The sequence below is a fragment of the Mya arenaria genome, chromosome 10, assembly GCF_026914265.1.
Source record: "Mya arenaria isolate MELC-2E11 chromosome 10, ASM2691426v1".
In the NCBI taxonomy this organism is placed as follows: domain Eukaryota; kingdom Metazoa; phylum Mollusca; class Bivalvia; order Myida; family Myidae; genus Mya; species Mya arenaria.
This window is the reverse complement of record NC_069131.1, coordinates 29128746-29272924: the sequence shown is the minus strand read 5'-3', so window position 1 is coordinate 29272924 and position 144179 is coordinate 29128746. Positions and strand designations below refer to the sequence as shown.

At 33.9% G+C, this 144179-nt stretch overlaps 5 protein-coding genes across 10 annotated transcripts; all 5 read left to right on the top strand.

Moving 5' to 3' along the window:
• Positions 1-20108: 20108 nt before the first annotated feature.
• Positions 20109-23804, top strand: LOC128204556 (allene oxide synthase-lipoxygenase protein-like). The gene is made up of 4 exons (XM_052905965.1): positions 20109-20354; positions 20856-21057; positions 21617-21878; positions 22463-23804. Exons 1-4 carry the CDS (start codon positions 20109-20111, stop codon positions 23802-23804), a joined length of 2052 nt encoding a protein of 683 aa, XP_052761925.1.
• Positions 23805-30444: 6640 nt separating this feature from the next.
• LOC128206261 (1-phosphatidylinositol 3-phosphate 5-kinase-like) lies at positions 30445-87820 on the top strand. Of its 2 annotated transcripts, XM_052908615.1 has the most exons (47): positions 30445-30576; positions 32534-32667; positions 33106-33226; positions 33581-33687; positions 35019-35149; positions 35593-35782; positions 36133-36307; positions 36982-37096; positions 37816-37973; positions 38883-38994; positions 39530-39635; positions 41137-41217; positions 42067-42283; positions 43485-43665; positions 44381-44560; positions 45062-45208; positions 45553-45774; positions 47909-48888; positions 49826-49975; positions 51053-51200; positions 52476-52584; positions 53183-53342; positions 53596-53667; positions 54215-54389; positions 55232-55404; positions 56835-56954; positions 57973-58081; positions 58669-58859; positions 61074-61188; positions 61487-61702; positions 62198-62351; positions 63425-63568; positions 66808-67395; positions 67787-67892; positions 68917-69012; positions 70178-70225; positions 71834-71901; positions 74113-74244; positions 77974-78069; positions 78252-78348; positions 79076-79155; positions 79580-79683; positions 80475-80603; positions 81166-81265; positions 82695-82856; positions 83474-83542; positions 84106-87820. In XM_052908615.1, exons 2-47 carry the CDS (start codon positions 32556-32558, stop codon positions 84246-84248), a joined length of 7389 nt encoding a protein of 2462 aa, XP_052764575.1. In that variant the 5' UTR covers positions 30445-30576; positions 32534-32555; the 3' UTR covers positions 84249-87820. The 2 variants fall into 2 exon arrangements, with proteins under 2 accessions (XP_052764575.1, XP_052764576.1); XM_052908616.1 differs by lacking the exon at positions 74113-74244.
• A 4576-nt stretch (positions 87821-92396) lies between these two features.
• LOC128204555 (uncharacterized) lies at positions 92397-94971 on the top strand. Its single transcript, XM_052905964.1, has 3 exons — positions 92397-92813; positions 93154-93317; positions 93790-94971. Exons 1-3 carry the CDS (start codon positions 92397-92399, stop codon positions 94952-94954), a joined length of 1746 nt encoding a protein of 581 aa, XP_052761924.1. The 3' UTR covers positions 94955-94971.
• Positions 94972-100826: 5855 nt separating this feature from the next.
• LOC128206249 (neo-calmodulin-like) lies at positions 100827-114341 on the top strand. 3 transcript variants are annotated; one of them, XM_052908599.1, is made up of 6 exons: positions 100827-100944; positions 108523-108553; positions 109411-109554; positions 112085-112258; positions 112820-112900; positions 113385-114341. In XM_052908599.1, the coding sequence occupies exons 1-6, from the start codon at positions 100936-100938 to the stop codon at positions 113408-113410; spliced, it is 465 nt and encodes a 154-aa protein (XP_052764559.1). In that variant the 5' UTR covers positions 100827-100935; the 3' UTR covers positions 113411-114341. The 3 variants fall into 3 exon arrangements, with proteins under 3 accessions (XP_052764559.1, XP_052764558.1, XP_052764557.1); XM_052908598.1 differs by lacking the exon at positions 100827-100944 and adding an exon at positions 101534-101733; XM_052908597.1 differs by lacking the exon at positions 100827-100944 and adding an exon at positions 104946-105201.
• Positions 114342-119405: 5064 nt separating this feature from the next.
• On the top strand, positions 119406-139984 carry LOC128206248 (neo-calmodulin-like). 3 transcript variants are annotated; one of them, XM_052908594.1, is made up of 6 exons: positions 119406-119586; positions 135202-135232; positions 136044-136187; positions 138101-138274; positions 138609-138689; positions 139208-139984. In XM_052908594.1, exons 1-6 carry the CDS (start codon positions 119512-119514, stop codon positions 139231-139233), a joined length of 531 nt encoding a protein of 176 aa, XP_052764554.1. In that variant the 5' UTR covers positions 119406-119511; the 3' UTR covers positions 139234-139984. The 3 variants fall into 3 exon arrangements, with proteins under 3 accessions (XP_052764554.1, XP_052764555.1, XP_052764556.1); XM_052908595.1 differs by lacking the exon at positions 119406-119586 and adding an exon at positions 127189-127433; XM_052908596.1 differs by lacking the exon at positions 119406-119586 and adding an exon at positions 132800-133005.
• Positions 139985-144179: the final 4195 nt, after the last annotated feature.

Genomic DNA, 144179 nt, shown 5'->3' with positions numbered 1-144179 from the left:
TATGTTAAAAATGTCGCTATGTCAAATGTTCAAAAACCGTGAGCATACTAGACAATAAGTTTTACGTAATCTTAGATAGAGTTTGAGTGTTTTTAAATAAGGCGGTCCCTTATTTTATAATATTATTAATATGGCTCGAAGTGTCAACAAATATATAATCAAATGTTGTATATATGTATAATGAAAAGCAAGATTACAATATATATTTCTTTAATTTGTTTTATTCTATTGCAATAGAAGTTTTCAACATATCAAGCCATCAATTGTACAACTTATTGACATTATAAGTATATTCCATGGCCGAGAGTGCTGGATGAACCTATCTTACACGAGCGGCTATGGTAGATGCTTTTTCTCCCACCTCAGAAACAAATTTATGTAAAAATGTATTTTTTGCTGGAATTCTTTCGTGCGTAGTGAAAATAAATGCGTATGGATATGTGATAATTCGTGGTTGTCATGAATATGCACGCAGTGATTCAGATTATGTTAATAGTCAAATCAGTCTTTAAATAGTTCTGAGGAGAGGGAAGCATTATTTCTTAAAAGGTGCGTGAAAACCTTTTATGGAGACATTTGAAGCGAGAAATAATTAATTAGCATTCTAGAAATTGCCACAAGACAAGGTTTCTATGATGCTACAGACCATAGTCTTCAACAAGGGAGGTAATTACAATGTGATGACCATTAAAAATGAGTTCCATACGAGTACTTGTTTTATCTTTGCCCGTGGGCAAGATGAGAATTTCTAGCATGGTTAAATTTGTGGATCTACTTATCTGAGTTGGAAGAAACATTTATCTATTGACTAAAGGTCAAAATCATACTTGTAAATGATGTCATAAATAAGGTTTTACACTTATTTGAAACAATGAAATAAACACAAACAATGATAATTGTCACAGGTATACAAAGAGCAGCGTCACAATCCCTATGACAATAGTTGCATGTCTAAATAAATCGATTATAAATATGAAATGGCGTTGACTTTAATTGTGTTCATTTTTATGCCATGTAATGAATTGTGATACGAGAGCCTTTAAGACAAATTGCAAAAGCACTACTCGATTCTTAAATCACTAGGTAGTGTTCGCTTCAGCCTGGAAATCATTAATTCCTCGCTCGTTTATTTTGCTCTAGATAGTGTCAATCATTGCTGTGTGTTTTGCGTCTGAAATGTTTTAGCGAGGTGTCTAGCCAAACAAAGAAATAGTAACAAAAGCATCATTGCTTGTAGATATAACTATTCTAATGCCTGATTTCACAAATAACCATGCGAGTTGTATCAGAACCATCGTAGAACTCTGACTGGTGAAGTAGCATGTATAGATCATTGACACCATTATCTGGATCCCCCTCGTCCCATTTAAAGAATGGCTTAGATTCAGGGTCCTCACCGACCGTGTATTGCCAGGGTCCGGCTTGTTGGGAACGTTTCCCTTGGACCCATATAAAGCTTGTATTTGCAACCGAGCTAGCAGCCTCGAACCTCTTTTGTGTGTCGACGTTTATGATATGCCCACCGTCTTCTTCACAGAATTGTTCCGCTGCATGGCGCTTCATTTGTGCTTTACTTCTTTTCAGACAAAGGTTTGTGCTTGTTATGTTGTAATTCTTGGGACAAAATCCCTCACACACTTCGTTCTGGTTCTCAACAGTTTTTGTCCCACCAAAATCATCGCATTCATTTTTGTTTTTCATTTGATAACAACTGCGCTTGCGCGTTCGAAGTCCGACAGTTGCCTTAGCAACAGAAGAGCACTGCGTCCATGGCGACCAAATATCACACGGTCCATTGATTTCGCATTTTAGATTTCTCAGAGCAAATCCAATCATTTTCAGAAGAGGTGAATTTGATTTTTCTCCTAATTCCAACAAAGTTTTTTCGTTTGCTTCATCTATTGGTATTGAAACATCCAAAGTTTTGTTTAGAATATCCGCTGTGTTACTAACATTTGCTAAAGCAACAGAAATGACGAATACTTGGAAGAGAAACGAACACATTCTTACTGAAATGTTCGTACCGAACCGTTCGGAAGTTTCTGTTTAATAGGAATATGTGGGGACACCTCGTTCTGTTTGTGGGAACTGTTCTCCAATCTCTACTGTAAACGTTTTAAAGCCCAGATTATTAAAGACCCATAAGCCATATAAAATGTGATTAATCTTTTTTACAACTCTCTATACGAGAAAAGGTTTCACAGTACAACTACATCAGTTCAAAAACAAAAACAAATTGATAAGTTGACAATTTTAATTGTATACCTACTCACCTCGTTATTTTGTGCACATGCTTTTTGAAACAAACTTTTTTTTAAAGATATCAACACATTGGAATAGTAATCCGAAACCTTTTAGTTTAAGTCCTGTTGCCCACTGATATTTCCATACCTTTTTCGAGTACCATTTTTGATATTTTTGTCTGTTAGAAATGGCCTTTATATATATATATATATATATGTGTTTTTACAATTTTGAAAACGTCTTGACTTTAAACCGGAACGATTGGGTCTTTAATAACAGATTTTCAAAAGCGTGGGAAAGTGCGCCTTTTCACTTAAATAACTGTGAATTTATCTAAAGTCTTACACCCATTATGTCATTAATTACATGTACTTGCATTAAAACACCAAATAATTTATGATAAGCATATGCTGTTTCCATTAAATTTCAAATCATTTTGTAATATCTCAAAGCCATTTGACATGTTCCGTATGTCTGTCCAACTTCAATGTTTCATCCGTATATTTTAAAAATGCACTCTTACTTCCAAAAAAGATGTACCACAATTAATACAATTGTTAAAAGTTACCAAAAAGGATGAATAATTAGCGAACGCAATGGTTCTTGTAAAGGATACCGTGTTTAATTTGAAGAAAAATGTGCAGAAACACTGTATTTCTACTTATGAGAGGACAGTTGATCACTGTAAATATTTTAGGACCCACCAGTCATTTAATATTTGTGCGTTTTCAGCTATTTAATACACGGTTGCAATCTTGTTATCAGGTATTAATATTTTCCATATATGCATTATTCAGTAAGTAGTTTAAAGGTTTATCACTCAAATTTTATATAACAGTGTCACTTTAAGTGTGATTTAAATGATATAATTGCTGAAGTAACCCAGCTGCTTGTTTGAGAGTCGACAACATCTGTATCCCCTCATGTTATCCGTTTGTTTTCGGGAATATTGAATTAAAAGCATGCCATGTGGCTTTAGTCGTAAAATGCTTGAAGAAGAAGAAGAAGAAGAAGAAGAAGAAGAAGAAGAAGAAGAAGAAGAAGAAGAAGAAGAAGAAGAAGAAGAAGAAGAAGAACAAGAACAAGAACAAGAAGAACAAGAAGAACAAGAACAAGAACAAGAACAAGAACAAGAAGAAGAAGAAGAAAAAGAGGAAGAAGAAAAAGAAGAAGACGAAGACGAAGAAAGGTTATTCAAAATCAATATACAAAACACTACATATTTGAAATAGGCCAATATGACCTTTGATCAAATTAATGTAATACAATGGCTCATAGATACATTTATGGCGGAGCATTCATAGAATATATATATAGGTTTATATGAGGTTTATCTTGATGTAATTGAAACTATATAACACTTTATCCACACAGTCATTTAGTAAAGGCCAATACGTACGCTGCATCTGGACTTCACCACAAACAGAACCCAAGGTTGATACTTTTACATACTGGCAAACATTCTTATAAAACTTAATAGATTAAATGATCTTTGAGATTTTTACGACACAAACGTCACCCATATTGATAACAATACAAAGTAAAGACTGCTGTGATTGGAATTCAGCACAGAACATAAAAAGGTACACCAATCTACATGTTTCTTATCTTCATTTTTTTAAACGTTCATGTCAGAAACCGAAAAACATTATGCGATACGTCACGAGAATACGCGCTCTATACGCTATTAAATAACTTAGTCAAGGGCCATAACTCTGCAATTTCTCATAAGAGTAACGCTCAATATCAGCGCACAACGTCTTAATGATTTTCACGTATTTGTGAAGGACCATACAGATGTACAATTTTTACTTTTATTTGGGGGCAGGATAACTATGTTCTTATTCCGATCTCTATAAAGATGTTTCAAAACATTGCCTGTGATAACCCTGTTTTCTTACCTTCTTACCTTCCCACTTCCCTTTGAAGTCCATAATGCAGGTATACATAGAGGGAACCATTCTGGCTGATCTGGCTGATCTGCGCCCGACTGGAGTTGCAGATCTTGATTGATTGTTTGGGTCAATACTATTTCCGGGATGACGCTCAGTGACAAAAACATGGCGGTGGACCGGGAGTTTGAAACACGGTGAGTAAAAATAGTAATAGCTGGAGTGGAAGGTTGATCGGGCTGCATGGAGTCCCTGGAGTCTCGGACCTCTTCAAAAATGATATCAGACACTGGATATTTTTTTCCTCATTTTTCATGTACTGCACGCGGTCACAAGCTTAAACCATTACGACGTGTAAGTATTTCCGCCCAAACTACCAAACACGCTTATTTTGGGAGCCGCCACGAAACGAGGCGTCTGTATTTTAGGAAGGCGTCCTGGATGTTTTGCCCGGTAAATCTACTATGCAAGATATAATGCTGTTTATCGAATGCCTCAATGAAAAGCTCACTATGTGGTTAAAGTTGTGATTTTTATTGAAGGAATACCTACAAGCACTGAGCGCGACATTTAAGTCGGAAAATAGACAGTTCGTGTAATTACGAAAAGCATGTACAATCGATGTTCACTTGGAGTAGCATCGGGCCGCATACTAAAGCGTAATAACACGTGTCGCTGCTCGAAGTATTTCATACACTGCAACTTACCACGAAACTAAAGCCTTCAAACCTGAACAAATGGTTGGAAATTAATTATATTCACAATGAAAAGCTAGGAAGAAACTTTGTTTGTATGTAAATGTCCTGATGTATCTACTCATGTTATCAATATGAAGTAAAGTAAATCCATTCTAAAATATTGCATTTCAAAGTTATGCTATAAATGGCAACGTTTAAAGATTGTTAACCCCTTAGTACACACTGAAGCACAGTTCTCATACATTCGGAGACGTCACTCATACTTATTGTGGCGGTATAAATATCGGTATTTGTCTCCCGGTATATTCGCTTTGTTATGTCTTTGTTTTATTCTCTGAAGTTTGAAATTAATATTTTAGTATATGTTTACCACTATGAAAATTTTCGTAATCATTTTAGGTTTATCACATGTATTATCCCACCATTTTGATTGAGTCCACCGATTATTTTTTCAGATTTGTCTAGATTTGCCATCATGCAGGGTTCTTGTCACTTGTTATTACTGCTTAATGCTTCTTTCCTTAAAGGTAGCTACTTCAGACAACCGTTCGGTCGGTCCTGGCATTGATTTGATTGTTTTAATAATATATCATTGTTTATGATATTTCCTCTTGGTATTTATTTTTGCTCTACCCTATTTGTAGTGTTACTGTCATCGGCGGAGTTCGGATAAAACCAAGCAATGTTAGAATTTTTAATTTCAACATTAAAGCAGTAAAACATACTCAATCCAAATTTTGTCGTAATTTGATTGTGACTAAAACCAAGTTAAAAATGTTAAATTTTAAATCAAATTGTACAAAAATCGCACAAAATACAACATTTATTACTCGTTCTTTGTCATATTTTAAACAATGGCGCCTGGCAAAAGCTAGAATCCGGATTCAAGGCCAAAAAAATACCAGGAAAAGATACATAACGCTGCAAGATTGCAAACATAGCTATCAAACTATTAGCATAACTAAATGTTTGGGTAGCGTCTATGGCATTATTTTATTATTAAAGCATACTAGTATCCAGCACACAAACACAATGTATATAACAATTTATTCAGCAGCGTTACAGATTTCAACACAGTTATTGAGTCATCAGTTCACTTCAATGAACAAACTAAACGTTATTGTAGATTGTGTACTTAAGTACATTATTGTTGTAATTATATTTTGCGTGGCTTTCATGCACTTTGAACAAACACCCCAACCCTTTTAGAAATTAGACTGAACAATTTCAACCAATTTTTCACTCAATATTATTCATTGCTCATCATGTCATTACGATTACCTCAGAATCATCATCAGAAAAAATTCAAAAAAATATCACATATAAACGACAAATATATAAGATATTTGGTGTTAAATGACTTCAACAATTATTCTTATTCATGTATAATCAAAAGGGGCGTAGCTTCCTATAGGCCGTGTAAGCCGCGGCCTACATATTTTCCAGAAAAATCGAAACAATAAAAATGCCAAATCTGCAATAAAAACTGAAGGTATAGGGGGAAGAGGCCTAAAATATAAAATTCCGACAAATGCGCCTTAATATATGGGAAACCGGGTAATTCAAGTACATGTATATCATTTTCTTGCTATAAAATACATTTTCACACTTCATTAGTGTTCCGTATAGTGTATACTTTGTCGAAAGTTGCATATCAGTATGTCTGCGCTTTGACGCAGCACATTAAACATTTCTAATCGGCTTGGTAAAAGTTATAAACAGTCTGGTGCCAATATGGCCGAACATAGTCCTACATATCCTGATGTTGGATGTCTCACTTTGACTTCAATAGATGAAGATATCAAACAACAACTGCTAGGAACTTGGCAATCATGCCTCCAGTACCAGTTACCATCCCGGTTGGATAAGGTGTTCATGAATAGATGAAAAATTATTTGATGTATTCGTGTGTCCTAGAAACGCATTAAAGACTTTAAGACATGTTTTATCTAGATAAAATGATATTTATCAACTATGTAACATTTTTCGTTGAATAATGTTCGATCTGGCTACTTTGTACAAGAAAATATCGAAGCTCAGTAAATTTAACAGGGCTAGGGAAATTACGATAGGGAATAGGTATAAACTATTCTTCATTTCGTCAGTGTGTCATGATAGTTCAGTGTATCAGTGAAAATACGCACGCGGGAGACCGTGGTTCAAGTCCCCGTCTGTGCATTTTTTTATTATTTTATAACAAATTATTTGTTAACAATTAAATGATACATCGTATATTTAGTATGTTAACCTTTTTCAGGGCATTTGGCGCCCAATGAAAACAAGGAAATCTCAGCGGAAAATGGCTGGTAGAAACACCTTGGTTAAGGTACTCGACACCAAGAGACGCGATGTACTGGCTTTTGCGCAAAAAAATATTGTTTTATCTAAACAATTGGCAAACGCATTTGTGCAGGACAAATAAGGTACAAACTGATTACAAACTGATTGCAGTTTGTCGTATAAGTCCCCTCTTCGCCATAATGGTTGAAGACGCAACCGGCAAGTCTTCCAAAGAGCAACTGTCTATTTGTGTACGTTTCGACGTTGCAACGTAAGACAAGAATTTCCGGGGTTTATTGCGTGCACTTGTATGCGCAAATTTTATGGACTTTTTGCAGGAAGCCAAACTTGATATATTAGTGATCATAGCTCAGTGTTACGACGGTGCTGCCAACAGGTCCGAAAAATGTGGTGTGCTATAGGTTGTCTTGCGTGAACGTTCGCCGCATGAAAAGGAACGTCGCAACGCCTGAGGAAATGAACCGGCGCACTAAGCTTTGCTCGTTATGTGAGACACGGTGGTTCAGTCGTGCGGACGCACTCGAAACGTTCCAAAATGCGTTCTTCGTAGTCACGCACTTGAAACTCTTAATGAAGACGGAGACAAGAAGGCCGGCCAGTATTTGGCCGCTGCGCTTTAAATTCATAATCACACTTGTAGTGGCGCAACACATATTGGGTACTACCGTGAAGCTGTTGAAGAAACAAACGTGATTGTATTGTGCAATGACTGGAGGGTTGATCCTGATGAGTGGAATGGACTGTACATAAAAGCAACGGATATAAGCTCAGGCTTCGACATTCAACCATCATTACCAAGAAGAGTTGGTCGACAACAAAGCAGAGCAAATTGTGAGGTGCAAACACCATCTGACTGCTTCAGAATAACCTTGTACAATGTCCTCATTGATCAGTTAGTACAAGAAATGGAACGCCGTATCCTGAGAAATGAAGACAGATACAGTGCACAACATTTCTTGCCTTTAAAATTGAACATTCTGCAGGGCGACATGCATTATTACATCAATTAATACTGCTTATGCCCCTGAACTCCACGATACATTTGACACATTTAAAACACAAATTTCACGATTGAATGTCAGATTGAGCATCGCAGCCGCAAGTTCATCTAGACTACAAGAGACCCTTAAGCTGACCAACAAGGTCCTGTGTCGTAACATATTTACAGTGTGCGAGGTTCTACTGACCATGCCACCTACATTAGCCTCTTGTGAAAGATCATTTGGTGGAATGAAACGAATAAAACACCTCCTGCGAACGACAATGAAAAGCGACAGGTTGTCATCCTTGGCCTGATCCACAAGAGCATGATCATAGATGACCGCGTCATTAATCTGTTTGCGTCGCAAACACGCACTTAACTAAAATAGTTTTTTTAATGATCCCGGAAGGTAAGCGTACTGTCGAAAGTGACAAAATATATATGGCATTGTTTGTGCAAATACACATATGTTTAGCTTTGGTTTTGACATCAACATGCATTAATACTGAGTGGAATTTAATTAATACAATTGTCAATGTTTTATTTCTATGACCTGTCTTCTTTAGTTAAGATACAGTCATACACATTTATCTAAGGTAAAACATAATTAGATTGTTGCTCTCATTTATGTTTTTACATCAACGAAATATACGCCAAAATACGCACCTGCGATCACCTAGCTAAAAAAGATATGTGGGGGCATGCCCCGCATCCCCCACATATATTTTCCTCAAGCTACGCCCTTGAACAAATCAATCATATGCATAGCTACATCATTATTTCAAACAAACCCACAATGGCATGCAAAGCCATATGCAATGGCATATGTCTTCACATATGTTCTTACTATCGTCTGATTTCACATATTATTCGGATAGCTAAATCAATAGCATCATACGCTGACTTGTGACACACTATGAGTAGATCCTTAACACCTTCACTGGCTTTCCCTGATTTCATTTAAATAACCAAATATCACACAGTCTATTGATGTCACATTTTAGTTTTTTCAGAGCAAATCAGATTAGTTTTAGGAGAGGTGAATTTAATTTTTCTCCTTATTCCAACGTTTCTTTTTTTCTCCTTCTAAAATAGTATCGACATATCCATTTTTCGTTTGCAATTACCGCAGTGTTGCTGACATTTGTTAAAACAACAGAAATGACGAACACTTGGAAAAAGAACTACATATGTCGACGGAAAATTTCTTGCCAAATCGCCCTGAAGTTTCCTTAAAAAAAGAGAATGTGTAGGGACACCTGGTCTTGTTTATGAGAACTCTTTCTTCTAAAGCACTCTGTTATTTAATGTAAGCATTTCAAATAGGCCCACTAGCTATAAAAAAATGTTTTGTGATAAATGTGAAAACATTTTATACGACTTGTATTCCTACATAAAAATCTGCACCACTCAAATGCAGTACATGCATCATTTACAAAATTCTAATCTTTTTTTTAACACGCATTCACACGCAGACATCCTACGGTCTTTTCATTTTTTTTTATAATTTTGATAACAGGCTATTTAAAACAAAATGTTTTGTTAGAGGTCAACGCGTTGGGCTTTTAATCCGAAATCATGCTGTGGACAGATATTTCTATAAGATCTTGTTTTAAAATAATTCATTCTTATACATGTTCGTTCAATTGTTCCAATTATTACATACATATTTCCCAACATGTCTCTTATTTTCTTATTTTACTCTAAGCCGTGGTTATTGGGCTTTTAAACAGAGCCGCTTCAGAGACGTGGGAAAGTGCATCAAAGCACTTAACTTCCTGCGAATTCATCTTGTATCCGGGATCTGATTACCTCTATGTTACTAAAATCCTGTCGAGCATCAAGAATGTTATCAACGTCTTGCATGAAAAGCAGCAATTTATTTATGACTTTTCCATCAAGTAGCACAATTGCTTTTTATGAAAATTGAACAAAAGTCGTACAATAATTGGTACCTTAAAATGATAACCTCCATACCCAGAATTTGCAAATAACTTGATGTGATTAAAGAAAAAAAACATTTGGCAAACAAAAATATCAACATCAAATTGTCGCATTCGTCGGAGTATTTACACAACAAAAGTTAATTTCGGTCACTTTAAACCAAATCACAGTCAAACGTTAAATGTTGCCCGCAGAATGTGTTTTGCAAAGAGATAAGATCTACGAAATCATCGAAGGCATGATGCAGATGCAAGATGAATATCACTTCAAATATATGACTATATTTTTTGCAATTTTCTCTAATTGGTGGTTCAAATTTGCGCTGAAATGTCTCATGGTTTGCGGACTTTACAGGCTCATGTTAAAAGCAATGCAATAACAATAAAATTAACGGAAAGGTATTTAAAAATACTTGAAGAATCAATACAATATTGGATAATAAGTGAAATGTTAGTTTAGATGATATTGACAGATGATATGATTTTACGGGTTTATTCTTTTAATTTCAAGGTAGTATTTTGATTGAAAGTGGACGCCTGTTTGATTCAAAGTAATCCGTTGTTTCAGCCTAAGTATTTTCCGTAAGATACAGAGATAATTTAAGCATATGAAGAAATCAAATCTTATTTCGGTTAATTCTTTTTGATTAAGATGTGGTGAATTTGGTGAAGATATTGATCTGAAAAGATTTAAAGCCTATGTTTTCAGTATCATTTTCCGTATCTTCACATTTCATGAAAACAAAAGTCTTAGTTTTACGATTTGCGGATTATAGTTGTACAGTACTCGTACATATTAACGTAAAATAATTACCTCGGTTTTTTATCCTGATTAACTAGCATCAGCTGAAAAAAGTGGTATTTTCCTACTCACATATTCTAACAATGGCTTAGGATACTGAATGAGAGAAACGTACAAACGGACAAACATCACCAACAGACCATATATAAAAGTCATCAACGTATCTTTATCACCTAATAATTGGGGTTCCTCGTAGGAACGGTCAGTGAAAGGCGACATAACTGGAGTTTTAAACAAATTGCTGCCCACATTCGTCCCTCCATTTATAAATAAACCCATTTTGATTCATGTGTTGTTTGATTGTTTTGTTTGTACATTTTTGATTCTCGTTTGGTGTCCTTAAGGGCCTAGCCTTGTGTCTCTCAACAGGTATATTGCTTATGTTTTGACCACCGGGCATGTCCATGTTGTTGTCACTGTTATATTTAGGTATTTTTATTTGATCGAACAATGATAATTGTATTTTTGTAGATAAACAATCCAGTGACTACTTTATTATAACAGGGTGACATTTACCAAGGTATACTTATAAAGTAAAAAGGAAACTCGTCAAGGAAATATATGTTTTTATTCATCATGCGTATATATCAGAAGCATATGCAATGTATATTTAATATAACACATGTTTAAATATGAAAAAAGCGAAGAACCTATAGTCAAAATCTTTACATAAACTATATCAGGGTGAGGAATCACGTGACTAAAACGGGTTCTCAAATAGGTTTCCACGGGCCGATGTATACACACAATTTGGTGAGACTAATTTCTAAATAACATTTCTTACAGAAATGCTATGAAAATATTTCTTAGCCTATAAAAGATTATGCTGTGTTATGTGTGTATTAAAATACACTTTTTCCTTGCTGATATATATAACCACCAAATGACTTTAATACCGTGAGCTTGCAATTAACATTCGAATAGTTTATGCCGCTAGATAAAATATTTGGCAGCTTGCTGTCAGGTCTTCAAATCCTTCTTTAGTACAAATTGCCCGGCAGTGGGCTATTTTATTCGAACCTTGTATAGCCGTGTAAAGAAACTGTTTCTGCATATTTTAGTAGCGTAGAACCTGTAAGACAAGAATCCAATTAATGACCTAGCGCCATTCTTACGCACTCGATATGTTCAAAATGGCGTCCAATATAGCCGGCAGTAGGTTTAAATATACTCTATTCGTACAAATATTTGCAAAATCTTATGTTTGGTAGGACGTCATCTCATTTGTAATTCAGAGTAAGGAAAATATGTTATTGTATATTACGAACATATTTCACCTCATTAATATTCTCAATTGCGTCAACGATGGCTGCCAAAACTCCGAATGTACGAAAATGTTTTAATATTCATTGTAGCTTCGTGTTTCTTCGGTCAGATATCTTGTTATCTAATTTGTTTAAAATTAAGCACAACTAAACTCTAAATTTCGTCACCGATCATTTCGGACCATATATACTATTTTTATTTTATCAATGATGTAGCTTTTTCTCTCAGGCAGGTTCTGAAAGGAATAGGTACATGGTTGATGACGATATGGAAAGTATCTTTCGGATTTTACAAGATAGCACATCAGAGGATTGAGTAATTACACATTAAATTTCCAATAACCGTTATCAGAGTTAACAGGGATCATTTCCGGTATATTTCAGATAGCCCGAACTATAGTTGAAGTTACAATTATAATTTTCGGTATCATTTTTATTCAATTTATTACGACGTGTACATAGTACAATACACATATACATATTTTATTAATTGAACACGTATGTTAAAAAAGGCTCTATGTCAAATCTTAAAATACCGTGAGTGTACTTGTCAACATATTATTGACGTAATCTTCGACAGAATTTCCGTCTTTTTGATGAATGGGGTCCCTTATTTTAGAATAATATACGTATGGCTCCAAGTGTCAACAAATATATAATCAAATGTTAATGTTGTTAATGAAAAGCAAGAATACAATACAGTTTTTTAAATTTGTTTTATTCGATTGCAATAGAAGATATCAACATATCAAGCGATCAGTTGTACTACTTATTAACATACATTTATCTATTTACAAAAGGAAAACATATCAAAATCATACTTGTAAATGATGTCATGAATAAAGTATAAAATTAACTTCAAACTATTCAAATCAATTAAAAAACACACTGCAAACAATGATTATTGTCACAGTTATACATAGAGCAGCGTCAAAATCCTTATGACAATAGTTGCATGTGTAATAACACGATTATAAATATGAGATGGCGTTGACTTTAATAATGTTCATTATGTAATTGATTGTGGTATGAGAGCCTTTAAGACAAATTGCATAAACACTACTCGATTCTTATATCACTAGGTAGTGTTCGTTTCAGCCTGACAATCATTAATTCCTCGCTCGTTTATTTTGCTCCAGATAGTGTCAATCATTGCTGTGTGTTTTGCGTCTGAAATGTTTTAGTGAGGTGTCTAGCCAAACAAAGAAATAGTAACAAAAGCAGAATCATTGCTTGTAGATATAGTTATTTTATTGCCTTATTTCACAAATAACCATGCGCGATGCATCAATACCATCATAAAACTCTGACTTGTAGAACACCATATACAGATCACTAGCACCATTATCTGGATCCCCCTCGTCCCATTTAAAGAATGGCTTAGATTCCGGGTCTTCTCCGACCGTGTATAGCCAGGGTCCGGCTTGTTGGGAACGTTTCCCTTGGACCCATATAAAGCTTGTATTTGCAACCGAGCTAGCAGCCTCGAACCTCTCTTGTGTGTCAATGTTGATGATATGCCCACCGTCTTCTTCACAGAACTGTTCCGCTGCATGGTGCTTCATTGATGCCTTACTTCTTTTCAGACAAAGGTTTGTGCTTGTTATGTTGTAATTCTTGGGACAAAATCCCTCACACACTTCGTTCTTGTTCTCAACAGTTTTTGTCCCACCAAAATCATCGCATTCATTTTTGTTTTTCATTTGATAACAACTGCGCGTGCGCGTTCGAAGTCCGAAAGTTGCCTTAGCAACAGAAGAGCACTGCGTCCATGGCGACCAATGATCACACGGTCCATTGATTTCGCATTTTAGATTTCTCAGAGCAAATCCAGTTTCAGAAGAGGTGAATTTGATTTTTCTCCTAATTCCAACAAAGTCTTATCGTTTGCTTCATCTATTGGTATTGAAATATCCAAAGTTTTGTTTAGAATATCCGCTGTGTTACTAACATTTGCTAAAGTAAAAGAAATGACGAACACTTTGAAGAGAAACGAACACATTCTTACTGAAATTTTCGTACCGAACCGTTGGGATGTTTCTGTTTAATAGTAGTATGTGGGAACACCTCGTTCTGTTTGTGGGAACTGTTCTCCAATCTCTACTGTAAACGTTTTAAAGCCTAGATTATTAAAGGCCCATAAGCCATATAAAATGTGATCAATCTTCTTCACTTCTCTCTATCGAGAAAATGTTTCACAGTACCACTACATCAATTTAAAAACAAAAACAAATACACATATATTGATAAGTTTACAAGATCGATTGTATTATACCTATTCACCTTGTTATTTTGTGAAAATGCTTTTTGAAACAAACCTTTTTTTAAAAGATATCAACACATTGGAATAGTTATCCGAAAGCTTTTAGTTTAAGTCCTGTTGCCCACTGAAATTTCCATACCTTTTTCGAGTACTTTTCTTGATATTTGTGTCTGTTAGAAATGGTCTGTACATATATATACATGTTTTAACAATTTTGAAAACGCCTTGACTTTAAACCGGAACGATTGGGTCTTTAATAACAGATTTTCAAAAGCGTGGGAATGTGAGCCTTTTTTACTTAACTAACTGTGAATTTATCTAAAGTCTTACACTCCGTATGTTATTAATTACATGTACTTGCATTAAAACACCAAATAATTTATGATAAGCATATGCTGTTTCCATTAAATTTCAAATCATTTTGTAATATCTCAAAGCATTTTGACATGTTCCATATGTCAGTCCCACTTCAATGTTCCATCCGTATATTTTAAAGATGCACTCTTACTTCCAAAAAAGATGTACCACAATTATAACAATTGTTAAAAGTTACCAAAAAGGATGAATAATTAGCGAACGCAATGGTTCTTGTAAAGGATACCGTGTTTAATTTGAAGAAAAAATGTGCAGAAACACTGTATTTCTACTTATGAGACGATAGTTGATCACTGTAAATATTTTACATTTAATATTTGTGCGTTTTCATCTATTTAATACACGATTGCATTCTTGTTATCAGGAATTAATATTTTTCACATATGCATTATTAAGTAAGTAGTTAAAAGGCGTATCACTGATATTTTGTAAAAGATTGTCACTTTAAGTGTGTTTAAAATGATTTTATTGCTGAACTAAATCAGAGGCTTGTTTGCGAGACAACAACATCTGTTTCCCCTCGTGTTATCCGTTTGTTTGCGGGAATATTGAATAAAAAGCATGCCATGTGGCTTTAGTCGTAATATGGTTGAAGAAGAAGAAGAAAAAGTAGTAGAAGAAGAAGAAGAAGAAGAAGAAATATACAACACACTACATATTAGAAATAGGCCAATATGACCCTTGATCAAAGTAATGTAATACAGTGGCTTATATAAACATTTATGGTGGAGCATTTTTATAAATAGGTTTATCTGGATGCAATTAAAACTATATAACACTATATCCACACATCCACTTAAAAAAGACCCATTAGTATGCTGCATCTTGGGTTTCACCACAAACAGAACCCGAGGTTGACACTTTTACATACTGACAAACATTCTTATAAACCTGCATAACTGTAGCTAAAAGACCATGGAGATTCATGCGACACAAACTTCACCTAGTTATAACAATATGTATCTCCCACTTTAATGTTTCGTATTTAAATAACCCAAAAATGCAACAAAAACTAAAAGCTACTCAAACACTTTGTACAACTCAACAAGTTTTGGGGTTTATTTAAACTACGTGCAAGGTGTATTGCTTGGTTTTATTGTAATCATTGCAAGTATTAATGAGTGTGTGTAATGTGCATATAAAAGTCCCCAAACTCACATAGAATCATTGGGCCTACAAGTTTTTTAGGCCCTAGCTACGCCTCTGGTTTCAGCTATTTGATACACGGTTGCAATCTTGTTATCAGGTATTGATATTTTCCATATAAATTATGCATTATTTAGTAAGAAGTTAAAAGGTTTATCACTCAAATTTGTTTATAATTGTGTTACTTTAAATGTGTTTTAAATAATATAATTGATAAAGTAACCCAGAGGCTTGTTTGCGAGACGACAATATATGTACCCATTCATATTAACCCTTTATTTGCGTGACTATTGAATAATAAGCATGCCATGTGGCTTTAGTCATAAAATGCGTGTTGTAGAAGAAGAAGAAGAAGAAGAAGAAGAAGATGAAGAAGAAGAAGAAGAAGAAAGAAGAAGAAGAAGAAGAAGAAGAAGAAAGTTTATTCAAAAGGAACAAACAGAACTCCAGGAAGTTTAGATACTGGCAAACATTCTTATAAACTTTCATGACTGTAGCTAAAATACCTTTGATATACACACGACACAAATTCACCTATATTGATAACAATATAAACGTTATTTAAGTAAAGGCAAATAACCCTGCTGTGATTGGACTTCAGCACAAACCAACACAAGGTGCACCACTTCACATGCTTCTAAACATTTTTTTTGTAAATGTTCATGTCTGTAACTGAAATACATATTGCGATACGCGCGATAATAGATAGCGCGCTCTATAGGCTATTGTATAACTGAGTCAAGAGCCATAACTCTGCAATTACTCAAGAGAGTAACGCACAATATCAACTGTGCACAACTTACTATGTTGAGTAACGTTTTCAGATAATTTGATCACTCTGGCTGATATGCTTTTGGATTTATGCGCAACACAAGATTGCCTCCTCTATAGTTATATAGCAAACATAAACAGACGAAGATGACAACGCGTTCGCCTTTGCGATCCCTTGTTCCGTGAAGGTTTTGGAAGGCCTAACAGAATGTTGCCGAATAATTCATCAAATGTTTTTTGAAGGTTGATTGCTGGGTCACTTTTCTCAATTCCATTCTTTTATTTTATAGTTACATTGATGATAAGAGGGTCTCAAAAAATGTTTTCACCCCTTGTATAATAACTTCATAGTTCAAGCAGTAAAATTAATAAACTATCTACCTAAAAGAATTGGGACGTACACACACCCTGGAAATATAAAAAAACAACATCATTTTTTCTATAACAACTTCTTATTAGCGGTTTTGACATAAAACCTTCTGCTATCATTAACAATTTATAACACTAACATTGCGTTTGTGAAGCAAAATGATTGTGAAGATCGATTTATATTATGATTACAACTTTTACTTCATTTATCCTTTCTGTGATAAAAATGTACTATATTTATTTTATATTTATTTTATGTATTCATCTGTGTGTTTTTGACGGGATGCATTCTCCTGACTTCTATTGCTTGTGTTACGCCATGTCTAAAAGATAAATGTATATAATTACTTTTAATTGCAGAACATGGATAATAGCTTGTCAATCACTCGCGTTTAAGCGTACGCAAAGCAATAAGTAAAACATCGATGTTGACACATGTTGTAATATAAACGTCATGGAAACCAATATGTCCACTTAAATGTATTCAGACGGGCTTTTGATCTGCTGTGAGATATTAATATAATCAATATTATACTAATTGTTTTACTACTATCGATTAATAGAACAAAACAAATATTCGGAAGGAAAACAACAGTTTGCCTCGTGAGTACAAATTCCTTTTATAATTATGTATTTATAAAGATTTTTTTACTAAATAAATCTTACATTTTAAATGTTTGGATTAAAATATATGTTTTATAACTTATTATAAAATAGTATATTCAAAGTCGAGTTTTCACTTATTTCTAATTAGTTTTATCATTGCACGTTTTGCCGTCACTCAAAGGATTGATTGTTGCTGTCGTCGTTGTTGCTGTTGCTATTGTTACTACTGCTATCAATACCAAAGCGATGTGTCCGATGTAAGAGAATCGCGGCAAAATGAAAACTTAAAATGTTAAATTGATAATTGTTATAGGTGAATTGTGAATTAGTTTCAAATGAAACTAAAAATTAAGACATCGTTGATAATTTATATAAGTGAAAATGTGATTTTGTTTCTGCTGTTCTCATATATTTATATTAAACAAACACATCCCAAAACTCGAAAGAAATCCTGCCTTCATGAAACATCCAGAGTAGGAATACACATTGAACAACTATGGCCGTAACACCGTTGTTAATTTGACAAAGCTCTGAACAGGCTAAGTGTGACATAATTAAATATGAATATATTTTGGTGTCTATCTATACGCCGTTGGCTCATACACTGTTAATCCAACTGCGTATGATATATTTTGTAATTAAGGTGAAACTAGCTCAAGGGAATTACTTACAAGAAATATATCACCGGCCATTATTTTAAAGATGCTGACTGACTTCCATATAACTACAGTTCAAATAAGTCTAGTTAATTTGTATGATACGGGAATTACGAAACAATGTCACGGTATGATACATTTATTTTTTAATTCTTTTTAAAAAAACGTTCATGAACGATGGATCACTTTTCTACTGATAATCGTTTATAGTAGATAGGTGTATTTCTTAAACATTCTGGCCCCAATATCACAAAAATACTTCAGTTAAATCTCGATCTCAACTCATTTTATCACATAAAAGCATCTGTATAATATTCAATATTGTACATTTTTCACCTATTTTATTATAGCATTCCCTCATAGTGTTGATAAAAATATTTGGTCAATATTTCATAAAAATAATTTGGGAGCAAACATTGTACTTGAGTCCAATTTATTAGTTTTGAGTTATACTCAAGAACATTTTGTACTGTAGAAATATTTCTTTTATAAAATTGCGAAAAGATGTTGATCAACATAATGCACAAGAGAATGCGGTTTTAAAAATAGTAAAACATAAGTAGTTTGGAATAACGTCATATTGTTGTGTGGAAAAATGAGTTGAGACTGAGATTGAGATTTGACTGGAGTTTTTTCGTGATATTGGGGCCTGGTATAAATATAGTCAGTTTGGCTTCCGAAACATAAGTGATTGTATATTCTACTGATAATCGTTGATAATATATTCATGTTGGTGTATTTCATAACCATATAAGTATGAATATAGTCAGTGTCTTATCCAACATAACTCATTGTATATATATTTATAAATCATTTAACTGTTATAATTCTAAGCATATCTTATATCATTATGAAATCTCGTGAACAGTACTATAAAAAAATTGTATACAGTATTTGCGATTTTTTCTTCTTTTATATTTATATTCTATTTCATTGAATTGGTACGATCCCTCATCTTTCTCATTAAAACGTACTGGGCTGGGCTGGAATCAGTATAATACCTAATTAGATCTAAGAATGATGTAGCTAATCGGATTACTTGTTATTAATAACTGACCAATAGAGTGAATGAAGTCAATGATAAATGACCATAAGATTAACTTAAGTTTAATATTGAATACAACCCCAGGTATCGGTATTGGTCTGAATTGGATCTTAAAACAATACTGCTAATCTGAACGTGTTATTGATAATTAACCTTTACTGGGAATAAAGTCATGATGTATGACTGTAAAGTAAGCTTAACTTTGAATTTTGAATACCACTCCTGTACTTGTATGTCTTTCTTTTGCTAAGTCAGATATAGGATGATGCCTCATTGCGTCTATCATTAGATAATTTTATAAGGGTGTGACATATATTGAATACAGATTTTTTTGCGTTTCTAAAATGTTAATATTTTTTTTTAATTTTCTCTTGCAAAGCTTTTTTTTGATTTTATACGTATCAGACATTTGCAAGCTAATACCTCAAAATATATTGTCAACCAAGTGCAATACAGTATTCCACTCTGATTCATAAAAGGTATCATTGCGCTTGTTAAAATGACAAAATAGTGCGTCATAGATTTCTTTATATGAAAACGTATAATTTAGGTCCTTTAAATCAGTTGTTTATGTAATAAAGGGTTAATAAGTACTGCGTTTAGATCCGGGAGTTCGTATTTGATTTTCGTGAATGTTTCCGGATTTTGATTCTGAATCTGCAAAGATCCACTCTAGTAAATTTTCACACAAACAACCTCCCAAAACGTAATGCCAAACACTTGAATTTTATGTGCCTTTTCAGAAACGCAATGTCAAAGTTTACCAACCGGATAAGCAACAGTTTGCGCAGGCGCAGTTCGCTGTTTGCCGGCTTCTATAATTACAACGTATATGTACAAACTGGGGACCATCCACGGGCCGGAACTGACGCACATGTTTACATTGTGATGCATGGTCAAGATGGCGGGAAATCCCCGGAAACCAAGCTCGCCGTTCTTTTCAGGGATAACTTTGATCGAGGCAATTTGGACAAGTTTAAAATCAAGTTCCAGCCGGTAACTTCCTAATTTGTTTACTTTGAATATACTTTCCGTGTTAATAGAATAAAATAGAGTTTGTATTTCACTGATATTTTGTTATTTTTAAATACAACTTGTTCAAAATGACCTGTATTTGTATTAAGTCCTGACTATTTTGCTCAAGTGCTGAAGGTCAATTTAATCAACTCTCTGAACCGGACACGTTTCGTAAGATTTAAATTTATATGACTAATAAAACTATATAAACCCTCAAAAAATGATTAATAAAAAAGGTTTAATATTGTAATATCTCCCTCCGGACGTGTTGCTTTTAATTGAAGTAGATGTGATCGAATATTGCGAAAATGGCGCTTAAATTAAAGCTAGATAATAATAATAATAATAATAATAATAATAATAATAATAATAATAATAATAATGTTATTTGCCCACCCGCCGAATGTTCAAACAGTCTTTAAATTGTTTCTGGCTTTACTGTAGTTTATGCCAAATATATTTTATTTCATTAACTTTCAGTTTTCTGTGCTTGACCATATTGAGTTATGGCGAGATACGGCGGGCTTCAGACGCGACTGGTTTGTAGAAACGATCATGATTGTAAACAAGGAAACGAGGATAAAGACTGTATTCCCAATTTTCCGCTGGATCAGGCCAAATTATCGATACAAATTCTATCCGCTTGATATCAGTCTACCGCAGCATGACAAGGCCGGTACCGGTAAGTTTCGCGCGCAATAAACCGGTCAACAAAATAATCGATATCGAGAAACCGGCACGATTGAGCTTGTTCAGCAGTTACAAAATATACTTCAGGGGCCGGTTGCTATATGATATACATTTTTTTGTATATGAACAATTGTTAATCATATCTTTACTGAGTACAGTAAGCTATTGTTCGACCCTCTTTAGCTTTCGCCGTGGATCCAGCCGAAGAAATATAAAAAGAAAAAACAAACTAATTACAATGGTAGCAAATAAAAAGTGTTCCGTTTTTGCTTAAAAGGTACTCTGAGGGATATTTAATACTAGAAGTTATTTTCCCTGTTGTTGTTTTAAAAATCGACCCCTATTGCTTGGAATTCTTGGAGTTGCATCTGATATGCGTCGCTCTATTATTTACAGGACTACTGTTCTGTGTTCTAATGTTTAGTGACTAATTAATATGGATGGCAACGAGTATAAAAATTGGTACTCGAGTACTCGATTACTCGGATAACTTGAATTATTTTTCTGGAAAATTAGTACATGTAATTAATGACAAATTATTGCTTTTTTAGATCAACGTCGCCAAGAACTTGAAGAAAAACGGGAAACATACCAACTGCACGTGCGAATGCCTGGACTTCCTGCGCAGGCGCGAACGCCCCTTCCGATCGACGAGCAGTTTCCAGCAGATCACAGCTGGGACATAATTAAACAACGGACTCGCAACAGCGTGACGAGCAAGTTCGTCCGGTTGACCACGAGTAACTGGCGCTCCATGGATGACGTTCACAACGTCTTCACACGAGGACTACTGGAGCCGTCCGACCTTAACAGGTATACTTTTGCCGTTGTTGTTGTTGTTATTGTTGTTGTTGTTGATGATGATGATGATGACGATGATGATGTTCTTCTTCTTCTTCTTCTTCTTCTTCTTCTTCTTCTTCTTCTTCTTATTCTTCTTCTTCTTCTTCTTGGTGGTGTCCAATCCCAAGACCCTTGGGTGGGAGGCGGTTAAACATCCATACTTGTTTCGGCCTTTTTTTCTATTTGTTATGGTCAATGTTGCGGCATAATGTTTTATATAAACGTCCAAACGAGTTTCACGAGTTTGTGATTGACCATTTCAGATATAAATGAGTCCGATTTCTTGCTTTTCTCATTATAATTTATTTCATTTAATGGATTACGGTTCCAATTACGCAACGCGTCACTAATTTGTGTGTGTTTAAATAACACTCTGAACACATTTGAAAAAAAAAGAAATCCAATAAAAAATCCTTTCAGTTGCACTTATTTGAAGTATATACGTTTGTTAAAAACGGATTCTACAAGTGTAGGACACACTCCAATTAATTAAGATACATAAGTAAGCTCAAATCCAAGTGTATTTACAACACTCTACATTCATATCCATTCAGGTGGAATGACGACAAAGCGTTTGGGCTCCAGCGACTCGCGGGCGTCAACAACTCTTGGATTCGGGTGTGTAAACGCATACCCAACAACTTCGGCGTCACAGAGGAAATGGTGGCCCGTTTTCTCGATGGTTGTTCCCTAACTCGTACACTGAGCGATAGACGCGTGTTTATTGTGGATCATAGCATCCTGCAAAACATTTCTACACACGACGATTGTCATGTTTGTGCACCAATGGCTCTTTTCTTTGAGAAAAGCGATGGCGTTCTTATTCCGATAGCTATTCAGCTGTTTCAAGACATTGCCGATGATAACCCTGTGTTCTTACCCTCGGACTCCCACTTCACGTGGACGCTTGCAAAAATGTGGTTCAACAACGCAGACGCTAGCATCCACCTTGCCGTGTCCCATCTCGGGTTTATGCATAGCAACATGGAGGGAATCATTGTCGCCATTCATCGCCAGCTGTCGCAGTCACATCCAGTTTTTAAGCTTTTGGCGCCACACTTTCATCTCGCAGTGGCCGTTAACCAGAGATTGTCTGAGAAGCTCCACGCTTCCGGTTCCGGTTGGCTCGAGGAGATAATGTCCATCAATAGCGAGGGATTTGACGAATTAGTGCGTCGTCATAAGACAATGTGGCGGATGGACATTGAGGGAACACTTCCGGCTGATCTACGCACGCGCGGGGTCGCAGATACGGATATATTGAGTCAATACTATTTCCGGGACGACGCTCTAGCCCTTTGGGAGCTCATTGAAGTGTACGTCACTCGGTACCTCAAACTCTACTACACCAGTGACGAAGACGTCGCGGAAGACTGGGAGCTTCAAGCATGGCGCACGGAAATGGTAACATCGGAAGTGGAAGGCGGACTCGGGTTGCAGGGCGTCCCTGGAGACTCGGACCTCTTCAAAAAACGATCTCAGATCACCCAAGTATGCTGCTTTATCATCTATACGTGTTCTGCAGGGCACGCGGCCACATGTTTCAAACAGTACGACGAGTATGCGTTTCCGCCAAACTACCCGACGCGCCTGTCAGGAGAGCCACCACGGCACAAGGCGGCCGTGTTGGAGCAAGACGTCCTAGATGTGTTACCCGGTAAAACCACCATGCTGGACACGATGATGATTATGAAATGTCTCAGCGAGAAACACACAAAGCCTCTAGGTGACTTTGAAACAAATTACGTGTTTGACCCCAAGGCGGTTAAGGTTGTGAAAGATTTTAAAGAGGACTTAAAGGCTCTGAGCGCGACAATAAAGTCTAAGAATAGACTGAGATCACCACCTTATCTATATTTAGATCCAAGTGAAATTCCGAATAGCATGTGCCCTTGAACTTCACTGAAACTGTAATGGAGCCACTTACTTACATCGTACTAAAACTACACTAAGTCGTTTCGGTTCTTAGAGATACTCAATAATACATGAACCCCGCCTCCTTCGAAATTTAATCAAGCACACGATAGCTTTTGTTTGGAATTATAAATTAAATTTGTGTTAAGTAAAAAGTTTAGATTTAAACACAATCAAAATTTAATGTGGGCAAGAGGCCGACTTTTTTCGTATGTTAATATGGCATCTAAATGTAAGGTATCATTTAACTTCAAGTAATAAATATGAAGTAAAATAAACACAAAAAACACTAAAATGTTTCCCATTCGGAACTCCTCGGCCATTTTTTCCAAAAACAACCTCGGATGTATTTGGACGGTTTACATACTAAAAAAGTGGTACGTTTAAGTCCGCTGCAAGTAGATCGCGTAGTAATTTTATTTAGCAGTTAAACTTTGTGACTTAACTCTTGGGATAGTTAATTATATTTGCAATAATACAATTCAATGGCAATCAATTTAAAATTAGATCAATAAATACAACTCTAAAACACTACATTAAATTAATGATATAATTCAAAATTTTACGAACTACTTCAACTGATATACCTGCATACATCCGAGGTTGTTTTTGAAAAAAATGGCCGAGGAGTTCCGAATGAAATGTTTCCATCACAATGGTTAACAAAACGGGTATTGTTTATCCCCTCTTACAGGTTTTAAAACACCTACATATAGACTGAAGCAGTTTGATAATAGCTCATTTCATAAGATTCACACGAGGATTTGCCTCCAGAATTCGTTCCTTTGCTGTATAAAGTTTGGGATCTTGTTTTAGTTAAACCATATTTCGTAGGATGTAATATATTTTATAGGTTAATCACACTTATTATGCCACCATTCCGAATGAGTCGACCGCTCGTGATTGCAATACTGTCTAACAATGTCATCATGCAGGGTTCTCGACAAATTGTGTGATTACTTTAGTTTTCTTTGCTTATAGGTAGCTATATTAGACAACCCGGTCAGTGCTGACGGTGCTGTGATAGTTTTAATACTTTTACTTTATTACATCATTATAGAATTGACTTCAGTTAATCACTTTCTCTGTTCAATATTTGTATTTTACGTTTGATTAAGAGTTCAAACGATTCAAGAACTGTATTGCCCTTGTTGTTATTCTAATTAGTTGTGTACTACCGAAATAAAATGTAAATACTTGATGCATATTCAGTTTATTCACTCCCTGTGTGTAGGGGTATGTGGTTAACAAACGAACTATGATCATTCAGTCAAGTGAAGCTGGTTACATTTACCTCAGCGTCTAAATTTAATAAAAATTACTATTGGGTGGTTCGAACGAATTAGTATAGTCTCATGTTAATTTAGTATAGGAAAGAAACAACTTTAAACTGAATCTTATATAAGTTGATTATATCTCATAACATAATTGTGTTATTAATGTACCCAGGTCTCGCAAATGTATCTGTCAGAATATACAACCTTCTCGGTGAATATATAAATCAATGGAAACTATTCGTAACAAGCCTGGCAATTACCAAGATCGCACAAATCGCACAAAAAGGCATCTGATCATGGCTAACAAACAAACATTGGTAAAAGTGGCAGTATTACCGCGTTGGCCTATTTTGTTAATAAAGCAAACTGCAATCCAACAAACAAACAGCACAATGGCTCCATCAATACTAAAATAAACAACAATCCAACAAACAAACCAACAACATAATGGCTCCATCAATACTAAAGTCAACAACAATCCAACAAACAAACAAACAACGCAATGACTCCATCAATACTAAAGTAAACAACAATCCAACAAACAAACACACAACACAATGGCTCCATCAATACTAAAGTAAACAACAATCCAACAAACAAACGACACAATGGCTCCAGCAATACTAAAGTAAACAACAATCCACCACACAAACGACACAATGGCTCCAGCAATACTAAAGTAAACAACAATCCAACAAACAAACGACACAATGGCCCCATCAATACTAAAGTAAACAACAATCCAACAAACAAACGACACAATGGCTCCATCAATACTAAAGTAAACAACAATCCAACAAACAAACGACACAATGGCTCCATCAATACTAAAGTAAACAACAATCCAACACACAAACAACACAATGGCTCCATCAATACTAAAGTAAACAACAATCCAACAAACAAACAGCACAATGGCTCCATCAATACTAAAATAAACAACAATCCAACAAACAAACAAACAAACAACATAATGGCTCCATCAATACTAAAGTAAACAACAATCCAACAAACAAACGACACAATGGCTCCATCAATACTAAAGTAAACAACAATCCAACAAACAAACAACACAATGGCTCCATCAATACTAAAGTAAACAACAATCCAACACACAAACAACACAATGGCTCCATCAATACTAAAGTAAACAACAATACAACACACAAACAGCACAATGGCTCCATCAGTACTAAAATAAACAACAATCCAACAAACAAACAAACAACATAATGGCTCCATCAATACTAAAGTAAACAACAATCCAACAAACAAACGACACAATGGCTCCATCAATACTAAAGTAAACAACAATCCAACAAACAAACAAACAACACAATGTCTCCATCAATACTAAAGTAAACAACAATCCAGCAAACAAACAACACAATGTCTCCATCAATACTAAAGTAAACAACAATCCAGCAAAAAAAAAAACACAATGTCTCCAGCAATACTAAAGTAAACAACAATCCAACAAAAAACAACACAATGTCTTCAGCAATACTAAAGTAAACAACAATCCAACAAACAAACAACACGATGTCTCCATCAATACTTAAGTAAACAACAATCCAACAAACAAACAACACAATGTCCCCATCAATACTAAAGTAAACAACAATCCAACAAACAAACAACACAATGTCTCCATCAATACTAAAGTAAACAACAATCCAACAAACAAACAACACAATGGCTCCATCAATACTAAAGTAAACAACAATACAACAAACAAACAACACAATGTCTCCATCAATACTAAAGTAAACAACAATCCAACAAACAAACAACACAATGGCTCCGTCAATACTAAAGTAAACAACAATACAACAAACAAACAACACAATGGCTCCATCAATACTAAAGTAAACAACAATCCAACCAACCAAACAACACAATGTCTCCAGCAATACTAAAGTAAACAACAATCCAACCAACCAAACAACACAATGTCTCCAGCAATACTAAAGTAAACAACAATCCAACAAACAAACAACACGATGTCTCCATCAATACTTAAGTAAACAACAATCCAACAAACAAACAACACGATGTCTCCATCAATACTTAAGTAAACAACAATCCAACAAACAAACAACACAATGTCTCCATCAATACTAAAGTAAACAACAATACAACAAACAAACAACACAATGGCTCCATCAATACTAAAGTAAACAACAATCCAACAAACAAACAACACAATGTCTCCATCAATACTAAAGTAAACAACAATCCAACAAAAAAACAAAACACAATGTCTCCAGCAATACTAAAGTAAACAACAATCCAACAAACAAACAACACAAAGTCTCCAGCAATACTAAAGTAAACAACAATCCAACAAACAAACAACACAATGTCTCCATCAATACTAAAGTAAACAACAATCCAACAAACAAACAACACAATGGCTCCAGCAATACTAAAGTAAACAACAATCCAACAAACAAACAACACAAAGTCTCCAGCAATACTAAAGTAAACAACAATCCAACAAACAAACAACACAATGGCTCCAGCAATACTAAAGTAAACAACAATCCAACAAACAAACAACACAAAGTCTCCAGCAATACTAAAGTAAACAACAATCCAACAAACAAACAACACAATGTCTCCAGCAATACTAAAGTAAACAACAATCCAACAAACAAACAACACAATGTCTCCAGCAATACTAAAGTAAACAACAATCCAACAAACAAACAACACAATGTCTCCAGCAATACTAAAGTAAACAACAATCCAACAAACAAACAACACAATGTCTCCATCAATACTAAAGTAAACAACAATCCAACAAACAAACAACACAATGGCTCCATCAATACTAAAGTAAACAACAATCCAACAAACAAACAACACAATGTCTCCATCAATACTAAAGTAAACAACAATCCAACAAAAAAACAAAACACAATGTCTCCAGCAATACTAAAGTAAACAACAATCCAACAAACAAACAACACAAAGTCTCCAGCAATACTAAAGTAAACAACAATCCAACAAACAAACAACACAATGTCTCCATCAATACTAAAGTAAACAACAATCCAACAAACAAACAACACAATGGCTCCAGCAATACTAAAGTAAACAACAATCCAACAAACAAACAACACAAAGTCTCCAGCAATACTAAAGTAAACAACAATCCAACAAACAAACAACACAATGGCTCCAGCAATACTAAAGTAAACAACAATCCAACAAACAAACAACACAAAGTCTCCAGCAATACTAAAGTAAACAACAATCCAACAAACAAACAACACAATGTCTCCAGCAATACTAAAGTAAACAACAATCCAACAAACAAACAACACAATGTCTCCAGCAATACTAAAGTAAACAACAATCCAACAAACAAACAACACAATGTCTCCAGCAATACTAAAGTAAACAACAATCCAACAAACAAACAACACAATGTCTCCATCAATACTAAAGTAAACAACAATCCAACAAACAAACAACACAATGTCTCCATCAATACTAAAGTAAACAACAATCCAACAAACAAACAACACAATGTCTCCATCAATACTAAAGTAAACAACAATCCAACAAACAAACAACACAATGGCTCCATCAATACTAAAGTAAACAACAATCCAACAAACAAACAACACAATGTCTCCATCAATACTAAAGTAAACAACAATCCAACAAACAAACAACACAATGGCTCCATCAATACTAAAGTAAACAACAATCCAACAAACAAACAACACAATGTCTCCAGCAATACTAAAGTAAACAACAATCCAACAAACAAACAACACAATGTCTCCAGCAATACTAAAGTAAACAACAATCCAACAAACAAACAACACAATGTCTCCAGCAATACTAAAGTAAACAACAATCCAACGAACAAACAACACAATGTCTCCATCAATAGTAAAGTAAACAACAATCCAACAAACAAACAACACAATGGCTCCGGCAATACTAAAGTAAACAACAATCCAACAAACAAACAACACAATGTCTCCATCAATACTAAAGTAAACAACATCAATACTAAAGTAAACAACAATCCAACAAACAAACAACACAATGTCTCCATCAATACTAAAGTAAACAACATCAATACTAAAGTAAACAACAATCCAACAAACAAACAACACAATGTCTCCAGCAATACTAAAGTAAACAACAATCCAACAAACAAACAACACAATGTCTCCATCAATACTAAAGTAAACAACATCAATACTAAAGTAAACAACAATCCAACAAACAAACGGCACAATGTTTACAGTAATGTTTTCAGAGCAGACGATGAAAAATACATCAGACGTTCAACTCTTTGGCGAGATAAACGAAATTTCAAAGATTTTAGTATTCTAATTTGCTACCAAGCTTTCATCACTGAAGATAATGTTTGTGATATCCATTTTACGCCGGCCATTAGGATAAGACCAAGATATTTCTGCATTTTGACTCACAGGTACTTGATCCATAAAGCGTATACTTGCGCGAGAAAGCCATTGACTCTATTTTGGTATTTTGGCATGATTGAAAGATACCAACCAAGACCGAGATCGTACAATATCGTACAATTATTTTGTTCTCATCAGCTTCGGTTGATCAAATTTAATCATACTTAAATGACTTTATTTTTTATAAAAAAACTGACTCCTGAGTCCTGGAAAACAAACATTTCATTTTTATATTAGTTAAAATGGCGTTGTAATTGCTCACAATCCGTTATGAACGGTTATTTAAGATGCTGATGTAATGCGCCAGTCAACTGTAACGACCCCCCCCCCCCCCAGGTCATGGGGTATAACGGGGATAGCCGGCGAAATGAGCCGTGTTTTTACCATTCAGGTGGCCCCGCAGTAACGGGTGAATGCGGTGGTTTTGTCTTAGCGCAAAATATAGCGTGAATAGGCCTTACCAAGGTCCCTGTGGTGCGGGGGGGGGATTTTACCATCAGTTCGTTCCCGCAAGGCGAGGATTTTACCCGGGGTTGGCTGGGCCGAAAGTCAAAGTCACCGCTATATCCCTGACCTGGGGGCTGTGGTTACAATTGACTGGTGCATAATAATACGGCGTATTACCGGTTTTAGCATGTACCCCCGAGCAAATCTTTGAACGGGTCCTGCTAAAAATCACTTATAGCTACCAAGGACTAGCAATACTTACTAAAAATACTTAAAATTATTTTCTGGCAATAATATATTTAAAATAAACCTGAAGAAATTAAAAACATGTAGAAAATTGAATTACTTAAATTGCTGCAGTCGCAATGACTCCATATTACGCCAACAATAAATAAATTAGTGTTATGTAGCCACGAAGACGATAACGACAGGAAAATAAGCCTGCTGACCCGGAATCAAAACAACTCCTACACAGAATTAAAATGGATTTATTTACGTAACAGCGGCTTTGAATGATTGTGAAAATGCACAAACTTCAAAAAGAAATATGTACCTTACACTTCTAGCCCATTAAAGGTATTTTCCGGTTTTCGATTCTAATAATTTGGAGTTATAAGGTAGATGATGTATTTCGGATATATACTGTTTTCGGATGTCATAAGATGAAGTGTCAGCCATTGATGGCACTTTAAAAAATAACTCCGAAGCGACATAGTTGTCGTGTCCGTTTTTGCATTGAAAGATACATGGTTCAGTCCTGAGTTAAGGCTTGCATTTTTTTCACACTTAAATTATGGTGTATGTACAGGGTTTCCGCCAGGATTTCCCCAATTTGTCGGGACTGAGTAATGGGGTGAGTATGGGAGGGGTGGTCAAGATTTTTTTATGATTGTAGTGCAAATAGTGCGATTTCCTGCAAATAAAATTGTTGTTTTTCATATTTTATTTGTATATCACATGGTAGGGAGTACTAATGTTTATATTGACACCGGTGATGTACCCAGTGAAATGTGTAAAACTGGGCCTCCCCTGAGTCTGCTGTCCTTGTACTTAAAGAGCAGGGATCATGTGAATCATTGGATCTTAAATAATAAGTACAATAAATAATAGTTTGAACACATTCATTCAGAGAGGTGAATATCATTGTAGGTAAAAAATACATGTATTCTATATATATTTATTTGATGGCGACAATATCATGAGTTAAATATTCAGGCCGGCTGACCTAAGCAACTGCATGTATTGCTTAAAGAACGATGAGTACCCAAGACTTGTAGGAGGCACAAGGAGTTTATGTTTAGACATTTTTGAAATTCTTAGACAGAAGATCTGTTTTACATGTAAACTTTCAATCGAAACCTTAACTTATGTTGTCATTCTTCAATTCTGATACTTGACTGCAACGGGGTTTTCACGTCATGAGTCACTAGGGGTCAAAATAATTAACAAACAAGAAAATGGCGTTAATTACAAAATAACTTTTTTGTCAGAAAAGATATGAAAATATTCCTAAGTCTATAACTGACTATGCTATTTCCTACTTTTTCCACATGTGAAATATTTTAGATTTGCTTGTTACGATTTAAAGATGCAATCCTTGGCCCAAATTTCAACTTAACAAAATTTTGTTGAACAATGTAATGCTGTTTTAAATTACAAATGGAGTACCCCCATCAATTAACACATCATTGTTTACTTTGAAATCGAAAGACAATGATGTTATTCAGGGCTTCCGTTAAAGGAAGTTTGGAAGTATATTACTCCCTAGAAATCGGTTAAAACTTCCAAAATTGATTCCTTGGAAGTACAAAAACTTTCATAATTTTGAAGAAAACTTCCAACTTGAAAGCTTGGAAGTTCAAAATATCACAACCTTTTATCAATATTACTTTTATGGTCACAATATCAATCAGTTTAACTGTTTTAAAGTAAAAAGAATATGTTTAGTCTGTGGATTTGGCAAGTTGCATTTGCAAATTATTTGATTTTTAATATACTTGTTGAAAATGATATTGTATTCGAGAGACTTAAACTTCCACATTTCAGTTTAAAACTTCCAAAATTGGTTGACAGGAAGTTCATACTTCCAGTTTCAAATTCTTAATGGAAGCCCTGGTTATTGATTGAAAAGATGAGGGTCCATTGTATTTCACACCTGTTTCTTATGGAAGGAGTTGATGGATGGTGCATCAAGCAAAATATTCCAAACTTCTGGCTATAAGCCAACAATATCGATAACAGCTAAGCTGGGGATGATACGGATATAACGTTAACTATTATGGAAGCCTAAGCTTTATTTTGTCAATATTGATTACTGTTTTGATAAGGCTCTTCGCTGCGGGGTTTAAGGCATGTCTTTGCAATTAACCTGTGTTGGTAATTAGCCCCTTGTGGGAAGGCACATCGGTACTGACAAGCCATAAAGGCCTGGCAGACACCCTGATGTATTTTGGTATTGCCTAGTTAATATTTTAAATTATTAATGTTTATTAAACAAAAGAATTAATAATAGCATATTTTTTTTTAAATACAGGTGTAGTTTCAACTTCATTAAGATGTCATCAGTTTGGGATGATACGCCAGATAGGCTGACCTCGTTTGGACCACTTTCTTCTGACACACAAGCCTCGGGAAACTTCCTTCAACGGTTGTTTAAGAAGACTAAAGGTAACTAGACTAAGGGAAAATGCGTGGTTTTGACCTACATAAGGAATTCCAATTTTGAACTGTAAAAATGAACAAGAATGCTTATATAAAACAGTCAGAAAAGATAAAAGAATGTGAAAGAGATTGCTTCTTTAAGAAAACTAGTTCGGTGTCTAGCGAGTATTTGTGATTTAAGACTGCTGTCAAAATATTTAATGCTTTAGTCATAAAACATCAATTTTCAAACCATCAATTTTCAAACGTAAGTATGATGACCTGCAATCTAATCTTTTATCAGCAGTCTTATATCACTGGTTTTCAGACATTAAACACAAAAATTGGCTCATTCCATACAAAAAATGAGAAAAATAGTTGTCAAATATGTCAATCTGTGAGAGCACAACTTTAAAAGATGTATTATCTCTAACATCTGTATTTAAAACCTTTTGATTCTTGTAGATGACTCTGACCTGTCAAATGACAGCAGTAAGGCTAACAGTAGAGATGTATCAGTGGAACGTAACCTCGCTGGAAACATGACTGGCTCCCGGGAGCAGTCATTAAGCAGAAACAATTCCAGGTAAATATAAGGTTAAATTATATCTTACATTTCCAGGCAACGAGATCACGTATGGCCTCCTGAATAAGTACATGTTTAATTGTTAAGTATTATAGTTATACAACTATGAACACGGTACGACATCATAATTTTTGTTCCCTGCATGTTCAAACACACAGATAGAATCTTAATAACTGTATTTTTAACTATTACATACAAGTGCAATTTAAGGTATGTTCGGCCTTTTACACTTTAAGTCATGTTTTTTTCTAGCAAAACTTTTCAAGTATATGTACCAGTGTGTTTCTTTGACAGTTTCAAATTTCATACTGGTAGTTAATTTCTGCAATTACAAGTTCCATTTTTCATGGTTAGGGATCCGTTATCGAGAAGGGACCAGTCGAGGGACCACTCAACAGAAAGACAGGGTGTAGGCGGGCAGTTTGACAGAAAAATGGTCTCACCTATGATCTCAAGACAGCGTAAGTGGATATTTTATTTCAAAATACTTTCATTGTTTGTCTATGTTATTCGTAAAATTAAGTTAATATACTGTATTGGTTTTTATTGAAGCCCATGCCCAAATACAGTAGATGCACAGGGGCTATTTTGGGGTTATTTTGTCAGATTCTTTTGCTTGAACAATGCTTGTACTATGTTGGAGTTTTACATTAGTTCTCACCAGGGGGCCTCTCTAAATGGACACAGTGTTGGTGCAGTAAATACCTGACTGAAAATTTAAAAATACAGCTTATTCTGTAACATTTTAACCTCTGCTAGTTTTACAATTTCCAATGCACCTGCTGACTTCTATTGAATAACCCATGACTTGTTGTTCCAAGTAGCTGTTCATTTTTATAGGCTATTTTGTAGCATGCATGGGGTTGAATTTGACATGGGAAGGGTACATGTACATATATATACAAAGTACCAAAGAATGTTTATGACAAATTTCTTGCCTATGAGTTTATTTTTTTAAAAACAAAATTAACAAAAAAAGTGGCAGGATTAAGTATTACCCTGAATATCCTCCTGAATCGTATTCTATAAAACATGTTGAAGAAGTCAGGTAAAAAAAAAGATTTAGTAGCATTAACAGGTAGTGGCTTTAGCAGGTAGTGGCTCAAGCAGGTAGTGGCTTTAGCATTTAGTAGCTTTAGCAGGTAGTGTCTTTAGCAGGTTGTGGCTTTAGCAGGTAGTGCCTATAGCAGGTTGTTGCTGAAGCAGGTAGTGGCTATAGCAGGTTGTTGCTGAAGCAGGTAGTGGATGTGGCAGGTAGTGTCTTAAGCAGATAGTGGCTGTTAAAGTTAGAGGCTTTACCAGGTAGTGGCTCAAGCAGGTAGTGGCTGAAGGAAGAGGTGGCTGAAGCAGGTAGTGACTGTGGCAGTAAGTGGCTTTAACAGGTAGTTGTTGAAGCAGGTAGTGACTGTAGCAGTTAGTGGCTTAAGCAGATAGTGGCTGTAGCAGTTAGTGGCTGAAGCAGGTAGTGGCTATAGCAGGTAGCTGTTGTAGCAGGTAGTGGATATAGCAGATAGTAGCTGTAGCAGGTAGTGGCTGTCACAGATAGTAGCTGTAGTAGGAAGTGGCTATAGCAGGTAGTTGCTGTAGTGGTTAGTGACTGTATCAGGTTGTGGCTGTAGTGGGTAGTAGCTGTAGCAGGTAGTGACTGTAGCGGATAGATGCTATTGTGGTCAGTGGCTGCAGCAGGTAGTGTGGCTGTAGCAGGAAGTGGCTGCAGCAGGAAGTGGCTGTAGCAGGAAGTGGCAGAAGTAACAATTAATCATTAATTAAGATATTATTCTATGCTCCCTAGGTTCCATGTCCTCAATACCAACTGATGGGGAACCAAAGGTTAGCAGGTCAGAGGTCAAAGACGAAGCCACTCGAAGAACTCTGGGTAGCGTCCTAACACGACTGACAGCCATTGTTGAGCGTAGGGCACCGGTAAGTCAGCTTATGCATTGATTCTTAAGATGTGTAAGTATATGTAATACATCATTTAAGTCAGGTTAAAAGTCACAGACAAAAAAAACTGGTATTTGAGGTAAAGCTCAGATAATGCAGGTTAATACTCGCATAATGCAGGATAACGCCAGGATAATGCAGTATAACGCTCCTCACCAGTTAATTTTGTTTAGTAGGATGAGAAAGGATGACTTCTATCACATGTACATTTAAGTAAAATTTATGTCAGTAGGTTTAACCAAGGAGAGCAAGGATAACTAATGGGTTTGGTAAATAATGCATTAAAAGACTAACATTCAGGACGAGGGCTTCAAATAATGGTTAGTAGATACAAAACAGAAGCTGACAAAATTGTTATGAATATAGAAATATAATAAGTGGACATCTATGCTCTTATAAAGTGCAACCTTTTCATATTTAAGACCCCACAAGTGTACAGAGACAGCGATTTCAAGCAGTACTGGATGCCAGACAGCAGCTGCCGTGAGTGTTACGAGTGTGGCGATCGTTTCACAACATTCCGACGCCGACACCATTGTCGTATCTGCGGACAGATATTCTGTAATGCCTGCTGTTGTCAAGAACTTCCAGGGAAGATCATTGGATACAAAGGTGAGAAATTACCTTTGCTTTGTACCAAGCCATGCAACAGTTGTCCGATTAGCGCACTTGCTTCTCACCTAGGCCTGGGCGCAGATTTGAGTTTGGTTTGTGCTCACCTAGCCAGACAAGGGACAAAGTGAGTTTCCTCCAGGTTCTCAGGTTTCCCCCTCATTGACTTAATTGCAAAAAATACTTTTATGTCAAAAACACTTTATATATATATATATATTATAATAATATATATTTCGTTAAATTTGACTATGATTATTTATGAGATCAAATTAAGTTAAGAACTGACTTAAGATGTTTTGTAGGTACTGGCCCTAGACTTAACCACAATGACTTGTCTTTGTTTCTAGGAAGTATCCGGGTGTGTCGTTACTGTCTCGAGATTGTCAGCCAGTACGCCCAAAAAGCTGATCCAGACTCTGGAGTCACGCGGGAGGTCATAAATAAGTACATGCAGGCAGAGGCCTCGACATCACCTGACCAAAAACGATCACATGTGGACCTTCAAAGAACTCTGTCATTACGGTATACTGTAAAAGCTATGTTTTGAGATATACATTAACTCTGAGTAAGTCCATATTCTCAAACATCTTGAGTCTGAGTTTGCGACTCAGTCTCAGAAAACTGAATTCTTATAAATGTGTTGTTTTTTGTTGTTTTTGCAGATGATGTGTTCCTGAACTATAAATAAATCATTTGTAACAAATACAGCAATCTGTCACAAATGATCTGTTCTACAATCAGACACAGATCTAGACTTACCACATACACAACCATAACAATTCTCCCTTTTTACATGTGAATGTTATACATCAAAAACCTAGGTATGAATAAATTCCGTTCCCGATACGCAATACAAATCCTAGTTCATCATTATATTTGAGCCAATAAAATTTAATTGGCGACAAGAATGAAAACCTAATAGTTAATTCAAAGTCACCATATAGAATTTTTTAAACATTTTAGAAATCAGTTTTCTGAGTCTGAGTCTAAAACTTAAAGCAGACTTTAATGACTATGGACCCAGGACATAGGTTCATATGGACCCTGTACATGGTATTCAGATTTCTTGCAGTAGATTGAATATTTTGCTAGTTTTAAATTTGTCACCTAATTGATTCACAAAAAGATGTTACTATTAAACCTTCACAAAATGAGAGTTATTGTCAGTACTGTGATCATTTTAGTATCTTTTGCAGATCGCCCATTGATCCAGACAACAGCTCTGACAGCTTGGCTCCCTTTGATCTCACCCCACAGACAGAGTTTGTGGTCTCGGATAACTTCCCCAGTGACAGAAAACTGCTGCTTCAGGTAGTTATTGTGTCCCCTTCAACAAGTAGGCAGAACTTCTTTCGGCAGCGTTGAAGATACTTCATTTCTTGTAGGGTCTTCAACACTGTATTATGTGAAAATAGAAAATAAAAATAATTCTTGAAATGCGATGTTCACTTTCTTAAAATTGTGCTTTACAAAGTTGTGAAATACGACTCTACAACAAAGGAAGTTTAAATTGAATATTCATATTGGTCATGGTCAGTAGGTTAAATGTCATGGTAATTGTGTGCTTTCAGGCTCCCAATAGGCATCGAAACAGATTTAGAGTTTGTTGTCGAGGTTTATTCCCAATGACAGAAAGTATTATTTCAGTATAATAACTACTAGTTTTTTCCCCTTTCTAAGGGCTCAAAACGGCTAAGCCACATCTGGGCCCAATATTATGAACAGTCTGAAGTCAGTTCAGACTCAGTGGCAAAACTGCAAATCTTCATTTCATTTTTTTTCGAGTGTTGATGATGGACGTTGCTAAATGTTATTACCAATTTCGAAGTTTTACTATTATTTATATGCATTTTTGAAAAAGATATGGATTAAAAATGATTTTTGTTTTCTCAATGAAAATGCTTTTCTGAGTCTCAAGTCTACTCAGACTTGAGACTGTTTGTAGTCACGGCCACTGCGCCCGAATGATCTGCAAAAAGGGCAGGATTATCAGTAATTTCTATTTGACAGCCTATAATTTTGCACAATAGGATTCAATCCAGCTGCGAAGCCTATGGTCCCTGATGTTGGACCCGGAGAAGGGTCTGGAGTTTCAGACGGTCCGGCTCCGACTGCGCACCAATCAGCGTTGTGTGCCGGGAAACAGGATCGTAGACTGGCTGTTGAAACAGGATAGGGTTGCCAACAGGTATTTATTACAGTATTTTTCTCAATTTCAAGGGAATGATTGCAGGGCCCTTTGATAGGAGAAAACTAGCATTCTTTTGGAAAAAGGGGAAAAATACTAACATGATTTATATAAATATTCAATTTGTTTTCAAACCTTTTATTCAACAAACCTATCAACATATCCATGAAGTGCACTATATTGCTAAATTTGTTAAGAGGTCAATGCTGCTGTTTCAAGAGGGGAATGGGTCTGAATTTCGGTCACAAAAATCCAACTAAATTATTACTGTAAAAGCTTTTTCTTTTGTGTTTGAAAGTGTTTTGCATGTGTGTTTTTGTGTAGAAAATGTTCAATATTTTTTCAAAAATACTGGTATTCATTCAGATAAGACTTTTGGATGAATAAACTCGAATTTTTACACCAGTGTAGTGTAATGATTGCGCTAGTTTTGACCACTGTACTGTGTTAGAGTAGATTTTTTATACACCATCAGAATGATAACTTACCCATTATTGTATTTTCTTTGGGATTCACAGGTTCTGTTTTTCAATAAGTAGAATACCACGGCCCAGGGGCTGTATTCAATAACCAATAAATCAATCAATAGTGATAATTTAGATTAAAAATGAAATTTAAGATTAGAATCTGAGTGTTTTGATTGGCCTGGGGTGGTATTCAGTATGCATTTTGAGTCAATTTTGTGGTCATACATCATCGACTTCATTCACTCTATTGGTCAGTTATAAAAACCAATAATCCGGTTAGCTACATCGTTCTTAGATCCAAATAAAAACAGTATTGAATACCGGACCTGTATATTTAGCTGACCGATAGGCTGAATGGAATCACTGAGGCATATCTTTGGATAAGGAAAAGATCAATATTGAATACTGGCTCAGACTTGAATGACCTTGTTGGATGTTTCAGGGTACAGGCAGTGGTTATTGGGCAAGCTTTGATAGACGCAGCTTTTCTGGACCCTATACACAACATAACCACACCGTTCAGGGATGACTTCACCCTCTATAAACCAGCGGAGGTACAAGAAATTGTTGAAGGTTTTTCACCCCAAGTTGGCAAAGTTTCAATGAACTTATTTATATTTCCATTAAATACATTCTTTGAGAGGTACACATGCAAATTCATGCAAAAATTTACCGACTCATTAAAAAGGTGATTTTTCCCTATAACCCGATTTCGATTTTTCAAACTAATGATTGTGATAATATATCTTACCTCCTAAGTTAGAACATTTCTTACCATGAAACAGATATGTTTGTACATGTGTATACACTCTTTAAAAAGTGCAATGTATTTAATCCAACTTCTCATATTGATAGGAATGCACTCTTGAAAATCACCTAAATCATATGTATTAGCATAAATATAAAGATTTTTTTCTGTTATGTTATTTTCACCCCTTTGACATTGTGTCATAATAATCTATTCTTAGATCGTATTGTTTGATGGGGACTTTACTCATATATACTGTATATTACATAATAAAGATATAAAAAAAATTCTGATATATTTTTTTCACCTGTTCAACAGTCACTGCAATCATCTATTTTCAGATCCCATTGTTTGATGGGGATATCCCAGAATTCAGCCAATCAGATGAGACTTTGATGCAAGACTCCGCCCCTCTCTGGTTTCAACAGATCCAGTCCAATAATTCTGGTAAAAATCAAGATTTAAACTTGTGCTTTTTCTACTGGAAAAATGGCAAACAATTTCAAATAACAAAATTTATTCAAGTATCCAAAAAGCAGTGAAAGTTTTCAATTTCGTGAATTAAAGCTTTTTTGTTTTAAGTTATATTTAATGAAAACTAACAATGTATTAAAACCAAAAATGTGAAAATAAGCAAGGAAAAGATCCAAATATCAAAGGCATACTGGTACATATAAAATTTATGAAAAATAAACTTTATTAATGAAAATAATTATTCTCTGTTAAAAAATCGAAAAAAAAAACATGACACAATTTTTCACAAAGTTGATTATTATACGAAAAGAAGAGGCTTGATGGATACAGCCCCTCGCGACCATCTTATGTATAGGTCTTTGTTGTAATTACATATTCTTGAATATGTAAGTAAGAAACAACATGGTAACATGTTAATTTCTTTCCATTCCCTGACTTTGTTTTCAATTTTTGGTGCTGGCAAAAATGAAGTTCATATAGATAAAAAGCAGAATACCGGTAACTAACATAATTATGACACTTAAAGTATTTTACTTTATGACTTACATATTTAATAAGACAGTCCCCTGGACCATCTCACTCTTTAAGTCTGTTTGAACAAAGTTTACTTTAAATAATGTATGTGCCAAAATTATGAGGGATTCATTAAGCAAATATTTTAACCAGAAACTTATAGATAAGATTTTGCACTCCACCTGTTTTGGTGAAGAACATATCTCAAAATTTAAGATAAAATTAAAACATCTTCATTTAAACATTCTTGTCTGCAATCTAAAAGTTCATTAATTTTATAGGAGTTTTTTGACTCATACAAGTTCATACAAGTTCATATGTACTCAGTGACTGATTATCATCATACTATCAGTCATTGCTTTAAAGAGACAGTGGCTACCCAGGTCATCAATGTTATTTAAAGAGTTTAATAACAAGGTTACAAGTATGTTTATCATACATCAAACATAATATAGATTTGTTTCTGTTGAATATATGGAATATTATTAGAAATAAATGTATTCTTTGTTTGATAGGTTTAATGTTAAATTGTATTGTTTGCAACACTGTCCATGTATGTACTTGAACCTTTTCTTTTCATTTAATTTTTTTTGTATGATGATGGTGATGATGATGATGGTGGTGATGATGTTGTTGTTGTTGGTGGTGGTGGTGGTGGTGGTGGTGCTGCTGCTGCTGCTGCTGCTGATGATGATGATGATGATGATGATGATGATGATGACGACGAAGAAGACAACAATGATGATGATGTCATTGTTGATGATTTTGATGGTTATTTTGTTGCTGCTGTTGCTGCAGATGATAATGCTGATTATAATTTTGATTGGGATTCGATACACTGTAATGCTGAACTTTTAATCATTTAAGAAGATGTTGTGAAGGATTATATTCAATATTGATTATTGATTACAACAATAATTAATGCTGATTGATATAGCATTTCTTGTACTTTTTACATCAGATTCTAGCAGCAATAATGGGAAGGAAGAGCTTTTCAGTACCCTGGCTGATTTGTCACATGACTCCAGGGGAGAGATCAGAGGTATGGTTCAATAAGATATCTTAGTTGTAAACCTTGCGCTACTTAGGAGTGCTCGGGACACCCGTAAAGCTACGGGCAGAATCTATGCGATAAATGTCCTTACGATATTTTTTATTAAAACGCAGTTTAATCTTCAATACTCCCAAGTTAAAAAATCACAAAAAATAGATCTCATGACATTTTACTGGTTTTAAAACTTTAATACTGTTGTCTTAGCAAGTCTGTCGTTTATGGGATTAGTTTTATTCATTTTATAAATGTACAGTTGACTTGTTTTAAAAGGACAGGGTGCTGAAGAAAAGGGAGAGGGTGCTCATGGTAAAAAAGGCACATTGTGTTGGGCTGTGGAGCACTGGAACATTATGAATTTGACAAATAAAATGTCAGGAATTGTGTTTTATTAAATAAGTATTAGGTTTCAAGTGCCGAATACGTCAAAAATAGTTTGTTTTTATCTGATTATAAGTATTAAACAAAACTATAAAATATTGACAGTCTTAAGCATTTGTTATATGATGGTAGAGGGGTACACAAGCTGGTCACCAGGGAGCTTCCACAAATTGCAGCAGCTTTATGTAACTCTTTAGCTAGTTGCCATGCATTTACAGTAAACTGTTTTGTTCTTTGATCACTGGAGTACAAATAGTAATATCCATTTTGCATTAGTGATTTCAGTTAATATTTGACGCTTGATATTCAAATTTAAACAGTATACCGTAACCATTTTGTATTTCTATTTGCAAAGTGTTGTCAGTTATTAGTGTTTTCTAAGAGTACAAAATCCTTGAAACATTCACAAGACTACACATTTTTAACAAATAATAAATGATATGTTTGATCAATTCATAGTTGATGAGCGACACTTTGACGAACCTCAGCCCCAAGTTCCAATCATTATAGCGGATGAAGATGCCCCAGCAGTGGAGTCTATATTTGGAACAGTCGCTGATGGCAACAGTTGCCTAGATACAGATGGGGTCATTGGCAATGAGATGACAGGGTCATTTAGAACATTGGAGATAGATAGTGGGGATCCGGTTGTCCGAGGGACCTATGAAAAGTTACAGTAAGTTGATAAAAGAATATGTGAAAATTGCCACAGTAAGTTGATAAAAGAATATGTGAAAATTGCCACAGTAAGTTGATAAAAGAATATGTGAAAATTGCCACAGTAAGTTGATAAAAGAATATGTGAAAATTGCCACAGTAAGTTGATAAAAGAATATGTGAAAATTGTCCATTGGCATATAGATGAAAAATATTTGTATACATGTGCATGTTTTGTAACACTTGCTATGGTATTTGCTAGGATTTAAAAAGGGTAGAGTTCTGCAGAGGAGGAAAGTATGCCTATGTGAAAAAGGGAACATTGGGTGTGTATTGGGCTGTGAAAAAAACTTGAAAATAATGAATTTGACAGAAAATGTTGCAAAACTAGGTTTCAACTGTGAAATGTGAAGTGTGTATGTATTAATTATGCCCCCACAAAGTGGCGGCATATAGGGTTGCCCTTGTCCGTACGTACGTCTGTCTGTCTGTACGTACGTACGTCCCGAAGATTGTTTCCGATCTAATTCTTGAAAACCGTTTGTCCAATCCTCACCAAACTTTAAACACATGTTTGTGACCATAATATCTTGATCAAGTTCCTTAGCCATGGAAATCGCTTTTGTCATTTAGGAGTTACGGCCCTTTATTTGCAAAAAAAGACTTGAAAAATACGTCCCGAAGATTGTTTCCGATCTAATTCTTGAAAACTGTTTGTCCAATCCTCACCAAACTTTAAACACATGTTTGTGACCATAATATCTTGATCAAGTTCGATAGTCATGGAAATCGCTTTAGTCATTTAGGAGTTACGGCCCTTTTTTGCCAAAAATACTTCAAAAATCATTATGGCTTATTTTCTGTGACAAAAAACTGAAGTGGGGGCATCCGTGTCCTATGGACACATTTCTAGTTATATATATATCATAGTTTATATATTTGTTTAAAAGATGGTACACAACAACAAAGAATGAAATGATTCAAATATTGGTTCGTACTGTGCCCTTGTTGGCAATATGGTTCTATTATGAATTTTTTTTAAACTACTGTAATTTATTTGAGCTTGAATCCATTTTCAGGCTGGGTAGAACCCAGTACTGCTGTCCATTTTGAGAGAAATAAGAAAGTACCCCTAGTGGGGATTGAGGCTACAACCTCTTGGGTGAAAGGCAGACATGGTTACCATTTAAACACTCCCACTGTCATTGTGTATATTTCAGACAAGAACACCATGAACACCTAACTTTACTCACAAAACAACTTCTACACGAGGAAAACCTGCCAGCTGGCTGGGAAGACATCATCATTTCCACAGTGGATAGGGTTACGCTGTTTGTGAAACCAGACGTCAAGGATAACAACGATGATAGCGATATACGGAAATATGTGCATATAAAGAAAGTGAGTGGAATAGAGTTGATATATTGCCAGTTGGCCATCAACCATTCAATTAACTAATAAAGGGTTTTATACATTGTCAATAATTAACAACACATGGTTATGTAAGCTAATGGGTTACCTCGACCAGCTGCGACAACAGCCTCTGACAAGTGGCCAAGCACAGCAACACTTCCATTTGTGACATGTTAGTTATAATTTGATAGATACTATTTAATGTAGATATTATAGCATTTATTAGTAAAACTAACACTGGTATTTTACCCAGAATTAAAGTTAGTATCTTTATATCTATATGAACTGGTGACAGTCGAAAAACAGACAGGTGTGTTCCACAGGGTGAGATTTAACAAAATCATTGCCCAAAAGAGGATTCCACACAAGTCAAGAATAGAGACCTAGGCATGCTAAACTTCAGAGAACCAAATTATCTATCTCTAAGTTTTAATGTTCTTTCTTCCCAGCAAATACCTGGTGACAGTCGAAAACACACAGGTAGAACAGACTAGTTAGATCCACCATGTGATTTTTGTTAATAGCATTGCTCAGAAGAGGATCTCACACAGGATCACTTACCTTGGCATGCTAAACTTCAGGGAACCTATGTATCTGAAGTTCAAATATTCTTTCTCTCATACAGCCACCGATGACAGTCATGAACAGACAGGCGCTGTCCACGATATGTATCTTAAGTTTAAATGTTCTTTCTCCCCTGCAGATACCAGGTGACAGTCGAGAACAGACAGGCGTGGTCCACGGTGTGTTATTCAACAAGAATGTGGCTCATAGGCGAATGGCACAGAAGATCACAGACCCCAGTGTTCTCCTTCTGCAGGGATCCATTGAGTACCAGAGGGTGGAGAATAAAATGTCTTACTTGGAACCTCAGATACTGCAGGTAAGCGACTTACAAACCTCAGGTTTTGCAGGTAACGGACGCATGAACCTCAGATTGTGTCGGTAATGGACAAAATTAACAAACCTCAGATTCTACATGACTGCGTAACTTGACTATATCTATGGGTGTGATTGGTCATATGAGGTGCCCACATTAAAAACTAGTAAAAGATGTTGCACCCTGGGTTTAATTAGTGACAAGAAATGCTGTATAACTATTCTACGTCAGGAGTGGTTTAATATTACTGCACAAAACATCTGATTCAGTAATTATAAACTTTAAAGGTTAGCAAGGAAAATGATAAATATTGTTGTAACACTAAAAAACAGTGCTATTTTGTGATTTATATTAACTAGCTATACAAAAACATATCTTCTGAAGAAGTGTATGTCTGGAAACCGGAAATAAGCACTTTTGTCTCGCCCACATAATATGAAACGCTAAAGACAGTCAAGCTATATAGATTTTAGAAAGTCCTCACTGTACTTATTTGCTTTTTAGGAGGAGGAGTTTTTGAAGAAGAGCATTAAGAAGATCACCTCCCTGAAACCGCGGCCAGACATTCTCGTGGTGGAGAAATCAGTCTCCAGGCTGGCACAGGAGTTTCTACTTAAGGCCGGGATAACACTCATATACAATGTGAAAGAGGTAGGGGCTTAAGACTTAACATGAAAATTGTCTTTTTATGGTTGAAAATATGTCTAATTTAGAACAATTCAAATTTGTTTGCTTTAGGGTACTTTTGCTCGAAATGAAATTTAGTAAGTCTGTTTTTTTAACCAAAAAAATATAAAGTAATGTTTTAGTATTGGTGCCATTGTCAACATTTTCTGTGTTACTGGTATAACAGTTGATACTTTGTAAAATAATTAATAACAATACAAGTACGGAATGATATATTTGTGTAGATTGTCAAATATCTCTGACTTATAACATATAACAAAGCCACTTCATCAACTGACCGTATCACAAACTTGATTTAACACATACAGTCGGTGATGCAGCGTCTATCCCGATTCCTCGACTCAGAGATTGCGACATCTATCGAAAGTCTCATGGGACGCATCAAGGTCGGCTTCTGTCACACGTTCTCGGTCCGATCGTTCATGCTACCAACCGGTGATACGAAGAACATGATATGTTTTGACGGCTGTGCAACTCACCTCGGATGTGCTGTGATACTCCGAGGAGGTGGAAATAACGAACTAAAGAAGGTACATGTACTTTCTAAGTAACTATGTTAAATATAATAGGGTTATTAGAACTGCACTTTAATCTTCGAGGTTGTTTTTGTACTCGAGTGGATTGAAACAGATTCATATATTGATATTAGCAAAAATCCATATCTGCAAAAATCCATTTCTGCAAAAATCAATATCAGCAAAAATCCATTTCTGCAAAAATCCATATCTGCAAAAATCCATTTCTGCAAAAATCCATTTCTACAAAAATCCATATCTGCAAAAATCCATTTCAGCAAAAATCCATATCTGCAAAAATCCATATCTGCAAAAGATCCATGTCAGCAAAAATCCATTTCTGCAAAAATCCAGATCTACAAAAATCCATATCTGCAAAAATCCATTTCTGCAAAAATCCATATCTACAAAAATCCATATCTGCAAAAATCCATTTCTGCAAAAATCAATATCAGCAAAAATCCATTTCTGCAAAAATCCATATCTGCAAAAATCCATTTCTGCAAAAATCCATTTCTACAAAAATCCATATCTGCAAAAATCCATTTCAGCAAAAATCCATATCTGCAAAAATCCATATCTGCAAAAGATCCATGTCAGCAAAAATCCATTTCTGCAAAAATCCAGATCTACAAAAATCCATATCTGCAAAAATCCATTTCTGCAAAAATCCATATCTACAAAAATGCATATCTGCAAAAATCCATGTCAGCAAAAATCCATTTCTGCAAAAATCCATATCTACAAAAATCCATATCTGCAAAAATCCATTTCTGCAAAAATCCATATCTGCAAACATCCATGGTAGCAAAAATCCATTTCTGCAAAAATCCATCTCTGCAAAAATCCATGTCAGCAAAAATCCATTTCTGCAAAAATCCATATCTGCAAAAATCCATTTCTGCAAAAATCCATTTCTACAAAAATCCATATCTGCAAAAATCCATTTCAGCAAAAATCCATATCTGCAAAAATCCATATCTGCAAAAATCCATATCTGCAAAAGATCCATGTCAGCAAAAATCCATTTCTGCAAAAATCCAGATCTACAAAAATCCATATCTGCAAAAATCCATTTCTGCAAAAATCCATATCTATAAAAATGCATATCTGCAAAAATCCATGTCAGCAAAAATCCATTTCTGCAAAAATCCATATCTACAAAAATCCATATCTGCAAAAATCCATTTCTGCAAAAATCCATATCTGCAAAAATCCATGGTAGCAAAAATCCATTTCTGCAAAAATCCATCTCTGCAAAAATCCATGTCAGCAAAATTCCATTTCTGCAAAAATCCATATCTGCAAAAATCCATTTTTGCAAAAATCCATATCTGCAAAAATCCATGTCAGCAAATATCCATATCTACAAAAATCCATATCTGCAAAAATCCATATCAGCAAAAATCCATTTCTGCAAAAATCCATATCTGCAAAAATCCATGTCAGCAAAAATCCATTTCTGCAAAAATCCATATCTGCAAAAATCCATTTCTGCAAAAAGCTGTATCATTATTCTGCAAAAATCCATATCTGCAAAAATCCATATCAGCAAAAATCCATTTCTGCAAAAATCCATATCTGCAAAAATCCATATCTGCAAAAATCCATGTCAGCAAAAATCCATTTCTGCAAAAATCCATGTCAGCAAAAATCTGTATCATTATTCTGCAAAAATTCATATGTGCAAAAATCCATGACATTTGAGTACTACAGTGTTAACCAAAATGCAGTACTAAATACCCTTCTATTAAATATATATCTAGTGAAATCACTAAAAAGACACATGTGATCATAATACATGTCATTTTTATTACACAATATTGTGTTTATGACATCATTTTGACATCGTGAATGATAAGTTTTTAATGAAATGACAGCAGAGTGGAATACAGCCCACAAAAAACAAAAACACTCCAGCACAGCTTTTTGTGCTGCTGACAAAGTATTTCAGTAAATTTCATGAGAATGTATAAATTTGAACAGTTAATCTTCTTATGAAAGTTCATGTGATAAAAGAACACATGAAGTTAATTTTGTTTCGGGGCCATGATTATGAACAGTTTTAACAGTCTTTATGAGCCATGAAGAGTCTAAGAAGCATAGAATAATGTATTTGTTGTCTTTAAACATGAAGTTCTTGTTTCAGGTGAAGAGAATTCTCAACTACATGATCTATGCATCGTACCATTCTCGACTGGAGATTGCCTTTTGTATGGATGAGTTTCTCAAACCTCCACAGAAGGAGGATTTGGAGTTTGAAGAGGATATTAGTTCAAAGAAAAAAGGCCAAAAAGAAACCATAGAGACCCAAAGTGAAAATAAGAAAAAAGATGCAAAACATCATCACCATTCAAGGGGTAACTCAAGAGAATATGCGAGAAGTGGTTTGAATTCAAAGGAATGTAAAAAAGACATTGTTAATTTTTATGTAGGTGATTCAGAAAACATTTCTGAGCCAAATCAAGCAAATGTGAAACAACAGCTGATTAAGGATAATGAAGAGTTGGAAAAAGAAAGTGTAAAGAGTGGAGAAAGGTCTAAAGTGACAACAGATACTGAGAATTCAGAAGTGACAAATGCTACATCAAAGAAGGTTGGTGATGATTTGGAAAGAACTGGATCATTTGTGCCTTTAACTAGCGTTGAAAGTCGTGAATTTGACAATATTCCTGGCCAAGGAGTCCTTGATCAAAATGTTGAAGAGTCAAAGAATAGATCAAATACCCATGTAGCAAAAAATGAAAAGACAGAAAATTACCACATCAAAAATCAAACAGCTGAAGACAATGCAATAAATAAAACTCAGGGAACAAGAGAACGCTCAATGACAAATGAGCAGAAAGGTAAAAAACATCCTAAAGAAAAAACTGATGATTTAAATCCAAAAGACAAAGATCAAGAGGTTAACACAAATAAATCACAAACCAACCAATCTATATCAGTCCCAGAGGTGAGGCATAGAAACTTGTCAGGCAATCGACGGGAGAGAAGCCCAAATGTCCAGCGTCGGTCAGCGGCCACCCAGCTCACTGACCACTCCGACCCACTTCATAATTACCAGATAAGCAAGGACGAGTCAATATTTGAGTCTTCCATGGCATTTCAAGAACAGCAGGTTACTCGGAGGTAGGTTGGCAGTCTTTGTTGTGAAAATTTAGTTTTTGGTTCATATTCATTAATACAGAGGTTGCATAATTAAACTTTTACCTGTCATTATAAACAATAGATATTTACAAACCCAAACTTTTACATGTCACGTAGATGACTTTTTTGAGGGCTTCTTGACATTCAGGAATCAGTTATGTGTAGATTGTTCAAGTATTAATCATAGTGCCAATCTTGAGAGCATGTGTATATGAGCGAACTAAGTAACATCTAGGATTGGGATTTATTGTGCAGTTATGTTTAAACACATGGTTACAATATTTTAAAATGTACTAAATCACTAGAAAGCATTTCTTAGAATGTCAATGTCAAAGCCTACACAAACAAGAGCCTACCAATGACTTGTAACCCTAACTGCAACTTTTACTTGGACCAGTAGCTTCCCATATAAAGTTTAATTACAGGTATCATAACTTTCTATTCCATTGTTGTAAAATATATAATGTTTAAAATTTTAATTAATTACAGGCAGCATTCCGCAACATCATTTAGCTCTGAATGAAACTGATTTAAATACATGAATGGAAAAAGATCAGTTGGAATTAAAAGTATTATTTTCTTGTATCTGATAAAACGGCTTGACAATGATTTAACCCTTAGGCTGCTGATGGCGATTTTAAAGGCTTTGCAAACAGCTTGGAACCAGACCAGACGCCGAGTAACTCGGCGCCTGGTCTGGTTCCAAGCTGTTTGCCACTCAGTCAATATATGCCCAAAGTTTTAAGTAAATTGAAAGAAATTTAGAATAAACCAGACGATATTTTTGAGCAGACGACAATTAACCCAGCATGCAAAGGGTTAACACAAAAAAATAATACAGTACAAAAGCAGAATTATGCATTACTCTTCCGTATGTTGTTATGTTCTTATTAATGTCTTCTCCCATTTTGCATTTCAGGGCCATTTTCAAGAAGAGTTTAGATAACACAGTGTTGTCAACTTCTCCATACATCAAGTACAGCTTACCTTTCCTGGAGACGGAGTCCGGAGCCAAGTGTGAACTCAGAAAATACTTCCCTGAAGAGCTCTACTGGTCATCTACACTGTGGTAAGTGTGTTATACCTGGTGATTTGTATTATATAAGAATCTACCAATTTTGTCCATCTCTTCATATAACTTCCCTAACCTGTAAACAGAGTCTGGCTCAAATAAAATACTTGACGGAAGAGTTGAGTCCCAAGAAAATGCTTCAATGAAGAGAACTACTGGTCCACAGCTCTCTGGTTGATCTGCAATGATATTACACCTGTATGAAATATAATGCTTAATAAAGCAGAGCTCTGTTACGTAGATGTTTTTTCCCCAAAGTGATTTAGAACACAAAAGGTTTGCTAAAAAAATTAGCCTCTATGGTATACAATAAGGGGTCTTTCATTCATTTTGAAAAATGTCCTCCCAAGCCTACAGCAAGAAATATCCAACACTCAGGTGCCCACACTCAATTGTGTATCGAACTATGTATGTGTTTCTCCCTTTAAATGCAATGACAAGTCTCTTCCATAGGCTTGCAGCAAGAGGTCAGAAACTTCCCAAACTCAGTCGCCACACTTTGTTGTATATAAAACTATGTGTTTCTCCCTTTAAAGAGACTTTACACCAGACGATACAATTGCAAGAAAAAAGAAAATTGTCAGAAACTTACATAAAATTGACATCGTTGTATACAAGGCATTGAATTTTACATACTGATGTATCACATGGCTAACAACACTTGCATCTTTGCAGTTTTTGTGCATTTATCCAATTTTATGGGGTTGTCTATCACATATTTTTTCGTACTGATGAACAGATATGATTTAAATTGGTAAACCATTATGCGTGGGGAAATTCAGATGAGACAGCAACATGATTGTTGCATTTGTTCTTTTAATCATGTAAAATGATGTAATATTGGACTCCTACTGACAATTTTGCTCTTGTTGTGAGGAAATACGGTATTTACCGACTTTTGGACCATCTGGTGTCTTGTCCCTTTAAATGCAGTGACAAGTCTCTTCCCAAGACCTAAAGCAAAACACATTCAACACTCAGTTGCCCATCACACTCAGTGGACCACACTCAGTCACCCACACTCAGTCACATACACCCTTACAAACTATTAAAGTGTTTCTCATTAATTTCCAGTGATAAGTCTCCTCCGAAGGCCTACACCAAGAAGTCAGACACGTCCAACACAAAGGTGCCTTGTGAGATGGCACACATTGAAATACAAGAGGCGCATGAGTTTATACGTCAACCTCTGAGGGAATCAGCAAACAATATCTCTATACAGGTATGGCAAAACAATATCTCTATACAGGTATGGCAAAACAATATCTCTATACATATGGCAAAACAATATCTCTATACATATGGCAAAACAATATCTCTATACATATGGCAAAACAATATCTCTATACATATGGCAAAACAATATCTCTATACATATGGCAAAACAATATCTCTATACATATGGCAAAACAATATCTCTATACATATGGCAAAACAATATCTCTATACATATGGCAAAACAATATCTCTATACAGGTATGGCAATGATATAGCGGTTGATGGTTTTCTCATCTTGTTTTTTTTTGTGGTGCCAGGGAAATAATATGCATTACTTTGTACAGTGACATTGTCGGCATCACACTGGCCCAAGATTCTCTAGACATTTTAAGTCCCTTAAAACAGTATCTAGCTCAGCACACTATTTTTGATTTGGTATAAATTGTGTAATATTCTTCTTAAAGAGTTTTTAGGCTTTTAAAGGAAATCATATTTGAACTTCTTTTTGTTTGATAATATTATATTTAGTTTAGTGATTTTGAAACTAGATTCTTGAGTGAGTTACGCTAAAGATTTTTTGAGAAATTGGGGCATGGATTACTTTGTCTTCTGGCGTTGTTGACATCACACTGTAGTTTACTTTTGAATGACTTGTTGTAAAGCCTTTAAACTTGGTAATTGGTATGCATATTGTTAATGTCAGTAGATGACCTATATTGAGTTTTGGGTCAGCAGGTCAAAGGTCAAGGTCATGTTTGTTTTTGAAGAATATTTGCATTCAAAATAGTAAGAAGTAATGTGAAATTGCTTTGAACACAATTTCAACAGGGGTTTAAGACTCTGAACCCAGTCTTTGGGTCTGAATCTTTCAAACCCAAATCAAATTTTCAGGAGTATTTTATTTTACATGTTAAGAGTTTTAGCCATGTTTAAAAAAGGGCAGGAAGCTGCAGAAAAAGGACCTGGTTCTAAAAGTAAAAAAAGGGCATATTGAATTGGGTGATGAAGTTGAACAAAATTAATTTTTCAGAAAATGTTAGGAATTCTGTTTAATTTAAGTAATAATAGATTTCATTTGCGAAACATTCAAAATTCGTATGTTTATATAATTATAGTATAAGTTTTAATTAAAAGAAGGAAAGTATCATAAGCACTTCATTTCATGATGGGGGAAGGGTATCAATCTGGTCTTCAGGAGAGTAGAAGGGTTCTAACAAAAAATGGACAAGATGCAGCTCCCTTCCATTTAGTTTTAACTAAACTCCTACATGTGTTTCAGACACTGATGGCCAAGTTCAGAGCATATGGAGGGAGGATCAACATTATGGAGCCAGTAAAGACTGTGGACAGTAGGACAGCCAGGAATAACAAGGAAAACAAAAACAAAGGTAATGATTGGGACTTCTGTTTAGGGAGTAACATTAGATGGGATTATTACGACGTCTTGTTTTCTTAGAATTTAGTGGATCCGGAAAAAAATGCGGGTGCCGTATTGTAATCACTTGTCTGTCTGTCCGTTCACATTTTTTTATGTTTTTCAATGCCCGTTTATAAAACAGGATGTATCATAGTTTTACCTGTGGCTTACAGGCAGGCATGTTTTTCCAGTATGTGGTCTGCTAAATAACTTAAGAAGGCTTGGTCCAATTATCAGCAAATTAGTCAGAATTTGTATTGATTTTGAATCATATATTGGACAAATCAAATAATCAGCCATATTGCTTGAGTCACTTGAGAGTAATCACCCTTTAATTATAGAAATAATCTTAAGTCAGTCTTGTCTGATCAATAACTTGACTTTCAGAAGATTGCAGTACTTTTCAGTAGCTTTAGTTATATCGTTAAAGTGTTATTTTATGTGAAACAACTGGATATAGAAATCCCAAGGTAGACAACTCCATCTGCAAAGTGGATTGCCAGGATACATCCCAATATTGGAAGATCATTGTACTGTTCAATATAAAAAAGTATTTTTCATTTATTAAGGGAAACAACTCGAAGTGGAGGTACCCAAGGTAGACAACTCCATTCCCCGGGAACACAAAGTAGACTGTCTGGACACAGTCCAACACCAAAAGATAACTGTCCTGTTCAGTAGCTTCAGTTTCCAGTCAGAGAACCACCCTTATCCCTGTGTATATCCATGGTAAGTTTGAATACCTGTAAAATAATGCCCGAATGTTTTTCCATTACCCATTAGAGAAGGGTGATGTATTTCTGATTTTTTTTTATTTTTTTATAAATACAGCCCCATTACTGGTTTCTAACTAGGAAAGGGACTCCAAATCATTTTTTTTTATATGCTATTGGCTTTTTTACAATGGAGCAAAAATACTTTAGTATAAACTAAACTTAAGAATAAAAGTAAGTTTTACATTCACTAAGTTTAAACCTTGCAGGGTGGTGACAATGGAGTTCTATGGGAGGCACGACACTACACTGGGAGAGTTCCTGGAGAGGTTCTGCTTCAGGTAATGGGATCAGGTCATATTAACACAGTATAACTATATTTTATTGTATCATCACCCTAGTGCAATAACCCAATAAATGCATATGTAAAGAGCAGCAGAATCTGAGTTCTTGCACTTAAGTGACAGTATATTATGCAAATACAAAATACAAGTAGATATAATGATTTTAAATATGTGCTATAAATATATAAATAGGTCAATCCAACACAAGTGATTTCAACATTAAATAAAGGCCCTCCTCTTTTGAGTCAAATAAGTAATACTGTTGAAAAGATATACATTTATAAAAGTATAATCACTGTAGGTAATGTGAAATAGTACAGAAAGCATATTTTAACTAGTTTAATTATTAATCTGAACATATACATACAACCTCAATGAACACAGATTGCAATGTTTTAGATGTCAAAAGTTTAGAATTTGTTTCGATGCAAGGAAAAGTTCAATAAAATTTCCCATATAAAATATACTGACTAATATATATGAGAGAAGTTAATTGGTGAGGCTATGTCAGTATCTGCTTTACTGTGTTGTCTCTCCCTTACAGACCATCCTATGTGTGCCCATCTGACACCTGTCACATGTCGATGGACCTGCACATTCGGAGGTTCGTCCATGGGCGTGGATGCCTCAGTCTCGTACTGAAACGTTCAACCAAGGAGAAGCCAATCAACATTGGGAAAACTATACAGATGTGGTCTTGGTGCTATAAGTGCAAACTGGTAGGTATTCAGGATTTTTTTTTTTTAAAAAGGGCTGAATTTGGGCCATATTCACAAATCAAAATAATTTTAATTTTCAAAATTAAGTAGAAGCAATTATGATATTTTGCTTTATTTTCCTCCATCATTTTGATATTGACTGATGTATATTCACACTTAGCAATGTTATAGGTCCGAGTTCTAGCACCTTTTTAGATAATCATTAGATTATATTTCTGGCATTTTCACAATTTTGTGTTACTATTTTCAAGGTTTCATTCAGAAAAGATTGGGGAAAAGCGCTTGAAATGATACTGGCTTGTGTTCACAGAGGGAATGGACATTTCTTGCTCATGCATGGTCAAAACAAATCTTCACCTATTTCTTTTTTAAGTCCGGCCAAACAAACAATTTTGTATGGATACCCAAAGTATACATTTTAAGGCCACTTAAATTCTGTTTGCTTTAATGACAATACCTGATCCCTCAATGAGCACCCTGAATGCCTGGTGCTTTGTTATCAATGATAGCACACATAGTTTCTAAAATTAACATTGTTCTTATTGCTGTGTATTTTTCTATTTGCAGTGATTTTTCTTTGCTTAAGAATAAAATTTATACATGTGCTTTATTTAATTGCAGTAATAGTATCAAAACATTGTTTGGGCCTTATAACGATGAGCATTTCTGTATGTGTCTACAACAGCAAGTCTATGCAGCAAATTTATAAGCCATAAACAAAACTATCTGTAAAGTGCATCATACAAGTATTATAGTTCAAACTTATAAGAAATATTAATCCTTGATTTACCCCTAAATTTATTTATTAAATGAAACATAATCAATCTTCCCTCTATTTCTAGACCACACCACGCATACCAATGAGCATTGAGACTTGGCACCTCTCATTTTCTCGATATCTGGAGCTCCGTTTCCATGGCGACAACTTTGTGAGGCGTGGAGACACATGTCCACATTCCCTCCATCATGAGAACTTCCAGTACTTTGGTTACCAGGATACTGTTGCTTCGTTCAAGTGAGTTTTGAATTTGTTGTTCCGTTTTGTGCAGAGATGTTTATACTAAGCTTGTTTGTTTTTCAAAGAAAGAAAAGTTGATGATGTTGTTGTGGGTGTTGTTGACCTTGGGCCGATTGTTCAGAACTTTCATAAAGTTAACAACATTGTTAATGTCATAGTTTTTGACTTTCAAACCATCATTGCTCTGGAAGTTTATTGGATCGTATTCAATAAGCATCTTAGTGAATATTTTCAACTTAGTCGTAATTTCGTAATTTTTGACATTGATTATTTCAAATACCCGCTACTTTTCATCAGATTTATTTATATGCATATATTGTTCAGACCATATTCTTGCTTATTTTCATATTTTTGGTGTACAAACATTGTTCGTTTTCTTAAAATTCAAATTAGAAAAAAGGCTATTTTTCACTAAGTTGAAAATTGTTACTAAGATGCTTATTGAATACGGCCCCTGCAGTATTCCTAACAAGATTATAGACAATTGTTTTATTAAGATATAAGGACTGATCATCAAATAATTCACATAATAACATTGTTGTTTTATGATGTTGTTAACTATAACAAAGTTCTGAACAATCGGCCATTGTTGTGCAAAAGTATTGACCATAACTCAACATATTCTTAACTGAAACTTGGTAGACATGTTGCAAGATACAATACACAAATAATCTTGCTATCAAAATCGTCAAGTTGTGTCACTTGTTTCATTGAGAAAAGAGACCAGTGGCTGCGATTCCTCCACGACACTCTTGTTTGTTGTGCTGTAGTGATGTCAATATTAGTTTGTTCTCAGATGTCGTTTGTAAACTATAAAGATGAACGTAAGTTTTAAGCTAGCTTTTTATCGACAACCGGTGTACATGTAGTACCTACATAGAAGAAGGATTGCATTGAATTTAATGATTTTACTTCATGCCATTATAGTGGGTATTATATTCGAAAGATTACATTAAATTAACATGTACTGGGGATTAATTTTTCAAGTTTTAGAGTGTGAACTAAAAAAATAGATAACACGAGTCTAATTCAAACATAGTGGTTACTTACTTTCACTGAACACTGCGCTATTGTTATTGCTGTCATGCATGTCACATGACCATGATAAAAATCATGTGATGGTAAAATAAAATATTGACATATTTTTCATTTGAAGTATTTTCTACAAAACATTATTTTTTCAAGATTTGAACAAAATTAATTTCAATACCACAAAATAAACAAATCTGAAAAAATGAATAGCTGAAATCCAGCTAGTTTTCATACATGTTGGCAATGATCTTCTCTGCCAATCAAGGGAGATCACTGAGTAGGAATATAAGACTTACAGGAGGTACATTCTAATATGTTTTTGTCAAGGAATGTATATTTAATGATGTGTCTGTAATAGGGTTTTACTTTGAAATAATAAATATCTTTTTAACAAGGTACTCTGCTATCAAACTGAAAGAGATCAAGGCGCCGCCATTTGTGATTGATTACACGGTTACTATGGAGACAGTGTACATCTACAGACAGAGAGAAGAGGTTAAACGACTCTCTAGAATGTGAGTACATTTGTTAAATATCATTTTTGCCTATATTCATTGTTCCAAGGCAGTTACTCTGAGGCATAGTGGGCGGATTGTTCAGAACTTTTTTAAAGTTAAACAAGGCATTCGAATTATATATTTGTTATTTTTCAAATCTTTTATGGTGAAGAAGTTTTATGGATACTTTGTGATCTGCAGTATTTCTATTATAAATGAAAGTTCGGGACAACTGTTTTGTTTGTACATGTTTTATTTAAATATATCCTTCTTGCTGAGAGTGTAGATGCTATGCGTACCACAGGTTTTATAAAACTCTGATGAATGAGAATGAAATATATGAGCACATCTTAAAGTACTAAAAGTCACAATGTCATTTATTATGTTGTTAATTAACATCTATATGATTCCAAACAATTAGCCCTTTGATAAACTATAGTGTAATATTATGTAATTGAATTGAGTTTATCACATTGGGTGTATCATGTAATTTTGATCATTGTGCAATGAAGGTATCTGACCCAGAAATCGTGGGCTTAGCACAAGACTGTTGGAATGTTGTAAATGTTATAAAAAAACAAGTTTTGTGGGCTTATCAAAGATGGTTAAATATGTTATTTCTGTCCGATTTGATTTGAAATATATAGAGCAAATATACAAAATGTAATTATTTTATGTATGATATACTTAAGGTTATTTATTTTACATATTAGACTTCAGCAAGCAAACAGCTTTCAAATGATACCAAAATAGGCATAAAAAATTAACATAACAGTTATTAAATAAACCATCAGTGAACTTGCACTTTTGTTGGTACCTTAAATAAAGTCACAGTAGTTTTTTGTCTAAATTATTCCATTACATTATCAAACTTCTAGTGTCCAGTGAGCATTGAGTATTGTGTCCTTTTTGAGGCCCAGGAAAATGTTCTTCTGGTGGAGCTTGTACCTTATACCTCTGGGGTTGGAGGACACATTAACTACTGGACAGTTCTCACCCATATAAGGAAGCTTCTTTATGGCTGTATATATATCAGGGTGACTGAGATGTTTGACCAGCTATTGCAGTACACATGTACCCTGGAGTCAGAGGTCCACTGTGAAATTCTCACCAGGATGCTTGGAGAAGGAAAGACACACCAACAGGTTAAACCACCACTTTTGATACAAGATAAGATAAGATAAAGTTTGACTCTGCAAGACATATAACATAGCATGATCTGTGTGGAGCTGTTTTAACCGACTGTAGCTTGTATGATATAATTTTAATAGTAGATATAAACCACCCTTCTTGAAATATACCACCCTTCTTAAAATTATTGAAATTATGATTTGACAAGACATATAAAATACAAATACAACCTCTGTAATATTTTAAACTGGTAAGCCCACAATAACATACTGTTAGCTTTGAAGAGCATTGAAACAGACAATGATTAAAGTTTGTAGAACCTTTAAAACAACAATAACAAAAGCTGTGATAAGCCTTTAAACCGACTAAATCAGACAGTAACAAAAGCTCTGGTGAGCATTTAAACTGACTTTAACATGAGCTGTGTAGAGCATTTAAACTGACAGAAACATATTAAGCTCTTCAGAAACTCAAAAAATTATTTCCTGACTGTTTCAATACACACAATATCATTTTGGTAGTCATTATAGTAGTTTAATATGTAGGGTTTGACTTTGTATCTTTCTAATAACAATTTTATTAAAAAGATGATTTTTATCAGGCTGACAAAACAAAGATAAAAGAACTAGTCCTTATCTTACGAGAGTGGCTCGAGAGCCTCATACAAGCCAGTGTTGATGTAAAGGTGCTTACTCTGGATGAGAAACAACAGGAGACCTTCTGGAGGATTGAAGATGGGATCGTCAACCTGAAGAGGGCTATTGCCGAGACTGTAGGGGTATGGAACCAGAGGTAGGTGTCGTATGCATGGTAAATAACTATTATAAGCTGATTGGTTTTATGAAAGTTAAGCTAATTTGTATCAATGAAGGTGATTAGGAGATAGTTCATCATTTTTCTGAGCGTCATGCTGATTAAATGATATACATTAAATCTGTGGTTGTCGAACAGGCGGTCGTTCGAGAACCAGGGCCCCTCAAGGGTCAGAATTTGGTCCAGAACATTTTTCCTTCTATTTTCATATAAAATATACTGCCGCTGCATCAAAACCTAAATAGGTCGAGGAGTGGAGCACTATAGCCGTCCCAAATGCACAAATCATTCACAAAACTTCGTGACTCCCTCGAGGTCATAATTTCACACTTTTTCCACCCGAGCCTGTGTTCCAAAAATAAACAAACAACTGCTGGGTGTTAAAATTTTCGCAAGTTGTACAAATTGCAATGACAGTTGAAAGGAAATTTGATAAGGTGTGATAAACCGCCAGCGCCGGCGTCGGTGTCCGGTTAAAGTTTTAGAGCAAGTTGGGATTTTCACTTATAAGTCCAATACCTTTCATTTAATTGAGTTCATACTTTACACAGTTGTTCAGGGCCATCACATGATGAGGTTAGATAACTCCATATTATTCTTTGCACTGATTATGGCCCCTAATTGACCTAATATGAAACTTAGGTTGAAGTTTTAGGGCAGGTTCGGATATTTATTAATAACTTCTAATATTCTATATCCTTCATTCAATTGACTTAATAGGTCACACAATTGTTCATGACCATCACCCAATGAGGTAACATAACTCCATATCCTTAGTACAAGTTATGGCCCCCGATTTACTTAGGTAATGGTTTTAGGCAAGTAAAAGTTAAGGGCAAGTTGGGATTTTATTAAAGAAAAATTCTATACCTTTCATTCAATGCACTTAATAAAATTCAAAATTATTTACGAGCATCTTACAACAAGAAACATAACTCCATTTTAACCCTAAATACAAATTATGTCCCTTGAATATATATTTATTTTTTTTGTAATTTTTTTTTGACCGGCACATTTTTACCTTCTTAACCAGTTTTTTTACCAAGGGACAACAAGCAGGGCTATACTTTATGGCCCTTGAATTTTTATTATTATTTTTTTTTTTATAATTTTATTTTAATATCTTTTGAAAGGCATATTTGTATATTCTTTACCACATTTTCATAATGGGAAATCAAGTTATTTGAATGACTTGCGTCATTTTTCGGGTGGTGGGAGGGCAGCATCAAAGTCATAAAATAATTTTAGTAAGGTTTGACATAAATAGACCAAACTTGGTAATATTACATTGTTATTGTATTCACTTCTAAGTCAAAGGGACGAAGTCGAGCGCGATGTCTTACAACAGCTCTTGTTTAGAAAATGTGCTTTTTGAAGAAGTAAACAGAACTTTTTATTCATTTATTGATTTTTTATTTACATTTAGTACACGACAGCCTTTGAACATATGAGCGATATCCACAATGCAACACGTAATCGCATTCATTGTAAACAGTCGGTTTGACAACTTCAAACTTAAAATACACTGAAAGATATTTCATAACAGACTGGAAAATTGAAACTTCGGTCATTCGAAACATAGGTTCCCTCGAGGTTTTAGCTTGGACCCCGGCATTCTCGAGCAATCGCAGTTTTACTGTATTATAAGCTGATTGGTTTTATGAAAAAATTTCATTTTTTAAAGCATCGTGCTGATAGGATTAAGTCAAATTTGCAATGAGTGAATATACTGTTTATCTAGGTAAAGCCAACGTTCAATTGACAATTTTACAGTCACCCAATTGTCACAAAGGAAATGCATAAATGAACCACTGTACGGTGTTTAAGCCCATTTATACTCTACCTCGGCCTTGCCCATTGGGCTAGTGGTCTGATAAAATTTTTAGTCATTTTAGGTTTTTGAAGCACAGTGCACAGACTAAATGTAACCCTGGTTAGAGCAAGTAGCTGCTTAACTGGTTCTTTAATGTGCTCCAGTGTATAGCACTGTCACTCAGGACCCCCATTTAACGTCCCTACCATAAGATGATAAGTATTTTTTTAGTGGTACAGCGGGGAATCAAACCTGTGACTTCTAGATCGACAGTCAAGTGTGTTACCACTTGACCACAGGTCCGCCACAAACAAATGGATTAGAATAATGTTTTAGTATATAACTGCTGGTTATACATCAGATGTACGCTCTTTACTCAGGTTAAATGAGCTGTATGCCCAACAAAAGAAGTCCAAGCAGTCTAGTGTGAGAAAGAGCCAGGAACCAGTCTCTTCCAGTCTGGGAACCAGTGCATTAGGGGAACCAATACAGACAGTAAGTGCATTGCAGGTTACACACCACTAAATAAAATGTGTAATACTTTTAAAACCTTGTGTGTACATGGCAAATGAATACTTTCAGCAGTTAAAAACTTTGTCCAACCTTAAAAAAGGCTTTAGTCTGCACATTTTTTAAGAAACATTTACATTAGGCAAACATTGAGTATCTTTTTTTAAATGCATTTTTTTTATAAATCTTAACACTTTCATAGTAATATTTAGCAAGCTGTGTGCATGTTTAGCGGCTTTGAAATATGGTAGAAGCTGAAATTTCTAATTAATTATCTTTGCAGGAACCAGTCAGAAATGAAAGGTTGGGTTCTGAACTTGTCAACATTGTAAGCAACGATAATACAGAACACAAACCAGCCCAGACTGATGCTACTCTGAAGGATACAGACTTGGATGTGGCAGTGTTGCCCCCTGTGACTGATACAGACATTGATGTGACTGTGTTGCCCCCTGTGCCTGAAGACATTGGCAGAGAGACTTTGGATCAGGATAATAAGGTTAATTGTACCAAAATATTGAATGAGTCCAGTTTATTATATGTACAATCAATAATGTAGAATATATTGAAATTTAGTGTGAACTAACTTGGTATAGAATAAAATATATGAAATCAAAATGATGACATTTGTGTGACTTAAACTTTTCATGTTTTCTTTGTTTTTATTTTGACAATAAGGTCTCCGTGAAAAAAAAAAGATTTTATAGACATTGATTTACTAAAGTGCCAGCTGTCAGAGCCCTGGGGTCGTATTCAATAAGCAAACTTGATCATAAATTTCAGATAAGAAACTAAGTGTTTTGATTGGCCTGTATATTAATAGCTGACCAATAGGCTGAATGAAATCACTGAGGCATGTCGAAGGATACGAGCAAGACCAATATTCAATACTGGCCCAGGCCCCCAAATACCCTGTCAGGCCTGTATTGCCAGTTGGATAATATAACAATGATTTTATAATACTTTTACATAAATTATAATCCTTTTACTTTAGTGCCAGCCCCCAGAACCTTGGCCCCCGAATATCCCTTCCAGCCCTGACGAACAGCCAGACAACGATGATTTGTTCTCTATGTCTGGAGGCTCATACTTCAACAGGCCCCGCCAAGAATCAGACTTCAGTTTCATCAGCATGTCTCCACCACAACGTAGGATTCCTTTTTGTTTGTTGTTTATACTTTTTTTTATGGAACTTCAAAAACTATTGGGTGTTATTCAATTAAACTTCATAAGGTGGTAAAGCACAATCAGAGAAAATGCAGTGTTCAAGAACTGTAACTCTTTTAGTTAATCACAAATTATTGCCCTTTGTTACTTTTCCTTGTCCAGAGCATAACTTGAAAACTAAAGGATGGAATTTAATAATTAAACTTAATGCAAAATGAATGGTAAAGCACAATGAGAGAAAGTGCAGTGACAACCATAACTTTTTCATTTAACAACAGAGTTATTGCCCTTTGTTACTTTTTCTTGTCAGCTGCGTAACTTCTAAACTACTCAATGGATTTTGATTAAACAACACACATTAGTTAAGCATGGTATGTGTAAATGCAGTGAGCAATAACCTCAGAGTTATGGCCTCACTTCAAAGAAATAGTTTGCCATTCCTCTGTACAGCCAGCATTTATTGGTATTTGCCACTTTCATTTTAGTAGCATTGATATTTTGTTATGAAATGGTGTTTTTTACATGAACTTCTGGCCACACTTTTAAAGCTATTCTCAAAGCTTCAAATTTCAAGTTGCATGTGTTTGATCTGTTGAAGAAAATGAGAACTTTTTAATTGCAAAATTTCCTTCTAAACGAAATAGAATGTCTCAAGAGATTGAAGAAAAACACATTTAGTCTCCGCTTTATTTATTTAAAGATATTGACATTTGGGCCATGTTATCAACACGTTTCCTTTGATCGCTTTTTCAAAAATGATTTTTCAAAGTTCATGTAGTTATAGATTAAAAACTTGACTGGTAAACACATGTATCTTCCACAGTTTTGGGGTATTTTTTAATTTACTGGGTTTGTCTACCAGGTAAATACCAGTTAATTTTAAACTTACATAAGTATATGTATTGGTGCTAATCACAAGTGATGTATCAGCCTCATACTGGCTCGGTTTGACAATTCTAGGCCTGTTTTTAGGAAAATCTGTTTTTGTTAATTGTTGGACCATCTGGTGTCCAGTCCCTTTAAAGTGATGATTTGTAATGTCTTCTATATCTAGGTAGGGACAGTGCATGCTTGTCTGATTTCTCAGCAAGTTTCATGTACGGCACAACTCCGGGAATAACAGCAGCTGGCATCTGGCCAGAGAGCCCCGATAACGAATTGTCCGAGACCTACGTGGTCTGTCAAAGAGAGGATATAGGTGAAATATCAAGAAGCGTGATTGCATAATATACTTGTTGCACTGCACAGGGGTGATACAATTTAGAATTTATCCTAAAATCAGTATTGAGAGATCTTAATCTCAGGCTATTGTACATTAATTTATAAAATTTGTTTTTTCGCTGGACATTTGCATTAAAAAAATGTGAGAAAAGGGTATAACTCTCTTAGGAAATTTTTTCAACAGGGGTCTAGAAACCTTGAAGGCACACATTATAGGTTGATACAAAATTATTTTATTTTTATTTTTAATGCGTTATCATGTTTTACTCATTTGACTTTAATGATAAAATAAAAAAACAAACAAGATATGATTTTGGTACACTGGCATTAATTTTTTTCTCTGAATTGATAGCTACATGGCCACCAATTCCCCAGTCAAAAAGTGCCAAAATACCGCTAATATTTATCAGTACCTAAATCATATGCACTTTTTTATCATTGAAGCCAAAGGATCCTCATTTGTTAAATATGATAATGCATTAAAATAAAGATTATATTTTATGCATCAACCTATTTTATGCATCAGCCTATTTTATGCGTCAACCTATTTTATGCGTCAACCTATTTTATGCGTCAACCTATTTTATGCATCAACCTATTTTATGCATCAACCTATGTTATGCATTAACCTATTTTATGCATCAACCTATTTTATGCATCAACCTATTTTATGCATCAACCTATTTTATGCATCAACCTATTTTATGCATCAACCTATTCAACCTATTTTATGCATCAACCTATTTTATGCATCAACCTATTTTATGCATCAACCTATTTTATGTGCCCTTTACTTTGCTTTGGGCCTATATAACTCCTACACAAACTTATTTTTTAGGATTGGAATTTATGGCCAGGGCTTCCATTAAGAATTTGAAACTGGAAGTATGAACATCCTGTCCATAAATTTTGGAAGTTTTTCACTGAAATGTGGAAGTTTAATTGTACCGAATACAATATCTTTTTCCACTATTTTTCAACTAATATGTTAAAAATCAAGTAATTTGCAACTTTAACTTGCCAAATTTAAAGACTTTTATTATAATAATTCATTTTTCTTAAAGACTGATTGGAACTGTGACCATAAAATTAATATTGATACGAGGTTTTGATATTTTGAACTTCCAAGTTTTCTACTTTGGAAGTTTTCTTTAAAATTATGGAAGTTTTTGTACTTCCAAGGAATCAATTTTGGAAGTTTTAATCCATTTCTAGGGAGTAATATACTTCCAAACTTCCTTTAATGGAAGCCCTGAATGGCATGTCACCCCTTAGTGCAAAAATATCAATTAATATTACTACATGTGTTCCTTGCTTTGCACTGCAAAAAATAATGCAAATTGTTCCTTGTTACTTCTTGCATTCATTTACTCTGTATTCAGACAGCATTTAATCTTCAAAGTTGCTCCATTGTTTATATAATTTTGTGATCACTTAACAGCACATTTCATGTCTCATCAACAAGAACATGTTGTCAAAAGCCTTCCCTTGGGTCACAAATTCAATATTGGTCCTATTAGATCTAAGAACAATGTAGCCAATCTGATTGTGTGATATAGGTAACAACACTACATGGTGAATGAATTCAAATTTGTGTAAGGTATACTTAAGTTTCATATTGAATTCCACTCCTGGCCCCTATTTCTGAAGGAATCTTAAGGCTTTGACCTATATATCAAAAACGACCTGAGTTCCATTTGGAACACCTTGGCCATTTTCCATCAAAAACAACCTCGAATATTTATGGACTGTTAACAATGTCAGAAATCTTTACATTTAACAGGCTGCAAGTAGAATGCGTAGTTATTTCAATTTAGCAGTTAAACTTGATGACTTTACTCCTGGGTATCCTATTTTTTAAGCAATAATGCAATTCACTGGCAATCAATTTAGACATAGTAATTCAAAATACACGTTAAATTACTATTATAACTGTTAAAGTTAACTTATACTATTATTTGAAATTTTACGAACTACTGCTCCTGATGTACCCGCATACATCAGAGTTGTTTTTGTTTGAAAATAGCCGAGGAGTTTCGCATGGTTGAGTTCACTCATTGTTTTGGCCATGGTGCTACTTGTACACTTGTCTTTTTTCCCAGTTTGCGGCATAACTCATTAATTCTATATCCAGAGTTAAGGGCCTTGTCAAATATGTGCATCTTGTCACTGTTAATATGTGAACATTTAAGTTTCATGTGATTATATTGAACTGTTATTAACTTATTGCTAAGTTTTTGCAAGACTTATTTGATCTGTCAAGGGAAATAACTTTTTTTAAGCCTGGGTTATGGGTCTTGCTAAATATGTGCACATTGTCAGAAGTAACATGTGTACAAATTTGATGTGAATCTCTTTTAACACTTTTTGAGTTCTTAGTCGAAGAATAAAGGTTTTGCACTGAGACAACAACACCAAGGCTTTGACAATAAAAAATTAAAATTCTGTAAACAATCTAGTCTTATCTTTCTCAAAATGTTTATGAGGATGCAACCATGAAAGAATAATTGTGTATCTCAAACATTTCTTTTGGACATGTTTACCGAACATTGCTTATATTTGGAAGAGGCTCTGTTTGCATTTTATGGGAGAGGGCTGTGATAATTAATGGTACTATGTAATACATGTATCTTGGTGGTAACATTCATGCAAATACTTTCATAGTAATCAGTAACTGATACATGTGTTATACTCAGCTGTGTCAATATCATGTATAATGCTTATAATATGTACTGGTACAATTGTTTATGTAACTACATTATATCATGGATATAATCATATACTGAATGTAAACAGACATTTACACATTCCCATAATAAGCCTTGTACCAAGATGCAAAAGAGCCCATTACCTACAGTGACAAATGTAATGATGAATGAAATCGTATGTTATCATAAACAGGTTTTTTAGGTATGGGAAAATCTGTATCAGCTTTAATGAATAAATTTCTCAACATTTTAACATTTATTAATACCATAATTTGTTATTTGTTAAGATATCTTTAATTGATATGTATCTATTGAATTTATGTTTGAGTTTATAAGCAAAAATGAATTTAAACGTGTGTTTTTACTGATGTCTGTAATATGTTTTAAAGATAATTAATACAATGTCTTAAATTGATAGCACACCCTTACATTCTCCAGAAGTGCAGATGAATTCAGGCAAAAGAAGTTGGATTTGGGCATACATGCAATACTAATCTTCTATTTTCAGTTATATCTCCTCCAGTCCTATCTGTGGAAGAGTCTATGAAAAAGATGGAATTGGAACAAGCTGTTAACTCGGGTACACCTGCTGTTGCTTTGACTACCAATAAAACAGTTACAGACCAAGAATCAGAGGCATCTATAGTTTCTACGACAACCAGTGGACCAATCACAGTTCAGGATCCAGGGGTACCTGCAATTTCTATGGTAACCAATGAGCAAATCACAGACCAGGAATCAGAGGCATCTGTTGTTCCTTTAACAACCAGCGAACCAATCACAGTTCAGGATCCAGTGGTATCTGCAATTACTATGGTAACCAATGAACCAATTACAGACCAGGAATCTGAGGCATCTGTTGTTTCTCTGACAACCAGTAAACCAATCCCAGTTCAGGATCCAGTGGTACCTGCTAATACCTTGGCCATCAATGAGCCAATGACAGACCAGGACATAAAGGAACCTGTCACTGCCATAGCAACCAATGAGCCAATCAGAAGGCAGGATTCAGAAAAGACTATCAATCTGGAAGCTTCTCAGGGGACTGTTGTACAGCAGAAGTTATGCAAGCCTGAAACCTTAAAACCTAGAAAGCGTAAGAATATTTACTAATTTTTTGTCTTTGGTGAAGGTAATCATGTTAACTTTGTAAATAAACACATTTTTTGAGGAATTCACAGACAACGGGAAAAAACCCATACATGTACATGAAAAAGTAAACCAATTTTGGCATTACCTTCGGAAATCACTCCGATAGAATTCACTTTTTCAAACCGTTTTTAGTTTAGTCAAAAAAACACTACTTGTAAGAGTTTAAGTCTTGAAATGTTTAAGAACATCTCATCCTGTAACCTTGATGCTTACTAAGTAACATGCAGCAACAGAAGAAAAATACAATTGTTTCATTGACACTATAAGCAAATCAAATATCATGTAGAAATTGTTCATTCATGCCTATACCATTCCTAACATTTCCCTCCTTACAGCCTTAGGTGAGGATCAGCCAGATAGCATATCAGGGGCCATCAGGAAGACCCTGCAGATTGGCTCAATATGGCCCGGATCTGGAGCATTCCAGATACCAAACCCATTGTAAGTGATTTGCAATTTTTAAATGCCTTGTGCTTAGTATTCTTCTGATTGCTATACAAGTGAATAGAGGATGGTTAAGAGTTAAGGTATGGGTTTATATATTCAATATTCATTGAAATAAATGTATATATTCTTAAAGAAATATTAGATTTATTCATATTATCGGAATGTCCTTTTTCGACTTGAAGAAACATACAGATCTGCACTTCTCAGTCTGTATGATAGTCTGTATTGTTAAATCTGGGTATTCAGTAAATATCTGTTTCAGTGTGATTATACCAAGTGATAAATTGTGTCGTAAATGCTACGTCGGAAGGCAATATTTTGCTTTGAATGAAGACTTTAAACAAAGATTACTTTCCTATTTTCTCACCGATTTAAATGAAACGCCGCTAAGGGATGCCCACCTTCGGTCTTTTACCAGAGTTTGATTGAGAGTGTAGTTTCTTAAAACACTTCGACAAATTTTTTCACAATACGGCTGTCTGACGGAGCACTGACTAAACATTAGTTTGGAAACAGGTTTGTCAAAGTGTTTGATGAATCTAATCACCTTATCAATCTCTGGTTATAAAACAAAGGTGTGGCTCTTTAAGCGGCATAGACTGCCCTATGTTTCATTTAAAATGCTGTAGTAAAAGAAAAGTTATTTTTGATTTAAGTCTTATTTCAAACAAATTTTGCCTTCCGACGTAGCATATATGACATAATTTATCACGTGGTATACACGCACTGTGTTTGTTAAGGATGAATCCTTTTAATCAAATCATGAACTTAAATTTACATGTATCCACAAAAGATTCATTGGAAGTAACATCACCATGCATTAGACAATCTGTATAATTGCTTTGGATATAAGGGTAAGAACACAAACTGTTGTAAAGCCTATAATTTGAAAATGTTTGACCAGGGATCATGAAACTTGTTGTTACTATTATATATCTGCATTTCACTATCTGCTATTTTTTAAAAATGGTTGACCCGGGATCATGAAACTTGTTAACATTACATATCACCATTTCAGCAACCTGTATGACCACCATCTCTTGCCGGTGTGTGAACGGGTGCCAGTGGTCGTGTATGACCATGAACAGAGCTCCATCATCGCATACTCTCTCAGGTTCAATACATTTTTGTCACTCGAAGAATATCCTACATTTTCATGAAGCTATTTAAGGATTTAATGATTAAGTATTTTAGTTCATCGATGTATGAAAATATTTGTATGCAGTTTTTCCTCCAGGGTCTTAACGGTTATAGAAACAGACACGCCTTCAAAGGCAGAGCTGTAATCCAGTCGTGCCTAAATTGATCCGACATGCTTAATCAAGGCATGTGACATGTCATTATAAAGTTACGCAACAACATGAAACTGATCTTTAATCTGCCTGCAGGAAGGCTGTAAAGTTTGCACTCCATAAAAAAGGAAGCTGCATTCACAGTCTGCAGTACACTGCAATTCTTAAAAAAACACTGCTGAAATACTAATAAAAATAAGGGCCTGTAAGGGCGTATGGTTCATTCCGACATCCCCCATAAATCTGGGGGATAGACTGTTTGTACAAAGTAAAGTCTGTGCATTGACCAGACACAGATGAAACACAAATCTAAAACATCCAATGTTTATATTTGCACTAATTATTTCCAGATTTTTCTTTTGGAAGATAATGCTTCCAAGATAATTCAACTTTCAGCATTTCAGCGATGTCATTTAACCAATCTTAAGCGTAATTTCTGTACTATCAGAGGAATACTGAATATGTTGCATTCATCTAAGTATGAATGTTATTGATGGGGTATGCATTTATCTAAGGACATTCAATAAAAGTGTAGATATTGTGGTGTATTGTCTGAAAATTAAAGAGTAAGTTAAAATCATTCAGGGGCGCTGTAAAGGTTCATGCATTTTTTTTTTAATTGAAATGCTTTATCATCTTTAACTCTATTGATTCTAATGATCAAAACAAAACAAAAGTGTATGATTTGTGTACAGATAGAGAAATATAAGCTATATTAAGGCACTTTTTAACTGAGGAATTTGTGGCCATATAGTTATTATTATTATTTTTTGGCATTACATTGGCTCATAGGTTATATGTTATTAATTTTTATATAGGCTCATAGTTTATAACCATAAAACAAATTATATGCTTGTTCTTTTTTATCATTAAAGTCAAATAAGATAAACTTTATTATGCTTATTTTGCATCAACCTACATTGTCCCCCTTTAAAGTAAAAAAAAGCCTATGTGCAATCATGCATTTCGTATTTGTTTCTTTTCCAGTTGCCATGACTACCATACAAAGCTTTGTGATATACAGCAAACTCAAAGGTAAGGTACCTTCAATAAAAGATCATAAGAAACGTCGCTGGCGTGTCTGCATTTTCAGCATGCACAGTTGTTATCTTGGCCTATACTCAAAAAATGTTTTATTGATAGGAATGAAACTTGGTACACATGTTTTTTAAAAACCTCTTCATTTAAGCGTTTTGGAGTTACAACTCTATCAGTAGATAAAATAAACTAGAAGCGCCGCAATGCGATGAAACCAGGTTTTTGTTATGGGCAATCAGAAATTATAGCCAATTAATTTGTTGTATGACTTTATCTTTACTTTTATCAAAAAGAGACGTAACTGAAAATTACTGTTGGCGGAAACCATTTTTCTATTCTTAGTAATAGTGACCATGACCTTAGCCCCTCCCAACTCAAAAGCAATTACAAGCTAGCTATTCACATAAGCTACCTACACACTAAGTTTCATCAATATCTATCAATGCTTACTTATGTTATTGGGCAGAAACCATTTTTCTATTTTTAGTAACAGGCGACCTTGACCTTAGCCCCACCCCCCTCAATCCCAAGCTAGCTCTGTACATAAGCTACCTACACACCAAGTTTCATCAATATCGGTCAATGCTAACTAAAGTTATTGGGCAGAAACCATTTTTCTATTTTAAGTAACAGTGACCTTGACCATTTTTCTATATTAAGTAATAGTGACCTTGACTTTAGCCCCTCCCCACTCAAAAGCAATCCCAAGCTAGCTCTTCACATAAGCAACTTACACACCAAGTTTCATCAATATCGGTCAATGCTAACTAAAGTTATTGGGCAGAAACCATTTTTCTATTTTAAGTGACCTTGACCTTAGCCCTCCCCCCTCAATAGCAATCCCAAGCTAGCTCTTCACATAAGCTACCTACACACCAACTTTCGTCAATATCTATCAATCCTAACTAAAGTTATTGGGCAGAAACCATTTTTCTATTTTTAGTAACAGGCGACCTTGACCTTAGCCCCACCCCCTCAAAAGCAATCCCAAGCTAGCTCTTCACATAAGCTACCTACACACCAAGTTTCATCAATATCTGTCAATGCTAACTGAAGTTATTGGGCAGAAACCATTTTTCTATTTTAAGTAACAGTGACCTTGACCATTTTTCTATTTTAAGAAATAGTGACCTTGACCTTAGCCCCTCCCCACTCAAAAGCAATCCCAAGCTAGCTCTTCACATAAGCAACTTACACACCAAGTTTCGTCAATATCTATCAGTGCTAACTAAAGTTATTGGGCAGAAACCATTTTTCTATTTTTAGTAACAGTGACCTTGACCTTAGCCCAACCCCCCTCAAAAGCAATCCCAAGCTAGCTCTTCCTATAAGCTACCTACACACCAAGTTTCATCAATATCTATCAATGCTAACTAAATTTATTGAACAAAAACCAATGTTTGACGCCCGCCCGCCCGTCCTCCTGCCCGCCCAACGACAACCTCATTCTCATTTCGTTGAAAACCTGGTTAACAATCAGGAAGTGACATCAACATATTTCACTGTTTAATAAACGCAAGTCATTTAGCGGCAAAACCAATGTCGTTGATAGAAACAGAAATTATAAATGAAAATAATAATTTGTATTTATTTGTATTTCTTCAGGAGTTCTATGTCGAAGGCTGATACAGAAAGCCTGGACAAATACCCCAGAGAAGAACAAGGAAACATGAGTATGATAAACAGTATTCATGATTATCTTGATTAGCATAGCTTTTCCCATTATGACTGATCGCTATCTTCTTAGTCATGATGTCATCTCTCATGAAACATTCAAAATGGCTGCCAGACTAGTTGTAGTGTGTTAAAACTATTTGGTAAAACAGGTATTACTTTGCATTGCTGAAAAGTTAGTTGCACTATATGCATAGATGACACTTTTAGATGTATGGTGAAGGTGTTCTTGATTGAATATGCTGTATAATAAAACTATAGGAAGGCCAGAATTTGGCCTCTATGTTTTGGTTTCCAAATGGCATCAGTCTTAGACTGAACTGAAACCTTATGAGCAATGAAGAATCTAAGAAAATGGGACTGGATCAAGTGATGCTTGATATCTTGTAGCACTTACACACCTGCTTGACGCACACCTTCAGCACTAACTGTACAAGCCTAAAATTCAACTTAGAATTTTGGCAGTAATGGTGTAATGTATGAAAATAACAAAAAATTGACATCTACTTCCAATACTGTCCCAATGCATGCTCCACCTGGTAGATGCACACCACCCACCTTAATAAAATGCACTAATAGGGCCAAAGTTATGCATCGAGCAGGTGTACTTGTGTACTTGTATGTTTTCTTTAAATCAATTTCTTTCTATTTAAATTTATTTTGGGAGTTTACTCTGAGCTACTTGTAGGTTTATGTTTTAAGTTTCAACATCTTAAGCACTAGTGGCCAAAAGCCAGAAGAGCTTATGCCATGGCACAGTGTCTGTGCGGCCGTCAGTACATCTGTAAACCATTGCTTGTGAACAGGATAAAGTCTTCAGTTTGATAGTATCTTAATCAAACTTAAACAGTTGTTAGATATGAGGGCTAGGTTCCTTTCTTCAACCATCCAGAGTGGCCCATTCATTATTGGATTATGAAATTATCAGACCGAGTACAAAAAATGTCTAAGGAAGACAACATGTATTAAGTTAATGTAGTTGTTTTTTTGCCTTTTTGAACAATTAGTATGTTGACTTTTTGAACTATCATTATGTTGCTTTTTAACCATACATACATGCTATGGGTTGAAAATGACCGTAAAAGCAATACCAGAAGAGCATAGGCCCTCATGGGCCTCTTGTTTTTATGTAGTGTTTGCACATAATGTGGTAATGATTGCTACAAGGAATTTTAGTAGTTGGAATTGGCTTTGTTGATGGCTTTTAAAGACACGCAATATAGGTTTTTATTTGTTTTGATCATTACAGTCAATAAGTAAAACATAATAATGCATTAAAATCAGAAAAAAACAATTGTTTGTATTAACCTATATTGCGCCCCTTAATTAATTATTCTGATTTTTGGTAGTTTTAGAAATCGGAAATAATCATCAGCTTCGTGAGATATTAAATGCATCATCTATGAATGATTATGTTAGATTCACAAAAGATTTGGCGTACTATTCAGATTTCAATAAAAAAGTAATGGTTTCAGTGAGGTAATTTAGTTTCAAACACACAGTGTTACTGTGCACCAAATATGATATTTGGTGTGAAATGAAATTGGTGTTTCAGCGAAACAAACATTTTTTCTCCCACCCTAGATTATAGAGTAGATCCAAATATTTGGCTATGCTGGAAACCCTAATATAAGATAAATCAAGTACTCGTATGGAACTACTTTTTTAATTGTTATCACACAATTACCTCCCTTGTTGAAGGCAGTATTTAAAATTCCAATAAAACATTTCTGGCTTTAAAAATGCACCAAAATAAGAGTGTTCATGCTGCATTCATCAAATAATGCTACCCTCTCCTTAGGTCTATTTAAAGAACAATTTGACTGTTCCTTTATTTTGACTCACTGGGCGCAAACATCATAATTATATCTATACCCAAATTATTTCACTAAGCACACAAGGGTTCCAGCAAAAAAATACATTCTAACTTTATTTTGTTTAACCGAGGTGGGAGAAAAAGCATCTACCATGGCCGCTTGTGTAGGATAGGTTCATCCTTACCTCGCAAAGGGTGTTCTGCGGAAACCAGGTTTACTAGTAAACACCATACGCTCAGGTTGGGATGAACCTATCTTACTACAGCGGCCATCATGAGTGATACTTTTAATCTTGATATCTTCTGGAGATTTTTATTATAGCATGGTATATATGCATCGGTTTCTGGAACAGCATCCCTTTTATCATCCCTACACAATCTTTCACTTCACCAGCTAAACGCCCGTCTTCGGTGAAGCTGTCTTTCTTCAAGGGAGGTAATCGGGAAAGCTCATCGCGCAACGATCTTCCAGACACAGTGAAGTTTGTAAACAAGGCTGAGGGGCAGGTGTTGGAAAGCCCACAAGGTGCTTGGGTCTTTGCCTTTTATTCAATGCTTGCCTCCTTTACGCACTACTTCTGCTGTATAGCTTTGTATTATCCATCTTTGCAGAAATGAATAGGCTTGAACCCACATCCTATTGGGTGAAAGGCAGCATTTAACGAAGTGCATTTTGTCATTTGGCAGATATAAGGTGAAATGTCATGTACTTTCTCAGTGCTGATTTTCTACTCTTGTGTGTTAAGTATTTCCCCTAAAAACCATCGTTTACTCGAATTTTAATAATCTTATAGTTAAGGAAACCCAAAGATATTGCTAATATTTCTTTTATCTGTGCAAAAATCATATGCTTTTTTGGTTTTGAACATTAAAGTCAAATTAGTTTAACTTAAACATAATGATGTATTAAAAAAAATGAAATGTATCTCCTTCTTTGGTTTATTAATAGTGTATTATTGGCCATGTGCAGCACCCATTCTTAGCTAATATAAGCTAAATTTTGAATAGTTAACTTTAAAATGCAGGCGCGTAGGAAAGAAATTGACATTGGGGCCGCGGAAGGGGTGGGCTCAGGAGGGGTGTCCCCTCCCTCCGAGATTTTTTCAATTTTAAGCATTGAAAGACCCGATTTCCAATGAGTTCAGGTATTATTTTCATGTTTTTATTTAAACCTTTTTCCGTTAAAATAGTTGATAGATATAAACCTATTATCGTTTAGGCCACTCCTTTTTTATTTTTTGGTTTACAAGAATTTTTGGGAAAAATGTCCACCGGGCGGTCGAAAAAAAAGAAAAAAAAAAAAAGAAAAAAAGTCACAAAACATACTCTTAAAGGGTAAAAATCAGAGAACAACATAAAAACATTGAAAATTTATATCATTTACATGACATTTTAAATATTTAAACTGCTATTAATACATACATGTTTTAATACACTCAAAGTTTCAAAGTTCTAATTAAACACACAGTTTAAATCTTACATACTGTGCATATAAAACATCAATGAAATTGACTATAAAACATGTTTACATGTATAAACTACACTTTTTATCAAAGGTACATTGAATATCACTCAGCAAGACATTTGTTAAGCTTCAAGGGTATGTTAAAGCAAAAGTGAATGCAGAACACTAAACTGAACAATATTAAATTGAAAAAAAGAGAAGGCAATTTTGCGCATTAAAATACAAAAAATTGCACTGTATTAAAACAATACATACTATTTTCTAAACATTGTTTCAGTTATTTCAATATTGGAAAATGCCAATAAAGTGAAATAATTACCAATTTTGTAAATAAGGAAGTAACATTTTATGAAGACATTTGAGCTTTAACTTTGTGAAAGCAATTCCTGAAAAACTAAAAACCAAACTAGACGTAGATTTGAGTTTTAATAACCTTTACCATGGTGGGTCTTGCTTGTGTGTAACTCAATCCATGCTAAGTTCGGATATTTTCGGACCGGGATATTTACCATGGGATGTTCACCAAATCCATTTCGAATTCAAATCTTGCAGCAAATTACCACATCAGTACATAAAAATCACATAACAAAATAATAAATCTAGCATGTGACTTAACTTTATGTACCAATGATAGTAACAGAGAAATCCATAATTATGTATCGGATATTTTCATTTCTAACTCCGCCATTTTGTGTATGTACACGAGTTCACAGGGCATCTATACTTCATGCTTGTTTATTTTTCATTTTAAAGAGTATTCCTTGGTTACAACAACAAATCTCATTTATAGTGAAATATCAAGTTCATTACAAATTGAAATGGACTTATTCAAAATAGTTTTCCGTGTTATTTTATCTAAATGTTTTGCACACATTGTGACACAACTCATGGCATTAGTATTAAAATGTCATTGAGACATGTGTTCAACTCTTTCATTGTTTTTACTCTACTATTAACCCAAACACGAATAAACATGTAATCTAGAATAAACACAAGCTTTACATTGACTCAATAACAAGTATTTCCAAACCATTTTGTGATTTCAAATCCATAAACACCATCGACCGAACTTGTGAAACTAGGTCACCGGTGTCAACTTATTTACTTTCGATTTCACCACTCACACTTAGTGCATTGTTATTTGATATTTAACCATAAAATGTTATAAAATGTTTTTCTCACACATAATTTACAGATATTTGTGGCTACTAATTCGATGGCAGCCGCTGACAATTTTATTTTTTATCTATAAACAACAATATTTTCATGACGTAAATTGGCGGGGAATAACAACAATCACGTGACAGTTATTGTTTGTGTCGGCTGTTAAATTTGCCAGTGTTTATTGCTATTGTTATTGTAACAACTCCTGCATATTTAAATTGATTATTTCATACAATGACTGCTATCGTCAATTCCGCCATTGCCATCGGCGCTGCCATAACAGTTGACTGGCTCACATGCTATCACTATAAATTGGCAAATACGGCCACGGAACAACAAATCAGTCGAGATCTACTGCATTGGTACTCTTATCTGTGCGTTTTTCTTTCGTTTCGAACCAAAATCAATACGGTCGGGAAAATAATTTTGAAAAAATAGTGAAATTCATTTTTTATTTTTTTTTGTACTTTTCGGAAAATTAGACCCGCCGGTTTTGTAAACCAATTTATATAAAAGTAGTGGCCTTAGTAACATTTATTCACTATTACATTTAGACACTGACACATGGGCAAGATCGTGACCTTCAGAAGCTGACATGTCTTTGTCAGAGCCCTGCTTAGGTTGTCACTGTGCTTTAACAGTTCATACCAAAGTGTCACACCATAGAGAAAGTCGAATGAGGCCATCTGACTCTTCACACCAACTCACCAACAATGCGCGCTCTGGTCTCAGTGTCTTTTGTTGTCTCATAGGTGGTATCCCACAATTTCTGGAGAACGGAATAATTATCTAAGTCACTTTTCAAACACTCCACCCTAACAGTCCATCTAGTCGGGCACAGCACTCTAAATCCAGGTGTGGAGGGACTCATTTTCTTTCTCAGTTCTTCAACTACAGTTTTTGAAACATCAAAAATGATACAAACAATTATTGTCTTATTGCTTCTTCTTCCACTTACCCGTCTTCAATAATCTGCCGACTGTTTTCATGCCATTCATACGCCAATTAATTAGCTAAATGGTCTCAGGTTTAATTATGACATGGTGACCTGTTTATTCAATATCGTGTCGGACTGCTATTGATCTGTATGCCCGTAGCTTTATTTAAAATACGATTATTAAGAAAATCGGTATCAAATATTCGTGGCCCCATTGCCGTTACTAGCCAGAATATTGGGGCCGCAGTCGCGGCCCCTGCGGCCCCAGCTCCTACGCGCCTGAAATGTACAGTAAGTGTAGTTGTTCAAGCACTAGCTTCTCAAGCGGGCGATCCAGGATTGATATCCGGTCTGGGTACATGTGAGTTTTGTTGGTGGTCACCAAGCCCGCCAGACAAGTTGTTTTCTCCGGATTCTTGTGTTTTCCCTACAGTACAAGGCCTCACTCTTCCACAATATTGCACCAACAAGAGAGAGAATGAGCATTTTACATACTTAAAAAAATTGATTTAAATTTAAAATGTAATGACATTGATTTTCTAAGATTAGATCTGTTGGGGACTTAGCCATATGTGTTTTATGTACAATAACACCAATACTGCTGTAGTCATAGGATGTATGTGTTTTGTGCTTTTTTCCAAATTGCATTTACTCAATAACCGTTAATATCATATGTACATTTCCATCAGATGAAGGGGAGCATCCAGGGTTTACAGCCAGCATGTCTGAGGGAGGGGATAAAAACAGGAACGGGAAACAACCTGTTAATGACCATATAGAGCTTCGTAAGTTGTGCTCCTTTGATTGCGAGAAAGAACAAACATGTCTCTCTGGTAAATTTCTTGTAAAACTCCCTGTCACAGTCAGATAGCATTTGTTATCTATAAACAGATATTTTGCTTTGAATGGAAAGCAGTCAGCAGTCTCACGGCATGACTATACAAATTTCAATGCTCTTTTTTTCCAGAGTTTTCTGAATCTACAGCGAGGTTTTACTGCAAGGTCTACTTCGCGGACCAGTTCCGACAACTTAGAAAACATATATTCCCTGATGGTGAAGATGTGTAAGTTTAACAGAATATAATTATTTTGTATGCAATGTCAAACATTTCTTTAAGAGTAGGAACAACTATAATGTACATCTGAAACATTTGTAACCTTTCATCTTCTTGAATGCATATAAATAACCAGTACAATAAGTATCGAGCTTACTTGATGCAAATGCGTTCAGATTAGTGAAAAGGTCCTTACAATTTATGGGGTTACTCTGGTTTAAAACAAGCACACATATTTTGACAAGCACTTGAAGTATCAAATGTGTTATTTTAAGTGTCATACTAAGTTAAATAGAGCAGCATTTATTTAGTGTTTTACATGATTGTTTACTCAGTGACAAAAAAGTTTAGCTTTTCCCAATCCTTTTTGAAATGGTAAATTTTAAAGTTGCAAAGGCAACATTTAATTTTGTTGGTGGTTATTTATTGTTTGGGCAATATATTGTCTTAAATACAGTGGGATAACCCTGAATACCGTATCTGTGATTTTTGGTTATTTTTCGCACAAAATTTAATGGATAACCCTGAATACCGTATCTGTGATTTTTGGTTATTTTTCGGACAAAATTTAATGGATAACCCTGAATACCGTATCTGTGATTTTTGGTTATTTTTCGGACAAAATTTAATGTACTTAAGTGTAAAACAACTAAAGAATAATTCAGAAAAATGTGTATATTCAATTTTCCATATTCAAGGCCTGTTAACATTAAAATGTATGTGTTTATATTTTCAGTTACATTAGGTCATTGAGCAGGTGTAAGGCTTGGGAAGCCAGTGGGGGGAAATCAGGCTCTTCGTTCTGCAAAACTGAAGGTCAGTGACACTTAAGAATTGTCATACAGTCAAAATTCTCTTTGTCCAAGTCTCGGGAATTAATTTGAGGTAATAAACATTCAAAATTTAACCAAAATACATGAAGTATATAACTCAATCCAACTCATTTGAGAAAAAGTTCAACATTACCAGAACATCAAGATCGACTTTATGTATCAAGTTATCGGAGTCTATTGGCAAAACTTGAAGTCATCATTTCTTAGTAACTTTCATTCTAGCTGAGGATTTATGCTGAATTTTGCTGAATTTTAAAATTATTTACATTTATTTTTGTAAAAACTGATGAACTAAAGATGATTTTTTTTTGTAATTTGATAGAAATGCTTTTCCAAGTCTGAGTCTAGACTCGGACTTGAGCCCTGTTCATTTAAATTGAAAAACATACTATCCCTTATCTCCCCAGATGACCGGTTTATCCTGAAGCAGATGTCGGGCATGGAGGTGGAGTCATTTGAGAAGTTTGGACCTGAATACTTTCAGTACCTTGCTTCTATAGAAAAACAACAGGTCCGTAAACTTGTATTTCCTAGATTTTATTAATGCTTGTTTTGTGTGAAATCTATGGAAATTTGAGGTAAAATTTTCCACCATAGTTAAGTGTACAAGCATAATCATTAAAAAGAATGGTCCTAGCATATTGAGAAATATTACCATGAAAACTACAGGGACAAGATAAGTAAAATAAATTCAAAAATAAACCCTGTTAAGAGGCTTAAGGCAAGAGATTAAGCTACAATGAACTAGCAACACAAACCAACACATACACAAATACAAACACCACAAACAGACTACAAAAGCATCAAGAAAACTTTACCAATAAATGGTGGGATTACTGCCTTAGAACTATAAGTGAAACGAGGGTTCACTGGAACACAAGTCTACATGGGGCTTAAACTATGATCATTCCATAATGTTAAGATGGCTTTATTGATATTAGTAGTGATACAGTGTCTTTTTTTACGGGAGACCAATAGCGTAAGAAAACTTCATCTGTGTGTATCATAAATGGCTCAGGAATCAACAGACAAACTTAAAATAAGACAATACCTCTCAGGATTGAGTTGCTGTTATGATAAATTAGTAATGGTAACATCTTAGGGTTTTAAGGAACTGAAATTCAACATGCTATAGGACTATATATATTTTAATACTTCTAGAACTACATGCTTGTTATGATGTTATCAGTAGAGAAGTGAACTCAATTATAATATTTGGAGGCGGTGCCAATATAGCTAGGCATGGTTGACAGGTTGACATTTATAAAACAATAAACATTACAATAATTGCATATATTACAGAAGCCAACAGCTATTGCTAAGATAGTTGGGGTGTATCGTATTGGGTTCCGGAACCAGCAGACAAACAATGCCATGAAACAAGACCTTCTGGTGATGGAAAACCTCTTCTATAAAAGGACCATATCTCAGGTAAAAGCAAATTCAATGTTCAAAGAGGCAATGTTCATGTTATGAAAGTTTTAATTTGATGACGTTTTTTATGATCCATTTATTGATGCATGGGAATAAAATATGCAATAGGAACTCAAATGTTTATTATTCATATAAAATTATGAAAGCTGCACTCTCACAGATTAAAAGTTTTGACAACTTTTTTATTTTTTGTCTTGGAACTACTGTAGCCAGTTTTTGCGAAAATCCATGGAAACCAGTTAAATAAGACAGCTGACAAAAAATGAGATCCCAGATTTTTATATTTAAGTTCAAAAATTGATATTTAAAGAGATTATGCATTTTTCTTAAACCGTTAGTAATGGTTTAAGTCATAAAACATTCATTTCCTGCAATCTGATCTTTTGTCAGCAATCTTATATCATTGGTTTGCAGATATTTACACAAAAATTAGCTCTTTCCAAGATTTTTTTTAAAAAGTTGTAAAAATGGTAAATCTGTGAATGTGCAGCTTTAATATATAGGTATAAAATATTTACAAGGAACACGAACAGTTATCCATTTATCTATCTACTTTCAGACATATGACCTGAAGGGTTCTGAGCGTAACAGGCTCGTGAAGACGGCCAGGAAGCCGGGCAAAGATGAAGTGGTGCTACTCGATGAAAACTTCCTTAGAGGTAAAAAAAAATTTGTGCTGTACTGGAAATGTTTGAACTTTATGTTTGGTTTGCTGCAAATTTATACTATTTTTGGGTTGTCTTTTTAGCACAGTGGTTAGCCTACTTGCTTTTCTCCTAGGCGACAGGGGTTTGTTTCCCACCTGGGTGCATGTGAGTTTGGTTTATTGGCACCTCTAGGTACTCTAGTTTCCCGCGAAACACAAGACCACACTCCCACGTAACATCGATCATAAAATAGTGATTAATATAATATTGAAATCACTTGTTCCACAATCTTTGTAAAAAAATAAGTTTAATATTTGTGGTTATAAATGCAAATGATATCATGATCAGCTTGTTCAGCATAAAAAGAAACAAAACACTATAACATTCTATGTGCCTTTTGTGACGTAATACTGTATTACGTTAATTAACGTTATATTTAAGATATAATTAAGATTTAATTCAATGTATATGTGTCTACATACTGTATGTTTAGTAATGTAGGGCATATTTGATTGTCATTTGAATATGAAGGTGGTTGACAGCCGACCTGGTACAAATGTACAAAATGGTCATGTTAATTACAAAAACGCGTATTCCTTGGGTTGTAAAGCTGTCATATTTATATAACAAAGTAGTATAAGAGAGATGATTTTGGATGTAAAAAGAGAGGGTTAGGCAAGGCAAGGAAAGCGGCCTAATGGACGGCAGTTAGGATGCGGGATTACCTTAAATGTCATGCTGTATTTAGAACTTATTATTATACTTAGAAAGAACGTGGAACAATAAAGAACTGACATTCGAACGGTTGTTGTTTAATAACTTAAAGACTTCCAACAAGTTAAGTGAACAGTAAGCATTACGTGACACTTTTAAGCACTGTAGGAATCCATTGTTAATATAGCCACCCTCAAAGACAAAGTTATCAGCAATCACTTGCAGCTTCCAGCCAGTAGCTGTGTTATGCGGTTGTATCAAAATTGAATTATCAAACACTTCCTTTGTGTTCAACAGGCAGAGAAGAAAACCACCTGTACACACAGCCACACTCAAAGACATAGTATTGATGCATTTTATAAGCCACAATTCTTAGTTCCTGATAACAATCTTTACACCAAGCCCTGACCACTCACCAGGTCTGGCAAAGATGTGAAATCTCAAAATATGTTCAAAAACAATTCTTGCGAAATGTTTTTCCTAAGTATTCTAAATATAAAAAAAGTCACAAGATAATTATGCTTAGCTTCAATTTTAAACAAATCTGCCCTTGCGTCTTTTAGGTAGTGTAGAGAACCCCCTGTACATACGGGCACATTTTAAGACGGTGTTGATGCAGGCTATAAGTCATGTCTCCCAGTGCCTAGCGACTAAACTAATTAAAGATTAAATAAGCTGTAAGATAGTTACTCTTCAAATTGAAAAAATCTGCCCCTTTGTCTTTCAGGTAGTGTAGAAAATCCGTTATACATACGGCCACATTCCAAGACAGTGTTGATGCACGCTATTAGCCATGACTCCCAGTTCCTGGCAAGTAACCTTGTGATGGACTATTCCCTTCTTGTTGGACTTGATGAACAGAAGAAGGAATTGGTAGTCGGAATAATTGGTAGGTTGTTTAACCATTTTTGAAAGAAATTGAAATTTATTCATGAATATATTATGACTTTCTTTTGTAAATTGAGATTAAAATAGAGTGACTCATAACAAGATCATCTATTGTTTGCATCAGTTGAAATTAATTTTGTGCTTTGCCTTTCAACACCTGAGATGAAATTATTAAATAATATGTTTTCGAATGTTCACTATCTATCTCGAAGTAGTTCCCAAAGAACAACTTCAACATAGCAGATTTTGACTGTATAACAACAGCTTTGAATTTGAGATAAGAAACAGCTATATCTGAGCCTGCATGTTTGTACAAACATGAAAGTGCTCACCTAGCTTCAACACCTGCTATTTTGGTTGATTAATTTACTTTAAAGACAGATGAAAGCTGATATGAATCACTCTCAGTTTTATCCTGGGCAAATGTTAGTATTGTTTCCATTGAAAGGCCAAGAGCTTCTTCCCACAGCTTCTTGGGTGAGAGGCAGACACCCATACCAGTAGGCCACTCATCCTGTTTCTGTTCAAATTATCATTTGCATAATTTCCTTAACTTTAGAATGAAATGATTAATGAAATTAAGTCTGCAGAATTTATTTATATACATTGGTATTTTAGATTACATTCGAACATTCACATGGGATAAGAAGCTGGAGACCATTCTGAAATCACACATTGGAGATCGAGGTAAGATTTAAGAATTATGGGACAGCTCACATACAGAGAAATTCATACACCTTTGGCTCTGTCAAAACATTTGAATACAAGGTTTATACTTTTCTTAAGTGATTAAGTAAGAACTTACAGGCATTTTGTTAAGTGCTAAATGCTACGAACAAAATTTCAAATTATGAAGTTGCACAATCACATATATGTATGGAGTTCTTCTAAGTTGAAATTAGACAGTAAAGTAGCATACACAACTGGCAGGCACAAGTGAAGTGAGTCTGCTTGGGTCGGACAAAGGTTTTTCTTCAATGACCTTTTTATTTTTATTTTATCAAAGTTGAAATAAAAATCAAAGTGAAGGATAGAAATAGTAAAGCTGAAAGTGCATAGTATTAAATCAAAATTTTCAATTTAAATACCACTTATAAGTTAAATATAGCATTTTTATTTTTTTCTGTCACCATTTTTGGTTGCAGACTCAAAAGGTTTTCTTAAACCTATGCAGACTTACTTTAGGTGTACACTTCTGCACAATATTTATTTATCCTAATTTAGTTTACTCTTTGACTAAACTCTTGCAGGGAAAATGCCGACAGTTGTCTCCCCTGAGGTATATAGGACAAGGTTTCTGGACGCCATGAGTAAATATTTCCTGCCTGTACCGGATCAGTGGTCAGGGTTGGGCAAAGACTGGACGCCGGACCATTCGTATCCAGGGAAATAGCTGGTTGTGAAGTTTTAATCACGGAAAAGCATTCCACAATAATGAGAAAGTGTTTTGAGATTTCATATCAGTGCAAGACCAGTGATCATGGCTGGGTAAAGACTGGATGCCGGACCATAGCTATCAAAGGACATATTGGAATTGCTGTTGAACATTCCATAAGTAAATAGTTTTGGCTTGTATCAAGTCTGTTATCACAAATATCTGTGTAATTATTTTGGTTTGCTTTAATTGCATTTAGCATAAGCTCTGTTGAAAGAAATATGAATGAAAATTAGAGCGAAACACCAAAGTCCAAAATCTTAAAGATTCTTTTATTAATAGAAATTATAAGTAATATTTGGTACCAAATAATGCTTTCTAATACAGACCCAATTCAGCAGATTTTGTGAAAATAAACTATGTCTTGTCTTTCCCATACATTGCCAATGCTATTCTTAGGAATGGCTGAAACTTAATTTAGGAAACATTGTCACAAAAACAAATACTTATTTCCTGTGCAAAGCACAAATGCGCAGTTACTGGGGATTATAAGTATACACATTGTCACAAAAATACACATCCCCTAGAATCAATCCTTACTCACTCTTTCTTACTAATTCGATCTTGTACTAAGACGAAAAACAACATGTAGAGTATACAAATGTTTAATTTGTTGTAAGCGTCATGGCCAATCAACTGTACATACACAAACATTTTCACATATTTCAACATATACTAACATAAACAACACATTTTCATTGAAATTATTCAAAAAGCATTGATATATCTATGTAACAACACAACTTTTGTTAAACATAAAGACAAAATTTTGTATATCATAATGTATACTGATTTCAAGAATATAATGATGAGTTCCGATGTTTGCTATGAATGAACCCGTTAAGTTTTTTGAAATAAAAAAAACGTCGGACATGCTTGTACACAGCTTGGTGACCATGCGCTGAATGAATCACTCAATATTGCACGGTAAACACGTGCTCGATAGAGCCCGAAATCATAGCGCCCCCAGGCGTATCGTTTCGGAACGATACAAGGGGAAACAATTTTCTCCTAATTCTTTTCAATCAAACGTAGAAAATTATATTTGTCACAAAAATTCAATACTTACTATCTGTGCTAAGGATTTATAAAGATTTGGTAGCCAAATGCAGATGCCAAAGTAATGGGGATTTTAAGTATAAACAGTGTCACAAGCAAGGCTGAAATGCATATAGACACTCTTTAAGCTAACACCAAAAAATGAAGAAAATTTCTTTGACGAAAAATGCATGTACAAAACACTTCTCTGTTATATTTGCATAGTCGGTTGACACAGCGGGCTAGCTTTACGTCGACTTAAGATTTGTAGTAGCATTTGAGCTTAAGAGGTCTGGAAGGGTGCTGCACCCTGTAGCTTAAAATATCACCCTTCTGCCCTCATGGTGATCAGCATGTGCACCCTTTTGCCTTTGTAGAATCAAATTGTTCTTTTGCTTTGATTTGATAATATCATAAGTATACTTCACTTAAAAAGTTGCAGGTGACACCTAATACTTTTTCAATTAAATACAATTTCTAACATTTTATGTCATACATTCATGTTCATGTTCTTCACAGCCTGATACAATGCCCCCTTTCCACCCTTAACAACCTGTCTCTCTTGCAGCACCCTTTTTAAAATCTGGCTAAAATCCTATTTCTTACCAAGGACTTTCTCAACAGGAGCATTTTTATATATGGGTTTTATTATTATAATAATTATGTTTTCACTGTATTCGCATTCTGTATAATTATTATAGTATCTGTCTTATTAATAAATTTCGGACTGATTTTTTCGACACTTTTTGAAACTGAAATCGGTCTGGCTTGGTCAAAATCGGTCCAGACCGGCAAAATGCAGGTTTTGAGAAGCCCTGGTCTTATATGGTAAAAATAGATCAATATCATAATGGCAACTCTTGACCTTATATTTTGATATAGTGTACTATTATTGTGATCTTTTTACTGGTTTATTAAGAAATAGCAGTGAATGGAAACATGATAATATCAGCATTTGAAACAGTACATTTATCAAAACATAATTTTGCTGTTTCTCTCCTTTTTGACCATTTTACAGTAAAAAAACTAGGTAAATGCAGTACAAGCTTGGAAAAAAATGATGTCATATTGGGTATAAGATCATTTGGCTATATTTTGCTTCAATTTTCTAATTTAATGTCAGAATTATAATCATGAAAGGGCAAATGAAATTATTTCACTCATGGCAAAGCCATTAGTTTTGTCAAATATTACTGTTAAAACTCCTTTGGTGGATTTTTTTACACTGGTAAACTGAACCCATCATAGTATGTTCTATATGTCTTGAATTGTAATCTTAGATTTATAATAGCCAGTTTTCAACAGGCAGGCACCAACTTATGACATCATGTTAAAATTTTCATGTTTTCACTGACTTAATTATAAGACTAAAGTCTAAATTGTTATAGTTAGTAAATTCTAATTTAGAACCTTGCAATCGAGGACTCAGATTTTAATTCATAATTATTGTTTATTGTTCTGTATATTGCGGAATTTAGGATTATCGCCTTTAAAGGTTAAAAGTACTTGTTAATTAATATATGGTAATCCGTTATAAGGTGACCTTGCATTTCACAAGTCAAGTAGGAGTTTATTTAATTGAAGGTTTTTTGAAAATGAATTTAACTATAATAGGTGTTTAATCAGTAGATATTTTATTGTTGAAAAAAGGAAGGTGTTGGAATTCATTTTAAAACGATAATCTGATTAGGAATGAAGTTTAACATTATTAAAAGCTACTTAGTTTATACTAAAAGTCTTATTTATTTAAGCTTTATTATTAAGACAGCTAAAAGCTGATTCTAATCACTCTTTAGTCAGGTTTCTGTGCAGAAACCTGTATGGCATCCTTTTTGTACGGCTCTGAGAAAGTACCACTGGTTGGGAATGAACCCTCAAAATTATGTGTTAGAGTTTGACATCTTTACCACTAGACACTGAAAGCTATTTATCAACTGATATTAAATAAACAGAATATATGATGTCTAAATAATGATAAAAAGACTTAGCTCTACAGGCAGTCGTAAAATATTTAAAAAGTTTACCTACAACATTTAAAAGACAATAAGTACTTATTAGACTGACAGCTGTATTATGCAACAATTTTATTGCTTAAACATAAAAATAACTATTTACGTTCGTGCAAAATATATACTAGTAATAGTAGTAATACTAAGATTGTCGCAATTTGAAAGGTTTAGTTTATTTTTCCTCTTTTTTCTCCTTTTTTGCACGAAATTTCATTTACAAGTATATTCTTCATCTAATTTGATTGACACTGATGTTGTCCTTCAACCATTCAATTGACAAAGAAATGGATTATGTTGTGGCAATGAATGTGTACTAGTACAAAAATGTCAAGGTTTTGTGATTCAATGGATCACCTCTGACAAACAACCTCAGACAGGTGATCAGGCAGTGGAGCTATTAAAGCTGCACTCTCACGGATTTACCATTTTTCCAACTTTTTTTATTTTTTGTCTTGGAATTAGCAAACTTTTGTGTAAATATCTGCAAACCAGTGATGAAAGACTGTTGACGAAAGATAAGATCGCAGATTTTCATATTTCCATTTCAAATTTAATGTTTTATGGCTTAAACTGTTCCTTACGGTTTAAGAAAAATGCATAAAACATCCATTTTGGAGTGGAGATATGAAATTCTGCGATCTGATCTTTTGTCAGCAGTCTTTTATCACTGGTTTTCAGATATTTACGCAAAAAATTGCTCGTTCAAAGACAAAAAATAAAAAAGTTGTCAAAACGTTCAATCTGTGAGAGTGCTGCGCTTTAAGGCTCCCATTCCCTTCATCTTAATTTAGAGTGAATTACATGTGCATCATTCTTGCCATTCTTGTTTTGGCTTTTTTTATCATGATATTTGCTAAAAGATATAAGGTACCGGGGTATTCAAATTGTTGCTTTTAGAATATTTTGTGATGTGTAAACATATGTTTGAATAACAAATGTCCATTCTTATTGACTATGTGACGCTTTAGTAAAACATTAGTCAAGCTCTTTACATATTTGAATAAACTGACTATTATTGTGTTTTATGAAAGGTGAAAATGTAATTTTCAACATTCCAGTTTGAATTTCTGTGCAATGTAATTGCGGTCATTACTTACTTATTTAATTTTGTTTTATTCTTTACAATGTTATAGTTATTACATGTATATATTTTGATTTTTTTCTTTGTTTGTTTATTGTGTGGTTGTAAGTTGTTTTTATGTATTTTTTCAGTTTTCCTGTTTAATTTGTTGAATGTCGATGATTTTAAAAATGTTATCTGTTGATTGATGGAATGATTACAAGTACTTAAGATATCAGATGTACAATTACAGTCAAAACCTGATGGCTTGGTATCGCTGGGCTCGATTTGCTCGTTGGCTTGAACTTGATGTAAAGGACCAATTTCGTTTGACTTTATGAAAGCATTCCCCTTTTGCTCGATATTTTCATAGCTTGAAGTATTTTGGCTGGTCCCCGGGATGTTGAGTCAATGGCATTCAACTGGATGTCAACTGTGCATGCCTTGTGACCCCATATTATGTTACTATCGCTTAAAAAGGTTTTTTAAGTAGTGAAAGAATAAAATATATGTAAAAAATATACCCATATGCATATATCTTGCATATCTTGAAAGATAGCACAGTAGGTCAATTCAAGACTGATTTAAGTTGAAACAGCAATCAAATATACAAACTGCAATATCTGTATCTGTAGTGTATTTCAGTCATTTTGTTTTATTTTAAAAAGGCATCAATCAATAGCCTTTTAAAGGGACTACCGTAGTTCATGGTTTGTAAAATGCACTTTACACAGATTTTTTCTATTAAGAAATAAAGTATGACAAATCATTTGGAATTATAAATTAAGATACTGACAGCTGGAATCCTTCAACAAATTTCGGTTTATGCTCAAATGTTCTTGACTATTGGTGGGCGTTCACTCCCCACTAATACCAGATTGGTTTTAATTTTTTCATTGTATTTTTTTCTACAATTTCGATATCAAAGAGTTAAATAATCATAAAAGCAGTGTTTTCAGATGCATAAATGGGAAAATAGTTTTTTGTGCCAAAACATAAGAGAGTCCCTTTACATGGTAAAACAATTAGATGGGGTCAGCAGGCATCAAAATTTAACATGAAAACCAATGACATGAAAAAATCAAACAGCTTCTATGTACATCTAATACCTTAAAATTATCAAAATACTCAATTTTTCAGTTATTATGTCATATTATGAATGTTTTATTATAGAGGTATAACTGTTGTTTTTGATTTCCTATTTTTCTTTATTATAAATTAATTTATATCTTTGAGAGTTATGTTTAGCATAATAATTCAAAGAAATAGTTCATGATAAATTATGTAAATATATAAAATTTATGTTTATTACAGCGCTCTCAAATAATTCTTTGACTTAGTTAAAAGTATTTGTTTTTGATGTTGAAATGCATATACCATTTTTTGCCAGCATCAATATTAATACTGGTCACAAATCAAAAGAAGACTTTGTCATAAGCCACTTGTTAAAAATGAGACCATGTTATTTCCTATAGGACAATAGTTGCAACCATTTGTATTCAACTTGGATAAGTTGTCCACAGGTTATCTTTAGGCTAGTTTGCACAATTGAATGATTTGATTGGTTTATGTTAGTTTTTGGATAAATATTGACCAATCAATTTAAGGCTAACTTTAACCATATCAAAGAATTAACCAGTTTTATACAGTTGGCTGCATCCTTCTTTTGCAGGGTATTTGTTCATCTAACACTGTTGATATTATTTTGATTTATTGAAGCTTTGTGCAATATTTTGGGATTACAATGGGAAATAAAGAAAATAAATAATAATGCTTTGTTTCTTTGGTTTACAAGGGAATAGTAAAGCCAGTTTTGATTGGATACTAGTATTGTCTAAGTCTTTTTTAAGCTGTCTTTGTCAAGCCTCTACAACCTGTTAATGTGTATAGCAATCGAATGTGTGATACAAACATGTTTTACAATGTATTAAGCTTGCGGAAAGGGTTGTACGTCTTGCGAAGGAAAAAGTCTTGGCATTGTAAAGGCCTTGGCCTCCTTTTCGGCCTCGTCGGCATACAAATATTTTACCTTTGTTGTCACCCAAGAACCGTTCAATATATTCAAATGAAACTTGGTACACCTGTTACAATATACAGTATAAGCATGTTCAGCAATGCAAGTAGCTCTGGCTTTTAAAACATGTTGAGTTATGCCATCCTTTCGACTAAAACACAACATACGTGCATTGTCGTTTGTCATTGTCGCGGCGCTCTTGTTCTGATATCAGTAGCAAGAAATGTCAGAGGACAGCGTGCTACACGGTTTAGTACCACAGGTGCTCGTCACATTGCCTAGATACAGTAACATTTTTTATTATTATTATTTTTTTTATTATTTTTTTTTATTTATTGTTTTGGTCAGGATAGTGAATATATGTCATTTAAATAAAAATATTCCACAAATTTTAATGAAAAAAAGTTAGTATATATATATATATATATATATATATATATATAAATTATATATATATACTTTTATATATACTAAGTGTGACGAGCACCTGTGTTTAGTACCCTTTTTCAATTGATGACGTTTCAACAAGGACCAGTTTGCATATAATGTTACCGAGTTCATTAATTCCATTAACAACTTACTCTTTTTATAAATCAAAGACATACTTAAGTTCAAAGTGAAAAGTGTGCAAGTTTTGCATTTAGCATTCTTCGACATTATAATCCGATACACATCAATAAAACAATGGTAAAAATAGAGGCAAGCACGATTTCCAACCCAGTGATCTCCCTTGACAAGCGGAACAGATCTCTTGTCAGAATTGATTTCAGCTATATTACCTAAATAATCTTTTTTAAATGTTTTTCCTTCTCTCTTTTTTGATATTTATCAATTTTCAATTATTTAAAGGCCTAGTTTAATTTCTATAAGTGACCCCCCCCCCCCAAAAAAAAAAAAAAAAAAAAAAAAAATAAACAACAACAACAACCGTGTACTAGTTCACAACCTCTGATAATTGATCTTAATCGCATTTCCTTATTGGCTTATCTGATCTCCAATCTGAGTATCCTGCTGTGCAGTTCTTGATGTCTTATCACTAAAATGGACCCTAAATGGCCATGAGCCAATAAACCAATACACAGGAAATTGGCCCCTACTGTGACGCCAGTGCCATTAACAAGAGATGCACAGCAGGGGATTATCATGTCAAACATTCCTTAAACTTTGCCTTTAAGGGGCGTAGAGGTTAACCTCGAAGAATATATTAAAATTAAAGATAATTTACAATCTACCGATATGATGTATGGTCACGTGATCTGCATGACGGCAGTGATTACTGTAAGGGCATTCGGAACTCCTCGGCCATTTTATCGAAAACAACCTCGGATGTATGCCGGTACATCTGTTGAAGTAGTTCGTAAAATGTTGAATTATATCATTAGTTAAATGTAGTGTTTTAGAGTTGTATTTATTGATCTAAGTTTAAATAAATTGTCATTGAATTGTATTATAGCAAACATAATGAAGAATCCCAAGAGTTAAGTCACAAAGTTTAACTGCTAAATAAAATTACTACGCGATCTACTTGCAGCGGACTTAAACGTACCACTTTTTGAGTGTGTAAACCATCCAAATACATCCGAGGTTGTTTTCGATAAAATAGCCGAGGAGTTCCGAATGCTGTAAGGGAAGTAACACTGCGTGGAGTTTGGAACAAGCACAGTAGCATGATATTTATCTAAGATTCTGTTTAGAGCCTCATGGGTTATGGCCTCACAAATACTTAACAAGCGAAACAGAATGCCACATAACAACACACATTATATTACACAAATATCAAAATATCATCATTAGTTATGATACTTTGAATACCTGAATAGTTACTGCGAGATACATAATACTTTATTAATAAGTGCAATGTTGATACAAAATAAAAGGCCACGCATGCGCAGTAGATAATTGTCCTTTCCGATAACTTGGTTACTTCCCCTGATTTCTAAGGGAGGCTACTCCATTTCCTACTTCCGGGGAATACATTTTGCAAGATGGCCGACGTAGACAATGAGATCACTGGGGCGTGTATGAATAACAATGAGTTGACACCATTTAAGGTCGTCGATTTGAAAAGATACCTTGCGAACCGGAAATTGAATGTATCAGGTCTTAAATGCGAATTGATTGAGAGGATAAAAGGCGCATATAGACTTTCTATAACTGACAAACGCGTGCTGGAGGAGAGAGATCGGGAAGAAAGAGAGAGAAGAGCAACCGAACGCTTTATCCTCCCATGTGGCGAGGGTCTTCCACCGCCATCAACACTGAAGGCATGGAAGTCCACTATTGATCTGTTTCCTGCTGTAGAGGAAAAGGATATATACAACTACATTGTACTGAAAAGAGACTCGAAACGTCAATTGAAGGCGAGGACTTATTATGTGGACGGACATGTACAGAAAGTTGAGGTATGTCAAATAGTGAGTTTATAATAAGTCTGAGGCTGTTTTTTCTGCCATGTTTACTTCATCTAGTTATATAATTAGCTCAAGGGGACTATTTTGACTTGGACATAAAAATAATTTGGTGTGAAAAATGTACTCAACATTTTTATGTAGGCGGGGCTAGCCACAATTAAGGGGGGTGTGGTGGATGCAAGCACATGTATGTGTCGAACCACACTGACTATATACTTATCTTAATTTTAAAAAAAATAATGTATTTTGTACAATTTTCATATGTTCTATGATGTATGTTGTTTATTTATTGTCATTTAAATTAAAATATTATTTATAATTTATTCTTCAGGTCCATCTCATAAGCGAAGAGTGCAGCCACTGTTATGTTCAAGCTTCCGTGCTGCCATCATTTCCAACTGCAGACAAAAGAAAGTCACCAGAGTACCAACCCTGGATCCTTCTGTCGAAAGTGACTGGCTGCATACACTCCGCGTTCTGCAACTGTCCAGCTGGGTAAGTTGAATTAATTTGTGATAAATCAAAGTCTCTGATCTGCATTGATGAAAGGTGTCAAACCCACACACGCTAGGCTATTTTGTCAGTATTATCAAATACTTAAACTTGGGGCATTCTTCAAACTATTTCATATCTTCTTATCAAACTTGGTACACTTGTTACAAGAGACAAAAAAGCACATGTTATAACTGTCATAATTTTGGCTTTCATGGTTAGCTGAGTTTTGCTATTTTTTTCTGAATGAAAGAACAGGCGAGCTTATGTATTGATTCAATGAACTCCCTTCACCGTGTTGGTGTTTACTTATGGCACTGTTTGTGTTTTGTATGTTCATGGCCTACCAGGAAATACTAAGTGTAAAATACTGTGTATTCACCTCCATTTTCAAACTTTAATGTTTTGGAATATACATGTAAGTATAACAAGTAAAAAGGCACACATGTAAATGAATTTTTTTATTTTCATCTAGTGAAGGTGAATGCTGCAACCATATTGGTGCCCTGCTGTATGGACTTGAAGACCTGACGCGTAAAAAAACCCTTGCTCCAACATCCAAACCCTGTGCCTGGAACAACTTCAGCATGCTGTCTGCACCACGGAAACGTAAGCTGTCGCCTAGGAAATCTGAAGATCTTATGTTCTCAAAGAAGAAACTGTACAACGTGTCAGTACGTAAAGTTTCTGTAAACAAAAACCATGAACTGAACTCTATCAATGGATGCACTGTTAACATTGACAGATTTAGGCAGAAACTGGTTGGTTCGAAGTTGAATGTAGGCTGGTTAAAAAACTTTGAAATTGAAACAACTGAAAATGAACCAGATCTCCCTGTGTTACATTCTGTGCCATTCAACTACCATGATAGTGTAAACTTGAGGGACAGTTCTAGTAAGACAGTGTTTTTGGATCATTTTGACTCTTTGAAGCAAAGCGCTGAAGAAATTCAATTAACTGAAATCTTAACAAGGGGCCAAAAAAGTGGGAAATGGCAAGAGGCCAGAAAAGAACGCCTAACAGCTTCAAACTTTGGCAGCATCTGTCGTAGGAAAGAATCAACTGAACCTGACGGACTCCTGCGGCAGATGTTGTATTCCAATTTCACAAGCAAGTACACAGAATATGGAATTAAACATGAGAAGGCTGCAAAGAGAATGTATGCGAAAGCAATGCAAACTGACCACAAAGGACTAGCAGTTAAAGACAGTGGTCTAGTTGTATGTGCCGACAGACCCTACCTTGGTGCCAGTCCAGATGGGCTTGTGTTCTGTTCACATTGTACAGAAAGTGTTGGTCTGGTTGAGATTAAGTGTCCTGCCTCTAAGAAATGGAGGATGCAAACGCCTGAGGAATGCTGTGAAGACAATGATTTTTTTTGTCAGTTAGAGAATGGCAAGGTGTTACTCAAGGAAACACACAAATATTACTACCAGGTCCAAGGGCAGATGGGAATCACCGGGAGGAAATGGTGTGATTTTGTAGTTTGGACATGTGTAGGTCTTTCTATACAGAGAATTGCATTTTGTGAATCATTTTGGCTGAAAATGTTGTGTCAACTTGACAGATTTTGCCTTGAATCATACATTCCTGAACTGTACGCACAACGTGTTAAAAGGGGAATGAGTCTGTTCAATTGATTTGTACATCGTCTAGTTATGTGTTGTTTATACATGTACATTTGAATGATCAATAATGGCAATTTATGTGAATATCTTGTTTGCTTTCAGTTATTTTCATAACTATATTCAAAATGAAACTCCAAAATGACTGTATTGTTACTATAATTTGAAACCATGAATAAAAAAGTTGTAAATCTAAATTTTGGGCAGTATTTTGAAAGTATGTGTACTTTTGTCAACATATTGTGATTATGCGATGCTGTAAATCTACTTTAATTATTTCCTTGTTTTATGTTTGACCTTTTCTACTTTTCCTTTCCATTTATCTAGTTTTCAGGGATGTATTTCTGAGCTTAATAAATGGACATATGTTTAACCTTTCAAGTGTGTTATTATTGCATTTTGTGTGCAGGATAGTGATAGCGTTTATATTGCCATTGTTTAAAGAAGTAGCTGAGTTTTACTCTAAAACAATTGAAGATGTTCAATTGAATATTGGTTTGCATGTAGCTACTGCACGGCCCATAACTCAAGACTGTCGAGTTGTTCTCCTTTTCTGACTTGCTAATTAAAAACAACGAATGAGTGTTACTTTCTTATGTTTGCAGGGTGCAAAACTTAAAGGGGCTATACACCGTGTGATGAAATATCGAAAAAAAAAAGAAACTTGTCAAAAACTGACATAAACTTGGTATCAATGTGTACAATGCATTGAAACTAACTAACTGAAGTACCACATACCGTAGTATACAATTAATTTATTTTCGCATTATTTTTTCCATATTTCTCCATTAATTTTTTTTTACTGGGTATGTATACCTAGTAGAATTCATTCTTATGCGTGATTTGCTAGTTGATGATATCATGGGATATAACCAAGTAAGGTATATTAGCTTAAGCATTCATATGGTTTCGGATAAGCCTTCGTAGCAAAGTGGATACAACACTGGACAGCTATTTTGGTGACACTAGTTCAATCCATAGCTCAATTTTCTTTTACATTTTGGTATTTCTTTACCATTATCATATCAGAAGAGTAAAACATTTTATTAAATAATTTGTCCTGAGATTTGTTACAGAAAAAAACTTTATTGGTGCCAATCTGGTGTACAGTCCCTTTAAACATTGGGACATATTTAGCATGGGGCTAGTTTTTTTAATCTAATGTATCTTAAAGTTAACATTTGTCGGGCATTTCAGTTTGATCTATGGCACTCTTGCCTATTCTTATTTCCACTTAGTTCAATTATGAAACTGATATGAAAATGGTTCATACTGAAAAATCCTTTAAGCAATTCAATACTAATGATTTGAAGTACGTGGTAGATCAATTACACATGGCAAATAAAAAAAAACTCATTTCAGAGCCAAACTTAATAAGTGATCTTTGACTTTTATTCTTAGAAATGTTACAAATAATAAAACCACAAAATACAAAGCAGATGTTTCACAAACAAAAAATTATATCAATAAATTGATCAGTTAATGCATACATGTTTCAAATCAAATCTTGAAATCCATTCACATGAGCATATTTCCTTATCCATTTTTGTCAAACCTGAATCAAATGTGTAATCTCATATGTTATCATATAACTTGCTCGAAAAAATGATTTTAAAACAAAATTGTAATTTCATTGTTCTAGTTAGAAGTATACAAGTTTTTATCCCTAAATCTAATGCTTGATATATACAAACGCTTTCATTGACACATGAGTTATTATTGAACAAGTGGTGGCCATAGATTTGTCAAATATGTGCATATTTTGAACACTTTAGAAATTCTCCTTGACTGTGTTATAGGAATATTGCCATGCAATATTCGAAAGTTCTTGATTCTCTCCATTTGCCTTTCAACATGTATTCGTAAACTTGCAATATCTTTTGTAAGGAGAACCTCACGTTTAGAGAATTGTTTTCCTTTCTGTTTAAATGGTGGAATAATGAGATGAATGCCTCTTGGAGTAGTAAGGTCTGTAATAGTGAAACCCTTATCAACCATTATGGCGTCTCCTTCTTCAAGCAAGTCCAAGAGTCCACATTTTTCTGTGAGTTTCTTGTCACTGGTACAGCCCACCCAACAGTCAGAAACAAAAGTTACAACACCATTTGGGCTTATACCCACCAAAATCTTATGAGTCATGTGAGACTTGTAATCACTGTACATTAAACTTTTCAAAGAAAGAGAACTGGATGTTTCACTGTAAATTTCAGTGCAGTCGATAATAATTCTAGTGTTAGAATATTTCTCTTTAAATTGTTCAGGCATGTTATTTTTCACTACCTCACGAGATGGCCATTGAACAAGAAAGGATAATTGTACATGTAAATAGTTGATCCATCTTTCAACAATGTCACTACATTGTGAAGTGGATATGCAAAACCTAGTACCTAGATCTTCAAATAACAGACCTAGACGTAGGCGCATCAGCACCATGAAAAATTCATCCAGAACACTTAGAGTTCTTGGCCGTCCTCCATCTGAATCTTTATAGTTAAGTTTCCGCCTTGATGTCCGCACTTCAGCTTCATCCTTGATTTCATCAAACAAAGCTTCAAACACAACTCGATTAGGGATTCCGGTGTAAAAACTGACCAAATCGTCATTGTATTTTACGTCATCATATGTGAGCATAGGTAGCTGACATTGTACACCAAAGTCTCTAGTAGAATGTTCTGTTTGTGAACTGAAGTCTGCTGTTTTTCCCAGGAAACTTTCTTCAGTTTGTACTTCCATCACTGCACAGTTGTTCTCAGTCTGTGTGTCACAACATCTGAAACATATACAAATTGATCATGTACCCATTTACCACATCTTACATGTACAGTCTGGTAACCCTAACCAAATGTTTGTTTTTTTGGCCTTAAACATTTACAAACACTTAAATTTTCCTATTTTTGTTAAAGAATGAAGAAAAATGATCAGAAGTAATTAACTTATCAGATCGATTTCATAGCACAAGAAGCAATATATATATATATTGAACAATACCTAAAGGACTGATTCTGTGGCTGTAGTACTGGTCCCATGCAGTAATCATGCAGGTGGACAGAGGTATCAATGGCATGCCCGGAAGGGGATACAAATGACAGTTGTGGCTGTATACTATCATCATTTGACAGTTCTAGGTCTAAATCGTCATTGACCGTATCACCATCATCATCATCACCTACGTCTTCATCAAGGAGCTGAAATTGCAAATGAAACTGTATAAGATAAATGTTTTAGTACAAAATCTGCCAGGCTATATGGTACACATTTTTCCAGGCTGTATTTGAAAACAATTCTTTAATCATTTCTTAAATTACAAAATTTACAAATAAGTGCTGTGACATTGTTTTTAAGCACCGTTGATATAACATAATTCATTTTGAGGTGCATGTAAGGAAGAACTTAAACTAATATAAGAAATAAAAAATACCGTTGGCTGGAAGGTTTTGGTAGCACCAGTCTCAGTTGGAAACATAGATGGAAGTGTATGCTGGAATGAAGGTCCTCTGAAGCCAACAAAATGCTCACTACACAATCGTCTGTGTTCATTCCACTGGAACGATCTCATGACCGTTTTACATCGCTGCACCCACACACGTTTTAAACGTTTGTTCTGAGGAAAACGGTGCAATGACACTTTTCTCCCATCAATAACCTTTCCTCTGTAAATTCCTTTACAAATACAACAGTACTTAGGGGTTTTCCTGCCCGTTTTCTTTATTAGTTTTGAATCTTTACTTTCCATTTTCACTTGTTGCTGTTTACTTCCTGGTTTGTGTAGTCCCCGGAAGTAAATTTCCGCTTTTTGCGCATGCCCACTTGAAGAGTATTCAGGGAAAGATAATCGAGTTATCGGAAAGGACAATACTACGATACTACCACATTCGGAACACCTCGGCCAATTTCCAAACCCCGAATGATACTACCCATTACTGTTGTCGCTTAAATTGTTGTATGCATTTTTCTTTAACCGTGAGTGACGGTTTAAGCCATAAAACACTAATTTTCGAACGGAAATATGAAAATCTTCGATCTGTTTTTTTTTTTTGTCAGCAGTCTTATATCACTGGTTTGCAGATATTTACGCAAAAATTGCTCTTTCTAAGACATTTTTTTTTAAAGTTGTTAAAATGATCAATCTGTGAGAATGCAGCTTTAAAGGAAAATCTGCTAAAATCCTCTTTCGTAAACTTGTCTAACCCGCTTATTATTAATACAATTAAAGCAATACAAGTGCAAGCAATTACTCCTACACATGTGTTTTACGGATGTATGTATTATGTTTGCTGAATATTGAACTTCAAAACTAAATTTATCAAGATTTAAATACAATTTATGTTTTCGTCCTTCAAACCACCTTTTGTACCGTGGAAACCTTTAACGTCATTTAATGTAAATTACGACGGCTTGATTTCAGAAATTTAATGTAGTGAGGTATCCAATAACACGATCCATTGACACGCATTGCATTTCATGATCAGCACAAAACAATATCACTTTGTTGTAATATTTACACAATAAAACAAGCTAAAACACTAATCTATAGGAACAAATGTTTTACAAATTAACAAAAAAACAACCAACAAAACATGCAATTAATTATATGGACGCAACGACCTTTCTTAATCGGATGACAAATGGTTTCCTGACATCATAATAGTGATAAAAATAAAAACACATCTAGTTTTCGATCAGGTGACATCAATCCATACAATCTTAATAAATTATTTGTTAAAAACAGATTACACCGAAGGTTCGTTTCGTGAACACTCCCACGCCTGTATAATTTAAAAAGTGTTTCTATTTCAAATAAAAAAAAACGTTAACGACTTTAAAGGGGCTGTACTCCGTATGATAAAATAGCGAGAAAAAAAGAGAGAAAATTGTCGAAAACTGACATAAACTTGGCATCGATGTATACAATGCATTGAAACTTACTAACTGAAGTACAACATAGTTTACAAATTATTTAAGTTTAGCAGTTATTTCGTATTTTTCCATTAAAAAAGATTACTGGGTATGTCTACCAGGTAGAATTCATTCCTTATGCGTGATTGGCTAGTCGGTGTTATCACGTGATATTACCGAGGTAGGTGTTTAGCTTAATTATGTCACCCAATTAGATAAAGCCGTCGTAGCTCAGTGGATACGACGCTGGACTGCAATTTTGGCAACAAGGGTTCGAACCTGGTCTCCGACACATTTTTTCACATTTTGGTACTTTTTTGGGCAATTATGATACCATAGCGTAACACATTCTATTAGATAATTGTCCTGAGATTCGTTACAGAAAAAAATCTTTTTTTAGTGCCAATCTGGTGTACAGTCCCTTTAAATGACGACACTAAAATGATGATCAACTTCCCCACCCATTTCAAAAGAGGATGCATTACAAGAAGTTTGTTTCATATGTAATGTAATCAGAATTATGATGTGGGAATAATGACTGAGCGATATTATCTGAAAGCGCAAAATAAATACAGGGTATAACACACTGTTTTCAGGGACAATTTATTGACAACAATGTCATGAATGCCTTTGAACCTTCCTAGCGCTTGTTCACATCGGACAGGACATAAATGCCATCGAACCTTCCGAGCGTCTTGCTCCGATCTTATGTGGGATTTGTAAATGCTTGTTTAATTGCGTGTTTTGACATCATTACTATTTAATCCACGACTGATTTAAAATCATTGAATTAAGCTCGTTTATCAATGAATAAACAGGCGAACTAAAATAGTTCTATTGCTTGATTTGAAAGGAGCAACTTTCCTCAATACAGTTTTATGTTAATTTGTAAATAAAGGAAGTCTTTGAAATGTTTATCTGACATTATCAAACAGATTGAACATTATCGTTCGTGTATGTTATGTATACAATGGAACAGAAGAAGTTTACGATAAGCTCTTTGCAAAATACAGAAAATTAATTGAGTTGAACCGATAGCTAATTTGTTCATGGAGAAATAAGAGATTGAATAAAATAAACAGAGTACCCAGGCAAGCAAAATGAGCGAGGTAAGGTTTACGTTGTAATAATAATAATAATAATAATAATAATAATAATAATAATAATAATAATAATAATTATAATAATAAAAAATAAATAATAATAATAATTACAACAACAATAATAATACTGATAATAAAATTAAAAATAATAATAATAATAATAATAATAATAATAATAATAATAATAATAATAATAATAATAATAATAATACAAATAATCATAGTCATTATAATCATCATATCATCACCTCATCATCACAATTGTGTACGAAATGAATTTTGTTATTTTATTATTCTGACATTTAACAAAAGACCGCACCTTTGTGGAAACCGTATTTAGGTGTAAAGATTTAATCTGATTTGCGTATTTACGTAAAGATAGGGGACTATCAAATGCAATATTTGGAAAGGAACAATGCAGAATAATTTAGCTGTCTAAACAATTATTCGATTATTCAATAAAATTCTCTCCATGGTTTGAAATTTCATCAATGGAATGAAATCTAGATCTTTGTCATAACGAGTTTGGAAAGTAAAACACACATCTAGTTAAGCTTTTAAAGGGCAAGTCAACTGATCGGTACTGGATTTAAAATGATTAACATGGATTAACATAAAACTAAGTCAGCCTTATTTGTTAGGAATATAAAGGTTAAATACATTTAAGGAAAAATTATAGTTAAATTGTAGTATATATTCTGTTCAATTTATGGATCTAACATGGAAAGAAATTTAAAAAGATCGGATAGCTCGGTTTCCAAGAGCGACAAACACATTTTGAAGAATTATTTCCAAGTAAGTAAATTAATTGATTTGGTTTCATTTCCTTAATTTTGTTTGTATTTTCATGCGCTAGGTCTATTGAATATAAATTATAAATGAGTTGTGAACATGTATATAAAATATCAATTTGTGAACAAAGCCTTAATATGTTTATTACATGTAGAGGTTGGTTATGCATTGGCAAATATCGTGTGTGTGTGAATGGTTGTGCTGTTGCTATTATAAAATGCGCCACGAGTTAAATAATCGGTGTTATACTATCCGAGTTTGGTTTGCTGTCACCAGGCCGGAAAATGGGGTTTCCTCTATTTTTTCTTATACTGTAATAACATACTACTACGTAATACAACAAACGAATATTATTATAAATTCAAAAAAGGGTTGTAATATCTTTTTTACAACAAGAGGATTAAGCCCTCTTAGCAATCTTTGACAATGAACACCTTCACTTTTTTTTGTAAAGATAGACATTCATTCTCAATGGATGTTTTAAGATCAATCTGGATCGATTTGATTAAGCCTTTATGAGAAAGAAAGACATTTTGAACTGGTGAAATAATTAAACCTGAACTCGTTTTATGTGTAATGCCATACATTTAGTTAGTTCCTCGTATTGTCTCATTTTTTACCTTGATACCCTTTCTTATCAGGATTTCTGTATTTGTTAACTTTAAGAAACTACTTCATTTGGAATATTGTATTTGTTAACTTTGAGATATTTCACCATAAAGAAATCTGTATTTGTTAACTTTGAGATACTTCATCATAAAGAAATCTGTATTTGTTAACTTTGAGATACTTCATCATAAAAAAATCTGTATTTGTTACCTTAAGGACAGTATTTCATGAGGAAATCTGTATTTGTTACCTTTGAGACACTACTTCATTAAGAATATTGTATTTGTTAATTTTGAGACACTACATCATAAAGAAATCTGTATTTGTTACCTTTGAGACACTACTTCATTAAGAAAATTGTATTTGTTAATTTTGAGACACTACATCATAAGGAAATCTGTATTTGTTACCTTTGAGACCCTACTTCATCAGGTTGTCAGTATTTGCTAACTTTGAGCCAATAATTCATCAGGTTGTCAGTATTTGTTACTTTTGAGCCACAACTTCATCAGGATGTCAGTATTTGTTAACTTTGAGCCACTACTTCATCAGGATGTCAGTATTTGTTAACTTTGAGACACTACTTTGACACTACTCGTATAATATCATACTCCTACGTAATACCAACGAAATTTATTTGTGTTAAAAAGGTGGTTATATGTTTTTCACAACAATAGTGAAATAGAGAAGTTTAAACTGTCTTATGCAAGCTATATCTGTAGCTTATAATTATTGTCTCAGTGTAGCGATTCTGGACACTCTGAACCGCCTTCTTGTGAAATGGCAAAGCGGTTTGAACACTAGTCGATAGTGTTTCAAAAGTATAACAAAATCTAATCCTTGTGTCTTTATCATTTTAAAATTTATAATCTTTTCGTTAACTAAAGTCAAGGATACTCATAGATAAGGTTGTACGAGGGTTTCATGTATTTTCTAAACATAGGCTTAAAGTAGCGTTTGTTTCACAATACAGATAAAAAAGCGAAGTTATGAAATCTATCACAAGTTCTCCTCGTTTATAGTGAAATGTTGGATATGTTAGAACTATATACTTGTTTTTACTCTTCTATTTAGAAGTGTGTATTGGAATATTTCAGAGAAGACGTTGTGTTTAATTACGATTGTTTTTATAGGCATTTTATTTTTCGGTTTAAAATACACGGAGTGAAATTCGCTATCTAAAGTGGGTTTATTTAATGTAAGAGATATTGATAAACATGTTTACAGACTTTCAGGTCAATATTCCAAATAAAAATGCTGGAATATGTAGCAGTTTGAGGCACTTTGAAATTTTAAATGGACGAGAAAAAATCGTAAATAAAGTGATGGTTGTATACGATTCCACTTTTGATCATAAGTATATCATGATGGTCCATTGGCTATTAATTTTGGCTACTATATTTACTATTTAAAACAATAGAAAATTGAAATTTAAAGATTGACTATATTTAAACTCAAATAATTCCTAAACTACAGCAATAAGTATAGTTGAAAAAATAAAGAAACAAAGAACGTCAATAACATTAAAATTCACTTTCAAGCGATACTTGTTCAATCAATTTAATGCATGTTCAACTGCTCTGCGTTTACCTTCGCCGGTATCTAAACTATGTCGAAATTTTATAGCTGGGGGATACTCATTTGGAACTCCTCGGCCATTTTTATCGAAAACAACCTCGGATGTATTTGGACGGTTTGCATACTCAAACAGAGATACGTTTAAGTCCGCTGCAAGTAGATCGCGTAGTATTTTTATTTAGCAGTTAAACTTTACGACTTTACTCTTGGGTATCTTAATTATGTTTGCAATAATACACTTCCCTGACAATCAATTTAAACTTAAATCAATAAATTCAATTCTAAAACACTACATTTCATTATCGATATAATTAAAAAAATACGAACTACTTCAACTGATTTACCGGCATACATCCGAGGTTGTTTTCGATAAAAATGGCCGAGGAGTTCCGAATGAGGAATACTATATCGTGGATAGGAATTCTTGTTTAAAATACTGCATTTTCTATCAATTAATCCAAATTAAAACCATTTGCTCTTATCAGGACAGTTATAAGCGTTTAAAATGCAATTATTGAATATCAATAATAATAAGCTTTTAGTCATATTATACCTGGCAATGACAATATGGAATTAAATATAATTACAGTAATTTAATTAAAGCGTGCTTTACAACAAAGTAAACAAGTCAATAACAGTTAGTTTTATAACAAAACGTTAGCAAATAGAATTGATATAATCTAATCTTTAAACAAATATTATTTTACAGTTTAGATAGAACCTTATATGGGAGTAACTATATGTTATAGTGAAAGTCATAATTATAGTAAGGCTTTGGAAATATATAAAGGTAGCTGAATGAAATGAGAACAAAATTGAAAAGGATTTATGATATGATTTCAGTGAAATTAGGGGAACAATTTAGTTGCAAGATAATAACATAGAAATGTTATTTTCGTAGACTATAAATGATGCAAGACACATTGCAGTATACTTAGTTGCATTCTTTAGTGAATGGAGTTAAAACTACAAAGATATTATACTTACCTTACGAGTCGGGTTTGTGATGTGATAAGTATTTGCTCTGAAAGGCCTGAAACTGAATTTAAAAGAAACTCTTTTCACCTATTGACTATTAATACTATGGCAGAACGCGTTGAAAGCGATGGCGAAGATACTACTGGGGATACTGGTTTGGAGTTTAAAAGATTTAAAAATAGACTGTCAAAAAGGTATTCAAATGGCAATGTGTCTGCATCAAATGTCCAAGAGAAAGTGGGTACTGGGCGCCGAAGGTCATCGATCATGATAGAGTATTTCCGGCAGAATTACATGGGAATCGAGGCAAGCACATCTTTATATCAAACCAATGTAACATTCATCTGCAATACTTTAGAGTCTCATATTGTACAATGTTTGCATTTTATCAGTGTCGTAAGTGTCTTTACATTGTGTTTTTCCATACGGTTTTGGTACTTAATTACTGTGTTTTAGTTTTAACTTGTTGATTCATATTATCCATATACATGTATTTATCCCTGTCACCAAATCGCATATTTTACCATGTCACATGCATTTCTGTCAATACCGCTTTTCCCATATAGTTACGAAGCTTACTATCCTCTTCTCATGGTCCCCTTCGTCGTGTGTCTGAGTTTGAGTTTGAAATTCATTGTCAGATAACTATGATAAGATCAATGATAGTAAACGCTTTAATGAACATGTTGAAAGGTGTTCTTTTGGTCAAACTTACCCATACATATTCTGTAACATTTCTGAGAGTGAGTTTCAAACTCAGTTTCATGACGTTAGTGAATATGAACCAAATTGATACGTTCGAATTGCTTGTAAGTAACCATATGTACGGCCCAGGATGCACTTTTTGTACGAAACTAATGCAATTCAAGCATTAGTCTGCCTGTATTCTTCATTTGGATAATTGTGTAACTGATGTTATATTTACGGCAAACATATCTTTGGCTTACTACTTGAGTTGATTGTAGATTTTTAAGGGTGCTATGGACTAAAATAAGCTCTCGCAAATATTATTTAAAAAAAGAGAGGATCAGTTGTGTCATTTTTGTTGACAATGTTCAAGTCGCTATTTTGGAGACGCACGAAGTATATTTTGTTCGTTTAGTGTTGAGACAGTGAACCTTTCTATAGGTCTTGGACCATGTGTTCGCACAAACTAATCATTCGTCGACCGTATAAAATCCATGTTTCGCAATTCCATCATGAATGTTTTTCATACAAATGATAGTTTGTGTTCGAAAGAAGCTTAAAAAATAGAAAAACTATATTTTCTCTGACAAAATCCCATTTCTCATCCATTTTCTCTAGCGGGCGATTATCGATTATCTTGCCTTTATCCAAATGGAAAATATTTCACCTATAAACACTAATTAAAACAGAGCAACATGTTCCATTTATGGAAATATAAAAATAAATATATTAGTGTGGTGTCGGTCAGGAACATTTATTTAAATATTTCTTTTTAAAACTACATTTTCAGATGTGGACTAATTATTGGAACTATCATAACACTATTTTTTCAATTGATTTTACAGAGCATGTTTAGCACGTGAATTATTTCCTCCAAGTTTACATTAGTAATGTTATTATACTGAGTTTAGATCAGGGGTCTTACTTTCTTCCTCTGAAATTTATTTCGTTAAAAATCAGTATTTGAGAGTAATTCATAAAAAAACTCCATTCGCGGCGAAAATGGGTCCTATAAGTAGTATGGTTTCTGCTAACGTTAAATTCGAGAACTGCATCATCCAAAACATCATGAACATAATTATCGAAAACGTGATCAGTTACTATGTTTATAGGTTCATCAAGGACTTTGATCTATCTATAAGTTTTCATGTCAAATTGTATTTTACCTCTTTACACCACTATAGTGTTCTTTAATTGATTTTCTAATATGACCAAGAACTCACAAGAACTGACTACATTAGTCGGTCAGGACAATAACTTTGTCGTTCCACGAAGGATGAAGAATAAATAACCTGTAAACACGTCACTTATCTAGGAAAGTTGCTAGGAATAATTTGTATCCACAGAGCGAATGTCTCTTATATAAAACCAAGTATTGATTGTATTGGAAAAGAGATAATCCACATTTGTTTGTATAAGATAGATCTTTGGATAAAAGGCCATTCTTAATTAAATCAGGAAGCAATAAAAAGAGTGATACCCTTTATAGCTCAAAGTGTGGGTGTGTCAAACGGAATAAAACCTTGACTAAATAACAGCTTTGTCTTTTATTAAATGCCGTCTCTCGCACGACTGGATATACAAATTGTGTGTCGTAACTCCGTATTTGTATATGACAGAGGTGAACAGTTTTAGAAAATAAGGAATCGCCAGATTCATATGCCAAACTTGATTATCAAATATGTCATTGGAGGCTTTAAGAGAAGCGGTTAAGGTAAATGTATTTTCTTCATAGTTAAACATATTACGGTTTACATTTTTGACAGTGGTTGACACTAAATCAGTCTTTAGTAATATTTCAGCTAAATATATTTATTTTTGCATAAGAAAACGAGTTCACATGCTCATAAATGGATAAAGCATGTGCCATGCATTTTATATACCTTTACCTAGGAAAAACAATAGCAAAGTGGGTCAAGTGCCTGGTACCTATTCCACACTTTGTTCGTTTGTGTAATGTAACTACCGATATATAGGTAGAACGTTTTGTTTAAAAAATAACTTTACGAAATATTTAACTCCACTCCTTTGGCATAAATGTATATTACACTCATATGTAAGTCAGCAAAGCAGTTTAATCAGGTTTTTGCTAACTTGATAAAATACTCTTGCCCCCAAAATGTACAATACCAAGTTCATATTAGAAGCTTTTTCACGTTTTATATAACCAACCATAGTTATAATCTATGCAGGTAAAATATGACTTTTTGAGAGAACTATGCTTCTGTCTTTAAAAGGAGGCGTTATTATGAATTGCATGTGATGCATGGACTGTATACATGAAATAATTGTATGATATCGCATACATGCCCCATCAGATGAAGAAAGATACCACGTGATCTAATTTATTTTATATTGTCTTATTGCTTGAAATTGTTGAGGTTTGTGCTTACACACATACACCGTTCGGTTCATCGAAGGGTGAACATCATTTCTTACAAAACATTTTAAGGACAAAGGTTCTCGATTTCTATGACTATTGTTTTTATATGAGAGCTGACTAAAAACGAGACAAATCCCAACCAAATGTAGACAATAAATTTCTACACATGAACGTTTTCCATATCTTTAACAAGTATTTGTTCCATTTTACAAGTTACAATGTGAACGTCTACCAGTATTATATTTCCACTGCCATTACAACATTTAAATTCACATGGAAACACTTACCTTCCTGGACTCTCTCAATGACATGAAAACGCTGGTTGAACACACATAGGTTGAGATTGCATCCAATGTTTCCCTTTAGAAATAATGCATAAACAACCATAGTCTATGGTTAAAGCATGACCATTTCGAATCTTTATATTCACAAAAACTTTTACTGTCACATTTCAATAAGACGGTTAGTAGCTGCAGTAACATCTACAATCCAGTAAAACACTTTATACTTTCACAACTTTGAAATTATCTAATGTTGTATTTATTTATTTATTTCAGGTCGGAGAAATTACAGATCAGCACCTAAAAGGTATGTAGTGTTAGTATCAAAGTAACGAAGTACGAGTTTGTGCTATTTTAGGAACGTTTCTTTTTTAATTGGTATTTAGTAATTTTCATCATTTCTTAATATAATTATTGAATTTTATAGATTGCTTTTTTGTACGTTTATTTTATAATTAATCATTTTTTGTTTTATTTCAATAATTTGTTGTCACTATTAATTCATTAATTGCTTAATTTTATTGATTATGTATTCAATTATTTGCATATTTAATTGTTTTATATTCATTTATTTATCATTTACCTGTTGTTATTATTCAAATGTATGAAATTCTTTATTGCTTGGATTTGATTACATTTGTTGTGAACAAATTAACTAGTTCACTTACAAAACACTTTTAAGTTTAAACATACTTTGAAATAATACCTCAAAAACAATACAATATATTGTTTGTTCATGAATTGAATTCAAATGATTAATAAACTATGTGTAAAGTGAAAAGTCAATCAATCTCGAAACAGATATAAATACCACCAGAAATAATAGAATAAAAAGATGCATATCTTCCGATATATTCCTTAAGTGCCCGGATACTTGATAGCTCTGAGGCAATTTTATCAACGTGTGTTACAAAATGTCGTAAACTCGAACCAAAGTTAGATATTGTGTCCCTGAAACACAATGATTGAAATGTTTGCTCGCAAATTCAAATGCAATAATTTGAAACAGCTATTACTTTCGAAATGGATATTATCACTTTTCAGATATAGTAAGCTACGATCGTTGATAAGAATTGACCTTTTATCTTTGAAATTAAAAATATTCATATAATATATTATATTATTCAACGTTTACTAGTCTGATAATGTGGTTTGATCCTCCAGATATTCGGGACACTTTCAATTTGCTGGACACAGACCACGATGGTAAACTTACCACGTCCGAGCTCGCAAAGCTACTCAGGTACACCGGAAGTCTTAAATCGGAAGCGGAAATGGAGGAACTCCTAGCGCCAATTGATACAGATCGTGAGTTGAAAGTAGTAATGTTTTGCAAAAATAAACAAGCTGCAGTATTTTTGTGGAGCAATGGAGTTGACTAAAGCAAGTTTTATAATTATAAATAAAAACTCCTTTTTTATTTTTGCATTATCACAAAAAAACTCAGCAGCTGCTACTATACCTAAATTAGCTTAAAATGGTAATGCATTGTATTCTGCCACCATTAAAGTAGCATTTTGCATTACTTATAATTCTTGGAATACCCCTTGTCGGTTTACCAATTAAGTGTACTCATCGCATTGGAAACATGCGGTAAACCGTCATAACACAATCTATTTGGGTTTACAATTTGTTTAATGCATTGTTTTCTTTCGTCTTTAATTGTCATTTTCTGATGTCTTCGCTGAGTAAGCTGAGTAACGATCGCATCGAACAATTATTGAATGGAATGTGTTTTGCTTGTAAGGGACCTAATATGTTAAAAAAGGAGCTAGCTGGAAATCTTTTTCCCCCACCTCAGATAAGTAGATCCATTAATTTTACCATGCTAGAAATTCTTATCTTGCCCACGGGCGAAGATAAAATGCCCGTATGGAACTTCTTTTAATGGTCACCACATTGTAATTACCTCCCTTGTTGAAGACTGTCGTCTGTAGCGCATCATGGAAACCTTGTCTGGTGGCAATATTTAGAACTTGAGTTAATTATTTCTCGCTTCAAATGTCACCAGAAAACAGTTTTCACGCACCTTTCAAGAAATAATGCTTCACACTTCTTAGAACTATTTAAAGACCGATCAGACCATTTACATACTCTGAATCACTGCGCGAATATCCATGACAACCACGAATTATTGCATATCCGTACGCAATTATTTTCACTAAGCAAAAAAGAGTTCCGGCAAAAAAAATACATTTTTTCTTAATTTTTATAAACTCGATGAAGGAAAAAAAGCATCTACCATAGCCGCTCGTGTAAGATAGGTTCATCCCGACCCTCGGGCAGGGTGTTTTGCGGAAACTCGGTAAACCTCGTTTCCGCAAAACACCCTACGCTCGGGTCGGAATGAACCTATCTTACACTCTCGGCCATGGAAGATACTTATAATCTTAATTTGCAATTAAAGTATTATCATGAGCTATGACAATCGCTTTGTATTCAACTGAAAATCAAGATATTACGTACCTATATCTTCTATTACGATCGATGATCGAATTGCCACTTAGTACCATAAAACTACAGAACATTTGAAATTGTTCCTGCCTCTGCATTTGTCCTTTAACATTCCATACTGATTACAGTGGAAATTGAATGATCTTTAAAAAACGCATAACAGATAAGTGTTCTTATTTATAAGATTTTTAAATTAACAACTCTTGAAAACCATTTACTGCAAGGTATTTATTGTTATTCGCGTTTCGTGATAGACACGCCAGACGTAAATGTAGCCCTCTTAAATCTAAAGCTATAAATGCGCCCTTCCTGTCGTAATGGTGTTGACCGCTTTTCTGTGTCAGTAACAACCTCCTCGTGATAACTTGATTCTTGATAACCAAGCCATGTTGATCTCCCTGAGATAAAAAATATCCGGGATCGAAAATCAATTCATTCATCAAAATTAATTCACTAAGAGCCAATACGACAAATGACGTCCTGATTTATTGTCATGAAATGTGAAAGATATTGGAAACTTTGGTAGAACGTCTCCATTATCAGACAACAAATAAATGGAAATAATTTTGAAGCAACAACATTCCTCTTGTCGATGTTGTTCCAACCATGGACCAGAAAAAACATTTCTAGCTTTGACCGAGTAGGCTCTTTGCTATTGTCACATCAAATTGATTTGAAAAGGCTCCCGGAAATAGAACATTCAGTGTACTACATTAAGAAGGTTATAACGAAATAACAGCCTCGTTTTGTCTTTTGATGGAATTGACCTATAACAAAATACTAATTAACGACTTTGGCATTTGATATAGGCGGATGTTACCGTTTATAAAAGGGTAAAGTGCAATCGTGCACGCGGGTGACAATTTATTTTTCTTCAATTTCTTGAATTATATATGTTGGTCGTAATTTACCTTGCATAAGATCGACTTTCAGCGATCAATTTATACTTCATGATTATCAGTCATTGTCTTTGTCAAGCTCCATCTTGAGAAACTCTTAACTTTCATACAATGACTTTATGTTCACCAAACATAGTGGCAATGGTTATGGAAAGTTGTAATAACACGCCCGCTATTCTATGGCACCCTAGTGTAATCGTTATGGACCGTTACAAGGCGGTACATAATAATCCTTGATAAACATACCTTGTTTTGTTATATAAAGTAAGCATGCATTATGCTATTTGTAGAGTTTTGTGCTGTTCTTCCATGTTCTTGTTTGTGATTTTTTTTGTGTTCTATGTCTTACCCAGTGCCATTAAACCGGGTTTATGTTTAAACCTTTTGCTACTAAGCTTGTTTCTATAGTTTTTCACATAAGTATATATATAATTAACCTTAACATGTTTATACAATACATATACAACTGAGTTCTTATATTTCAGACAATGGCTCCATAGACTACGATGAGTTTAAGAAATATATAATTGAAAAGGATATATTGAAATCGTTGGCTGACGAGGTTTGCTATGAGATGCAGGACGCCTTTAATGTGTTTGATAGAGACAAAGACGGATACATCGATAAGGAGGAGTTGAAAAGGGTGCTCACACAAATTGGTAAGTGTTGCATGCCTCAAGTTTAAAATTATAATGTAAAGGTGATCAACACACTGCACACTATTCTTTAACAAGGAGCATACCCGAATGCTCGTCTGTTTTTTAAGACGTACAAAGAGCCGGAACTCTTTAACTGTTTGTAAATTCCAGAGTTACGACACTTGCTATATTGTGGATGTATTGACACTCGGAACCCAATACCTACTACAATGTCTAAGGTTTATTGCAATGGTAGAGGACATACGTTTTTTGTTATCTTCATGTTTCCTTTCTTTTTTAATCAGTTTATACAATTGTTTGTTCATACACTTTTTTTATCAAACCTCTTTTATGTTTTGTTTACAATGATAATGTTGGCTGGTTCATTTTGATCAAGTGCTCTTCCTTGGTACAACATTGATACCTATTCGAAAAAGACGTCGTGTTCCGAAGGTTATTAAAAAGTAAACAAACATACATTGTTTTTCATTCTAAACGTCTTAACTTTCTCACTCATTGTTTCTGAGCATATCTGTTAAACTGATGTCAAAACGTATCGATTCACAAAACGTCTATTTTCAGGGGACAGAATGCCGGAAGAATTAGCGGACGAGTTCATAAAAGAGGCGGATTTAAATGGCGATGGCAAGATTGATTATGCTGGTAAGCAATCCCCTTGGTTGTTTCAATGGTAGTTGCACTAATAGGCACGCAGACATGAGAAAGAAATGTGCTTCGTCAATATCACTGAAAGAAGCATCTCACCACCACATACATACTTTCGTTACTCACAAAATGGATAATATACCTGGAGACAAGCCCAGTCGCCAAACACCTATTCAAAAATGCCATGGAAGATATAGAAACAAGGCTAGTCGTCAAACACTGATTCTGTTAAAGGCATAATGTTAAAGTTTATAATATACCGAACGAAACACACTCACCGCACACACAAAGCAGACGGACGACGAACTTACGAACTATAAAATAACATCGTAACAAATTCACACCGATGCCAATAAATGCTCGGTGAAGCAAATACTTGTGTAATGATACAAAACCGAATACCAATTACCTGGGGGACGTAACTCAAACGGATCCAAACATTAATAATTGTGATGATAACATTGTATTTTGTTTGTTCCAGAATTCTGCAAACATATGGGCTACTAGATGCAATGGAAAAAATACAAAACATAAATATTATAACAATGGAGGATGCCGTGTACAGAACATGCGTTTAAACTATCAATGCACGTAATACTTGCGTATTTTTAAAGAAATAGGCAAACACTATAATATACTGCAGGTCTGGAGTTAGTTACCGCCAGATTGAAAAAAGTCACATGAAGTTAATTATAAAACCCAATAACGTTTCGGTAATTTCGGAGAAGTTTATTACGTCACACCTAAAGTTATTGTTCATCGGGGTTTTTGCCAAAAGACTTGAAGCTAGCCAGTGAACTAAAAAATGCAATGTTTCCATTTTCTTTATAAAAAAGAGCGTGGGAAAGTGATATAATTTGTGTGTTCTAAATGATTGATCATATAGAATGATAATCCAGTATAAGTATTGCTCCATCATAATTGCCGCTTAAGAAATAAGAACATTATTTTTGCATTTTATGATATCAATGGTGCGGTAAAACAGTCGAATAAAGCCTATTGAATCGTAAAGTTTTATTTTAGACGGGAGATAACTTGATTGGACTGTACTTACGTTGTACACAATGTTTTAGAAACCAGGTTCATATGTACAAACGCACTAAAATCGGATGTTATTATAACTTGTGCACAACAGGAGGTGTTATTTAAATCAACATGACGTCCAGATTTGATTATAATTATTTATAACGTTTAAATCAATTAAAGGAAAACTGAAGAAATGCATGTATTTCAAAACAATCTTTGAGAAAAATGGTGTTTATCATTGATATTCAACGGACTTGGTATGTCTACAAATAAAAAGAAATATACTTTGTATATAATAAGTATAATAACATTGATATAAAATTTGCTGTTGTTATCAAATTGTTTAAATTTCGATAACAAGCAAAACATAGTTTGATTTGTGTTTAAGTTTGATTTGCATTTTGTTGTTATTTGTTTCTGCCATAAAATGTATATGTATGTATATGTTTATGCATTGCATTTTGTTACAATAAAAAAAAACGTTGGTGCAACATACCTTTTGGGTTATTACGCTTCTTTAAGGTATAGAGTTCTCGTTGATGATTCAGTTTGATAGTCATTGATGTAAATGTGACCTCGTGCTTAGCATTTAATTCGTGAGGCACATCGTCTTATAAGTCATGGAGCACAAAATGAACGTAACTATATTGCTAAATGTAATTTTGTGGTTAGAAGGAATTTGGTAACATATAGATAAGATAGTTTATTTTGAATACAGGTTCAATAAGCCACATGGCCCGTGAGAAACACAAAATACACGATCTAACATTTACAAATGACATAGCAAGTGGAGCATGTAAGGATTGTTTAAATTTTACGAAAGATTTTACATGTAACAAAGGACATGATTAGAGACAGCGTAATACTTAAAGGTGCAAGTCGACATTATATACGGAGAAGGTGTTCATATACCTATAAATACATACAATGCAAACATAGTGCAACGTAGAAATTTGAGTAAAGTGAACTTTTTACACATAATACATTTACACATTTCAAAGACAAAATTATCAATCGTCAATACATACAAATCAAAGAATAAATTTACCAATACATAAAATGAAATGTAACGCAACATATTATAACAAAAATAAATAAAAATAAAGGTTGTTTATCTTTGTAAACTTTTTTTAAATTTAAAAGCCTTACCTACGTATGTGCATAACTTTCTGAGTTTAAAAATATTGGTACTTTCGAAGAGTTGTTTCAGTTTATACATACCTGCATGTTAATGCACTTAAAAATGCTTATCAGGTTAGGATAGGTATTGTTTTTTTCCTATTCAATGTTCATACAAATTGATATTTGGTCGACGTAAAAGGATTTCAATGTTTAAAAATTCTAATTGCATCGTTTATATTATGTTACAGATAGATTTTTGAGAGTGTGGAAGTATGGCATAACCATAACTTATAAACAACTAAACTGGCAATTATTAAAAAAGTAATCAATCAAAATTAACAGTGAATAACCACATCGACAATGTCTGATTCATTTAAAAAAGCCAGTTCTACCTTAGACGCTAATAACGTCATAAAGAGCAGGTTTCTGATTTGAAAAGAGTCTGTGACGTAACACCCAGAGCTGTGTAAATTATGAAATCGTCGAATGAGCAGAAAAAACCCCCTGATCGAACGACGAACAACGAATTAAATGCAATTGAGTATATTCAGATGCATTAAATGAACCTTTATCATTATTAATTATATTTTTAAAGTGAATTATATCATATTTACATTTAAAAGAAAATTTCTGTGTCTATCAGGAATCGCATTGTTCTTAAAGTATATAAAAAGCCTTACATTTGTAAATTGGTATATTAATATATCAGTTACTATCATCAGAATACCTCTTAAACAATCAAAACGAAGTCATTGAGATTCAAATTGTGACACAATTACTATTGTAGCTTTATTGCATGTAATCTTCTATAACCCTTAAGTAACCGTCTCATTGTTTGGAGTTCATCGACTTTCGGGACAATTTTCCCGTACGTGACTGCGAGTAATGCAAATCGAAAGCAGCACTTAAACTGACTTTCTTGCAATGCCTGCAATATGAAAACAATATCCTATAGATGCTTAAATCTTAAATGCTGAAAGTCTATGACTTTGAGCTACATCGATAACGCGATTAGGGTACTTTAATAATTTAGCCGATGCGCACCAGAAAAAAGTACGGCAAATACAATTACGTTCAATTTTGAAGGAGCAAGCGCTTTGTTTAACAAGGTTTTTCTTATCAATGTTGATAAAATTTGACAAAATATTGATATTCTTTTGGTCCAAAGAAACTTTATTTTAAAAGGAAACAAACAATTGTATTAATTTTAATGTGTTAATGTGCCTATGCACGGGAGAGTCCATTTGATATTTTATCAATGAACCTTATGCGGCCTCAACGTCTGAACTTGAATACAATACTTTGATTTCAGACATAAATGAGGTATCGTAATTTTACGTATTAAAGGGCTTGCTTTGTTGTTCTAACACCAACATCAACCAAAACACTTTGTTCTAGCCCAATTAATATACGCTAATCTATATGTAAAAATGTTTTACTTTAAGCCGACTTAACAACATCCAATTAATAATACAGCTGTTACAATCTTTCTTACAATGGATGATAAATAGTTTCATTGAAGCACAATGGTAGTAAAAATAAAAACAGTCCTGTATAGGTTTTTGTTCGCGTGACACCATACAATCATAAGGAAGTATTTGTAGAAAAAGCGATTATTCCGAAGCTTTTTATACCCACACCTACGCCTGTATAAATTGTTTCGATTTTTCATGACTATACCACTCGTATACGACTTCAGATGTTGACACTAGATTGTTGATGAACGAATCCATCCAGTTCAAAAGAAGAAACAAACCAGGAGCTCATTTCATATGCTATATCATCAGACTTATACTATCGGAACGAACTTGTTTGAACTGGCGCAAACTTATGTTTATTGTAGCTCTTTGATTATTTCAGATTCTAACTTTAACGTTAAATTGAGGTATATTAAAACACACATTAAAATCACTAACTTGTATTGCTGTTCTTAAGCGCAAAGGAGTATGAGATAAACCCCCCCCCCCCAAAAAAAAAAAATCAAATTTAAATTCACGTAAAATTTCACATAGATCTAAGGTCGGTGTCAAGGCATCACATGGCGCCGGGCATCTGTTTTCTCCATTCAAAATTCTATGACGATGCATTTTTTGAAGGAGTGGGCGAACCAATGCAAGACAAACATTTAATCGTTGTTTGCGCTCTATCTACGGAATCAAACACTCTTTTGAATGTGAATGTATATTGTTATTACGCTCTCCCAAAGTAAGTTAAAACTGGCATGTTTGAGAATATGTATTGTTATTTCGCTCTGCCTTCATAAATAAAAAAAATTGTATGTGAAAATATATTGTTGTTGCGCTCTTTCTTCGGTAGTTTTCACTGTTTTCTATGTGAAAATATTTATAGTGTTGTTGCGTTCTACACTAACACTGTTTTGTGTGTGGAGATCTATTATTGTTTCGCTCAGCCTACGCAAGTTTACACTATTTTGTATGTGAATATGTATTGTCGTTGCGCTCTGCCTACGTTAGGTAACATTGTTTAATATGCAAGCATAAAGTGTTAATGATCACTGTCGAAGCAAAATAACACTGTTGTGAAGATATATCGTTTCTTTCTGGCTATGTAAGTTAACCTTGTTTTATGTATATATTGTAATAATTGCTCTCTGCCTAAATAAGTTAACACGAACATAAATATCTATCTAACATTGATTCCCCCTGTCTACGCAAGTTAGCAGTGTTTTGTATATGAAGACAAATTGTTATTTCCCCAGTACTTGTATTTTTTTTATCCTGTACGTGCATTTTTTAATAGTAAATACATTACAATATAATACAATAACATACAATATAAATAAAGGAGATGAACACTGTTTTCATGGGCCTTTAAATGACAACAATGGAGAGTACATAAATGCCATAGAACCTTACTAGCATCTTGCTCTGATCTCATACAAGTTTTGTAAATGTTGGTTTAATAGCGAATGTTGTCATCATCATTACTATTCAATTCAAAATAATTATTTTGTTATCAATATCAATATCAATATTACTACTTCTACTACTACTACTGCTACTGCTATTGCCACTGCCACTGCCACTGCCACTGCCACTGCCACTACCACTACCACTACTACTACTACTACTACTACTACTACTACTACTACTACTACTACTACTACTACTACTACTACTACTACTACTACTACTACTACTACTACTACTACTACTACTACTACTACTACTAGTAGTAGTAGTGATCAATATTACTACTTCTACTACTACTACTGCTACTGCTATTGCCACTGCCACTGCCACTGCCACTGCCACTGCCACTGCCACTACCACTACCACTACTACTACTACTACTACTACTACTACTACTACTACTACTACTACTACTTCTACTACTACTACTACTACTACTACTACTACTACTACTACTACTACTACTACTACTACTAGAAGTAGTAGTACTACTACTACTACTACTACTACTACTCCTACTACTGCTGCTATTACTACTGCTACTGCCACTGCCACTACTATTACTACTACTACTGCTACTGCTACTGCTATAACTACTGCTACTGCTACTGCTACTGGCACTGGCACTGCCACTGCCACTTCCACTAGTACTACCACTACCACTGCCACTACCACTATAAATACCACTACCACTGCCACTACCCTTACAAGTACTACTACTACTACTACTATTGCTTCAGCTACTGCTACTGCTACTGCCACTGCCACTGCCACTCCCACTACCACTGCCACTGCCACTGCTTCTGCTCTACTACTACTACTACTACTACTACTACTACTACTACAACTACTACTACTACTACTACTACTACTACTACTACTACTACTACTACTACTACTACTACTACTACTACTACTACTACTACTACTACTACTACTACTACTACTACTACTACTACTTATACTACTACTACTTATAGTAATAATAATAATAATAAAAAATAATAATAATAAAAATAAAAATAAAAATATAGATTAATGATAAATATTTCATCCCATCATCACTATTGTGTACGAAACGTATTTAGTTATATTATTATTATTCTGTCATTTATCACTTCATAATTCCGCACCTTTGTAGAAACCGTATTTAGGTATACGGATTTAATCTGATAAGTGTATTTACATTAAGATACCTATCTATTGCAATATTTGGAAAGGGACAATGCAGAATAATTAAGCTGTCTAAACAATTATTCCATTATTCAATTATTCAATACAAATCCCTCTATGGTTTCAATGAACTGATATTTTAATCTTTGTCAAAACGCGTTTTTAAAGTAAAATTACATCTAGTTTAGCTTTTAAAGGACAACTTGTCGATACTGGATGTGAATAATACACATGGATTAATATAAAACTAAGTTAGCCTTATTTGTAAACAATATAACTTAAGGTTAAATACATAATTATAAGGAAAAATTATTGTTTGTTTGTAATATATTCCGTTCAAATTATTGATTAAACATGGAAAGGAAATTAAATAGATCGGACAGCTCAGTTTCCAAGAGCGACAAACACATTTTAAAGAATTATTGCCAAGTAAGTAAAATAATTGATTTTGCTTAATCCCCTCGCCTCCTTTGTAGTTTCATTCTGTTAAATGATTCATTTCACTTAAAGTAGCTAAACACCAGATTGTCAAAAAATCGGCAAATACATTATTTTCCCAAAATCAGCCAAGAATTGTCAATGCGTGCTAGTAAGAGGCCGGTTATTCATCACTTTACATGGTTTAAATAACAAAACTTATTTTTATGCTAACATCAACGACGTCGCGAATGTTTTTGAAACATGATTAAAAGGAAGCAGATGCATTAAATCAGGATACCAAGTCACGTGGATATAAACATTTTTCAGTTAATGAACGAAATCGGATTTTCAGCCGAAGAAAAACACGACCTTTACCTTTGATCGGCTAACATAACAGAAATTAGGTACTGGTCATGTTTGATGGATATCTACCAAGTTTAAGGTTAAGCATTATTCATATATTGATCGGAAACCGATTTTCAGCTGAAGGTTATCGTAACGTTACCACGACATTGAACCTGAACTTCCACATGTCGACCATATATCATCATCCAGGAGTGGTCTCAAACCATATTGATATGAAAAGTTCACTTCGACAAAAAAAATAAATATATATATATATATATTTTTTTTTTTTTTTTGGGGGGGGGGTGAGCGACCCGCCCCTGGATTGTAATGTATATTTGTAATTAAAGGTTAAACTATATGTGTTGTTGATATTTTTATTCAAATGTGCGAAAAAACAACAACAACAATAAATAATTGATAATTTAATGGACTTTTACTAAACTAAGATTTACACACATTATGTATACATATCTATACATCTCTTTTTGATTAAATATCACTTCAAATCAATTAGTTTTACATTCAATTTTATCACAAATATATATATCAAACATATCAAAACATAACAATGAGCTTGTGACCTGGAAGTAAAAGACTATAGTTTAAAATAGGAACAACTATTGGAACAAGTATTTACAAAAGCTGTTCCTTAATAATTTCATGCACACAATTACAAAATGTAAGATGGATTTGAGCTCTGAACACAATACCCGTGTAACAACTAGTTTTCCCGGCTGTACAGGCAATCCACACGCGCACGGCTCCGCTAGTTTACATACCAATTAAGGATTGAAATTAATTTTGGGGGCATTCATTTAATTCTGTTTTAAATTTTATTTCCCTTGTTGAGTACAGACTGACTTGTCGAGTTTTAGTACTCAACAAGGGAAATAAAAATTAAAACAGAATTAAATGAGTTTAAAATAAGTAAAACATTTTTTTTAATTCAATGCGTTACCTTACTCAGTTTCAAGACAGTCCAACTGTTCTTCTTTTGTAAGTTAGCTGTACAGTATAATTTTAAAAGTTTAACGCCACTCCAGTTGTATTCCTGTCACATTCAAGCTTCATAGCGATAAGTAAACTTACTCTCAAAATAAATATAGTTTTTGAGAGTAAGCCAAGTCGGAAAAAGCAAACAACATTGTGCTGCCAATTAATTTTCCATTCATTTGCTTAAAAAATCCACAAGTCTATCTAAATTTGTTCAGAACGAATCACTGACAGTGACTCTCTTTCTTTCCATGTCTTGAATTTTACAATTCAGTTTAATAACTGTGAAAGCGTACCAAGTATAACAAATGTTTACGTTCTTAATAAACAGATACCTTGTATTCTTCATGTCTAAATGTAATGAAAAGTGTACAAAATATAAGGAAATACAAAAGCTTTTTTGTTGTTTTCAATGTAAACGCTGAATAAAAAAACGCCGCCCTATTAGTCTTCACTTTTTTCGCATACTGGCATTTGCCTAAACTGTGAGCGCGTTTGCCTCCCTTTCAAATTTTAAAAATTATACTGTTTGAACGGATCAATAAATTGTGATTATGTAGTTAATACTGCACTCCGTCCATTTTGCTTGAAAGCGAAAACTGAATTTACATGCGAACGTTCCCCAATGCGCATGCGCTTTACTAACATTTGCATAATAAGTAGGTCGCCCACATTACTATGCCGGTGATTCGTCGAGGGCATTCATGCGAAAATGAACGTCACTTTATTTATACAGAAAAGTACTAGAGTGTGTAAATATTGTAAAATGGTTAGGTCTTTCAGGAGTATAACTTAAAGGATAATCGTATACATTTGAATAGCATAAGTAGCATTATATACATGGGTATTACAGCATGGTACGTTGATGTATAGTTGGTAAAAATGTTATAATTAATCTAGCTTGATAGGAAAACTCGTTGGAAGGTGTTACTAAGAGGAGGTATTGTATTTATGATATCATTTAAATTCTATAAGATTTTGCTGATCAGTAACAGTAGCGTGTAAAAGGTTTCACCCATGATTAGTTCAATCCCTACCCAAAGGTGACCATCCAAACCTCGGCTCGGCCACTGTTCTAATAACATCAGCACCTACCACTGTGTAAGAATTTTAATATGTTGGTAAATGTTATACACCCCTCCAGCACAAAAAGTATGAGCCCCAGTCGCACTAACCCCATTCGCACACTCTATTGTGTATACTTATGAACATAAGTATACCGGTTTTTCTGTTTTCCGGTTATTCCACCGACCCCTTCCACCACAAGTTTTCTTGTGTGTAAACTTAAACCGGAAGTATCTTATATGAAATTCCTGCGATTGTATTGGCTGATGGGTTTTTGTGTAAGCCTATGTAATTGTTTGTTTACGTACAGTTCCTTCGTGATACAATTGATATGGTTATATGTAATGATTGGCCATTGACTTTTCAAGTTTATCCATGTTTCATAAATCAGATTATTTTAAATAAGAAAAAAAACATCCTCCGGAACTTTTTCCTGAGCTTTGATGAATCGGTTTCTAGGGTTCGTAAACCAGGAAATAAAACACACGTAGCCTACGAGTTTGAGGACGAGTTATTTAACACCCATTGAATGTGCACAAATGTTTGTAATAACCGTAGAAGACAAACGTTTTTGTTTTTGTATCTTGATGTTTCCTTTTTTTAATCAGTTTCTACAATTGTTTGTTTATAAAGGTTGTATTTTATGCAACATATTTTATATTTTTTACAATAATAATGTTGGCTGGTCCATTTTGATCACGTGATCCTCCATGGTACAACAATGAGACCTATCCAAAACTGATTCCAAGCGACATCAATAAGCGCAACATTCATGTTGCTGTCTCATCTGTGTTTCACCTTATATACTCGTGCATAATGGTTTCGTAGTTTAAATCATATCTTTATATGAGTACAGATAAATATACTGAAGATATTTTTAAACATACAGGGGTTTACGTGGTAGACAACGCTAGTAACTTTCGAATTGGAAAAAATGCACAAAATCTGCAAAAGATGCATGTGACGTAAGTTTTTGACAATTTTCTTTTTTTCTTGCAAATTGCATCATTTGGTGTCTAGCCTATTCATCTAACTTATCGAACGTTTTTTGTAATGATAGATATACGTTTTCAATGGATATTTCAGATCAATCGGTACATTTTTAATCAAGCATTTAGGTTTTATGAAAAGGAAAGGGATTTTGATGTTATCCCTTTTAACTAGTGAAAAGATTAAAGTTAAAATTCGTGTCAAGTGAAATGCAATATATTTAGTTAGGTAATGCCTACAACCTATCCGATCACCAAATGTACAAATTTCTTATCTTTGATACACAACCTCGTTCGATATTTTTATTTGAGACACTATTTTGATACTCTTTAACTAGTATTATTGTATTTTGTTCATTTTATGCACTTTAAAAAGCATAAAGTACTTGTAGTTTTTAGAATGTTTAACATGTAAAGCAACGTGATCAACTAGGGTCGTGAATAGGGTGTAACAGCAACCGTTGACAAATCCAATCCGCTCGTGAATTTTATATAAGTTAAATCTGACTTGTAAAAATCAATTAGTGCCGAAAATAAATAATATGTTTACAGGTAGAGGTACATTTACATAGCAAATATTTGCATTTCAAACCTTTTTATGAGCGAAGATCGTGTGTATGTAAGGCTGTCCAGTAAGCGGAATGGCAAAAACGCTTGCTTGTTCAAAATGCATCGCAGGTAAAAGTATCGGCCTTTGCGTAAGTGAGTTTGATTTACTTTTACCAAGCCTGACCATTGGGGTTTCTTCATGTTTCCCAATAATACAAAAGCATACCCCAGGTATCAACAATAATTATAACCCTGTGTTGTAATACGTCTTTCGCAACAAAAACATAATAAAGAAGTTTAAACCATCTTAGACAAACTATATCCGTCGCATAAAACCATGTTTTCAGGCCAGCGATTCTGGATACTCTGAACATTATTGTTGTGAAAAAGCAAAGCGCATGAAACCATTTCAAACACTAGTCGACATTTTTTCAAAATTTTAACAAAATCTCACCACTGTCTCTTTTAAAGCTTGTCGTTATCTATAGTCAATGGTACTTATAGATAAGGGTGTGCGAATAGAGCAGGAAAAGGGCATGATCTATTTTCTTACTACGGGTTTAACCTATTACTTGTAATGATAGCAAAGTATGGACTATTAGTATACGTACTCTTCTTTTATAGTGAAATGTTGGATATGTTATTAAATGCATGTTTCCACAAATATATACTAAAGTGTTTAGTGAAATATCTCAGAGAAGACGTCGTGGTTTATTACGATTCTTTTTACTTGAACGAATTTCTCCTATTTCATTGATACGAGTCGTTGTTTGGAATAATGCATTGTTTTAATTCATGGATCCAAAGTAAAACATTTTGCTTTTAACAGCAAGAATTGAATAGAAATAGTAATATGCTTTTAGTCATTTTATTGCTGGCAATGTGAATGTGGAATCACCTTTGTGGAGAATACATTTGAAATGGAATAAAATGTAATCAAAATCATTAGATCAAAGCTCGCCTTAGATCAATAAAAGTCAATCGTGTTATGCATTTAAATGTTCAAATGGTCGTAAAATTAACTTAAATAATGTGATGGTTGTTGGATGTTCGGAAGATAAGATATGACTTGTTATCATATTAGTATTTCATGATAATCCTTTGTAAACTATATTAACTATTTATAACAATATGTATCTGAAACATAAATATCACTTGAATTTAGACTCAATATTTTTTCAATACATTTAAATAATTAAACAAACAAAGACCGTCAGCATAAGTGACAGTGAAATCCATTTGCAAGCGATACTACCGCAATCAATGTCATGCAAATGCAAATGTCCTGCGTTTACTTATACCAGTATCTAAGCCATATCATAATTTGTATGTTTGGTTTTAAAAGCTGGGGGATACTATTTCGTTGATAGGAATTCTTGATTGAAATACTGTATTGTTTTCTGAATCCAAGGTGAAACATTTTGCTCTTATCATGACAGTTAAGTTTTAAACGTTTATAGCGCAAGTATTAAACAATAACAACAATTAGTTTTAAGTCATATCATACCTGATAATGTCAACTTGGAATCGCCTTTGTGGAGTAAACAATTGATATGGAATTAAATATAATAACTACCATTTAATAATTAAAGCGCGCTTTATAACAAAAAGAACAAATCAATAACAGGCAGGTTTATAACAAAACGTTAGCAAATAATTCATAGAATATATTCGTTGAACAAATATTATTTTACAGTAAACGTAGTACCTCATCTGGATAAAACTAAATGTTTTAATGAAAGTCATGATTATAAAATTATTAAGACTGAGGTTATATATTAGCTATGAACTATTATTTACAAAAAGTGAGATATTAGAATTATGATATCATTTGAATGAAATTAAAATAGATAATTCAATGGCTTGTCATTTTGTGCGCAAATTGGAATTGTAATTAACCTTTGCTTATAAAGAATAAAGAAGTTTTTTTTAAGAAACACTTTTAAACCTATAAAGACTAATACTATGGCAGAACGCATTGACGGCGATGGTGAAGATACAACTGATGATATTGGTCTAGAGTTTCAAATGTTTAAAGAGAGACTGTCAACAAGATATTCAAATGTCACTGTGTCGGCTTCAAATGTCCAAGAGAAATTGGGCACCGGGCGCCGACGATCATCGGTTATGATCGAGTATTTCCGGCAGAATTACATGGGAATTGAGGCAAGTTAATTTCGATATCTAGCTAATGAGAAATACATCTTCAATACATTGGCTGTTTTTATATTTAACCATGTTTGTGTTCATTCTTTTTGCATTTTATCAATGTATTTAGTGTCTTTAATTTTCTTTATGACAGTGTTTTATCGTTAAGATGGTGTTTCATAATAATATGTGTCATTGTCTCCTTTTTCCTTTCATCTACCATGCCATATGCATTTGTTTTTGGTACCTTTTCGCCAATCAATTCCACATCTTAATACGCTTCGTCCATATTCAGTAACGGTTTAAGTCCAAGTGGGAGACTCAAGGCTCTTAACGAATATTTTAAACTCATTGTAAGATAGCTACGAGATGAGTTAATGTTGTGAGTGTGTTTTAAAAACATATTTAGAAGTTTTATACTCACTCTTGTCAAAATAACCTGTAAATATTCTGTAACATTAAATATAGATGATTTCTAAGTCTGAGTGTCAAAACTCAGATTCAAGTCACTAGTTAATATGAACTTAGGTAACCTTTATTGTTTGCTGTTGGCATTCGTATATTCACAGTTAAATGCATGACATTTCGCTACTGAGCTTGTTTCTGTAGTTTTTCGCATACATATTCCATGTGTCTCTCGGTTTTCTTGATACGAATAGTCGTGTAATTGTTATATTTACGGTAAGTCTATTCTAGGCTACCAAGTTTGATTGTTGATGTTTCAGTGTGCTCTGAATTTGAAATAAGCTTTTGCACTTTTTTGATAAATAGACTCAGTTGTCTCCTCTGTATAGACAATCAGCAATGGCCGCGCTACTTTTTTATCCAGCGGACGATTTCGTTTTTGTACAACTCATTAAATTGAGAAAAAAAAACAAAAACAATATTAACCCCAAAATACTTATTGAAACAAATCAATACGTTTAGTTATGTTTTCTTTTATTTCTTTTGTATATTTTGCAATCCGAGGTTACATTCTTCCTGTGTAATTTCATTCGAATTGTTTTATTATATCGCATTAGTTAATGAAATCCCCACATTTCTCCAAACGGGAAATTCTAAAAATGGATGGACTAAAGGATCATTACATCATCAAATACGTATTTATTCTTATATTTATTGGTTCGAAAGTTTCATTTATGATTGATTTCGACTTTGAATTTTCTAGACCATTTGCTATTTTTTTCAAGTTAAATTGTGAAATCAAGGGTAATCAAGCTTAACTTTTAACACCACTTGATTGTTCCTTATTGATTTTTAAATTAACTTGGAAAAGCTCTTCCTAATTACATATACCTTCACCTAGTTGAGCAAATTAATAACGTCCTTCCACGAAGTTGTGAAGATTTAACAACTGTAAACACGTCACTTATCTCAGAGAGTTGTAATGAATTACTTGTACCCGCAGTGCGAATGTCCCCATTATAAAACCAAGTATTGATTGTATTGGAAAAAAGATAATACACTTTTGTTTGCTTAAGATACATACAAATGTTATTCTTCATTCAATCAGGAAGCAATGAAAATAGTGACATTCTTTATGGCTTTAACGGTGTGATAATCGGAATAAAATCTTGACTTTCCGACAGCTTTGGTTTTACTAGGTGTTGACTGTTATGTGCATGTGTGGATAACACTAATTGCGGTGTGTTAAACGTTATCTTTTAAGGATAGAAGTGAGTAGTTTAGAATAGAAGGAATAGCTCCTGCGCAATTTGAAGAACGAATATTATGTCTATGGCAGCTTTAAGAGAAGCGGTTAAGGTAATTGTATTGTATTTGTAATTAGACTTGGGACTTCACTGATCTTTTGATTAATCTTGATAAATGTACAAATATAGTATTACGTGGATATATATATATATATATATATATATAACCTTGCATAAAATAAATATAAAATAAATCAATTAAGTTAATGAGTAAAAAGAATCTTAAGCATTACAATATTTTTTAAACCGAAATGATAGAACAAATACATTTTTGTACTTAAATGATGACACACACGAATTTCCAATGACAGTACGCTCATAAGTGGATAATGAATGTTTGTTTTGAATATACTTCTCATTAAGGGCTTTACTTAAATGTAAGATTGGAATACCTTGGTATTTATTTACTACAGGAGACCCATTCAACAAAACTAATACAATGGCAGGAAGTCAAGCATAAACGGCTATCTATTTTGAATGAATAATCTAAAATGAATAAGTATTTATTTTAAGTGACTCTCTTATTCAAAATCAGAACATACACATGTATAACAAACATAGATTTTGAGTGAAACACCTTTAACTTCTTACTAAATAATGCATTTAAGAAAACTATTAATGACTGATAACAAGATTGTACTCATATTTTTAAAAGCTGAAAACACGGACAATATTAATTATTGGTAAGTACTAAAATATTTACTGTGATCTACTATAGTATCAAAAGGTAGAAATACCATGTTTTCTGCACCTTTCTTTCAAATTAAACTCGGTATTCTTCATGTTTGACATTTACTTCCATTTTGGTATATCAAAACAATTATATTAATTATGGTAAATCTTACTTGGTAGTAAGAGTGCATCTTTAGGTTTACCCTCATTTCACAAAAAGACAATGTTTAGATTTTTTTTATAAAACGATAGATCCAATTCTTAATTATCAAGTGAAGTATGGGAATTCGATTCTGGGTCTCAGGTTGAGCGCGCGCAATTAGCACTTTGCACAAGGTTACTCGGCATTGAAATATCAACGCAAATTGCCTTTATTTATGGTGAAACAGGAAGGTTAAAACCGAAGGCAGAACTATATCATACTATTGTTAAGTATTGGTCAAAATTTGTACGTGTGGAGATAACAAAAACATCAAATAGGCGAATAATACGGCATGAATTTCAATGGATGCAAATCCTAACCAAATCTGCTGGACATCGAAAGTTGAAGTGTAATTGTCTCAGTTAGGGTCTTACAAAGCTTGGGCCAACGAAGGAGTGGTGAAAACTACATTATTTTAACTGTTCTAGTTAAACTAAGACCATGAGACAATATTGTTCAAGATGTTAATGTAACTATTCATTAATCATCTCGGTCAATGTTTTACAGACTATTTTCAGATTCAAGTAAAGCGAGTACCTCAATCTAGTAAACAAACCAACACATAAGAATGCTCTATCTAGATTACGCTTGTCATTACACAGATGAGCTGTGAAAAAACGGAAGGTGGCGTTCAAAATGCGCCCCAGCTAAAAGTATCGGCCTTTGCGTAAGTGATTTTAATTTACCGAGCCGGATCAAGGGGCCTTCTTCATGTTTCCTAAAAATATAAAAACATACCTCAGGTATCAACGATAATTAAAAATGTAATAAACACCTTGTGTTGTAATACCTTTTTCGCAACAAAAGTGAAATAAAGATGTATAAACTAGACAACTTATATCCGTTGCTTAAAATCATGTTTTCAGGATAGCTATTCTGGACACTCTGAACAGTCTTGTTGTAAAAAGGCTAAACGCATGACACCATTTTAAACAATAGTCGACATTGTTTCAAAAGTTTAACAAAATCTTATCCCGGTGTCTTTTTAATCTTGTCGTCATCTTAAGTCAATGGTACTCATAGATAAGGGTGTACGAATACAGTAAGAAAAGGGCATGATATATTTTCTTACTACGGGTTTAACCTATTACTTGTAACACGATACAGATAATGACAGCAAAGTATTGACTGTTATCACATTTCTATTACTATAAGTACTCCTTGTTCAAATGGAAATGTTGGATACGTTATTATATGGTTGTTTTAATAAATATATACTGAAGTGTTAAGTGAACTATCTCAGAGAAGACGTCGTGTTTCACAACCTTAAGTCATTTCTTCTTTCGGTATTAAATATACGTAGTCAAATAAACCAACAACAATAGGTTTTTATGATTTGGGTAATATAAATACAAAATCTTTACAGAATTCTAAATTATTATTGTAATACATTTGCAGTAAATATGCATGGGGATACTAGTTCATTGATAGGGATTGTTGTTTGGAATACTGCATTGTTTTCATTTATGGATCCAAAAAAACAACATTTTGCTTTCAACAGCAAGTATTTAATAATATTACTAGTACGCTTTAAGTCATTTTATTGCCGGAAATGTGAATTTGGAATCGCCTTTGTGGAGAATACATTTGAAATGGAATAAAATGTAATTAAAATCATTAGAACAAAGCTCGCCTTATATCATTGTTAACGGATCAATAACAGGCAATCGTGTTATGCATTTTTAATGTTTTTTAATGTTTTAATGGTCGTAAAATTAACTTAAATAATGTGATGGTTGTTGGATGTTCGGAAGATAAAATATGACTTGTTATCATAAGTATTTCATGATAATCCTTTCTAAACTATATTAACTATTTATAACAATATGTGTCTGAAACATAAATATCACCTGAATTTAAACTCAAATAATGTCAACAATACGTCTGAATATTTAAACAAACAAAGATCTTCAGCATAAGTGACAGTGGAATCCATTTGTAAACGATACTACTGCAATCAATTTCATGCAAATTCATATGTCCTGTGTTTGCTTATCAAGTATCTAAGCCATATCAGAATTTGTATATTTGGTTTTAAAACCTGGGGGATACTATTTCGCTGATAGGAATTCTTGATTGAAATACTGTATTGTTTTGATTTATGAATCCAAGGTAAAACATTTTGGTCTTATCAGGACAGTTAAGTTTTAAACGTTTATAGCGCAAGTATTAAACAATTATAACAATTAGTTTTAAGTCATATTATACCTGATAATGTCAACTTGGAATCGCCTTTGTGGAGTAAACAATTGATATGGAATTAAATATAATTACAATCCCTTAATAATTGAAGCGCGCTTTATAACAAAGTAAGCAAATCAATAACAGGCAGTTTTAAAAAAAACGTTAGCAAATAATTAATAGAATATATTCGTTGAACAAATATTATTTTATAGTTTACGTAGTACCTAATCTGGGAATTACTTAATGTTTTAATGAAAATCATGATTATATGAAGGCCTAGGAAATATTTTCAAGTAAATGAATAAAAGTGAGAAAAAAAATGTAAAGGATTTATGGTATCATTTTATTGAAATTAAAAAAAAAGAATTTAAAAGCGTGTCCCACTTTGTGCGCTATTGTAAGAGGAACGATTGATTTGTAAAATTAAAGCAAAGTTGTTATTGTTGACAACAAAGATTGCTAGACATATTGTAGTATACTCAGTGGCATTTTAAAATAAACGGAGTTAATGGTACAAAGAAATTATAGTTAAAAGACGGAATTGTGATGTTATTAATCCTTGCTTAGAAAGACGAACACAAGGCCGAAAAAGTTTTATTAAGAAACACTTGTTAACCACTGAACACTGATAATATGGCAGAACGCATTGGCGGTGATGGTGAAGATACAACTGATGATATTGGTCTGGAGTTTCAAATGTTTAAAGAGAGACTGTCAAAGAGATATTCGAATGGCACTGTGTCGGCTTCAAATCTGCAAGAGAAATCGGGCACCGGGCGCCGACGATCATCGGTTATGATCGAGTATTTCCGGCAGAATTACATGGGAATCGAGGCAAGCTCATTTCAATATCTAACTAATGATCTTCAATACTATTGGGGTTTGATATTTAATCATGTTTGTGTATTCATTCTTTTTGCATTTTATCAATGTATTTAGTGTCTTTAATTTTCTTTATGACTGTGTTTTATCGTTAAGATGGTGTTTTATAATATCCCTATATGTGTTCTTCTTGTCACCTTTTTGATTTCCCTCTCCTGTCATTTGCATATCTTTCGGTACCTTTTCGCCATTCAATTCCACATCTTAATACGCTGCGTCCGTCTCCAAAAACATTTTAAGCCCGAGTTTGTGACTCAATGCTCTAGCTGATTATTTTTAGTTCATTTTACGATAGCTACGAGATAAGAAACATATTTTAAACTTTTATACTTATACTTGTCAAAATAACCTGTAAATATTCTGTAACATTTAATATAGATTATTTCAAAGCCTGAGTGTCAAACTTAGATTGAAGACACTAGTTAATATGAACTAAGGTAACCTGTATTGTTTGCTGTTGGTACCCGTGTATTCTCAGTTAAATGCATGACTTGCACGTGCCTGTCTGTTTTCTTGATATGAATAGTCGTGTAATTGCTATATTTACGTGAAGTATGAGATTCCAGGCTTTAATGTTGATATTTCAGTGTGCTCTGAATTTGAAATAAGCTTTCACACTTTTTTTCAGAGAGAAGCTCAGTTGTCTCCTCTTTATAGACAATCAGCAATATTGAAATTGCACATGGTCGCCCTACTTTTTTTTTATCCAGCGAACGATTTTCGTTTTTGTACAACTCATTAAATTGGAAATAAAATTAACCCCAAAATACTCATTTAAACAAATCAATACGGTCAGTTATGTTTACTTTTATTTTTTGTATGTTTTGCATACGTAGGTTACATTCTTCCTGTGTAATTTCATTCGAATTTTTTTATTATATCTGAACTCGTTAATGAAAACCATTAATTTCTCGGTGAAAAAAGGCATCAAACTAATATGCTTCCTCCAAACTGAAATTCTAGAAATGCATTGACTTAAGGATCGTCACAATAATCATCAAATACGTATCAATTCTTATATTAATTTCGCATATTTATAGGGTTGAAAGTTTCATCTATTATAATTGACTACGACTTTGGATTCTTTAGACCATTTGTTATTTTTTCATGTGAAATTGTAAAATCAACGGTAATCAAGCTTTACTTTTTACAATACTTTATTGTTCCTCATTGATATTTAAATTAACTTGGAAAAGATCTTCCTTAATACGTATACTTTCACCTAGTTGAGGACATTAAAAACGTCCTTCCACGAAGGTTTGAAGATTTAACAACCTGTAAGCACGTCGCTTATCTCAGAAAATGGTAATGAATTACTTGTACCCACACCTCGAATGTCTCCAATATAAACCCAAGTATTGATTGTATTGGAAAAAAGATAATACACTTTTGTTTGTTAAAGATAGATACAAATGCTATTCTTAATTAAATCAGGAAGCAATAAGAATAGTGACATTCTTTATGGCTTTTACGGTGTGATGATCGGAATAAAATCTTGACTTTCCGACAGCTTTGGTTTCATTAGTTGTTGACTGTTATGTGCAAGGGTGGATATAACCAATTGCCGTGTGTTAAACGTTATTTTGTAAGGATAGAAGTGAATAGTTTAGAATAGAAGGAATAGCTCTGCGAAATTTGAAGAACGAATATTATGTCTATGGCAGCTTTAAGAGAAGCGGTAAAGGTAATTGTGTTGTTTGTTGCTATTAAACAGTAGTTGGCACTTCACTGGTCTTTGATTATTTTTGATAAATACATATTGTATTGCGTGGACATATGCATAGGGTCGCACAAAAATATATACAATGAAACAGTTGTTTTAATGAGTGAGAAACATAAGCCAAACAATATTTTTTTTAATTTAAACTAAATTATGAAACAAATACATTTTTGTACTTAAACACATACCGATTTGCAATGTCAATACGCTCATAAGTGGATCATGTATGTTTGATCTAAATACTTTATAATGAGGACTGCATTTAAATGTAAGATTGAAGAAAATGGAAATTGTTAATAAAACCAAATACCTTGGGACTTATTTACTACAGGAGACCCATTCAACGAAATTAATACAATTGTAGGAAGTCATCTACAATTGAATAAGTATTTATTTAAGTTTACCGATATTTCATGAATAGACATTCTTGATCTATTTCTTTTATAAATGTATAGATCAAATTCTGAAGTATTCAAGTGAAGGGAATTCAATTCTAGGTCTCAGGTTGAGCGTGCTCCATTAGCATTTTGCACAAGGTACTTGGCGTTGAAATATCAATGCAAACTGACATTATTGATAGTGCAACTGGAATATTAAAACCAATAAATGAAATATATTATACTATTATTCAGTATCGGTTCAAAATAGTACGTGTGGAGAAAACAAAAAACATTAAATAAGCGTATAATACGGTGGGGAATTAAACGGATGCAAAACGACATATATTAGACTTCGCAAGTTAAAGATGCTCACTTACTCCCAAATAAGAATTACCATAACTAAAACAATTGTTTTAATAAACCAAAAAGCATGAAGAAATGTCGAAAACTATGTTTTTATGAAGGACACCGAGTTGATTTGAAAGATAGGTTCAGAAAACACGCCGTTTCTACCGTATGAAACGATAGTAGAGCTTAGTAAATCTTTAAGCATTCACCAATCATTTAATAATTTTGTGTTCTTAGCTATTAAATAAATTATATAATTACAATCTAGTTATCATAAACTATTATTTTCAATAAATGCATTATTAAGAAAGTAGTTAAAGGTTTATATAGTTGTCGGAAAACACACAGCCGGTTGTACTTACACAGTTGCCAGAAAAACACACAGTGGGATTTATTCACACAGTTGTCGGAAAACACATACACGGGTGAACTCGCACAGTTGCCGGGAAAAAACAACACAACCGGTTGAACTCACACAGTTGCTGGAACACACACAAGCGGTCGATATCACACAGTTGATAGAAAACACATACTCGGTTGTACTCGGTTGTACTCTTACAGGTTCCGTAAAACACACAACCGGTTGAACTTACACAGTTGCCGGAAAACACAGAACCAGTTAAACTCACAAAGTTCCTGAAAAAAACGGTTGAACTCACACAATTGCCGGAAAACACAGAACCAGTTGATATCACACAGTTGCTAGAAAACACATACTCAGTTGTACTCTTACAGTTTCCGTAAAACACAAAACCGGTTTAACTTACACAGTTGCCGGAAAACACACAACCGGTTAAACTCACACAGTTGCCGGAAAACACAATCATGGTTGAACTCACACAGTTGCCGGAAACACATACATGGCTGAACTCACAAAGTTGCCGGAAAAAAAACAACCATGTTTGAACTCACACAGTTGCTGGAAAACACAACCGTGATTGAACTCACACAGTTGCCGGAAAACACAGCCATGGTTGAATTCACACACCCCATCCGTTGTTCTCACATAGTTGCTTGGAACACACAGCCGTTTAAACTCACACATATTACTGGAAAACACATACATAGTTAAACTCACACTGCTTCCGAAACTCACACAACCGGTTGTACTCACACAGTTGCCGGAAAACACATACATGGTTGAACTCACATTGCTTCCGAAAATCACACAACTGGTTGAACTCACACAGTTGCCGTAAACACACAACTGGTCGAACTTAAACAGTTGCTGGGAAACACACAACTGGTCGAACTCACACAGTTGCTGGAAAACACACAACTGGTCGAACTCACACAGTTGCTGGAAAACACATAACTGGTTGAACTCATAAAGTTTGAGATTCTAGCAAATGCTTTCCTTAAGAAATTACGCATGAAATGCCCATAGGTCAGGGTTGTAGTGTTTTATAACTATTACCTGTATTTATTTTAGGTAGGAGAAATAACAGATCAACACCTAAAAGGTACGTATTATTAGAGTTAAAGTAATGAAAAACGAGTATATACTTTTTTTTGATAACCTATTTAAAAAAAGATATTCTTGATATACTTACTGAGTTATATAGTTTGTCTTCTTATTATTTATTTATTAATGTTGTAAATTAGTTTGTATAAAACTATATTTAAGTCGTTTAAAGTCATAGATTATTCATAAATAAATTAATCAATTATTGTTATTGATTATATATTGAATTGTTCATATATCCAGTTATTTGTTGTTGCTTTTATTATTTTTATGTGCTTAATCTGTTCTTGCGATGTTATTTAAATGTATAAAATGCTTTATTGGCGATATTTCATTACATGTGTTGTGTATTTATTGTTTTTTAAGCATACTTTGATATCACATCACAAAACATACAAAATCTATTGTTTGTTAGTAAATTGAATTTAGATTGATTATCAAACTGAGGGTAATAATTATCTTGATACATATACATATACCACCATGAATAATATAATAAGCCATATTTTCCGATGCATTTGTTGATAGGACAGGACCAGGATGTATGACTATAATAGTATCACAAATGTGCGATACTGTGTCAGTGTAACACATCTAAATAAGTGTTTTGCTTCCAAAATTAATTGAACTAATTTTAAACCAGCTAATATTTTCGAAAATATATATTATAACTTCTCGGATAAATGGATTTGAAAAAGCGATCGTACGCTACGACTATTGATTATATGGAACTGGGTGTCTTAAAAATTAAAGTATTCATATTTATTATTCAACGTTTACTATACTGATATTGTGGTTTGACCCTCCAGATATTCGGGACACTTTCAACCTGCTGGACACAGACCACGATGGGAAACTGACCAAGTCCGAACTCGCAAAGCTTCTCAGATACACCGGAAGTCTCAAATCGGAAGCGGAAATGGAGGAAATCCTAGCGCCAATTGATACAGACCGTGAGTTAAAAAAATGTTATGTTTGGCAAGAATGCACATGGTTTTCGCTATCTTTACGGAAAATTAGAGTTGACTTTAATATTTATAAAATATATCAGTATATATAAGTAATATATCAGTGTTTTTCTGCATAGTTACAATTAGTCTAGTTTAGCCGCTGCTGTTGCTACTTTACCTGGCCCAAGTACAGATAGCTATGTGTTATATTTTAACACCATGTGTGTTGCATTTTGTAATACTTACACGTACAAGAATACCCGGTACCGGTCTAAACCTATTTAATTGCTTATCGCATTGCAAACATGCTGTAAACCGTCATACCACTGCATTGTTTGGGTTTGCCATGTGCTTGCGTGATGCCTTATTTTTGGTGTTAAAGTGACACTCGTATTCAAAATCAATACATACACATGTAAAATAAACATAAATTGTGATTGATACACCCTCAAATATTTACTAAATCATGCACTTATGGAAAATATTAATTACTTTAAACAATATTATAACCGTGTATTTTATAGCTGAAAACGCAAAAATATTAAATGATTGGTGAATGCTTAAAGATTTACTGCGATCTACTATAGTCTCATAAGGTAGCAATTCGGGTTTTTCTGCACATTTCTTTCAAATTAATCTCCACATCCTCCATATGTTTTTTTTTTGTTTTCGAAATTTGTTCATTCTTTTTGGTATATTTAAACAATTGTATTGAACGTGTTCACTCTTATTTTGGGTGATAGTGCATCTTTAAAGTCTTAGTCGCTTTTCAAAGGGACTAGGGGCACTCTGATCCTACGCTGTTAAAAGGGCAACAAGAACAATTACATTACAAAAATTGTTTCAGTCTCTAAATTTTTCATTTAATTTTCCAAATTGATAGCAGCTAATATTCGACACTCTTAAAAGAACTCATGAAAAATAAATGTTCTTAAGAGATTCCAAAACAACAGGTACAAAACATTGAACTAGATATGTATTATTATTCGCGTTTCGTGATTGACACTTCAGACGTAAATGTATACCTCTTACTTCTTAAGCTATAAATGCCCCCTTCCTGTCGATATGGCATTGACCGCTATTCTATGTCAGTAACAAACTCGCGATGACTTGATGCTCGATAACCAAGCCATGTTTAATTACCTGAAAAACAAATTGGGATGGGAAATCAATTCATTCATCAAAATAAATTCACCAATATGACAAATGACATCCCGATTTATTATCATGAAGGGTAAAAGATATTGGAAACGTCTCCATTATCGAAGATAAAAATGGAATTAATTATAAAGTTATGACCTGAATGGTTCGCTTGTCGATGATGTTTCAACGAATGATGAGAAAACTCTCCATATAATAACAGTGTCTTTAATTTCCGAGTATCTTAACGAGCGCTAATAAATGCCCACTAGATGCGATAAATGTTGATATTTAGGTTTTTACTTTGAACATGAAGTCTCTTTTCTCTTGACGCAGCAAATTGAATTGAATATTTTTCCGGAAATAACACATTCAGCTTACTTCATTTAAGAGGATATAACAAAATCATCAGTCTCGTTGTGTCGTCTTAATAGAGTTGATCTCTGAAATAAGTACTTAATAATAAGCCTTTGACATTCGACAACTGGCGGATGTAACCGTTTATCAAAGCGTAAAGCGCAGTCATTTACTCATGTGATAATGCAATTTTTCCAAATTTTCCTTAATCGAATATGTTGACCGTTTGTATAAGGTGTAATTTACGCGATCAATTAATATTTCATAATCAAGACCCATTGCTTTTGTCGAGCAATCTTGAACGTCATTATGATGATTTTATTTTAATGATAATATGACATTTTTTTCATATGCACCCTAGTGTAGTGTTCATTTCATTTATCTTTGCAAATCTATCCAATTGAGTTCTTATATTTCAGACAATGGGTCTATAGACTACGATGAGTTTAAGAAATATATCATTGAAAAGGGCATATTGAAATCGCTCGCTGACGAGGTTTGCTATGAGATGCAGGACGCCTTTAATGTGTTTGATAGAGACAAGAACGGGTATATCGATAAGGAGGAGTTGAAAAGGGTGCTTACACAAGTTGGTAAGTGTTGCATGATTTCAGTTGAACATAAGTATGTTTTGCAAGTGGTCAACACACTGCACCGGATTCCTATACAAGGGCGATGTTGAGCGAATGCCAACATTCGTCTGTTACTTTGAGCCGTACAAAGGCCCCAGTCCAACAATCGTTAAGTTAAGAGTTAAGACCCTTGCTCTACTTTGAGCGCGTTGTCTCTGGCGACATGTGTAACAAGATTCATTTCAATAGTATGTTGGTTTTGAGTAATGACCAGAGCTGTTTATTCCTAACGTCTTTCTTCTTACTTAACGGTCCTGTGAACCTGAATCGTTTCACCAGCCGTCTTTTTTTCCAGGGGACAAGATGCCGGAAGCATTAGCGGATGAGTTCATAAAAGAGGCGGATTTAAATGGTGATGGCAAGATAGATTATGCTGGTAAGCAGACTTATATTTGTATCAACTTTAGAAACACTGAAAAAGATCATTTCCATATTTCTTTTTGGCTAATTTTAGGAAAACCGTCTCTTGCATAAATCTAATAGCAAATGTGTCAATATGATAAGAGCTAGGAATAGAATACAAACCTTCCAATTGATCACTGTATACGATATCGATAAAGCGAATTGAAAATAAATGATGAACTATAATGCATCCGTAAATAATGAAAGAACTAAATAATATGCACCGGCACATGCACGAGTACTACGTTGTACAATTTACCAATCAGCGCAGTTTGTATGCCATGATAATTGGATTGGTAATTGCTTTTTACGGTAATTAAGCAGCCACGTGAACAAACAACTCAGTCAGAAGGTGTGCTGCGTGCTGCAGCGGTTTGTGCGGTCTTGAAGCGGAATATTCACTATTTTCTTCCGCACTATATGCGAAGGAATGTTTCACAGCTTATGATATATACTTAATATGTATGTCAGCCTTGTACTTTGTTATTCCAGAATTCTGCAAACACATGGGCTACTAGACGCAATGGAGAGAAATGGAACATTAACATAATAGCAACGGAGGACACCATGTATAGATCAGGCGTTTCAACTTTCCTTACACGTACTACTAAAGTTGCTAATGTATATGTGTGCACATCAATAAAAATTTACTCTGTGTATGCAATCTAGTTAACTGCCAAGAAACATGACAACAAATCCAATACCACCAAGTCATATGTTTTATGACGATAGAAGATAATGGAGTGCAACAGATAAACGAATAGCGGTGAAACAAGAACATTACTCTAAGCTTATATAAATAAACAAACATCCTTGTCCTGTATGCCTTTAATGATTTAGTGCAACTAGCAATTTCAATTAGGAAGCGGCTTAAAAATGATAGCAAGAAAACTTTAGGTCGTCGAATACGGTCAACGGTTAAGGGTGTTTCCATAAGATACTAGACAGCAACACAAATATACCACCGGCTTTGAGGTTGTTTCTACCAGATGAAGTAGGCCACCCAGTTATGAATTAACAAACTTGTAACATTTAAAAATGATTTTTGTAAATGGGAGTTGTATGTTGTGCCACACCAATTAGCTTTGGTTCTAAGGATGTTGGCGCAAAAGCCAGCGAGTCAGTGAATTGATTTGATTTTTAATATAGAGAACTAGTATGGTTTGATTTGGGCTTAAGTTTGTTTTTGCATTGGTTTGTTATTTGTTTCTGCCATAAAATGTATATGTATATCTGTTATGCATTGCATTTTAATACAATAAAAAACATTGTTGCCACATGGGTTTTGAATAATTGCGTTTATTAAAAGTATTACAATACCCGTTAATGATTCACTTTTATTTGCATAGAGATTACCAATAACGACATTTCTTATATGAAAATGAAATCTCAATTTGGTACTAAATCCTTCTCATATATTGGAATGGAAAAATGAAATTATATCCCTACTTGTCTTAGAAATAATTTTCTTAAGCAGGATTTAAACAAAATATAGGCAATACCTAATGCTCAGCCAATGTACAGAAAATTGTTATTTTCATGTCTTCATATGATTTATATATGTTTCTACATGCGTATTCGTCTTTTTTTGTGTTGATTTTTAAGTGTATTTTATATGAAAGTATTATATGTTTTATAAGTATGAATGTGAACTAGTGCTCAGCGTAGTATTCGCGAGATACATCCAACACCTCGTTTATGCCATTGAGAACAACCTGTGCATCTTTTGCACGATGTAATTGTGTAAAGCGAACTACAATACCTCGTAAATTATTTAACCCAAAGTCAATGGTATACAAATGTGGGCACACTTACTATAACTCTCTTAGATTGGAATACCTCGACTTTTGGGACTTTGTTTCCTCGCCTGATTGTTAGAAATGCAAATTATTAGCAGCAGTTAAATTCAGCTACTGAAAGCCTGCGGCGTGCAGAACATATCTACAGATGCGTTTGATCTGCGTGCGTAACATAATGAGAATACTTACATTAGGCAGTGCATGTACAGCGGACTATAGTACGGTACGTTTAATACAAATACGTTCATTACTGCAGGAGATCAGAGATGCTAAGAATTGATGAAGCACTGATATAAGTTTGGCCCGAATCAACATTTTTTTTGAATGGAAACGCTGCTCATTATCTGAGAGCCCCGTTAAACATAACGCCAAGGAACCTGCAGCAAAGCAATCTGTTTTAATGTTTGAAATTTTATTATTAAATCATACTAGTTTATAGTTCAGACATAGATGTGATAAAAAATAGCCATACTCATTGAAAAGCATGCTTTCAGGTCTAACATCAATTATTCTTCTAATGGTTGACAAATGGTTTCCTTGCAGCACAATCGTAATTAGACTAAAACACACCTGCAAAGGTTTTCGTTCGCGTGACATCAACCCATACAATTTTTATGAAGCATTTGTTGAAAAAACAATTATCCCGAGGTCTTTTTGTATTTACACCCACACCTGTATTAATCGTCCCATTTAAAACGACAAAACACTTGTATACGAAGTATAATGTCGAAACTAGAATGCTGATTTTTAAGGAAAGAAAGAAAGAAGAAGAAGAAGAAGAAGAAGAAGAAGAAGAAGAAGAAGAAGAAGAAGAAGAAGAAGAAGAAGATGATGATGAAGAAGAAGGAATATAGGAATGTTTACATAAGTATTATTGAAAAAAACAAACATTTTTTTTTTAAAACAACAACAAAAAAACAATAATTATAATAATAAAATTATCAATAATAATAATAATAATAATAATAATAATAATAATAATAATAATAATAATAATTGTAGTGTGGATTGTTAGATATTTTGTGTCATCGAAAATTCAATAATTATTACTCATTTTGTAATAATTGACATATAACCAGGTAATATTGTCTTCGCATTAAAACAGCCATCAATCGCAAACCTTAGAAAGGAACAGTTTGCATTGACTGATTTGTCTGAACAATATATTTATGATTCAATACAAATTTCTTCCCATGATTAAGTTATGATCTATGTCAGCTCTAGTTGAAAATAAGGTTCCTACACTTCTAAGAGGCAAATGATTATGCTTTATTCTATTTTACCTAAACTTCTTGATATATGAAAGTTAATCAACTACGTTATATATTATCTAATATGCTAAATGGAAGAAAACATTTTAAGCAAAGTCAAACTTTCGAATTATGTGTATTTCGAGCAATACTAAGTATAGAAATAATGAAACAAATGGATAACAGGCTTTCAGAAAGCGACAAACATTGTAGAGCTATAACGTTTGTTAAAATGATAATTGATATTTCAAATATGAACACATTTAAAATAAAAAACACAGCGTTGAAAGCTAGTCATGTTGTTATCATTATTTAAACAATTACTCCCATTTCATTTTAAGAATCGTTCTTCGTCGTAATGTTTTGTAATAATGTTTAGTTATATTATTTGCGTGACATTCAATCTTGCATTAGACCGCACCTTTATGGAAACCGTATCTTAGTCTAAATAATTAATCTGGTTTGGGTATTTACATTACGATACCTATCAGTTGCAATAGTAAGAAAGGAACGATGCAGAATAATTTATCACTTTTAACAATAATAATATGATTCTATACAAATATTTTCCAATGGTTTGAAATTGCATCAATAAAATAAATTTTAGATCTTTGCCATATCGAGCTTTGAAGCTACAATTATATCTAGTAACGTTTTTAAAAGGTAACTTGTGGTTACTAGATTTTAATTTATTAACAAGATGAATACAAAACTTCTTGAACTAATTGTGCTAACATTACAAGGTTATATACATATTAAGAACATCCTTACATTATTTTTATGTGGATAAACAGTCAAAACTCGCTATGTCGAAGTCGAATGGACCTCGGAAATTATTTCGAGATAACGAACATTCGATATTACATAAATGCAAAACATGTCAACGTAAACCGTATACATTTGTAATAAGGTTGAAATTACCTAAATATCGAGGAAACAGAGTTTGACATAGCGAGTTCCAATAGTTATAGCATTAGTTTGATTTCACTGTTCAATACAGTGTTTAATGCGAAATGACAGAGAAGGAGTTTTATTTTTTACGAAACTTTCGTTGGTAGGCCTTTATTTGTTTTAAAGTACGGTGTAAAATGAAGTTTCTTAAGACGGTTATTTTAATGTTTACAATAATTATTAAAAACATATGCACATGTGTATAGATGTATAGACGTTAAGTTGAATATTACTTTTTTTGACGATGAAATGGTCAACCAAGAAATTAAATAATGTGATGGTTGTTGCATGTTTGGAAGAAATTAATCACTTTTCATCATGAATATATCATATTGATCCAATGACTCCTATATCTGCTATTTGGAACAATAACTAATTGAAATATAAATATCGCGTGGAAATATAACACTTCAAAATTAGTAGATTTGAATAGTTAAGCAAACAAAGATCGTCAATATTAGTGACAGTTAAATCCATGTGCGAACGATACTTTTTCAATCAATGTTACGGTAATCATTTGTTTATGCCTGTATCAAAGCCATATTAGAAATTGTTTATTGAGCTTTGAAAGCTACGGGATACTTTTACATTGATAGGAATGCTTGTTTTAGAAACCGTATTGTTTTGATTTTATGAATCCAAATGCAAACAATTTGCACTTATCAGGACAGAAAGGTATGAAACTATTTAGAAGCAAGTATTGAATATTAAAATAAATTGGTTTTTAGCTATTGAATGCCTGGTTATGACAATTTGGATTCGTCTTCATGGAGGTAACAATTGATGTGGGAATAAATGTTATTACATTAAATTAATTGAAGCCTTCTTTGTAACAATATAATCAAATCAATAGTGGGCAATTACACAACAAAACGTTGGTAAATACAAATATTGTCTATCGAATTTTATCTGAAAATCAAATATTATGTGACAGTATAGACAGTAACTAATCTGGGAATAACTAGATTTATTAATAAAAGGTGTGTGCTAGTAACAGATACAGGTTTATGAATAAATGCGTGTTTGGGAAATTTAACAAATGGAGACATTTGATATTTTATTAATTAGCTAAGTAACAGTGATAAAAGTTCAGTGAAATAAAAACAGATAATTACAAATATTGCGTAAAATTTTACTACTTATGTGTAAGGAAATAGCTAAAAGATTTTAATTGATCACAGCATTTGTAGTGCGGTCAATTGCTTTTGAACGGATTTTAAATACAAAATAAAATATTTTAAAAGTTGACATTGAAAGAGAAAGCAATGTGATTAACCCTTTCTCATGAAGACAAACACAAGGCTGAACATTAAATATTTAAAAAAAACCTTATAAACCACTAAATTCTGATAATATGGCTGAACGAGTTGACGGAGAGGAAGAAGATACTACTGAAGATATTGGTCTGGAGTTTGAAAGATTTAAGGAGCGGCTGTCAAAAAGGTATTCAAATGGCACCGTGTC

Coding starts and splice junctions, on each gene's coding strand:
- LOC128204556 (XM_052905965.1), top strand. CDS start 20,109: ATGTCAAAGTTTACCAACCGGATAAGCAACAGTTTGCGCAGGCGCAGT. Junction 20,355..20,855: donor TTAAAATCAAGTTCCAGCCG/GTAACTTCCTAA, acceptor ATTAACTTTCAG/TTTTCTGTGCTTGACCATAT. Junction 21,879..22,462: donor GAGCCGTCCGACCTTAACAG/GTATACTTTTGC, acceptor ATATCCATTCAG/GTGGAATGACGACAAAGCGT.
- LOC128206261 (XM_052908615.1), top strand. CDS start 32,556: ATGTCATCAGTTTGGGATGATACGCCAGATAGGCTGACCTCGTTTGGA. Junction 54,390..55,231: donor GGTGCTATAAGTGCAAACTG/GTAGGTATTCAG, acceptor CTCTATTTCTAG/ACCACACCACGCATACCAAT. Junction 58,860..61,073: donor GTAGGGGTATGGAACCAGAG/GTAGGTGTCGTA, acceptor CTCTTTACTCAG/GTTAAATGAGCTGTATGCCC.
- LOC128204555 (XM_052905964.1), top strand. CDS start 92,397: ATGGCCGACGTAGACAATGAGATCACTGGGGCGTGTATGAATAACAAT. Junction 92,814..93,153: donor GACATGTACAGAAAGTTGAG/GTATGTCAAATA, acceptor TTTATTCTTCAG/GTCCATCTCATAAGCGAAGA. Junction 93,318..93,789: donor TTCTGCAACTGTCCAGCTGG/GTAAGTTGAATT, acceptor ATTTTCATCTAG/TGAAGGTGAATGCTGCAACC.
- LOC128206249 (XM_052908597.1), top strand. CDS start 105,001: ATGGCAGAACGCGTTGAAAGCGATGGCGAAGATACTACTGGGGATACT. Junction 112,259..112,819: donor AAGGGTGCTCACACAAATTG/GTAAGTGTTGCA, acceptor GTCTATTTTCAG/GGGACAGAATGCCGGAAGAA. Junction 112,901..113,384: donor TGGCAAGATTGATTATGCTG/GTAAGCAATCCC, acceptor TGTTTGTTCCAG/AATTCTGCAAACATATGGGC.
- LOC128206248 (XM_052908594.1), top strand. CDS start 119,512: ATGGAAAGGAAATTAAATAGATCGGACAGCTCAGTTTCCAAGAGCGAC. Junction 135,233..136,043: donor AACAGATCAACACCTAAAAG/GTACGTATTATT, acceptor TTGACCCTCCAG/ATATTCGGGACACTTTCAAC. Junction 138,690..139,207: donor TGGCAAGATAGATTATGCTG/GTAAGCAGACTT, acceptor TTGTTATTCCAG/AATTCTGCAAACACATGGGC.